Raw genomic sequence first — 133,785 nt, forward strand, 5'->3', positions numbered from 1 at the left:
TCTAATTGACTTCACTAAATAACCCTCTGGGTTAATTCATTCCTGATGTGCAATTGATTAAGTTAGACCGTTATCATCAAGACAGAGTACTCCCAGGTTATATTCCGGGAAGGCTTTGGGTGAATCAAGGAATGTTACAAAGAATAAAAGAGCAAAAGTGTCACAAGGAAGTGCGTGAAGTTTATCAGTGTTATCGTGAATGGTGGGGAGCATATCAAAAAATGTCTCAGGAGGGATGTCGAGCATATTAGAGTATTTATATAAATGCTGTGGATACATCAGGAAGTGTTTTAAAAAGGAACATAGGAAATGGCAAGTTGTGTTATAGTGAGTGGAGTAAGATGTACCTAGATATGTTAAACAAAGGGGCTTTTCAAGGATGTTACATCAAGCTGGGTATATTATCTCTCAGAGAGTATTACTGCGAGAAGTGGTCTCTATTGTTCATAGATGACAGATGTTGTTGTTTGCTTGCTGTGGGGCCCACAAAACCGCTCGGTGATGAAACGTGAAAGAACAGTTCCATTTAAAGCACTGCCTCCCCTGAGCTGAGCATTCCTGTAGTCTCCACCACCTTCCCTCCTTATAAATTTCCTGCCTCTCAATAACTACCAGATGTGGATGACGTGGGCTGCTCAGCTCTCTGGGAAGCTCGTGATCTAGCGTGTTGTCATGGGCCCCGCTCCTGGCTCGGTGACAGGTTTATGTGAACGCAGTTTTTACTTGGGGCCTGACACTGGGTTTGGAGCAGAGGTTTCTGAACTGTTTCACTTGGCAGGGTTAAGGCAATGACTGTTTCATCTTCCTTTCTGTTACTGCTTCAATCAGACACTCCTCTCTAGATTTACTTATCAGGTTAAAAGGATCATTTGATGAACTTCCACACATCTATAACCTCAGCTGCCACTGGCAAGATTAAGAAGGCAAATTTACCCTTTAACAGGAGTCTGAACTCAAAGTCTCTAGAGTGTTCAAATGACAGATGTTGTTTATTTACATATATATAATATATGTGTATATGACAAATACGTATACGAATTCCTGGCTGCTGCAATGCACTTGAGGTATCTGGATAGTTTATATTTATAGCATCAATAATACCAAGTACTGAGTTATATGCTGGAATTTAATTGAAGTGTTTAGATGGTTTATATAAAGAATTACTGCCTTCAACTGTTGTCTTGCAGTTTTAGTAACATTAAAATGTGGATAAACCAAAATCCTTTCCTGTTTACCATTGGCAAAACCAAATTGATTTAATTCAGCTCCAACTGAATACTCTGCACTCCATCAACAACAATTTGTATTTATGTAGCACCTTTTGGGTGGCAAGGTGCCTCAGTGGTTAGCACTGCTTCTTCACACTGCCAGAGACCCCGCCCACGCTTGGGTGACTGTCTGCATGGAGTTTGCACATTCTCCGCATGTCTAAGTGGTTTTGCTCCGGTTTCCTCACTCAGCCCAAAGATGTGCAGGTTAGGTGGACTGGCCATGCTAAATTGCCCATAGAGTACAGGTTACGTGGGTTAGCCATAGGAAATTCAGCATTACAGAGAATACAGCAGGGGGTAGCTCTGGGTTGGATGCTCTTCAGAGGGTCTCAATGGGCTGAATGTCCTCCTTCCACACTATAGGGATTCTATGATTACTGTAATAAAGCATCCCAAGGCATTCCACAGGAGGAGCACTGAAAAAACTAAAATATGGCATCACGCCATACATTAGGGCAGCAAATACAAAAAAAATTGTATTTATCTTGAAGGCTCCTTTAGAGTTGGGATCAGCATGTGGTGAGTCATCTGGGCATGAGTGGGCTGCAGTAAGATCGGGGAAAAGATAGTGTGCCATTTATCTCCATTAGGCAAAGTGGGGGAAGGGGCCTGCTGCAGAGGATTTAGAGGAGTGCCTCAGTGGGGCACCTTATAAGAGCTGGTAACTGGATATGCATACATTGATGCTGAGTGCTTCCAGACATTTAGCAATGAGAAGAAGAAAGAAAACGTTACTTCATGTGCATTTTGGGTGCCTACATGTTCAAATAGAATTTGCATAGAACTGGGTCTTCCAGAAGAACATTTATTTCCTTCTTGGGGGAAAAAGTTTCATTGCCTGCACATATGTTGGTTAAATTTGGGATCCTAGCTTCAATTCAGCCAGTTGGACTGTTTGACAGTGGCATGGGGGCAAATCAACATTCTCCAGTTCACACAGGGGACACATTCTTGGGTGTGCCCTTATCCCCAAAGAATGTTAATTTGGTGCCCAGCAAGAGGCCAGCTATGCAGGTGTCACACGTAGAACAGTACAGCAATTGCAATTTTGCAGATGTTGTTAGATAAGGCCATTTTGTATCCATCTCCTTTGCTGTTTCATCCACATCCTGAGAACAGAGTTATTCTTTGTAGTCTTTCATAGACGTGGCTGTCACAAGCAAAGACAGTATGTGTTCCCTAATGCACTGAATGCCAGAGGGGAAAGGAGTGCACATTTAATGGTGGGTAGGGTACCAATGAACTCAGCTGCTTTAGTATGGATGATGTCAATATTCATGAGTGTTGTTAGAGCTGCACTCATCCAGGCAAGTGGAAAGTATTCCATCACACTTCTGACTTGTGCTTTGTGGATGGCTTTGGCAAGTTAGCAGCTGAGTTACTCATCTCAGAATTCCTAGCCTCTGACCCACTCTTATATCCACAGTAATTATATAATTGATCCAGTTCAGTTTGTGGTTGACATAACCTGCACAGACAAAAATTGTTAATAAGACAGACAGCTATGGTGATGCTCTTGAATGTAAAGGATGATAGTTAGATTCTCCCTTATTGGAAATGGTCATTGCCTGGCACTTATATGGCACAAAAGTCACAGCCACATATCAGCCCAAGCCAAACTGTTGTCCAGTTTGAATAAGTCACAGGCTGTTTGAATATTTGAGGAGTTGTGAATGGTACTGAACGTTAATAAGTATACCAACTATTCATATTATGGTGAAAGGAGAGAGAGACAGAAGACAAGAAGCTATGGGCTGGTTAGCCTGACCAGTTCATTGATAAGATTTTTGAGGCTGTTATTAAGGATGAGATTGTGGGGTACATGGAAGTGCATGACAAAATAGGGCTGAGTCAGCATGGTTTTGTCTAGGAAAATTCACACCTGACAAATTGGTTAGAATTCTTTGAGGAGGTAATGAGCAAGTTAGACAAAGGAGAGCCAGTGGATGTGATCTTTTGAATTGCATAAAGCCTTTGACAAGGTATTGCACAGGAGGCTGCTAAATAAGATGAGCCCATGGTGTCAGGGGCAAGGATCAGTATAAGATTGGCTAACTAGCATAATGCAGAGAGTGTGGATAAAGGATTTCTTTTCAGGATGGCAGCCAATGACTAGTGGAGTTATTCAGGGGTCAGTGTTTGGGCCACACCTAATCACATTATACATTCATGATCTGGATGAAGGAATTGAGTGAATCAAGTCAACTGAAGATTAGTATCTGTGATACTGGGGACCTCAGGAGGAGGCTGTGGATCACCCACTTGGCAATTTTGGCTGAAGATGGTTACAAAATCTTCAGCTTTGTCTTTCTGCATTGTTGTGCTGGGCTCTCCCCATCATTGGTGAAAGCTCAACCTCCTGTTAATTATTGAATTGTCCACCACTATTCACTATTGAAAACTTATTCCTCCTGAATTTACTGTTGTTGATTAAAAGCCAATCAATCTGAGCAGTTGTGAGGAATAGACTGAGAAACATCCTTGTTTGTGGCACAGTACTGTGCCATTTGTCTAATGATTTAAACTGGTGTTTTGTCATATATAGAGAGATTCCCATTGTCTATATTTCAATTCTGCAGACTTTGACATTTTTCTTCCAAACATCTGCAAACACACTCTGTATTTATAGCTCATTTCCTGCCATGTCTCTCTCAAAAGTGATGTTAAGGGCTTTATTGCTGCTGACCACTGTTACTTCTCTTGTGGCATGGTTTAGCAATAACTATATCGAGTGCCTAGCACAAAAGGCTGTCCGTTTGAATGGCGGGTAATTCTGTGATTGATCTTGTGAACTGTATCCTGTTGTTGTCACGAGCTACCCCATCAGGGCATCCCCAGTGAGTTACAGATCTTCTAGCATTTTATTGCTCAATTGTCAGAAGTACAGCAAAATCACCTTGACTTGCCAACACTAAGGAGAAACCATCACAGTTTTATAGCAGTCCTGACCTCTGTCCATACCCTTGAGTATTATTTACAATGCTGGGCATTTAACACTGGCCCTCTATCTAAATAGCAACGCAATTGGAGTTAGAGATGCAGGCAAGGACAAGAGCCTTATTCAAAGCTAACAATCGGGGTTCTGTGTGCAGAACTTCAGGAAAATACATCAGCAAATTGAGAGGAAGCTGAGAATGGGGACCTTGTGGTTTATAATTGATACCATGCATGTTGAAAACACGTCTGCAATGCATAACTACCATGGAGAGGCTGCGCAGACACCTTGATCTTACACTAACTATGCCTGATTGATAGCACTGTGACTTGGTTACATACACACACATACATACACGTCCATCCAAAAACTATTTCAGAGGAAGCAGTGTGGACAAGATTCTACACTGAGGCTGTTGTGCAGATTACTCAGTCAAAAATATCCACTTTCTCAATAAGACATCAGGCAGAACAATAACATCAGGAATGAGGTGATGCTGGGAATAGAAAGTTACAGAATCAGAATCATACCTTACAGAAAAGGCCCTTCAGAACATCAAGACTACACCAATAAAAAAAACTGTGCTTCACATTCATCACAATATTGATTAAGCTGTTTGATGAAGTTCTTTTACATTTTAGCCCAGTGGTGTCCAAGAACTCCCAGGTAAAATGCAACATGCAGCATAGAGGTGCAGAATGGAATGCAAACGCAGATCAAGCATGGCAACAGGTAAATGCAGAGCATGACTTCTGCTGCAACATGAAATCTGATCCCAGATTTCAGCAGAACAACCTTCTCCATGCTACGGGTTTGGACCTTTCTGCTTTGAACACTGACTACCCACAAACCAGATATTGCCCAATATCTAGATTTTGCATAAGATTTCGATCTTGCTTAAGATCTTAAAAATCATGCGGTCTGAATGCATTCAAGACCACTATGTCAATTATCTCTTCCCAGGGTGGGGCCATTTAGATGAGAATCAATCCATGGTTACTTTGTATGGCCTGGAGGAGCCAGTGTTTTAACAAAATACAATTAAACTCCAAAAATCTCTGCACGAATGGCCATTTAATGCAGAAAAATAATGCATAGCATTTAAAATGGAAAAGAGTTCATCTTCTGCACTGTTGTGCCTCAAATTCACCACAACACTGTTTGAAGGGAAACTCGATAAGTACATGAGGAAAGAAAACAGAAGGGTTGCCGTTAGATGAAGTAGAGTGGGAAGGGGTTTGTGTGGAGCACAAATACTGACAAAGACTAATAGGGCTGAATGTCTTGTTTCTGAGTTTAAAATTTCATGTAATCCTGCACCAGAACAAATTTGGTAATGTAGTATGGTTTTGTCACAGCATATTGATTTTTCATATCATAGACTCATTCCTGCACTTGGTCCAGAGCCTACTGTGCCTTGACATGTTAAGTACTCATCCAGAGCAAAAGATGTTTGCAATACCACTGCAACTCCAACTTAACTGGGAATGAAATCACATTGAGATATTGGAAAAGTGTACGACAGTTCATGCATTTTTGAAGACAGTGATGACAGCGTGCGTGACTCCAGGTGCTCAACATTGTGGATGGCACATTCTGAGGGTGAACTGGAAGATTTGGGGATTTTCTGCACAAATCAAGCTATTTGAACATTTCAACCAGCAGTAATATCGCAAAATGTGAAATGCTAGTGGTTATGTTGCCCCCAACGGAGTGCTAGCAAGTGGTGTACCATTTCTCAACTAAAACACACTGAATCTGGAAAGGATTCATCAGTTGATGCTGCAGTATAAATGTGGAGGAGTAGATATCGCAAGTGCTTTCATGGAATGACAATTGTGACAAATTTGAAGCTAAGCCAAAATTTACAGGATGCCTCAACATCAGTTTGAATCTCTTCAAGCTCTCCCAGTGAACTCTTGATTGATAACATCTCTCCCTCTGTAAGTGGCCTTAACAGGGTTATGTCCAATGCAAAGGGCAGTGATGGAAGCCATTTCTCACTCTCCCTGTTAAGAAGATATCAATGGAGTTAGTTCCCTCTCCACATTCCCTTTGCCCTCACCTACCCCAGTTCCTCAAATGCTCTTTGTACTGTAGTTTCACTGTTTCACATTTCTACAATTCACAGCTTAACATCTACTCAACAATATCTAGTCAAGTGAAGAAGGGGAAAAAAATACAGAAGATGGCTGAAGAAAGAAAATGTTTTATTCCTTTTTGTTTGAAATTTTTAACAATTGTAATAAAAAAATATTTTACAAACATCATTGTATATGGAAAGCAGCTGGGACACAGTGCGTCAGAAGTCAGGAGTCCCAGTGTACTGACAGCAGCACATTATCCCGGGCCAAATAAAGCTCTTCCTGGACAATTGTTCAAAGATGGTGAAATGGCAAAATCTTACCGAGTGTCTCATATAGTATGTAACACTGTAAATACGTCAAAAGTACTTGCAAAACTAAAACTATGTTTGCGAGCTGCCGCAGAATGCTAATAAAACTAGTACTGTGGCTGCTGACTACCTCACTGTAGACTCCAGTCTCTGTGCTCCAGTGTTCTGTCAATACAATGAACTTTTTAAACTAAACTGACCCTTTCTGTGACAACCATCTCTGATCTCTTGGGCTGACTTTCCAGGACCTCTCTCCCCACTGCAAATTAGTTCAAACAACTTTGGGTCCTTCACCTCCATGATACATTAATGCTAAGATCCCTTCACTTCCTGCTGCTATTGCCCTCTGCCAATGATACACAGGCAGAGCGCCCAGTGAAATGACAGCAGCTGGTTCAGCATTGAGCTAGTTACACACATTGCAATGAGGCACAAAGGCAGCATCTTTGGTCTGTTACCATTTTTGTTTTCAGTTACAAAACCATCAGGAGAACTGAAAAATAATAAGAGTACAAAAGCCAACAGTTCTTTACTGAATAGAACAACAGAAAATGTCAAGGAGTTGATGTTTTCCTTTTTAGAGAAAGCTTTGCTTATGCAAAATTTATGGAAATATATAATGTCATTAAAAACTTTGATTCTACAGTCCATAGAAAGAAGCCTATCTCTAAAAATAGCGGAAATGCCAGAGGCTATCTGTACCGTTACTGATCATCAGTCACAGGCAATTGTAAGGTTAAAGGAAAGAAGACACTGCTTTTAGTCATCTGCCAAGGCAGCGCCAATCCAAGATTTCATGCACTCAGGCACTTTTGGTTATGTTCAACCATCAGGGAGGGATATGTCACGCATGAATACATGGTTGAAAAGTCAATCATTTTCATTTTGCCTCATTTTGAGTGGATGGGCTACAGCACTGATCCACAACAACGGCCATGCTGTCCTTGGTTTTATAAGTGCCCTTCTGCCCAGATTTTCCGTGCAAGTTAATGAGGTGAACAGGAGCAGAAAGCGTTTGATTTTTGGTTATGACTCTTTAACAGCCAGCACCTGAGATGGCATCACAGCCGTTTTGGGCTGTGAGTCCAACGTTGCTTCCTTGCTGCGCTTCCTGGGTGGTTTTTTTATCGGTGTCCTTTTAGGTGTCTGGTCACCTGTTTCCTGTTTGGTCTGAGTACAGTTCACTCCATCTCGCTCCTGGTAGTTGCAGCTTTGCCTATCCTCCAGGGTTGAGCACCTGTCATTGCGTGATGTTGTTTCCTGGTGCTCTGGAGAAGGATTGATCATTTTCTGAAGATTGGTTGACGTTGGAATGATGGCTTTATTTAGCTTCTGGTTATTTGCACCGAATGAGCGCTTTGCTTTCTGCGGTGGAGTGGGCTTTTCCCTCTGCTGCTGAGGTGAAATCAGCCCATTTTGCCGCATGTTAAGCTCCGACTTATTTTGAGTCTTTTCTTTGAGTTGAGCTAACACATTAGCTGTCTCTGAAGGTAGGTGAGGGTGAATGACCTCCGGTCTACCTTTCACATGTGGTGGACTGCGTAGCGATTCCTTCCCTTCTGCTGCTCTCTTATCATCCGGCAAAGTCCCAATTCTTTTCAGAGCATTTTGGACAGCACCGTTGAGATTTTGGATCTGTTCAGGACTCGCTCTATTTTTCTGCACTCGACTTCCACAAACCATATCATTGGGAACTTGTTCCCTTGCCCGGTTCAGACCTCTGTCTTTGTGTCTCATTTTTACCTCTGAGGTGCTTCTCTTCTCATCTTGCCTGCCATAAATGCCAGCACTTGATTCACTCAGATTCCTCCTTCTACTACTGCTTGTCCCATGGTGGCCCTCTACTTGGTTAGCTGTTTTATCCATCAACGGTGATCTTGTTGCTGACGAGGTGTTGAACTTGCCATGAATCCAAGATAACTTGGGCTTGGTTGAAGGGTCAGGTGGGGGAGGTTTAGTCCTCTCTGGAGACAGGTGCTTGCCACTAGTATTTGTGTTTTTGCTGCTGTTGGTATTTACACTGATATCACTATCCTTCGACTGCTTGGAGAGTCGTGCTACTTTTGCATACACGGCCCCGCTGGTGGATCCTGAGCCATTGCTCGAGGCTTCACTGTCTGATAGCTTAAGTAAGAGCGTATCATTGGGGTCACCTTTCAGGCATGTGTATTCCCCAGCATCCTCCTCACTGATTGGAGGAACTTGCTTTTCTGCCAAGTTCACCTTGTCCCGGACACTGTTCTCCAGAACACTCTCTGTAAAACCAAACCAGACCTTAATGTGAGAATGTTTTTACAGTCACTTACACTACACCATAAAATCCAGTCACCAAGAATGGATGTGAGTTTGCTCGCTGAGCTGGAAGGTTAGTTTTCAGATGTTGCATCACCTTTTTTTTATGTGAAAAAATATACTTTATTCATAGAATGTACAAAAAAATAAAACATTTATACACCGACCCAGTCATGCAAGCCGCTCCGGGTTACCCGGGGGTACGTACATCAACTAAAGGAAAAAAAAAAACAGAGAAAAAAAAAACAAAGCAAAGAAACCGCCCCGGCAGTCGTCACCCCGCACAGTCCCAGTTGGTCCCCTGACCAGTTGGGGAAGGCGCCAGCTGGGCCCAGTTACCAGATAGGGTTCTTTTCCCTTTTCTGGACGAGGGGGCTCATACGGTGGTCTTTCCCCACCGCGCCTTGGCGGCGGCTGCCCCAAGCTTCAGCGCGTCCCTCAGCACGTAGTCATGGACCTTGGAGTGCGCCAGTCTGCAACACTCGGTCGGGGTCAGTTCTTTCAGCTGGCAGACCAGCAAGTTGCGGGCAGACCAAAGAGCGTCTTTCACTGCATTGATGGTCCTCCAGGCGCAGTTGATGTTGGTCTCGGTGTGCGTCCCCGGAAACAGCCCGTAGAGCACGGAGTCCCGCGTCACGGAGCTGCTCGGGACGAACCTCGACAAATACCACTGCATCCCCCTCCAGACCTCGTGCGCATAGGCACACTCCAGAAGGAGGTGATCGACAGTCTCATCCCCCCCGCAGCCACCTCGACGGCAGCGTGCGGTGGTGCAGAGATTCCGGGCATGCATAAAGGATCTCACTGGCAGAGCCCCTCTCACCGCCAGCCAAGCAATGAGATGTTGCGTCACCATTCTAGGTAACATCGTCAGTGAGCCTCCGATGAAGCACTGGTGTTATGTCCCGCTTTCTATTTATCTGTTAAGGTTTTCTTGGGTTTGGTGATGTCATTTCCTGTGTTGGTGATGTCATTTCCTGTTCAAGAATGGGAAATGACATCACCAAACCCAAGAAAACCTTAACAGATAAATAGAAAGCGGGACATAACACCAGCGCTTCATCGGACGCTCACTGATGATGTTACCTAGAATGGTGATGAAATGTCTGAAAACTAACCTTCCAGCTCAGCGAGCAAACTCACATCCAGAACCTCAACCTGAGCCACAAATCTTCTCAAAACTCGCTGGACAGAAGAATGACTATTATGTAGTTGGCAACAGGATTGCCTTTTTGCGACACAGTTTGTAACAAGGGTCCTCACTTTGAATATTAATGGCGTAAATAATTTTTTTTCCATTCAACCTCCGATAATTTTCAATACCTCTCTGATACAGGTGGGACTTGACCAGAGGACTTCTGGCTCAATGCAGGGACAGCACCACTGCGCCAAAAGAGCTCTCAAATTATTTATGGCCAAGGATCTCAGATATATTATAACTTACTTCTAGGCTAGTTGGCACTTGAACCTGAAGCTTCTGGGCTAGAGGTAGGGACACTTTCACAACTACCCCCAATGGCATTAAACAATCTTTAATCTCAAATGATAATTAACAATGACTGCCTATTTTTCTCTCAATTAGTAGGAAAGATCTTCATTGTCTCACTTGAGAACGAGGGAGGCCAGGCGGATCAAGTGCCAGTCGGGGAGTGCTCAGACGTTGTGATCTTGGGTTCCATAAGTTTATGTTTGCAAAAGGGCAAGGAGTAAACAGAACAAGAACAATTAATTTGTGGAAGGTGGTAATCCAGGTTCTGGCCACAGGCAAAAATATATCTAAATGATGGGCTGCCTTTAAAGACGAGATGATCATCTTATGCTTCATTGGTCACCTACCTGTTCATTCCAGCAACTTGTGTATATCTTTCTGTCTGCCTTGTAGCCCTCATAGTTAACAATGTTTTCAAGTTTTCTATTAACTGCAAACTCTGAAACTGTCCCCTGCACACCACAATCTATATGAATAATGTAGTACTAGATGTAGATCATTAATATATGTCTACCTTATAAAAGGCTATTGATACAGTACCATTTGACAGACCTGTGGGCAAAGTTTGAGGTCATTGAATAAAAGGGACAGTAGTAAAAGGGATAAAAATTGTCTGAGTGACAGGAAACAAAGATTTAAACTAAGATAATAAAATGTGAGGCTGGATGAACACAGCAGGCCAAGCAGCATCTCAGGAGCACAAAAGCTGACGTTTCGGGCCTAGACCCTTCATCAGAGATGCTGCTTGGCCTGCTGTGTTCATCCAGCCTCACATTTTATTATCTTGGAATCTCCAGCATCTGCAGTTCCCATTATCAAAGATTTAAACTGTTGCTTTTGGATTGGCATAAAGTATGTAGTTCAGTTCCTAAGCAATCACTGTTAGGATCCTGGTCTTTCTGACACACATTAATGACTTAGAACTTTGTGCAGAGCACAATTCAAAATTTTCAAATTACATGAAACTTGAAAGTATTGAAACATTTAAGAGGATGGTTTCGAACTTCAATAGAACAGGCAGATTGGTGGAATGGCAGAAATGTGGCAGATGAAATTTAATGGAAAGATTTAATTTTGGTTATAAGATTACAGAGACCGACAATACAAAACAATAATAAAACATTCAATTCTAAAGTGAGTGCCGGATTAGAGGGGTCTGGATGTATATGTCTACATTATTGAAGGTGGCAGGGCAGGTTGAGAGTGCAGTTAATAAAGCTTGTGTTGTCCAGGGATGTATCTAAAGAGCCACAGGCCAAGATTCAGTGCTTTATGCTATAGATATGGGAGTAGACTCCTTTAAAGATGAGAGTAACAATGACGAGACTCCAACAATGAGGAATTTTGCTGGATCAAGCATCAAGTAGGTTTGTAAGTACAGAGAGCTTTTTGTTGAACCAGGAGTCTCTCTAATACTATGTTGCCCCTTTTGAGACTGCTAATCAGAGTTGCACACCCTGAGGGAGCTAAAGGTATTTACGGAGGCTTAAGCTGTGCATCCATGAAGAAAAGTACGAGCTGCGCTCTCTATTTTTGGGAAGCAGTTGCGGGATGTGGTCCACGGAGAGATGAGTGTCAAGCTGATCAAAGGCAAGGGCAAGGTGTTGACTTTCAGTGCCCAGACAGCAAAAACAGTAGAAAGCCAGTAATATTTGAAAATCAAGATATTAGCCATACTCAAACACGATTTTGATGTATACATGGTAAATTGAGTCAGTATGTGTCATTCACCAGTTTTACTGCTACTCTTCCCTTCAGGGCTTCTACCTCCTCTGGCTGTACCCTGACCCCAATTTCCTCCGGATTGGGGTAGATGGAAGTACCACCTCACCATGTCCAACCCTCAGACACAGCAGGCAAATCCCCCTGATTACCCTGTTCGAAAAGCAGTTATTTTTCTCACCTGCCAAAAACCAGGTTATTGGGCTGACAATGAATTAAGAACCTCAATTGATGGTGGAATGGGATTGTGTCCAAGGAATTTATTGCCCAGAATTTGTTTAATGAGGTAAAGGTAGTAGGTTAGTATCCTTCTCGGGCCTACCTGCCCAATCATTTGCCTATCTTGCCATTTCCCTTGCCACCACCAGGGACATGAAATTGAGCCCATAGATTTCACAAGCAAGGAAGTTGGAATAGAACTGTATAAAGCACTTATTTGACCTCAAATGACACATTTGTCTAGTTCTAGATCCCACACTTCAGAATATATGTAAAGATTCTGGAAAGAGTGCAGAAAAGATTAATGACAATTCAGGGATCAGGAAATTCCGTGATTGAATTTTGTGATTGGTAGAAAAATTGGGATTGTTCTCCTTGGAGAAGAGATAGCTGAATTGATATTTGAAGGGAGTATTCAAAATTATTACTGTCTACTCAGTAGAAAGAGAAAAAAGTATTCTCACTGGTGGGAATTAAAATGCATACATTTAACGTAATTGGCAAAGGAAGCCAGAAGACATGAGAAAAATGCTTTTCCAAATACGGTGAGGATCTGAAATGCACTGATTCAGTGTGGTGAAGGCATTAATTGAGGCTTTTAAAAAGGCACTGGATCATTATCTGGAGGGGAAAATATTGCAAGGCTATGGGATAAAGACAGGGGATAGCTTTGGATGTATTGTCCCATCAGAGGATCAGCACAGACATGATGGTAGGTTGGCCTCTATCTGCATTACTGCAGCTGAGATATGATGATGAACTGGAGCTTTATGATTACATGCAACCACTGACATCTGTACTCACCTTCATGAGGGACACAGTATACAGGTCCATCATCTGCTGTATCAAAAGAGGAAAAAGAGCCATGTGAAGACCAAGATGGAGATGGCTGATCCATCATAGATGGTGGCTCGATGAAGCTGCAGTTTAAGGTGTTTTCCATGTCATGATGAGCCACTAAAAAGAAGCATCAAAGGTTGAGCAAAGGGTGTGGATGAGTCCACCCTAAAGAAACATCTGCACATTACAATCATCCACTCACCATTCAATGGTGTGTCTTCAATGTGACACTGGAGAGAATTGTCTTGTCACAACTGCATCACACTGACTTGTGTCACAGCATGCTGGACTATACCACACCCCATTGAAAGTATACTTAACATTTTAATCCCAACAATCCTGAATTGAGTATTATTTAAAATATCTCACACATTGTACTGGTCTCCTTTTGGTCTCTTTAAAACATATGTTGCTTGGTCTTACTTGTCTGCCTTACAGTCCAGATTTACCTTATTTATCTATACTGGTTAATAATTTATACACTGTCACGATTAAAGGGAAAGCAAAAGGTATGGGTCATCATAGTCCTACAGGACAACTGGACTGTTTTCTCATTCGAGGCAGCTAGAGAAGACTGGTAATAGTTTAACCTGAAAGTCACCATGCATCAAGCAATGGGAAAGGTTGAGGACAGTCATTCATGGTAACCTCAGATAGTACAGAAATTGAACCAATGCTATTTCTTTTTGTATTATTCTATTTTTCTAATCAACCTTATCAGAATGTTATTATACACCTCTAGAGTAGGTGGGACTTGAACCCAGTCTTCCTAGTCCAGGGGTAGGGACACTACCAGTGCACCACAAGAGGGCCGCTGAAACATAAAAACAAAGAAGATAGCAGCAGCAGGAGGCTATTCGGCTCCTCAAGCCTGCTCTGCCATTCTTCATAATCATGGCTGATTGTCTACTCAATGTCTAACTCACTAGCCTAATCCTGCTTTCTCCCCATAACCTTTGATCCCATTTGCCCCAAGAGTTATACCTAGTCACCTCTTGAATACATTCAATGTTTTGACATCAGCATCTTCCTGTGGTAATGAATTCCACAGACTCACCCATTGCTATTGGCATCACTCCATAATGCAAATCAGCTGTTCGGCCAACTCACCTAACTGACCCGCATGATGATCCTGCCTATTGACCGTTGTGCAGCCTCAAAATATTATCAAATGTTAATGTTACATCAATTATATTTAATTATATTCAGTTAAAGGGCACTAATTTGGGTTTCCCTAAAATATATAAAAAGACACTATTGCGATGCGGTGACCCTACCTCGGAGTCAGGAGGCCTGCATTCAAGTTCCACCTACTCCAGAGGTATGTAATAACATTTCTGAAAAGGTTGATTGAAAAATACAGAAACAAAGAGACTGCTGAACTTGCAATTTGGTTTAATTAGGTAATATATGCTTGAAATGCATCACTTTAAATAAATGGAAGACTGAATGAATGTTGGCTGCTTCACCAGCTGGTTTTGTGAAATAGAACGTACAGCATGTTAATAGGTCATTCAGTGAGATGGATTCGTTACAATATGAAAATCCACTGCTCTCTGACTATCAGATGGGACTACCACCTCCTATTTTGATTATGCTGTATCTGTGTTTGGCATTCCTAACGTTTCCCTCCTGCAGTGAATAATAGCTTTCAACTAAGAGTAAAATGTTGTTGACATGGCATTAGCACAGGGTTTAATAATTGTTCTTGCTCCACATAATAAGCTTTTGAAAATAATTCCTTTGACAGGACGAAAGCATGAGTATGATGAAATCCACCACTCCCTGCCCCAGTCTGTTGTTCCTAAAGAGCCTCATGTACTTTGTGCCCTTCTCACAACGAAAGGCATTTTGAATTACAAAGTCGCGGGATGCTAACTAAACTGTTTACTAACACAGATGTAATACCATAGCGATGCCACAGGAAGATGTGAAGAACTTCTAACCTTTGGAATTTTGCTGGTGTGCTGCTTTGATGTGGTTATGTTGTTAGCTGCAGTAGCAGCTGTAGGTGATTATGCCTGATCTGTGCTAATCATGGCCTCCACATCTACCTCTTTAACACACAGCAACTGATGCAGGAAAGAAAATAATATTATAGGCAAGCTGCCAGACGGCTTAGATGAAGCCAAGCACTGGCTCTCTGTTAGCACAAACTAGCAGCAGTTTCAAAACCAATAATAATGGACTAGACACAGGATTACGGTCATTTTTGGAGTCCCAGTGCATAATAGGCTGAGATTCTCTGTAATATTGCTTACTATGTTGGTGAAGACTAGTTCTTTGTTTATGTTGGTGAAGATTGTTGTATGAGGTATTTGTTTCTGCTAAGAAGTACATTAAGTTCCAACTAATTTGATGATGTCATAAGGATTTGGCTGGGGAGAACAGATCTAGGAGCAGATCTACTATTGAAGTCACCTCACAGTCTTTACAACAATATTTACTATAACAATCTGATTTGTATCTGGTTGCTGTCATGAACAAACTACACCTTGTTTAAGACAAGAGCCTCTTCTTGTTAGCCTACCCGATGGTTTGCCTCTGGCACACTGGACAAAGCAGATCCTCTCAACTATAAACTAAAAGGAGGGCAGTGGCAACTAAACTAGTCCCTAGTGACCAAGCATCCAGCTAGCTCATACAATATGAAGACCAGGGATGGATATTCAACATGTACCTAAGACCAGTTCTGTTTGCTTCACTTTGCCTTTATAGCACACTTCCTTTATTTAACATATTCTTAGAATGATGTCTTTATCAGCTGATGATGTTAATTAAAGAGGAGAGGGAGAAGGTTCGTGTGGAGTATAAATGCCATCCAAATGATCAGTTTTAGTGCTATAGACTCTATGCAACACTTTATACAATTTTTAAATGACCCTTCCTCATATCAAATGATTTGCCTTAATAACAATAATTTCTGAACAAACTCCTGCGACACGCCTAGGAACATTCTTCTGTGTTAAAGTCATTTTATAACTACAAGTCATTGTTGTTGGGTCTGTGACAAAAATAGAGTAATTTTGTCCGTTCTTTGTGAGTCTTCATGTTGCATTGCCTAATGCTCCTTGAAAAGCTATTGCTTTAAGAGAGCTACCAGTCTCAAAATGACTGCAACATTCTGGGGAATTGTTTATCTTTCTGACCTTGTCTTAAGGATACGAAAACATAAAAAAGATGTTTATATTAGTGTCGAAAATCATAACATGTCTTATTTTGATAGACAGCCAAGCATTATTCTTTGGCTTGGATGGGTATAAATATAAATATATTTTTGTCTTTTTAAAATGTGTTTGATTGACAGCCTTTTTTGTCACAAAGAGATACATATCACCATCTGTTTTGTACCCATGACTTTTAACAAGTATTTCTTCAAGTTCAAAGTTGGGAGCATTCCAGTTGAAAAGATCAGAGACACAAATGATCACGGAAAAATTTATAATCAGGGAATGTGTAATGTCTGCATATTGAGTGCGCCATTGGGCAGAACTTAATCCAGTTTATCTCACTGGCAGCTATAATGGCTAGACTCAGTGCCAGACAGCCACCACAATTAAATATCACCCGTATCAGCCAGAGGATACAGTAGGTTGATGCAGATTATTATCAATGAACAAATTGACACCTAATATCCCCCTGAGCCCATTATAATTCAGGGGTGGCTCAGAGGTTAACTAGGAGCCATGTGGCTTTCCTCTGTCACCCTGCGAATGCTCAGCAAGCCATGTTAGATTTACTTCCTTTTGATGGGATTCAGGGGCAGATGAAGGAATTTGGTGTCCGGGTGGGATTGTCTTCTGAAAGTGAACACCGCCCCTCTCGTCGGGATCTCTAGCCTATTCCTCACTCATTTGTAGCCTGAAGCCATACTGCATTCTCGGGTCTCTGGTGAATGCATTGCTTGGCCACTGCTCCTGGTACCACTGATGGCCATGCGGTGCTGTCAGTCTTTGATTTGCCAGCAGTACCTCAACAGGTGAGGCTTCCATTGCCAAGAACCTGAATCCAGGATAAGGACCAACAATGGCCACTGATATATTACATGAGTTTCAGGTACTATCGGGCTGACAGAAAGCACTGGAGTAGAAATTGGTGTACACCGTGACCAATATTCAACATAAAACAAGAACAGTGCATGCTAATTTACATTTTCCAATTTAGGGATAGCCTCCCAAATATTCAGGGTCTCTTTTTAGGCATCATAGTTGGAGTTAGACAGACGTTGGGGGCCTGAAGACAGTAGAAATTGGAACAGCAGTAGGCCATTCGGCCCCTCAATTTTAGTCCGCCAATCAATGGGATCATGGCTGATCCAATATTCCTCACAACCTGGCCCATTCAAGAATTGTCAGTTGCCTGCAAACAAGTCCAGATTATCTTCTAATAATTTTCATACAGTAACAGGAAAGGGTCCTCCATTTATCCATTTGAGCATACTACAACTAAAATCTCAGAACGATATTTGTGTTTAATCGTATTGAACAATAAAGTGGCAAATAAATGTCCATTGAGAAATGGCAAGGAATATCTTTCAAGACTGAATGCATTCTAAATATCCAGGTCCTGATTGATATAATACACAGAGAGCACAAATGGTGGGGCAATAATTACAGACAGGACGACATCTGCAACAAATACTTTTTTAAAGGGTTAATTTGGATTTGCAAGACACGCAATTTCAAATAGTTATAGAAAAATATAAAAAATAATTTATTTTGATTCAATTCCTGGAGAGTTAGGTTTAAATATTTTGCACAACAGTTTCCAATGAAATAATCTTATGCTTTGTAACAGGAAACAGGCTGTTTAGAACTGAAACCAGGGCAATGCCTGAGAAGTAAAATGTGAGGCTGGATGAACACAGCAGGCCAAGCAGCATCTCAGGAGCACAAAAGCTGACGTTTCGGGCCTAGACCCTTCATCAGAGAGGGGGATGGGGGGAGGGAACTGGAATAAATAGGGAGAGAGGGGGAGGCGGACCGAAGATGGAGAGTAAAGAAGATAGGTGGAGAGGGTGTAGGTGGGGAGGTAGGGAGGGGATAGGTCAGTCCAGGGAAGACGGACAGGTCAAGGAGGTGGGATGAGGTTAGTAGGTAGCTGGGGGTGCGGCTTGGGGTGTTAGTAGGTAGCTGGGGGTGCGGACTGGTCCCTGGACTGACCTATCCCCTCCCTACCTCCCCACCTACACCCTCTCCACCTATCTTCTTTACTCTCCATCTTCGGTCCGCCTCCCCCTCTCTCCCTATTTATTCCAGTTCCCTCCCCCCATCCCCCTCTCTGATGAAGGGTCTAGGCCCGAAACGTCAGCTTTTGTGCTCCTGAGATGCTGCTTGGCCTGCTGTGTTCATCCAGCCTCACATTTTATTATCTTGGATTCTCCAGCATCTGCAGTTCCCATTATCTCCAATGCCTGAGAAGTGTTTGGGATGTAGCATTATTCTCTGAATTGTTCATTAATAGGGCATCTCCTGGTCTGAATGCAATGTCATCAATTAAATTGATTGCAAGGGGAATAAAGTGTAGAGATGGGAATAACCATCCAGGTGCGAAGATATAGGCAACACAACAGGAGGGAGACTGAACACATGGGGGACAATGGAATCAGCAATAAAAAAAGGCACCTCAGGATGAAAACATTCTTTCAGAGTGATATAACAGCCTCTGGAAAGAAGAGACAGGCGCATTAATTTTGTTAAGGAAAAGAAACTCACTTTCCTGAGAAGATTTTCTTTACTAAAATAACAAACAGAGAAGAATTCCATCCTCCACAGTGGTTTAAAAATACTTTAAGTGTACAGTATAGGCCCTTAATTAGGCCTCAAAGGAATGCCCATCATTTTCACATCTCTTTCCTCGTTCAAATGTTGACTAATCTTCTATGCCCTCAAAAGATTTGTTTTTGCATTTAATTCAACTATGCAACAATTTGCAAACTTTTCTCATGTGTAAAAAAAAAAAGTATCAAGTTGTATAAATTGAACATTTTTAATTTTTGGGGAAGAATTTTCTACTCACCAACAACCTTTGGGAATTTTTGGCGCTTAATGGGGATTCTAGGTAGTTTGGTGCTAATCTGGCTGAAGGTGCCCCTCAAACGTCTCCGTGCCTGCTTTCCTCTGACAGCGATAGCCTGATTGGAACTGGCATGAGACAAAATACACAATATTAGATGAATGGAATTAATGACTGCCAACCTCATAGAAGATTCCAGTAATTGATGGGCAAAAGGTACATAACAAATTATGCATTAGATGTCACTTGCGCTAATGTCCTGCTAATAACATTCACAATCAGGTTTCTTCCTTTATTGTGTTTACCTCATTGGTTTACCACAAGTGTTCAATACTAGGAAAGATAACAGACAGGAAATCTGATAGGAGATGAGGAACATTTTACTTTGATATTGAAAAATAATGTGTAGTGATGAGAACCAGATGGACCTTATTGACTATAAGCTTCTTAGCTGGGGTTGGTAACCTGGGCCAAAAAGCAAACCCTGGCTGACCAAATACAACCAGGAGATTAGAATCTCCTCAGTTGAGATCTAACTCCAAGCTGGCTGGCCACAGCCAGTGCACAGTGCACTAGTAAGTAAAGGGAGACTTGGTGATGGGATAACAGCCTCTGTCCAGTTATTACAGTGGTGACGGGAGAAAACAGGACATGCCTGAAGAACATTTGTTTGCAACTGTCGTCTCGGAGTTGGGATAAGCATTTCTGGCATCATGCCTTTATTTGGGAAGCTTGAGACATTTGACGCTGCTACTGGAGACTGGGTCCAATATATGGAAGGAATGTGATATTCATTCTGGGCAAATGACATCAGAGTAGGTGAAAAGCAATGAGTAATCCTTCTGGAATAAAAACAGAAGTTGCTGGAAAAGCTCAGCAGGTCTGACAGCATCTGTGAAGAAAATATCAGAGTTACCATTTCGGGTCCAGTGACCCCCCCCCCCCTTCTGACTGTGTGTAGCCCCTCTGCATTTTTGGATATACGGTGCTTAACTTTTTCAAAGGCACCATACACTAATACCTTGCAAGAGTTAACAGAATTGGTTAAGGAATATTATGACCCCAAACCTATTCCTGAGATGCTATTGGTTTTATTCATTTGTTTGAGACCCGGGCAAATCTGTACAAGTATTTTTTACAAGGTTACGATGACGAGCAGTGGCATGTGATTTTGGGTTAATCCTGAATGACAACCATTTGGAATGTGAGATTAATTATGTAATCATGCAGAAGTGCCTCCTAGCTGACACCCAACTGGACTTCAAACAGGCACTACAACTGGATTTGTCATTAGAAACTGCAGCAAGTGCAGCATGGGAGCTACAGGGCATTCCAGAGGAAGTGGACACGCTCAGCTGTCCATCTGAGCTTACGGAACACCACTTAAGTGTAGGCAATTGCAGAGCCTCACCTAGGGCTGCCCTGAGCAAGGGGAATCCTGAGCAAGGCCAACCCACAGCAGAACCCCACAACTGAACCAAGCCTCAGCCAAGTGACGAATCAGTTCTTCAGGGTCTGGGCCAGCAAGCCTTTGTAGCTGCTGCTGATATGATGTCTCAAGGCAGCAAGGAATTTCTACAAGGCCTAGCTTGAGTAGGAAGACTCATAGGCCAGGAGAGTGCATACGACGGAAAATTTCCATGCATGTGGGTTGGAACAATTAATTTGCTTCGTGACACCCAAAACAGTTGGTTAAAATTGAATGTTTGATTAAATGGTCACCTAGTTCCCATGGAGATCAATACAAGTACAGCTGTATCTGTGGTTGCAGAATCTGTCTGTAACAAGATTTGCTTGAGACTCCAACCTTTAAGTTTGCACAAGACCTCAGCCAGACTGAGAACATACACTGGGAACCGTTACAGATTAAAGATACAATGTTGGTTCTGGTCTCCTCTGAGAAGCAGTTGCCACTAATGATAGTAAACGGTTTTGGCCCACACCTATTGGGGCAGAATTGGTTGACAAAAATTCACCCAGATTGGCTCAACATTTTTCTATTGGAAAATGGCTGCCTCAGTGAAATCCAGGTGAATTACACAGGAGTTTTTCAAGAAGGGTTTGGGACCATCAAAGGAACAAAAGTCACTTTATATGTTGATGAAGATGTCATCTGACAGCAGGAAAAACAGCCATGTGATCTCCTGAGACAACACAGTGTGAAGCTGGAGGAGCTCAGCAGGCCAGGCAGGAATTGACAGCAGGAATTTTGAATATTTCTTCAAGTCCAATAGCATTCAGCACATGAGGAAAGCTTCACACCATCCATCATCCAATGTTCTAGTGGAAAGAGTGGTCCAAATGTTGAAGACAGGCTTAAAGAATCCGCCCACAGAGTCAATTGATACCAAACTGTCCCAGTTCCTGTTCGATTATAGGACCACCCTACACACAACAACAGAGCTGGTTTCAACAGAGTTCAGCGGAGTCTTCTCCCCACCAGATTAAACCTGATTTCTGACCTGGGAGGCAGTGCAAAATGGCAGCAGAAACGCCAACCCCGGCTAAGTGCCTGCTCTAAGCAAAGCAGACAATTTAATTCAGGGATGACGTTCCGTGCCAGAAGCATGGAAACGGCCCTGTATGGGTACAAGGCAAGGTTGATGTGAGGCCAGTACCCGTGACTTACAAAGTTTGGGGAGACGATACTGTCCTGAACAAACACGTGGATCATCTGAAAGCTGTTAACTCACAAACGGGGTATGGGCAAAACATGCCTTGTCCCTTAGAACAGTCAGAAGGCCTGGCAGAAATCACAGGTTCTCCCCACTCTGTCTAGTGTCACAGAAACCTCAAGAGTCCAAAATGGATGCAGCTTTGATAGTGTTTCCACCAGCAGAGGAGGGGGAGATGTCCCCCGAGACACTGCAGATGCAAGAGATAGACCACAGTCTGGTACATATCTCCTGTGTCTGAGTCTGAGTCAGAGGGACTGGAATTGGGCAGTAACATTATAAGAGATGCTACACACGAAAGACCATGCCTACATCCCTGGACTTGGGAGAGAGGGATGTAGTGACTGAGACCAGGTGGACATTGTTAATTAATTTCTTCATAACTTTCTAAAGAAGGGTGCCAACCCAAAACATTAACTTTCCTGCTCTTCTGATGCTTCCTGGTCTGCTGTGCTCCTTCAGCTCCACACTGTGTTGTCTCAGGAGATTACATGGCTGTTTTTCCTGGTGGTGGACTACCAATAAACTTATTTACACATGTGGTGTTTTTACTGTGTCCCACACTTACACGCACCAGAAAAGGAAAAAATATAGCTAGAAGCTTAAAATCTCCTCAGTTGAAGATTGACTCCGAGCTGGCCTGGTCATAGCCACTGTACAGTGCACTAGTAAATAAAGGGTGAGCTGGTGACAGGGTACCGGCTCTGTGCAGTTATTTCACAAAGTCTACCCCATACTGTCTTCACTCAAAAGGATAAATCAATGGATCTGGAAGTGCATTTGAGACAGAGATTTGTAAATTTTTAGATATTAAAGGCATTGAGGCAAAGTACACAAGTAGGAATATGGCATCAAGATAGCGGATCAGCCTTGCTCACATTGAATAGTGTAGCAGGCTTAAAGGACTAAATACCCTGCTCCTAGTTTTTATTTGAGTTTTAAAAGGTCAGGGTTTGGGCTGTCTTGTAGTCTATTCATTCTAGACCTTTCATGTGGCTGTGGTAATAGATTGTCGACAAATATGTTTTAATGAACTGATCTTTTCTTCCCACTTTTAACAAGGAAACGCATATTCTTGTTTTCTCTTGTTAAACAGCTTTTGACTTTTTTTTAACAAATGTGTTTGATCATCAACTCCATACTGAAAACTATTTCCAACGTGTAACAGGATATCTAAAATTAGTTGAGAGAATTAACTCACTCTCACATCGAGGGCCTATTGTTGAGTGAGTAAATCCAATGCCATACCCACAAGGAGCAGTGCTCAGTGTGTTAATCCACCCAGACATACATTGGGTATTTTCTTCCGAATTAATCTGTTCTATCCCACAGGGGGAACACTCTTGACTGAATTAACCTGTTCACACCCACAGGGCAGTACATCTATTACTCCGCTCTCACCAATAGAGAGCAATTTTGGACAGGATAACTAGATCACAACTATAGAGGACAATGCTGAATGAGTTAAACTGGTCATACATGTAGGGGATTATATTGAATAGGGTTAAATCAGTTACGTCCACTAGGTTAGCGCTGATTTATTTTCTGTTCCAGTTAGTGCTGAGCAAGTTAACCCAGTTACATCTGCAGGAAATCATTGGTTAACTATTGCCATTCATAAATAAGATAGGAACCAATGCAATGCGACATAACTTAGTCCATAGCACATGCTCTTATGTATGTTTCAGAAGCAATAATTCAGGCACTAAGTTGGGAAAAAAGTGTTCACTTTCATTGCAACAAACCAGAAGTTAATGTTAAAAGTTAAAATTATTTCCCATTGAACCTAGAAGTATCAATGAAAAAGACATTGGTCTCATTATCTATGCTGATTTCAAATTTCAGAATGAAAGTGACAATTCAGATTGCATTGATACATTGCATCGCTTACTCTCCTTTTGAAAAATGTTTACTGTAATTCGTCAACAGTTCTGGGTTGTTCAAAGCTTGGTTAGTTTCGAATCAAATGTTGTGCTGTGGAACACTCACTCATTCTCCCGATTCTTCTTGTGACAAAGACAGTAACAACACAAAAACAGCAGAAGCAGGATCAGAAGGAACAAAACCAGAGCCCCAGCTGCGATGACACCTACTCTCCCATTGGAACCTGTGTGTAAACAGGAAGCAAGAGTAAGCCAAAAAAAACACACATTGTAGATTACATTATCAGGTCAGCTGAGCAAGGTACATCAGAATATTGCTATAAGGGCAATTAATAGAGTGTTAAAGAGAGGAAAGCATCAAATCTTGAACTGTTTGGTGAGGGGTATACAGGATATCTTCGGTTAAAGTTGGGTTAGGTTCATGAAAATTGCCACTTTAAATGAAGCTTTGATTCCCTGTTAAAGCTAGTTAGATTTCATTGAGCATTCCTTAGCACAAAATGAATGAAAACATCACTACCTGCTAGAGTAAGGTACAGTACCATCATTAAATACCTAAATTCCTACACTGCTAAATTAAGTGACTATTAATGTAACATTAAATGTGCAGTACCTCCTGTAGCAGATGCTCTAAGGATGGAGCCAGGGGTGGAGATTTACTGTTCAGGATTTCTGCCCAAGGGGCTTTTGCTTATTGGGCTCTGGGCTGTCTGCTGAGGCCATTGCTTATTCTTGGCAGTTTTGTGCCCGTTACCTGGTGGCAATTTCTTTTGGGCAGGGGCAGAGTCTATGCAGACCTTTCTTGATTGCTGGCATCTCCAGGATCCACTCGGCTATTGGTGAGAAGGTCTGCCTAGAGGACCTTGGCTTTCCTCCTGAATGGTGGCTGCCTTTTCCTGTCCAACCTCAGTTGAATTGGAGTTGAATGGAAGCTGCCAAGCTCAGCACTGGCTGGTGCCCTGAGGGGCGAGTCTGTCACATCCAAGAGGAAGGAGCCTCCTCGTCTCAGGGGTTTGTGGTCATATGGCAGCTGCAGTGTTGCTGTGACAAGTAACAGCTCCCGTGAGCAGCCTGGTGCCTGGGGGGCAGGGGTCCCCTGGTAAATACTTCAAGCAGCAGAGTGCACTACATGATAGGGCTACATGTCTAAGAAAGGGAGAAGTTATTCCAAAATTACACCAGTTGGGTTAAGTGATTCACTGCTGGGAACAACAATAATACAAATCTTACACTGCCCAATGAGATACCCATGCTTAATAACTTGGCAATGGCAAAGTTAAGAAGGGCCAACATTAAAGATGGATTCCCTGCATCAGAATGTTACATGAGGGAACCTATCAAGGAATCACAATAAGGGACAGAGGGAAAACATTGCCCCTCCCACTTCCAGTGTTTCTGTAGTTTCCAAGCCCCTTAACTCCCTTTTTAATCTCTGACAGCTTCTGTTAAGTGTCTTCATGATGCATTTTATGTGAGTAGAATGGAATAGTGCAGCACAGGAGAAGGCCATTCAGTCCATCAAATATGTAAAAGTTATTTTAAAGAGAAATCTAGTCAGTTCTACCAGCGCCTCAGGTCCTCCGTTTTAACCATTTTTTCTTCTGACTATCCATGAATTTCCTTTCGAAAAATAAACCAAAAGGACTGCAGATGCTGTAAATCAGAAAGAAAAATAGAAGTTGCTGGAAAAGCTAAGCAGGTCTGGCAGCACCAGTGAAGAGAAATCAGAGTTAACGTTTCGGGTCCGGTGACCCCTCCTGTTAACTCAGATTTCTTTTCACAGATGCTGCCAGACCTGCTCAGCCTTTCTAGCAACTACCATTTTAATTTTTTTTTGAATGCAAGTTCGAATCTATATCCACCACAGTATCAGGAGAGTGTGCATTCCAAGTCTTAACCACATTTTTTTTGTAAAGATTTTTCCTCATCTTGCATCTGGTTCTTTTGCCAATCAATTCAAATAAAGTTAAAAATGAACTTTTGATAATTGATATTTCAGCTATTGGAAACAGGTTTGATTCATTCTATCAAAACTCTTAATTTTATACACCTCCATCAAATCCCTTCAGACTTCCCGGCTCTGAGGAAAACAACCTCTGCCCTTCTCTCATCCCATCTAATCCCCCATTCCTGAAGCCATGCTAGTAAATCCCTCCTAAAATCCATGGAAAACTTTCACATTCTTCAGGTGTCTAGAATTGGAAACCATAACCATAGTGGAGTTACATAGAACATAGAACATAGAACTATACAGCGCAGAACAGGCTCTTTGGCCCTCGATGTTGCGCCGGCCTGTGAACTAACCTAAGACTCTACCCCTACACTATCCCATCATTATCCATATGCTTATCCAAGGACTGTTTAAATGCCCCCAATGTGGTTGAGTTAACTATATTGACAGACAGGGCGTTCCACGCCCTAACCACTCTCTGAGTAAAGAACCTACCTCTGACATTTGTCTTAAATCTATCACCCCTCAATTTGTAGCGATACCCCCTTGTACAAGCTGAAGTCATCATCCTGGGAAAAAGACTCTCACTGTCCACTCTATCTAATCCTCTGATCATCTTGTATGTCTCTATTAAATCCCCACTTAGCCTCCTTCTCTCCAGTGAAAACAAACCAAGTCCCTCAGCCTTTCATCATAAGGCCTGCGCTCCAGACCAAGCAACATCCTGGTAAATCTCCTCTGCACCTTTTCCAATGCTTCCACATCCTTCCTGTAATGGGGCGACCAGAACTGTACGCAATATTCCAAATGAGACCGCACTAGCGTTTTGTACAGTTGCAGCATGACATCACTGCTCCAGAACTCAATCCCTCTACCAATAAAACCGAACACACCGTAAGCCTTCTTAACAGCACTATCAACCTGGATGGCAACTTTCAGGGATCTATGCACATGGACACCAAGATCCCTCTGCACATCCACACTACCAACAATCTTTCCATTGACCTGGTATTCTGCCTTCTTATTATTCCTCCCAAAGTGAATCACCTCACATTTATCCGTATTAAACACAATTTGCCACCTTTCAGCCCAATTCTGTAGTTTATTCAAATCTCCCTGCAACCTGCAACATTCTTCCACACTGTCCACCACTCCACCGTCTTTCGTGTCATCTGCAAACTTACTAATCCATCCACCTATGCCTGCATCCAAGTCATTTATAAAAATGACAAACAGCAGTGGTCCCAAAACAGATCCTTGAGGCACACCACTAGTAACCTGACTCCAGGCTGAATATTTTGCATCAACTACCACTCGTTGCCTTCTTCCAGAAAGCCAGTTTCTAATCCAAACTGCTAAATCTCCCTCAATCTCGTGTCTCTGTATTTTCTCCAATAGCCTACCATGTGGAACCTTATCAAAGGCTTTACTGAAGTCCATGTACACCACGTCAACTGCCCTTCTCTCATCCACATGCTTGGTCACCTTCTCAAAAAACTCAAAGAGGTTTGTGAGACACGACCTACCCTTGACAAATCCATGCTGACTATCTCCAATCAAATTGTTGCTTGCTTGATGATTATAAATCCTATCTCTTATAATCCTTTCCAAAACTTTTCCTACAACAGACGTAAGGCTCACAGGTCTATAATTACCTGGGTCATCCCTACTGCCTTTCTTGAACAAGGGCACAACATTTGCAATCCGCCAGTCCTCTGGTACTAAACCTGTAGACAATGATGACTCAAAGATCAAGGCTAAAGGCTCCGCCACCACCTCCCTAGCTTCTCAGGCAAGCCTTGGAAAAATCCCATCTGTCCCAGGGTATTTATCTACCTTCACACCTTCTAGAATTGATAACACCTCCTCCTTACTAAACCTTAATCCTTTCAATTCTAGTAGCCCGTAACTCAATCATCTCCACTACAATATTCTCCTGTTCCTCTGTGAAAACAGATGAGAAATAACCATTTAGCACCTCTCCAATATCCACAGGATCCACACACAATTTCCCACTTCTGTCTTTGTCTGGCCCTATTCCTACCCTAGTCATCCTCTTATTCCTCACATACCTATAGAAAGCTTTAGGGTTCTCCTTTATTCTACCAGCTGATGTCTGCTCATGTCCCCTCCTTGCTCTTCTTAACTCTCTCTTTAAATCCTTCCTAGCTAATCTGTAACTCTCCATCGCCTCATCTGAACCATCTCGTCTCATCGTCACATAAGCCTCCCTCTTCCACTTAACAAGAGATGCAATTTCTTTATAAACCATGGTTCCGTTACCTTATCGCTTCCTCCCTGCCTGACAGGGACATACCTGTCAAGGACACGCAGTATCTGTTCCTTAAACCAGCTCCACATTTCGATTGTCCCCATCCCCTGCATTTTGCTAACGCATTCTATGCCTCCCAAGTGTTGCCTAATCGCATTATAATTGCCCTTACCCCATCTATAACTCTTGCCCTGTGGCCTATTCCTATCCCTTTCCATTGCTAAAGTAAACATAACCAAATTATGGTCACTCTCTCCAAAGTGCTCACCTACCACTAAATCAAACACCTGGCCTGGATCATTACCAAGTACCAGATCCAGTGTGGCCCCCCTCCCCTCTTGTCGGCCCTTCGACATACTGAGTCAGGAAACCCTCCTGCACACATAGGACAAAAATTGATCCATCCGACATACTAGAGTTACAGCATTTCCAGTCAATGTTAGGGAAGTTAAAGTCTCTCATAATGTCCACCCTGTTCCTTTCACTCCTGCCCAGAATAGTTTTGCAGATCCTCTCCTCCACATCCCTGGAACTTTGTAGAGGCCTATAAAAAAACTCCCAGCAGTGTTACCTCTCCTCTCCTGTTTCTGACCTCAGCCCACACCACCCCAGTGGACGAGTCTTCATCAAAAGTTCTTTCAGCCACCGTTATACTGTCCTTCACTGACAATGTCACCCCTCCCCCTCTTTTACCACCTTCCCTGACCTTAATGAAAGATCTAAACCCTGGAACCTGCAACATCCATTCCTGACCCTGCTATATCCATGTCTCTGAAATGGCCATAACATCGAAGTCCCAGATACCTATCCATGCTGCAAGCTCACCTACAGTTGTATGGTGTTAACCAGGTTCAGCAAGAAAACATTACTTTTGCACTCAGCTTGCCCAATTATGCAGTGGTTTGAAAGCTATGGTTTCAGTATAATGCATTTTACAATGAAAGCTTTGTCAGACAATTACACAACTTGGTCATTCATATTATGCAACCAGATACTTTTCTGGTATGCAGCCCTGTGTCAAAATCGTACTTTTCAAGGAATCTTAAGATTTTCTTGAGGGCTACTTCATAAATTTTGGGGGCCTATATCTTGGTTTTCAGGGGCTCCTTTTTCATTTTCACTGACTTATTTTGTTAGGTGATGTAGTCATGTAATAACAATACCTTCCACATTTGAAATAACAGCTGGGATATTTGAACCCATGCATAAACAGAATTAGAAGAATTCATCAACATCATCAATAATTAAGTCTCCATTAAAACTAGTGCCACAGCGCACAAGGGAAGTATTCATTTCCTAGATGCAACATTATGGTAATTGCCTCATGGCTAGAATTTCAACTGCTTCAAGCAGTCACCACCTCCTCAGAAATCAACTAATGAATGGACAATAAATGTTGGCCTAGCTACTAAAACCTCCATTCTGTGAGAGAATAAAAACAAATATTTAGTTTCTGGTCAAATGTAACCCCTCCAGGATGTTGATAGTCAGGGATTCAGTGATGATGATGCTATTGAATGACAAGGGGCAATGTTTAGGTTCTCTTTTGTTGCAGATGGTAATTGCCTGGCATTTGTGTAGTGCAAATGTTACTTGCCACTAGACAACCCAAGACTGGATACTGTCCAGGTCTTATTGCCCTTGGGAATAGATTGCTTCACTATCAAAGGAGGTGTAAATGGTCCAGCACAGCAATTAGCTATTTAATAAATACTGCCACCTCTCCTCCTTTCTGTCCTACCCTGAAGATATTTTATGCAGGAAATTTTCACAGCAAATCTCTTCTTGATGGAGGCTGATAGTGATCAATGAGCAGCAAAATTGTCTCATCGAAGAATAAAATGCTATGGTCTTTCCAAGAAAGCTCAGTGCTGAAAAAGAAAATATCAGGAGGACATGGTACTTAGTCAGCAATCTTGCCAGAATCAAAGAGACTCACTGTTTGTTATCTGTGTTTTATGGCACTTGGTCATCAAATCAAATAAGTATAGAGACTGCCAGAATTCCCTTGTGATTTCTGTGTATTGCACAGAACCCAGTATATCCAAACATGTACAACCTTACACAAAAGTAGCATTCATTCAAACTTTTTAATTAATCCAAGTAACGCTGGAGTTCCTCAGGGCAACAGCCTCAGCCCAACCATTTTCAACTATATCACTGCCCCGCCTCCCTCTGTCACAAGATCACATGTGGAACTGTCTGCTGAAAATTCTCCACTCTTTAGCTCCATTCACAACTCCTTCAACAATGAGCTGACTCACCTCACTCCAGCCCACACAGTTTCCATTTTGGGAGAATCGAGGATCTAGGTTCTTACCTGTCTGCTTTGTTCTGGACCAAGGTGCTTTAGTCAACTCTGGCCGTGACTGCTGTGCCATAGCCACTCAGTTCTTAGACCAGGCCCCCAGCTCGATTCAACCCAAAGTTAATCCTCAGATCTTTGTCGACAGTTTGCTGGCACAGCATAAGGTTTTGTACCACCAGGCGTCTCCTTTCTGTCAGGCAGTGCATGAACATGAGCCTTGCCAGTGATCAGCAAGTTTATACGATCAGGACTATTCCAAGTAATCTCAGCCAGGGAAGCAGCAAAGGTGCTACAATTCACTGAAAAGGCCTCGACTATGGAAGGACACAAATCAGCAAAGGCCTCTGCTCCTGTTCATTACCAACAGCCTAATGTTGGGGAAAGATTACACTCCACAATGGTAATCTCCATCAGCAAGTATACAACTAGTACTCACTTTCTAGCCTTTTTGGCCATTTGGGGTACTGGCTGTGTTAGAATGAACCACATAGAGTAACTGTACTGACTACCTCAGGCTGATCAGGTACTGAGTGACTGTGTACTGACTAACACAGAAGGACCAGAGACTGTGTTACTGCAGGCTGATCATCACAGAAGGACATTGCTGGGTTATAAAGTGGAGTTTGGTTTTCATTTTCTTCTGTAGTGAATGAAAACCTAACCAAACTGCATGCATTTACTTTGTGAATAGCTGAATTCTTGAGGCACTGGTATGTGAACACTATGTTTTCTTAGAAGCGTGAAGTGATATTCTTGAATCGTTACAGAAATAATGTTTCCTAATGAAGCCAGTAGTCCTGAAATTCTCCTGAACATAGGCATTATAAAACCTTTCATCGCAAGTTTAAATCTGTTAGTAATTGAAAGACTTCTCTGAGACAGTCCTTCTCCACATGCAGAGAGACATGTGCAGAGGCTTTTTCTTAAAAAAAAACAAGCGTTTTTCCCTAGAATCTCCACATGGCTGGATTTGCTTACCCAGAATGCATGTACCATGGACAGGGTCACAGTCCGCCTCAATACAGGGGCAGGGGTGGGCACAGTTAGCTCCATAGTGTCCCGAGGGGCAGGTCATGTTGCAGCTGTAAAGGAAGGGGAAATTTGGGTTCGAGGAAAAGCAGAGGAATTGTTAAAATCTTCAAGCTGCAAACTTTTGGCACGTGCAACAGTTCAACCACACTTAAAAGAATTATCTTTTTGTTCTGTTTATCACTCTGATTTGTGCACAAAACCATGATTAACCTTTTCACTCTCCCAGAATTGATTGGCTTCTCCTGCTTGTTACCTGTTCATTTGCCAAATTGACCAATTCTTTTATACTAACATAAAATGCTGGAGAAACTTAGTAAATCATGCAGTATCTATGGAGAGATGCTGCCTGCCCTGCTGAATTTCCCCTGCAGTTTCTGCTGTTATTTCAGATTTCCAGCATCCTCAGTATTTTGCTTTTGATCAATTCTTTTGTGTTATGTCAATGTTAGCTTCTACCCTCAAACATTACAGTTCTAACTCACCAATCACAGAATGATGAGGAGAGGATAAACATTGTGTTGGTTCAATGCCTGTAGGTTGGCAGAAAAACATATGAATGATGCAGTAGTCAGCATAATTCCAGACTCATGGTAGGGTGGTACTGGGTATAGAGTTTCTGTTGTATATGACGAATATATTTCTGATGGAATGTAGACTCTATTGCTGGTTACCTATCACCATTTTATACCATCCCACAAAATCAAGATTCATCTCCATGCTCATGTCCACTGCCCAGTAAAAAGAAGCGCTAAACTAGGAATCTGAGTTCTCCTGCTCAGAAAATTGCTCTTGAATTGATATTGCGAAGTCACCTGCATTTCCGCCTCTCTGACTTTTGTCTTGTGCTTCTGACGTACACTGACACAGCCTGATCATTACACCCTTCAACACATGGTTATGCCAGTCATTTTCATCCCAGGATTCACCCCCTCAAAAGTCCTGCAGCACGCTCTATTCCTGCGAATTAACTTTGCAAGTGGCAGTGGTTTTACAGGATGAAAGTGTATTTGGCAGTGACTGGGGTTCTAATGCACTCTCTGGCGAAAAATTAGGACATTTTCTGAGTCGCTATCCAAGTAACTCTGTGCCCAACAGCAGCTGCTTACTGTGGACCCTTCACAATTATTCTTTGTAGCCAATTGTTACGTGGAAGGCTTCAGTGGGATCATTCCATTCATCCGACTAAAAGCCAAATTTCCTCAGAAGCCAAGGAATGCAGCAGACTCCAGGATATGGCTGAGAGGGGAAGAGATGGCAGGGGGACTGGGAGGTTTTGGAATTTGTGTTGCAAGCCAGCAGATCCATATAATGTTAAAAACGTCAAAACAAATTCCTGTCAAGAGGATTATTTTCTTTCTCAGGAGCTTCGAAAATGTTTCCATTTTGCATTTTTCAAATCCCCACATAACTGGCCTTTGACCACAAGGCCCTGTTAATGGAATCTGTATTTGACATATAATCCTGTCTCTGAACAATCGCCCCACCCCCCCCACCTCAACTCCAACAATCTCTCTCCTACCACATCATTGCCTAGTCTCCATCCTCCACCCAGCCCACCACCACCCTCTGATCACACACTGAGAATAAAATCACTGCTTAGAAGCAGAAGCAGAGCAGGAAGTGGCCAGATTCGGGCAATATTCCAGCTGGATTGCACAGCGCAACATCCGGCTGAAACCTCTTTGAAGATTCAGTGTTCTCCTGCCAAAGCTAAATTAAACACACGAGAAGGAGCTTTTACCCTGCCCCCACTCCACCCCTGTATTCCCCCCTCCCCACACTTGAATTGCAACACTGAACAATGGGCTGGCACAGAAAACTCCACAGTGCAGCACTTTCAAACTTACCTACAGACCAAACTAAGAGCCAGCTGTCAGCACAGCAGGCGCTTTTTACGGGTGCTATTCTAAGCAAAACCACACGAAGCACGGTAATTCTGCAACATTAAACTATGATTAATTCAGTAATAAATTGTCAGCCTCTTTCAGGGGAACGGCTGGCTGGTTTGGGATAAGGAAAAATATCAAAATAATGCAATCAGGCCGAGCTTCTTGCTTCTGGCATTAAGGTTGAGTGTCAGCTTAGTTTGCTGATTATACTCCTGCCTCGGTGGCAGAAGGTCATAAGTTCACCCTCACTCGAGGACTTCAACTGGCACATAATCTAAGCTGACAATGTAGCACTGGTACAGTGCAGCCACTTATCTTGCTTTTAAAACCCACAGACACATGCGTGTCTGGTGCAGATGGTGACATATACATCACTCAGAGATTACGATTGACATTGTTTAACTCCAGTCCTGAGTTCATTATGGTGGGGCCGCATGAAGTAAATTAAACTTCTGTCCACTACCCCAGCTACTTTTGGTCTCATCTTCATCCCTCCTTTAGTCACATCCAAATCATTTATGTAAGTGACAAAAAGCAGTGGACACAGCACTGATCCTTATGGCACACCGCTCGTCACAGGCCTCCAGTCTGAAAAGCCACCCTCGGTTCCTACCTTCGAGCCAACTATGTATCCAAATGGTTAGTTCTCCCTGTATTCCATGTGATCTAAGCTTACTAACCAGTCTACCATGTGGAACCTTGTCAATGCCTTCCTGAAGTTCATATATACCACGTCCATTGCTCTGCCTTCATCAATCCTCTTCGTCAGTTCTTCAAAAAACTCAAGTTAGTGAGACATGATTTCCCACACACAAAGCCATGTTTACTATACCTAATCAGTCCCTGCTTTTCCACATACAAGTAAATTCCTCCCCTCAGAAACCCCTCCAACAACTTGCCCACCACCGGCTCCTAGATCTATAGTTTCCTGGCTATTCTTTACCACCTTTCTTAAATAATGGCACCTTGTTAGCCAATTTCCAGCCTTCTAGCTCCTCACCTGTGGCTGTTACTTTGAAGCGGAGGTCGACACCTCTTTGATAATTAAAACCAAAACACCCAGAGAAGCTTGCCTCACCCCATAAACTGCTAAAGGAAATGGGAAAAATGGTATAACCTGCCTTTCACCTCACGATCTGTTATAATGAAAAGGTTAAGTGAGAGAAATCCTTGAAACTCACTGTATAAACAAGTAACAATTTATTTATCTAACTCTAACACTGAAGAAATTAACAGACCTACTAACAAACCAAACAATTCCCCCTACTCTACTAACTATTCCCGAACAAAACAAAATTCGAATGGCATGCTACTCCAACAAATACAAGTCCCACTTATACAAACCAAAGTAATAAGAAAAATAAATTAAAACGTAGAATCTCAAAACTACAGTCAGAATGTTCTGTGCCTTTTCTGATATTCTTCAGTCAGGGGTTCTTTCTTCATTGAATCCTTGGGACAGGAAAATTAACTAAGAGTGCCGTGGTACCTTTATAGATAGTGCTTAATCAGAGCTTAAAGATTTCTAAGAGCTAGCATTTTATTCTTCTAATGATACTTCGCTCTCACATTGATTTTCAAAAACACTCTTCTTATATACCATTGCTGAACTGTCTTATAATAGGATTAGTCCTAGGTTGTTAACACCATTAGATTTAAATTTAATTGGGTTTTGGTATCTAGGGCCTGGTGTAAATTAATTGGCTGATATTCAAGCTGGTTGCCTTAACATCGAAACAAGTCTAGGTTGCTACAACACAACCAATTGATACATATGTCTCAATTTCAGAACTGTCTGTGCATTGCCAGTTGCTTGCCGACCTTTTTTTTAATCTCCAAGCCCAGAAAAGCACATCACCTCTTAAAGGAGCCAAACACTCTTCCACCACCTATCATTTTTAGAAACAAATTTTAACATCCTGTCTTCTAATTCACAAGTACTCTACTTAATTTCACAACCCCATCAATTATACAAATATCTCAGGAAGAGGCCCAGCAATCACCTCCTTAGCTTCCCACAAAGTTCTAGGGTACACCTGATCAAGTCCCAGGAATTTATCAACCCATCTGCATCTTAAGGCATCCAGTACCACCTCCTCTGTAAATGGACATTTCCAATGTATCAGTATTTATTTCCTCAAGTTCTCTAACTTCCATATTCTTCTCCACAGTAATAGTGACGCAAAGTACTCTTTTAGTATTTCACCCATCTCCTGTGGTTCCATACGTAGGCGGCTTTGCTGATCTTTAAGGGGCCCTATTTGCTCCCTAGTTACCCTTTGGTCCTTAAGGAATCCCTTTGGATTCTCCTTAACACTATTTGCCAAAGCCATCTCATGTCCCCTTTTTGCCTTCCCGATTTCGCTTGTAAGTATAATCCCACCGCTTTATACTCCTCCAGGGATTCACTCAATCCCCGGTATCTATATCTAATGTATGTTTATTCTTGATTAGAAACTCAATTTCTCTAGTCATTCAGCATTCCATGCACCTACCAGCTTTACCCTTTGCACTGACAGGAACATATTGTCTCTGGACATTCGTTCTCTCATTTTTGAAGGCTTCCTATTTTCCAGCCATCACTTTACTTGCAAATATCCAATCGTAACCAACTTTTGAAATTTATTGCCTAATGCCATCAAAATTGGCCTTCTTCTAATTTAGAACTTTAACCTTTAGACCAGATTTGTCCAGCAGATGGAGTTTAATTTAGATAAATGTGAGGTGCTACATTTTGATAAGGCAAATAAGGGCAAAATTTATATACTTAAGGGTAAGATCCTGGGGAGAGTTGCCGAAAAAAGAGACCTTAGAGTGCAGTTTCATTGTTCCTTGAAATCGGAGTTGCAGGTAGGCAGGATAGTGAAGATGGCATCAGTGCATCGAGTATAGGAGTTGGGAGGTCATGTTACGGTTGTACAGGAAACAGGTTAGGCCACTTTTGGAAGACTGTGTCCAATTCTAGTCTCCATGCAATAGGAAATATGTTGAGAAACTTTAAAGGGTTCAGAAAAGATTTATAAGCATGTTGCCAGTGTTGGAGGTTTTGTGCTACAGGGAGAGGCTGAATAGTTTGGGGCTATTTTTCTTTGTGTGTCAGAGGCTGAGGGGTGACCTTTATTGAAGTTTATAAAATCATGAGGGGCATGGACAGGGTAAATAGCCAGGGTCTTTTCCCTGGAGTGGGGGAGTCAAAAGCTTGAGGGCACAGGTTTATGGTGAGAGGGAAAAGATTTAAAAAGGACCAAAGGGGCAACCTTTTCATGCAGAAGGTGGTTGTGGATGGAATGGGCTGCCAGAGGAGGCGGTGGAAGCTGATACAGTTACAACATTGAAAAGGCACCTGGATGGATGTATGAACAGGAAAAGTTTAGAGGGATAGGTGCCAATGCTGGTAAATGGGACTAGATCAATTTATGATATCTGGTCAGTATGGACGAGTTGGACCAAAGGGTCTGTTTCCATGCTGTTCATCTCTGACTCTGACAGAGCCAGCAGTGACATGAGAAAAATATTCTTTAGTCAGAGAGTTGTTAAGATTTGATTGAGAGAGTGGTATACAATTCTCTACAGGGTTCCAAAAGAGAACTAGATATAATTCAAAAGCAATGGGTTTAGAGGGCGTAGAGATAGGTCTGGAGAATAGGGTAGCTCTTTCAGAAGCTGGGACAGATGCAATAGATCGAATGGCCTCAGTCTGGGCTGTAAAATTCTATCATACTAACAACACGTATTTACACATGCATTCATCGTACAGCACACAACTAAGCAGCAATCAGGTTGACTCTGAACTGCCCTCTGGGGGATTAAGGATGGGCAAGTAATGGTGATCCTTACATCACACATGCAGATTTTTAAAAAATGACCACTTGTCTGATTTGAAGAATGGCATTTACCATCTGGGATGGCTGCCGACTATGAAAACTGGACACACAGATCTGTTTTTTGACTGCAACACCAACAACAGGGTCAACTGGATATTTCTGTGTATACTTAAAATCATGTTATAAATGCCAAGCTTTGGGCTGGACAAGAGTTGGCAGCCCATTGAGCCTTAAATATGTCTCTATTAAAAGAAATGAAAACAGAAAAGGTTGAGAATACTATATTAAGTCAGTTCAGATCTGTGGGGAGAACCTGGCAACTGTGTTGGATGGCACTAAGGTTGGCAGGGGTGGGGGAAGGAAGAGTGAGAGTGGTTGCCCATCATCTACCTGCTGCCACTAGAATTCTGCCAGTGGAGGGGTCAGTAACAATGATCCTTAAGTGAGAAATTAAGTCCCCTTTTGATGCTGATGGGCATTTCAACAAGTGTGGAATTTCCTGGTGGCCTTGCTGGAAGAGGTGGGTGGGGTGAGGTGGTGAACATCTTGATCTGTTGCACCGTCACCGTGGGGTCACCACACCTGTCAGCAACAGCAGCCGCCACTTAAAGAAATGAGCAGATGACTCTTACCCACACCCTCAACACACTCACTGCATCAGCAGAACCTGTAGGCCTGCTCCAGGCAAACACCACAAATTCACTGTAATTCCAGAATCCCCTCCATCTGATGGGTCTGAGCATGTTGCAGTGCAAAAACAACTAAAGTGAGAGGCGATCACAAAAGTGTGGTCATACTCACAATGGAAACTGATATGTTCTGCAAAGCAGTGATCCATTCTGCAGCTCCACTGCAAGTTGCAACAGGCTCAAGTGAGGGTCAGGGTTACAAGCCATGACCTATGGCAGAAAAAGACCAAATTCTGGTGGAGAAGCAGGAACCTTGAGGGACAATGACTGCTTCAGAGCATTCTTTGGGAAAAGGACTCATGCTTCCTTTAAGCACATGTACAGAAGGCAATGGGAAACCGTGTATTCATTTCCCTAGGTTCATCCACTTCACCAACACCTTCCACCCCAACCTTCAGTTCACCTGGGCCTTCTCCAACACACCCCTCACCTTCCTGGGCCTCTCAGTCTCCATCTCAGGCAACCAGTTTGTAACTGATGTCCATTTCAAGCCCACCGACTCCCACAGCTACCTAGAATACACCTCCTCCCACCCACCCTCCTGCAAAGATTCCATCCCCTATTCCCAATTCCTCTGCCTCAACCGCATCTGCTCCCACGATGAGGCATTCCACTCCCGCACATCCCAGATGTCCAAGTTCTTCAAGGACCGCAACTTTCCCCCCACAGTGATCGAGAACGCCCTTGACCGTGTCTCCCGCATTTCCCGCAACACATCTCCCACACCCCGCCCCCGCCACAACCGCCCAAAGAGGATCCCCCTTGTTCTCACACACCACTCCACCAACCTCCAGATACAACGCATCATCCTCTGACACTTCCGCCATCTACAATCCGACCCCACCAGCCAAGACATTTTTCCATCCCCACCCTTGTCTGCTTTCCGGAGAGACCACTATCTCCGTGACTCCCTTGTTCGCTCCACACTGCCCTCCAACCCCACCACACCCGGCACCTTCCCCTGCGACTGCAGGAAATGCTACACTTGCCCCCACACCTCCTCCCTCACCCCTATCCCAGGCCCCAAGATGACTTTCCACATTAAGCAGAGGTTCACCTGCACATCTGCCAACGTGGTATACTGCATCCATTGTACCCGGTGTGGCTTCCTCTACATTGGGGAAACCAAGCGGAGGCTTGGGGATCGCTTTGCAGAACACCTCCACTCGGTTCGCAATAAACAACCGCACCTCCCAGTCGCAAACCATTTCCACTCCCCCTCCCATTCGTTAGATGACATGTCCATCACGGGCCTCCTGCAGTGCCACAATGATGCCACCCGAAGGTTGCAGGAACAGCAACTCATATTCCGCTTGGGAACCCTGCAGCTCAATGGTATCAATGTGGACTTCACCAGCTTCAAAATCTCCCCTTCCCCCACCGCATCCCAAAACCAGCCCAGTTCGTCCCCTCCCCCCACTGCACCACACAACCAGCCCAGCTCTTCCCCTCCACCCACTGCATCCCAAAACCAGCCCAGCCTGTCTCTGCCTCCCTAACCTGTTCTTCCTCTCACCCATCCCTTCCTCCCACCCCAAGCCACACCTCCATCTCCTACCTACTAAACTCATCCCACCTCCTTGACCTGTCCGTCTTCCCTGGACTGACCTATCCCCTCCCTACCTCCCCACCTATACTCTCCTCTCCACCTATCTTCTGTTCTCTCCATCTCTGGTCCACCTCCCCCTCTCTCCCTATTTATTCCAGTTCCCTCACCCCATCCCCCTCTCTGATGAAGGGTCTAGGCCCGAAACGTCAGCTTTTGTGCTCCTGAGATGCTGCTGGGCCTGCTGTGTTCATCCAGCCTCACATTTTATTATCTCAGATTTGCACATTTAGGTTTAAAATGGAAGGCTATCACGCGCAGTCAAAGAAGAAAGAACAAACAATGAGACATTAAGAAATGAGCCAATGGCCTAATTTTCTGCAGATCACTACAAGTGCAAAGATGGAGCTGCTGACCTACTGTCCATCTGCCTTTTCAGATGCTCTTTAGAGCCAGGTCTAGGGAGATTAGTTTTAAAATCAGGACTTGTTTCCTTTTTTTGGATAAGGACTTTAAGATCAGGAACTTTTCTTTTTTCTTTTGGTTACGTTTCTATCGTTTCTTCGCTTTTTAAAAAAAATTCTGGTTTTGTCTTTTGTTTTTTAGATGGTGCTGTGGAATGGCGACATTGTACACTTTTTACTGTTCTCCTGTATTTGGACTTGAGCACGCATGTCAATAAAATCTCATTCAAATTCAAATTAAAGAGCCCGTGACACTATTTGAAGAGCTCTAAGTGTTTTACTGGCCTCATTGTTACAGTTCAGCCCTTGTTCAACATCATCAAAAATGGATTAACTCTCAAAAAAGGCTCTGTGACAGCTTACATTTATCCCACTTCAAAGACACAACATGTCAGTCAGGATCAACAATGAAAAAGACAGATTAAAGCTTGGTCTGTAACATTCCTTCAGCAGGAGTTGTACTTAAAGGAATAACTTGTCTTTTCTCTTTTCAGAAACTGTGCGTTTTCTTAATTATCACTGTCAAAGCTAGTATTTATTGTTCATCCCTAATTGCTTTGAGAAGATAATGGCAGGTCATCCTCTTGAACTACTGGGAGTTTGAGTGAGCTAAGCAGTTTTTAGGAAAATCAGAGGGTAGTTAAGAATAAGCTTCATTCATATGGGTTTGAAGTCACCCAGAGGCCACAACAGGAATGCACACAGATTTTCTTACCTGAAGAAAATCAGTGAATTTCGATGCTTGAATTTTTAAGACAGGTTTTTTTTTGCTCTACTCTAGCACTTCCTGTTTTTAATTTTGTTGTAAGTTTCCAATATATGCCTTACTTTTTGTTCCTTTCTCCGTTTCCATTGCATTGGAAGTACTTTGAAAATTTGAGAAATGTAGAAACAAAATCCTTACTTTATTCTTGCCAGCACCTGTTAACTCCTTACTAGCTGTCCAACGATAATAGTAACTGGCAATTCCAGGACACCACACAAATAAACTCTCTTGAGACATTTCATAAAGAGTTACTGAGCCATGGAGATACTGTGTGGGTTGGCTACTTGAAGGATATTTAATTTATTGCACCGAGCAAGGGGAATCTGATGTAAATCAGTAAGGTGGGGGAAATGGGAGACAAGGATCTATTGTGGGTCAGGGTTGTGGTACGACACTTTTGAACACGTTGGAGTTAATGGACAGTGTGAGATGGAAGATCAGCATTGAAAGGTGAAGACTGCGGGGAGAGGCCTAGGAGCTACAGACCTGGGAGTCTGATATTGGTGGTGGGTAAGTTGTTGGAGGTGATTCTGAAAGGTAGGGTTTCCATGCATTTTGAGAGGCAAGGACTGGTTAGGGACAGTTAGCATGGTTTTGTGCAAGGGAAATCCTGTCCCACAAACACGATTGAGTTTTTTTGAGTAAGTAACCAAAAATATTGAGGCCAGGCCAGTAGATGTTGTTTATATGAACTTTAGTAAAGCCTTTGACTAGGTTCTGCATGGTAGACTAATTAGTAAAGTTAGATCACATGAGGTTCAGGGTGAGCTCACCATTGAATGCAGAATTGGCTTAACAGCAGGAGACAGAGTGATGGTGGAGAGTTGTTTTTTGGGCTGCAGGCCTGTAAATGGTGGCGTTCTGCGGGGATTGGTAGTGAGTCCACTATTGTTTTTCATTTATATAAATAATTTGGATGAGTATATAGAAGGCATGGTTAGTAAGCTTGCAGATGACACCAAAATTGGTGATATGGTGGACAGTAAATAAGGTTATCTAAGATTACGAAGAGATCTTGATCAATAGGGTCAATGGAGTGAGGAGTGGCAGTTTAATTTGGATAAATTTAAGGTATTGCATTTTAATAAAACATACAAGGACAGGACTAATACAATTAATGAATGGTAGGGCCCTGGGTGGTGTTGTAGAACAGAGGCCTAGGGGTTCAGGTATATAATTCATTGAAATTTGCATCACATGTAGACAGGGTGATTAAGAAGACATTTAGCACACCTGCCTCCGATGCCTAGATCGTTGACTAGAGACATTGGAATATCATGTTGAGGTTGTGCAGGATATCAGTGAAGCTTCTTCTGGAGCACTGTGTGCAGTTCTGGTTGCCCTACCATAGGAAGGATGTTATTAAATTGAAGAGGATTTAGAAAAGATTTACCAGGATATTTCCAGGAATGGAGGGGTTGAATTATTAAAATAGGCTGGATTGGCTGGGACTATTTTCACTGGAGCATAGGAGGTTGAGGGTTGACCTTAGAGGTTTATAAAATCATGAAGGGTATAGATAAAACGAACAGTAAGAGTCTTTTCCCTGGGATGGAGGAGTTCAAAACTAGAAGGCATAATTTTTTTTAAGGTGAGTGGAGCAAGTGTTAAAAAGGAAATGAGGGACAACATTTTTATACAGAGCGTGGTTCATGCGTGGAATGAACTGCCAGAGAAAGTGATGAATGCAGGTACAATTACAACTGGTAAAAGACATTTGGATAAATTCATGAATAGAAAAGGTTTGGAGGGATATGGGTCAAACATGGGCAAGCGGGACTAGTTTAGTTTGGGAGGATGGATTTTCCTCTCAAACACTACTGTAAGTGTCTCAACGTTAAGAGGATTGTAAAACCAAAAGAAACGTGGATGCTAAGGAAGGGTCACTGGACCCAAAATGTTAACTCTGCTTTTTCCTCACAGATGCTGCCAGACCTGCTGAGCTTTTCCAGCATAATGTAATGTGAGGTTGGATGAACACAGCAGGCCCACCAGCATCTCAGGAGCACAAAAGCTGACGTTTCGGGCCTAGACCCTTCATCAGAGAGGGGGATGGGGTGAGGGTTCTGGAATAAATAGGAAGAGAGGGGGAGGCGGACCGAAGATGGAGGGAAAAGAAGATAGGTGGAGAGGAGAGTATAGGTGGGGAGGTAGGGAGGGCATAGGTCAGTCCAGGGAAGACGGACAGGTCAAGGAGGTGGGATGAGGTTAGTAGGTAGGAGATGGAGGTGCGGCTTGGGGTGGGAGGAAGGGATGGGTGAGAGGAAGAACAGGTTAGGGAGGCAGAGACAGGTTGGACTGGTTTTGGGATGCACTGGGTGGAGGGGAAGAGCTGGGCTGGTTGTGTGGTGCCGTGGGGGGAGCATGGTCATCATGGACTAGTTGAACTGAAGGGTCTGTTTCAATGCTATTTGAGTCGGAGCAAAAGATTTCAGCACTGGGTGAGCTGAGCTGTGGATGGAGGCAGAAGACAGTGGAATGGTGTAAGTAAGTAGGCCAAGTCAGTCTGGCAAACAAAAGTAATCAAAAAAATCCAATTAAAATAGTGGAGAGCTATACCTGAATATCAGTGCACTTGCAGAAGGTAACCACAGGCAATGTTCCTATGAACACAGCATCTCCAAAAGGTAAAGAAAGAGCATGCTAAGTAAGGGTTAACCCTCCTGGGATTCTGAAGGAATATATAGAATAATGAAAGGCCTGGATAGAGTGAATGTGGAGAAGATGTTCCATTATTAGGGGAGACTAGGACTCAAGGCACAGACAGAGTGAAGGGATGACCCTTTAGAGCTGAGATGAGCAGGAATTTCTTCAGCCAGAGAGTAGTGAATCTGTGGAACTCATTGCTGGAAAGGCTGTGGAGGCCAAGTCAGTCAGTGTATTTAAGACAAAGATAGATAGGTTCTTCATTAGTAAGAGGATCAAAGGTTACAGAGGGAATGAGGTTGAGAAACATATTAGCCATGATCGAATGGTGGAGCAGAATCGATGACTGAATGCACTAGTTTTACTCCCATATTTTAGGATCATATGTTTCATTTACACTGACAAACTCAACAATGAAAACATAAAAGAGCAAGCCATGCAGCTCAATATCAGCAGGGACACATTAGAGAAGGTGTAGCTGTCAGCATTTAAAATGATGCAGAAAATTGAAGAAGATTGCAGGCAGATAATGCACCATGCTCACATTCAAAAAAGCTAGAACTGGCTCAGTGAAAGAAACTGCCCCTGAAACATGTATGTATTGCTTTTCACTAATACCTTCAATAGAAAAGAAAAATAGTCATTAAAACTTTAGCAGCATCCTACAGAGCTGCTGCCACCTTTTTTCATGCATTCACAAGGATTGGACATTGCTGGCTAGGTCATTATTTATTGTATATCCTATTTCTTTTTGAGAAGGTGATAGTGACCTGCCTTCGATTCCTCCCACTTCCTACAGACTAAGGGGGTGGCCATGGGCACCCGCATGGGCCCCAGCTATGCCAGCCTCTTTGTAGGTTACATGGAAGAGTCCCTCTTCCGCACCTACACAGGCCACAAACCCCACCTCTTCCTCCGGTACACTGATGACTGTATCGACGCCGTCTCTTGCTCCCCAGAGGAGCTCGAACAGTTCATCCACTTCACCAATACCTTCCACCCCAACCTTCAGTTCACCTGGGCCATCTCCAGCACATCCCTCACCTTCCTGGACCTCTCAGTCTCCATCTCAGGCAACCAGCTTGTAACTGATGTCCATTTCAAGCCCACCGACTCCCACAGCTACCTAGAATACACCTCCTCCCACCTACCCTCCTGCAAAAATTCCATCCCCTATTCCCAATTCCTCCGCCTCCGCTGCATCTGCTCCCACAATGAGGCATTCCACTCCCGCACATCCCAGATGTCCAAGTTCTTCAAGGACCGCAACTTTCCCCCCACAGTGGTCGAGTATGCCCTTGACCGCGTCTCCCGCATTTCCCGCAACACATCCCTCACACCCTACCCCTGCCACAACCGCCCAAAGAGGATCCCCCTCGTTCTCACACACCACCCCACCAACCTCCAGATACAACGCATCATCTTCCGACACTTCCGCCATCTACAATCCGACCCCATCACCCAAGACATTTTTCCATCCCCACCCTTGTCTGCTTTCCGGAGAGACCACTATCTCCGTGACTCCCTTGCTCGCTCCACACAGCCCTCCAACCCCACCACACCCGGCACCTTCCCCTGTGACTGCAGGAAATGCTACACTTGCCCCCACACCTCCTCCCTCACCCCTATCCCAGGCCCGAAGATGACTTTCCACATTAAGCAGAGGTTCACCTGCACATCTGCCAATGTGGTATACTGCATCCACTGTACCCGGTGTGGCTTCCCCTACATTGGGGAAACCAAGCGGAGGCTTGGGGACCGCTTTGCAGAACACCTCCACTCGGTTCGCAATAAACAACTGCACCTCCCAGTCGCAAACCATTTCCACTCCCCCTCCCATTCTTTAGATGATATGTCCATCATGGGCCTCCTGCAGTGCCACAATGATGCCACCCGAAGGTTGCAGGAACAGCAACTCATATTCTGCTTGGGAACCCTGCAGCCCAATGGTATCAATGTGGACTTCACCAGCTTCAAAATCTTCCCTTCCCCCACCGCATCCCTAAACCAGCCCAGTTCGTCCCCTCCCCCCACTGCACCACACAACCAGCGCAGCTCTTCCCCTCCACCCACTGCATCCCAAAACCAGTCCAACCTGTCTCTGCCTCCCTAACCTGTTCTTCCTCTCACCCATCCCTTCCTCCCACCCCAAGCCCCACCTCCATCTCCTAACTACTAACCTCATCCCACCTCCTTGACCTGTCCGTCTTCCCTGGACTGACCTATGCCCTCCCTACCTCCCCACCTATACTCTCCTCTCCACCTATCTTCTTTTCTCTCCATCTTCGGTCCGCCTCCCCCTCTCTTCCTATTTATTCCAGAACCCTCACCCCATCCCCCTCTCTGATGAAGGGTCTAGGCCCGAAACGTCAGCTTTTGTGCTCCTGAGATGCTGGTGGGCCTGCTGTGTTCATCCAACCTCACATTACATTATGCTGGAAAAGCTCAGCAGGTCTGGCAGCATCTGTGAGGAATAAGCAGAGTTAACATTTTGGGTCCAGTGACCCTTCCTTAGCATCCACGTTTCTTTTGGTTTTACAATCCTCTTAACGTTGAGACACTTACAGTAGTGTTTGAGAGGAAAATCCAGGATTTTGATCCAGTGACAGTGAAAGAATGACAATATAGTTCCAAGTCAGGACGCTGCATGGTTTGGAAGAGAACTTGCAGGTGATGGTGCTCCCATGTATTTGCTAGCCATGTCCTTCTAGGTGGTAGAGGTTGCAAGTTTCGAAGGTATTACCAAAGAAGCCTTGATTTGTTTCCAGGCATCTTATCTTGGTACAACTGTTGACGTGTGCACGCATGGTGGTTTGAGTAAACGTTGAAAATTTTACATGGAGTGCCAATCAAGCAGCTTTCTTTTATCCTCAACGGTTTTAAGCTTCTTGGGTGTTATTGGAGATGCATTCATCCAAGCAAGTGAAGAGTATTGCATCATACCCCTTACTTGGGCCTTGTAGGTGATAGAGTCAGGACGTGAGTTGTTTCCTGGAGAACCCTAGCCTCTGACCATTCCCTTGGAGCCATAATTTTTTGATATGGTTGGTCCAGTTCTATCTCTCATCATTGAGAACCACCAAGACATTGACGGTGGAGAATTCAGCAATAGTAATGCCATTGAATGTCAAGACAGAATGGTTGAATTCCCTGTTTTTGGAGCTGGTCATTGCCTGCCACTTGTATGTGAATGTTGTTTGGGTCTTGCTGCATTTGAATACAGACTGCTTCAGTACCTAGGGAATCAGGAATGGTGTTGAATATTCCAATGATTAGATAAAGCATAAAGGGCTGGAAAATCCCAGACACCATCACTGGTCCATCCTTATTTCAGGTTGTGTAACACTTGAAATATGCACAGTCAACTATGGGCTTGGAAAGAAGGACAAAATATCAAGCCAGGTTCTTCTCTCAATAACTATCTTGTGAAGTGAACTGGAGATCAGAGTGTACATGGGTTGACAGCAGTAAGCTTCACAAGAAAGGTGGGTACCTGGCTGAGATAACAGATGTTAGCCCTCTGTAGAACCACAGCCCTGCAGGAGTGTATGTACCAGGGAGAAAAATGAGAGCGTTTTCAAAAGATCAAAACAACAACTTAACTTTACTCTCTTCACTTTTGTTCTGAAGAGCCTGAAGTAGGCACTGTATATTTACAGTAAGGTTTAATACTGGTTTTCAAGCTACATTGTTCAAACAGGAAGTCTATTTTAAATTTGGGATGAGGGGGAGGGGAATAATATTGGAACAGGAGACAGAGAAACTCTTATTCTTTATTTCTACAGCTGCAATTTCTGAATGAGAAATTTCTGTAAGAAGAAAATCATGTCTTTAAATATCAGTTCATTTTGACACCTGCAGCCTCTTGGGCAGGAAATGATCAGCAATCACTTCCTTAGATCCAACTGCCTGGATTTCTGGGCTATTCCTGGAGCAATACAAAAAAAAGTTGGCTCTCTGTTATCTTACTCAGCACATTGTAAATAAGATTCTCATTTACTACTGGAACGTGTTGGCTATTGAGGAGGGTTGGCTAGACTGGATCTGTTTTCACTGGAACACAAGAGGTTGAAGAATGACTTGACAGAAGTTTTTAAGGTTGCGAATGGCATGGATAGATTGGAAACTATGACACTTTTTCCTATGTCCAGGGACTGCCCGAAAAAAGGCCCACTGCTCACTAAGCCTATTAACATGCCGCTATTGCTCTAAAGTCAGTTACAAGTCATGAGTTTGGAGTTACAGGGGCCATTAGGGTGGGCAGAGAGACAAAGGTTGTTTTGGATGACATTTTAGACCGTGAAGGGTGTGTGTTGCCATGGACAGGAATGAGGACTGGGTGGTTTACAGGTGAGGTGGCTGTGAAGGGTGAGGGTTAAATGGTCTAACTATTTTTATTACAAATATAATGAAGATCTGGAGGACTATTTTGAATGATCCACTTTAAAATCCTGTTGAAGACTGTGTTGCTGTATAAAGGAGGAATGTGGTCGGTGGTGTGAACAAAGAAAAATGCAGCACAAGAACAGGCCCTTCGGCCCTCCAAGCCTGCGCCGACAAGTTTAGCCCTTCCATACTAAAACCAATCTTCATTTAGAGGGTCCGTATCCCCCTATTTCCTGCCTAGTCATTTATTCATCCAGGTGCTTCTTGAATGCTGCTTTTGTGCCTGCTCCCATCACCACCTCTGGCAGCGCATTCCAGGCACTCACTGGAAAAACTTGCCTCGCACATCTGTTTTTTTTAAACCAGCACCCCCAACCCCCCAACCCCACCCTTTCCCCCGTCCCCAATACTGCACCTTGAACCTGCGTCCCCTCGTAATTGACCCCATGCCCTGGGAAAAAGCCTCATACTTTCCACTCTATCCATACCGATCACAACCTTAACTTCTATCAGGTCACCTCTCAACCTCCTGCATTCCAGTGAAAACAAATCCAGTCTAACCAACCCTTCGTCATAGCTAAAATCCCCCAGACCAGGCAACACCCTGGTTAAACTTTTCTGTACCCTCTCCAAAGCATCTATATCTTTTTGGTAGTGTGGTGACCGGAATTGTAAACAACCGGGGATGGGATACCGGGTTTTGCCCCAGAAATACCTTTGCTGCACTCCAGCCCCCCCAAACTGTGTCTTATTTTGAACAAAGTCTTCTCTTTGGGAATTAGTGTCCTAGACTCTAAGGTGGCCTCAAATCAGCCACTCAATGGTCTGATCCAACTAGCTGCTGATACTCTGCCAGGCATCTGAGAGGTCATGGAAGTGGCAGCTCTTGATGGAGCAGCAAATTTTTCTGCACTACCCAGGCATCTGTACTGCGATATATATAACAGCACAGAACAAAATGAGGCAAACATAAAAAATGAGTTTGGATCCCAAGGGAGCCTGTACAACTTCAGTAAAAGCACATTAACCATGCAAAGATACAAACAATCAAGAAAAGGCAAGGTCTGAAACGCAGTTGGAGTCATATTTCAAAATTTATAACCCAGTCTCAAATTCTGAAGTTATTAAAATGGCTGTTGATTTTGACATGCTGTTGTTTCAACTACCAGCCCTTAGTCAAAGCTGAATTGAACCTTTTCATTTATGCAACTAACAGTCCAACATCTGGAAATATTTTACTCGCAACCCAGTCATCTAACAGCACGTGTACCCAACCCCTTGTAGGCTGATGTTATTCAGTGTGGACAAGTTTCGACCAGCTGTCTCAAGTATCTGCAAATCTGTTATCTATTTGCCAACCTATTTCAGTGTTCATTGTCACATTAGGGCATGGAGCAGCTACAATTGACACATCTGTCTCAAAGCTTTAATCTTAAATTACATTCAACATTTGTCTTCAGTCTCTCTTGAAGATATTGAGTTAACTTCCTTGGATGCCTGAAGGGTATCTTGTGACAGTTCAGTGCCACAGGGATCTGAGATCTACTCTAGTGACAGTCCTCTATATTTCACCAGATTTATCAACTGTCTTGGATTGTCTTGAGGTTTAACTCAGTGTGGCCCAAGAACAAAATCAGGACTGTCTAAGCCTGGAATGATTTCGTGCCACACTGTGATCCACATACTTGAAATGAGCATTAAACAAGCCAAGAACTCACAAACATAAAACAATCTTTTAAATACCACAAAAGCATCAGTGTAGTACCTGGCTCTGTTTTTTTTCCAGAAAATGAATCCTTAATGTTGATAAAACTGAAATTGTGATAGCAATATGTAAAAGAAGTCAACAAGTAAGCTCACAGGCACTAAATGACAAATGTGCAATGGGTTAACCTGTCCAACATTGAGCAGAGATAGTAGCAACTGCAGATGCTGGAGAATCTGAGATAACACGGTATAGAGCTGGATAAACACAGCAGACCAAGCAGCATCAGAGGAGCAGGAAAGCTCACGTTTCAGGCCTAGACCCTTCTTCAGAAATGGGGGAGGGGAAGAGGGTTCTGAAATAAGTAGGGAGAGATGGGGAGGCAGATAAAAGATGGATAGAGGAGAAGATAGGTGGAGAGGAGACAGACCGGTCAGAGAGGTGGGGATGGAGCCAGTAAAGGTGAGTGTAGGTGGGGTGTTAGGGAGGACGGACAGGTTAAGGGGGTGGGATGAGGTTGGGGGTAGGAGATGGGGGTGGGGTTTGAGTAGCTGGGAGGAAGGACAGGTTAAGGAGGGGGGTCAAGCTACGCTGGTTTTGGGATGCGGCACGGGGAGGGGAAATTTTGAAGTTTGTGAAATCCACATTGATACCATTGGGCTGCAGGGTTCCCAAGCGGAATATGAGGTGCTGTTTCTGCAACCTTCGGGTGGCACTGTTGTGGCACTGCAGGAGGCCCAGGATAGACATGTCGTCTGAGGAATGGGAGGGGGAGTTGAAATGGTTCGTGACTGGGAGGTGCAGTTGTTTAGTGAGAACCGAGCGTAGGTGTTCTGCAAAGCGGAGGGGGACTGCTTTGCAGAACACCTATGCTAAGTTCTCACTAAACAACTGCACCTCCCAGTCACAAATCATTTCAACTCCCCCCCTCCCATTCCTCAGACGACATGTCCATCCTCCTGCAGTGCCACAACAGTGCCACCCGAAGGTTGCAGAAACAGCACCTCACATTCCGCTTGGGAACCCTGCAGCCCAATAGTATCAACGTGGACTTCACAAGCTTCAAAATCTCCCCTCCCCCCACCTCATCCCAAAACCAGCCCAGCTTGTCCCCACCTCCCTAACCTATCCTTCCTCCCACCTGTCCCCTCAATCCCCACCCCCACTTCCTACCTACTAACCTCACCCCGCCTCCTTGACCTGTCCGTGCTCCCTGGACTGACCCATCCTCTCCCTCACTCCCCACCTACACTCACCTTTACTGGCTCCATCCCCATCTCTTTGCCCTATCTGTCTCCTCTCCACCTATCTTCTCCTCTATCCATCTTCTATCTGCCTCCTCCTCTCTCCCTGTTTGTTTCAGCGCCCTCTTCCCCTCCCCCATTTCTGAAGAAGTGTCTAGGCCTGAAACATGAGCCTTCCTACTCCTCTGATGCTGCTTGGCCTGCTGTGTTCATCCAACGTAGAGCACTCAAATGTCAGTATCTCATGGAGAAGTATCACAGCTTTGAGTATTTATAAGCGTGTGTGGTCTGCGTACTTATAAAATATTTGATTGCACATTTCTACGCTCATGTTGTGCCTTAATGAAATATAGTCGTCTGCACTCCAATACTTACAAAGGGCCATGAAAACCTTTGTTGCAGATGCATTCTCCAGTGGCAAAATGGCATAGTCCATTAATACAATCTGTGCAGACCGAGTTACAGTTCTCACCATAGGTACCATTTTGACATTTTACGTCACACCTATTACATAAAAGAAGAAAACATTTTTGAAACAAGGGACTACAATAACTAATGTCCCAGCCAGGACAGAAGATCACATCAGCAACCGGACAATGTATAATTACCAAAATTATTACAAACAAAATCAGAAATTGCTGGAGCAAGTCAACAGCATCTACAGAGAAAGAAAACAGTTAATGTTTTGAGTCCAGAGACTTGCTTCAGAAATGACTCCTTTAATAATTGTCTGATTGCCATTGAAAATCGTCAGTCAGACTTTCAGTGTGAAACATTCGCATGTGCTAGAAGCTGCATTTACTAACATACCAGTCCTATTTAATGTAGGAAATGTAGAGGGCTGTTGTAGGCTGCAGCGGGACATTGACAGGATGCAGAGATGGGCTGAGAGGTGGCAGATGGAGTTCAACCTGGATAAATGCGAGGTGATGCATTTTGGAAGGTCGAATTTGAAAGCTGAGTACAGGATTAAGGATAGGATTCTTGGCAGCGTGGAGGAACAGAGGGATCTTGGTGTGCAGATACATAGATCCCTTAAAATGGCCACCCAAGTGGACAGGGTTGTTAAGAAAGCATATGGTGTTTTGGCTTTCATTAACAGGGGGATTGAGTTTAAGAGTCGTGAGATCTTGTTGCAGCTCTATAAAACTTTGGTTAGACCGCACTTAGAATACTGCGTCCAGTTCTGGGCGCCCTATTATAGGAAAGATGTGGATGCTTTGGAGAGGGTTCAGAGGAGGTTTACCAGGATGCTGCCTGGACTGGAGGGCTTATCTTATGAAGAGAGGTTGACTGAGCTCGGTCTCTTTTCATTGGAGAAAAGGAGGAGGAGAGGGGACCTAATTGAGGTATACAAGATAATGAGAGGCATAGATAGAGTTGATAGCCAGAGACTATTTCCCAGGGCAGAAATGGCTAGCACGAGGGGTCATAGTTTTAAGCTGGTTGGTGGAAAGTATCGAGGGGATGTCAGAGGCAGGTTCTTTACGCAGAGAGTTGTGAGAGCATGGATTGCGTTGCCAGCAGCAGTTGTGGAAGCAAGGTCATTGGGGTCATTTAAGAGACTGCTGGACATGTATATGGTCACAGAAATTTGAGGGTGCATACATGAGGATCAATGGTCGGCACAACATTGTGGGCTGAAGGGCCTGTTCTGTTCTGTGCTGTACTGTTCTATGTTCTATGTTCTATGAATGCATTATATTGTTTTCCACGTAAAAAAGGGATCATGGGTACTTCTTCAACTTCTTGTCTCCTTTCAGCAATGTTTACATTTGGTGCTACCAAACAAATATATTTATACCTTTCTCATAGCCTTTTGAGTTTATGCAGCAAAGATAGTCAAGTAATGAAGAGCAGAATATTTTATGATTTTATACATAGTTTGTTCATAAGTTAGATAAGTTCAGTTGATAGGCATGCTACAATTGGACACAGGGCACTTGTAGAGAGGGGAAATTAGTGAAGGTCTCCCATTTGTAATCACTATCCAATGGTCCTTGTGTATATAGATCCCATGAAGGACCATCCTAGAATAGCATGGTGGATACTCACTGTTTTGATTCAATCTTGAAGAATGGTTAACTGTACATTGCACCGGTGCCATGAAACCAGCAAACAGTAAAGACCTCCAGGATAAACAAAAGTGGTGAGGAAACCAGTGGAACTTAAGGTTTGCTCAAAAATTTTAGCTTGCTAAAATAATGAACCACCAAAGCAAATCCTTACCGAGTTCCAATCCAACCAGGATTACAGTGCAGGCATTTCCCATTGATATGGTTACAAGCATGTCCATCTTTGCACTGGGGACATTGCTCTCCACATCCTTCCCCATAGAATCCGGCAGCACAGATCTTATCACACCTGGTTCCATTCCAACCAGGTTCACAGGCTAAACATCGACCATCGGCAATCATACAGGGCTGAAGATTCTTACATCGGCCACACCTAAGGTTACAAAATAGGAACATACTCAGATTTGTTAGATAAGAACAGGTTTTGGCATTTACATGGCCTAGAAATGACCATTTGTGTCTTCAATAGATAAGCGCTTCAATGCTTTTTGGCATTTCCTAATCTGCTATTTTAGCATGGACACCGGCCAGTTTCTGAATTTTTAAATTGGTTGAAACAATTGCTAAAATAGTAATTACTAGGCTTCGATTTGCAGCCTTTTTTTCCTTCCATGTAGGAAACCTGTCAGCATTTCCTGTTACCACCAATAGGAAGGACTATGCTGTGAAGTGGAGCTGTACCCTGTACTTTCACTTTTCAGTCTGTCAGACCATGTTGTTTTACCACCTTGGGGGTGGGGGGGGTCGAATTATTTTAATTCACGCATCTGGCATGAGTCAATGTATTCCTTACAAAATGAAACTGAGTTTAAATCATCAAAACATGTTAAGATTTGGTTGAATGCAATCTGTAAATTAAACAATGTTGCCACAGTTCTCTGTCTGCTACGGCATCCAATGGTCATTCACACTGCTACCTGTTATGACATTGGATTGCTGCATTATTTAGAGCAAAGTAAGAACCCGAGTCCTTAGGGACAACTTTATGCTTTCAGATCCCATCAGAGAGGCAAAGTTTGCACCTTGGAATACTGCAGTCTTATCTGGCTCAAGTGTAGGTTCCCGAATCTTAGGTTGAGAATTGAGTTTGTAGCTAACCTGCATCATCAAGTGGTTCATCCTGGAGACATCTCACATCCAAAGACATCACACTGGCCAGCCCTCAACGGAGGCAAATGAGTCACTGATCAATGTACTGCTGAACAGCAAGGGTAACTCTCAAACAGTTCTTAGAACATAAGAACCAGGAGCAGGAATAGGTTATTCATCCCCTTGAACCTGCTCTGCCACTTGGTATCATCATGACTAATCTCATCTCAGCCTCAATTCCACATTCCTGCCCGCTCCCCATAACCCTTCAACCCATTGCTCGTTAAAAATTGTGCTATCTCCTTCTGAAATGTATTCTGTGTGCTAGTATCCACCACATTGTGGGATAGAGAATTATACAGAACCACTACCCTTTGAGGGAAGTAATTTCTCTTCACGTCTTGTTTTAAATCTGCCACCCTGAGCATAAAACTGTTCTATATTGCTCATAAGGGAAAACATCTGCTCTATGTCAACTTTGTCGATGTCCCTTTGGCAAGTTATAAACCTCAATTAGATCTCCTCTCATTCTTCCAAACACCAGCAAACATAGGCCAAAACTGCTCAAACTCTACTCATAAAACAAGCCTTTCATCTCTGGAATTAGTCTAGTGAACCTTATTTGAACTGTCTTCAACGCAGTTACATCCTTCCTCATATAAGGGGATCAAAACTGTTCTCATAACTCTTAGTAACTGACCATCAGATCACAATTTGTCATGAAATATTGCTTAAAACTTTCTGACTGGAGCATGGATGTATCTCATAATCCATTTATCAGTTGCTTTTTGTACCATATTTACATTCAGCTAAAAAAATCCTGTACAAAGATCATCAAGCAATTCCAGGTCACTCACAGTGTGTGCTGGATGTAGAGTAAAGCTCTTTCCCCATGACCCCTCAAAACAAATGTGTCACAAGTAGAGAACCATCCCCACAGCCAGCAGATAGCTCACATATCAGGTATAAAACAGGTTAAATATAGAATCAGGCTGCCTCCACACTGTGAAATAAAGCACTCCCATGTAAGGTACACATAATGTCAGGTATAGAATAATATTATGCCTATATTGGATCACAGTGTATTTTTAGATAAAGCATGAAGCAATATACAGCAGAAATAATGGGAACTGCAGATGCTGGAGAATCTGAGATAACAAAGTGTGAAGCTGGATGAACACAGCGCAAAAGCTGACATTTCGGGCATAGACCCTTCATCAGAAGGGTCTAGGCCTGAAACGTCAGCTTTTGCGCTCCTAAGATGCTGCTTGGCCTGCTGTGTTCATCCAGCTTCACACTTTATAATATACAGCAGAATCTTATTAAGCTCTAAGCAACATGGGCTATATCAAAATGAGTGACAGAATCAGGTGGGATGTTGCCGAGTCCTGACTCCTAAATGTTTTTCATTAAACTGTTCAGAACTGTTATGACAAAAAATCTGGAGCAGGTATAGAAGCAGAACCAATACGTCCTGACCCAGAGGTAAGGACATTACCAATGCATCGCAAGAGCCCCACTCAAATCCTCTATGCTTTTCTCAAGTGAGTTTCTCACAAGGTAGCAATGAGTTCCCAATTGATGCCCATTATTACTTGTTAAATGCACTGTTTACAGCCTAACTCACCATAGCTTGCAATCTCAACAACTCTCCCGTACAAACTAGCTGTAGGAAAGCTCACTGGGTTCTTGATGAGTTCCACTCACTGCTTGCTACAAGCAACCCTCATGTTGGACACCGGGCATAGTACTTTTGGAGTACTGTGTACAGTTTTGGTCGCCCTGCTATAGGAAGGATATTTTAAATTGGAGAGAGTTCAGAAAAAAATTACAAGAATGTTATGGAACTGGAGGGTTTCCGTTATTAGGAGAGGCTGGATAGGCTGGGACATTTTCCACTGGAGCATAGAAGGTGGTAGTGTAACCATACCAGAACTTATAATATCATGAGGGGCATATGTAAGGTGACTAGCAAAGGTCTTTTCCCCAGGGTGGTGGAGTTCAAAGCTAGAGGGTATATTTTTAAGGTGAGAGGAGAACGATTCAAAAGGAGCCTGAAGGGCACGTTTTTCACACAAGATGGGTCATATGTGGAATGAATTACCAGAGGAAGTGGTAGAGGCAGGTACATTTACAACATTTAAAAGACATTTGGATAGGACATGAATAGGAAAGGTTTAGAGGGATATGGGCCAAATGTAGGCAAGTGGGACTAGTTTAGTTTGGGAAACTAGTTGGCATGGACAAGTTGAACGGTGTTGTCCATGCTTATGATTCCATCTCAGACATGGTCCATGGGTACCCACATGCATGAACTTTGGCTATCAATATGTTCCAGGCCCTATGAAACTTCATGGTGCATTCTCAATTCAATTACAGGTTGCTTCTGCACTTCTATGCCACACTATGTGCACTGCCAACCACCATTTGTAATGATGCTACAAGGACACACTGTGTGCTCACGCACCGATGCCCAGCTCAAGGACTATACCACACTGCATCTCCAGACATTTCACTTGCTACCATAGGGCTCACTCACTCTGTGTCCACCTGTATGCTCACAGCAACTCTGCCTTGCATTGTCTTACTTTGCCTTTTCAGACATTTGCCCCTTAGCCAGAGATTCCAAGCTCATTTTATAACTGCCTTGTCATATGACATGATGCTGACACAAAACCTGGAAGCTTGGTTGCCAGCAATCCTCAGTCCAAGAGGCCAATCAAGTGGGATAGCCTTTGCTCATGAGTTCTGAGTACAGAAAGTCAAGGACAGTTTCTGATACCAGTACAAGCCTTACTCAGAGTCAGGATCCTCTGCCGGTAAGGGGTGAGGAGATGAATGACTGGGCAGCTCCTTCTTCATCCACCTTAACTCTCTGCCCTATTGTGAGCTATTCTGCTCCTGGACGTAGAGAGAAGTGGGTATTATGGAAGATGAAATTGGGTGGCATAGCGAGTAGTGTTGCTATGTGAGGAGAGGTTTCCTGAGCGAGTGCGCAGCTGGCACAGAGGGTTTACAGAGTGATATCACATGTGGGGCTATGTAAGGGCAGGTGAGCAAGATGTTAGAGGAAACAGTGACAGTAGTAAAGCAAGAACTATGGTGGGAGTTAGGTACAATAGCAGAGACGGACTAAGTGATGTATCGGAGAAAAGATGGTGGCACACTGGCAGGGTGGAGAGGAACATTGACCTTCTTCCAGCAGTGCTGGGCATTTTGCAGACAGCTAAGATTGCTCTAGCCTGGGTTGCAAACATTGCTACAAACATAGAACAATGTTGCATTCGTAAGGAACATGCTGCTTGGATGGAAAACCAAGGCTACAATATTTTCAGGGAATCAAACGATGCACTTGGAGGTAAAAAAGTAAAACAACATTTGATTTGAACAGAGTGACAGCAATAATTAGCCTGAAGCGACAACATTTTTGCCCTCTTTTGGTATTTTCTCTGAACCTCCATTATCAAAGTTTATGATTTAAAAACCAACTGGGAGGCCTCATTACTGCAAGTTGCATGTTCTGAAGGCAGAATTTAAAATGTATGCCAATGTCTCCAGAAAAGTGAATTCAGCCAGCTGAGACCAATCATAAGACCACAAGACATAGGAGTGGAAGTAAGGCCATTCGGCCCATCAAGTTCATACTACCATTTAAATCATGGCTGATGGGCATTTTAACTCCACTTCCCTGCGCTCTCCCCGTAGCCCTTGATTCCTTGTGAGATCAAGAATTTGTCGATCTCTGCCTTGAAGGCATCCAGCGTCCCGGCCTCCACTGCACTCCGTGGCAACGAATTCCACAAGCCCACCACTCTCTGGCTGAAGAAATGTCATCTCATTTCCATTTTAAATTTACCCCCTCTAATTTTAAGGCTGTGCCCATGGGTCCTAGTCTCCCTGCCTAACGGAAACAACTTCCTAGCGTCCACCCCTTCTAAGCCATACATTATTTTGTAAGTTTCTATTAGATCTCCCATCAACCTTCTAAACTCTAATGTCCACAAAATCCACAAAAACGCACCAATTCACAAGCAACAGCTTGTGCTCAAAGGGACTTCCAACACAGACCAACACTTGGAACAAATGGCAATTTTTTAAAAAAAAGATCTGGACTTAGTTATTTTGCCAGAGTGCTTCTAAGGTAAGCCTCTATAGTTTCTTACATTTTCTTTACACACCTGGAGGTTACATGTGTGTCTGCTTGTTAAAAAGTATATTTGTACAAATTTGCACAGTTGAATTCCTTCATTAATAATCTTCATGCCTTTGAACGAATAGGCGAACTAGTTTGTTGTCCATTCCTAATATAGCCTTTTTAAAATTTAGCGATATTCAGACTGATTTATACAAAATTGTCACTATCACTTCCCTTTTTAAAGCCAATAAAAAGTATCAGTTTACCCCTCCTAAGGCAATCCTAATGCCCATCAAAGCCAAATCCAGAGCAGGGACCATGAGTAGTTTCTAAAAATATTTCTATTTTAATCAGTTTTACTGAAGGACTAAGTTCATAGTGCGAGACGTGACAAAGGTCAGCACAGGAAATAATAAGACAACACAGACTGGGGAATAGAGATATGGTGACATCAAGTCAAGATTTCAAAGCTTATAGTTTATAGAATACAGGAAGGGTTGAGGGAGATAAGGAGATCTCCAGACTTGAAATCTTGTAAAATAATTAGACACAGCAAAGGAATATGAAAAGCGTCTTGATTCAATAGATTACAGACTCAGGAAGAAGGAAGAGAACAGCTCTACTTATGGAATAGGCTTTATTTAAACAACATTTATTTTGGATTTCTTGGCAATAGTGTCAATGCTAAATTGATGTCACATCTCTCTTCCCTCCCACAGAGTTAAAAATGGTTACCCATTCGGAGAGGGAGAACCCACCCACATAGTTTTCTGGAATTGGGTGCACTTGGGAACAATTAAAGGCTAAATATTAATTTAGCATCAGTCACTTTCTCTTTCCTTAGATGTAAACTATCACACATTGTAGCACTTTTCTAAAATTAGAACTGCACTGGAACCTACTACTACTTGGGACTAATGGCAAGGCAAATTCAACAGAGAACAAGTGTAGCAATGCAATGAAAGACCAATGCCACACCTAACAACATTTTTTAAAAAATCAATATTCTGACAATTCTATTGTTCCTGTTTTCAGGTCCAATTCTCTGTAGGAGAAGGACATTTAAATGAAGTTTAGAGAAAGAGCTCACACAAGTTTCAATGACATGCTGGAGGCATTTGTACACAAGGTGTAGACAAGGGGAGAAGCAATGTTTCTGTCAGGACTAGTGGCCCTCAAAACAAACACTCAGAATCACAGTAGCCTTATGCCGCAGAAGGAGACCATTCAGCCGATTGTATATATTAGCTCTTCAAACAAGCTTCATTTCTTAGTGCCAATCTTCTGCTTTCCCCCACACCCCTGCACATTAAATTTAACCAATAATTGCTCCATAATTTCCTGAATGATTCAATCCAGCCTGCCTCTATCATATTTCTAGGCAATACATTCCATACAAAAACTACTTGCTGTGTAAAAAGGTGTGTTTTTTCCCCTTACTTATCTTGCAATTCACCTTAAGTCTGTATCCTCCCATTCGTGTTCCTTTTACAAGGGAACAGGTCCTCGCTACCTCAGCCAAAAACCAAATGATTTTGAAAATCTTTATCTGATCTCCTTTCTTCCAAGAGAACAAACCCAACATCTTCAAACTTTCTTCCTAACTGAAGCTTCTCATCTCCAAAAACCAATTTTGCACATGGCTTCTGCCTCTAATGCCTTTGCATCCTGCTATAATGTGGCACCCAAAAATGTACACAACACTCCAGCTGACGCCTAACAAGAGTCTCACACCAGTTCAACGTCACCTCATTGCTTTTGTATGTATGGCTTAAAACAACAAAAACACTGTCCTGAGGAGTGGAAGGTGGTGGTTAGGGAAATAAATTCATGGAATCCTTTCCGTAAGAAAATCAAGGGCTCACGAGTGGCATTTTCACTGGTATCTCCTACCTATTGTCACATCACCTTTTCATACTACTCTATACACCATATTCCACATCACTCACCCACTGGCAATCAGCACTTACGCCTCATATTCAGATATTGTCCCAAGTACCCTCCAATATTCTTCGGAGAGTGCAGGCAATTTATTTAAATGCATGGTGCCTTTAAACATTTTACATGTTCATGTAGCTTCCAGGGAACATTGAGTCCACCTCACCTCTATGCACATGCATCAGCCTCAAATCGATCCCATATGGTTTCCATATGTCTGAAGTTATTCAGCTCAAAAGCATTTGTCACCCAGACATATTGCAGCTATTCATCAATATCCTTTCCTCTTTTTTGCAAAACAAAATGGCCCATAGCAAAATGAAACAGAGCAAGACCGGAGGTATGACAGAAAAATCTGCTATATATGAACCCACTGGACAATGTGCTGAGTATCATGAAGTTGGCTATGACACAGCTGATTGCACCCAGTGTCATTGGGAATGTTCAGGGTAATGGTATTTTCCTACTGTATGTCCCTTTACAAATCCCACCTCACCCTCATGCTGGTCTCTGGCAATAACTCCTGATCATGCCAATAAAGGTCCCTTGCTTCACTGCCAACACCTGCTTCTTTGAATCCAATGCTTGCCTTCTGCATTTATATTTTTAGATAGCCAGGACCCACAACCTGCATCCTCAAGGGTTTGAATTATGCTAACTGCTGCAGATCTCTGTGAAGGAAACACCATGATTTGTGTGACACTTGCAACCTCCATCTCAGACAATGGCATTGCAAACATCTTAGAGGTTCGTGGAGTCAGGATGTGAATGTGGTGAGGTATGACACAGGTGTTCTTGCTTTGCTCTGTGCTCTTTCGTACTGTTGCATATTCCAGTCGCCTCTGTGAATTATAGCCACCCCACACATTGCTCCTGCCTGAGGTGGATGTGGAAGTGCTGCCTGAAAACGCTTCATGTTTACTATTGACTACTCTCCTGCCTGTGTGCATTGTTTTTCTTTTCTGTGGGAAGTGCACTGTGTCCTCACCACAACTTAATCGCAAGAGTAACTACATTCATAGCTCAATAGCTCTAACAGGCTTTGTTACAGGTAGGTAATTTCTTTGACTTCATAGTAACAATGCAATAATGTTGCTTACAAAATCCTAAAAATCACTGGCTTCTCTCTCATAGCACACTATTCTCCAAACCTTGAAATGGTAAAAGTTAATCAAAACTAGCTTAGCTGCATGTTGGATGCCAAGATCTTTAAACCGTGTTGGTGAGGTATGGAAGTGTCTCCGGCATAGCTATAATATCCTTGGTTTAGTCATCCTGAGAACCAGACTAAATAATCTGAAGAGCAAAAACAAAAGTTGCTGGAAAAGCTCAGCAGGTTTGGCAGCATCTGTGAAGGAAAAAACAGAGTTCATGTTTCACGTCCGGTGATCCTTCCTCAGAGCTGCTCTGAAGACAAGGGTGTAAATATCACCATGACAACTGGTGGAATTAGAATTCAGTTAATGAAAAATATAAAACTGACCGTTAGTCTCAGTGATGGTGATCATGAAACTATCAGTCATTGTCATAAAATCCATCAGCTTCATTATTGCCCATTAGAAAAGGTCATCTGCTCTCCTTGCCCAGTCTGGCCTCCAGCTGATTTCCGAATCCACAGTAATGTGCAAGACTCCGAAAGGGCTCACTTCACTCACTGCATTTAATGATAGGCAGCACATACGAGCCTTGTCCATGGTGCCCACTTCCCATGAAAAAATAAAAAAAAGAGCAGTTGAGTATACGTTGAGTCATAAGTAAAAAGAAGAGGGTGATCTCTGGGGCTTGCAAACTCCAAAACATTTGTCACATTGAGTAATGAGGTCAACAGCCCAACATGACATTCTGGCATTCTTGTTTTGGCACTGAGTCAGTTAACCTGTGCCATGCAAGCCTCATTAGAGATTCCTGGAAGCATTCTGGCCCCAATAGTCAATTTATTGGGCTTCTGTAGAACCAGCAGCAGCATTGCAAGCTCAGCCAAATTTTTATTGCTCTGCTGAAGACGCATATTTGCACAATACCTTGAAAACCCCAGAAACATCCAGACTGGAATACCTGAAATATGTCACATCTTAGATTTACCAGGGTTCCAATGTCAAATATCCCCAAATTACCAGGTACAAATGAGAAATATTTTACTGTCTCTGAGCAGCTGGCAAGAAGAGATGTTACCAGGTGAACAGTAGAATAGAAAGGAGCCACTTAGAGGCATCATCACCCTGCCATGTCTCCAATGCAATCATGCAACCAGGGCAGCTTCCCTACAGCAAGGTACATCAGCTCTCGGTTTCAAGGAAACAAAATCCAATTTACAGAACTGTGGGACCTACCGGGAGGAACTTAGCCAAAGGTAGGCAAACTCCCTGATAATAAAATGTGAGGCTGGATGAACACAGCAGGCCAAGCAGCATCTCAGGAGCACAAAAGCTGACGTTTCGGGCCTAGACCCTTCATCAGAGAGGGGGATGGGGGGAGGGAACTGGAATAAATAGGGAGAGAGGGGGAGGCCGACCGAAGATGGAGAGTAAAGAAGATAGGTGGAGAGAGTATAGGTGGGGAGGTAGGGAGGGGATAGGTCAGTCCAGGGAAGACGGACAGGTCAAGGAGGTGGGATGAGGTTAGTAGGTAGCTGGGGGTGCGGCTTGGGGTGGGAGGAAGGGATGGGTGAGAGGACGAACCGGTTAGGGAGGCAGAGACAGGTTGGACTGGTTTTGGGATGCAGTGGGTGGGGGGGAAGAGCTGGGCTGGTTGTGTGGTGCAGTGGGGGGAGGGGACGAACTGGGCTGGTTTAGGGATGCAGTAGGGGAAGGGGAGATTTTGAAACTGGTGAAGTCCACATTGATACCATATGGCTGCAGGGTTCCCAGGCGGAATATGAGTTGCTGTTCCTGCAACCTTCGGGTGGCATCATTGTGGCAGTGCAAGAGGCCCATGATGGACATGTCATCTAGAGAATGGGAGGGGGAGTGGAAATGGTTTGCGACTGGGAGGTGCAGTGCAGAGGCAAACTCCCTCCTGGCCGAGCAGTCCTGTTGTCATCAAGTTCAGGTTTAAACCATATGTTTCATCCTGGTATTGGGAATCACAAAGCCCCTGGTAGGATATTGACCAACATATCAGATACCACAGATGTATAATGTCAGCTGCGTCAGTTATAGGAAGGATATTATTAAGCTGGAGAGGGTTCAGAAAATATTTACCAGGACGTTGCTGAGAATGGAGAGTTTCAATTATAAGAGGCTGGATAACCTGGGACATTTTCACTGGAGTGTGGGAGGTTGAGGGGTGACCTTATGGAGGTTCAAAAACCATGAGCAGTATAGATAAGGTGAATGGCAGTCCTTTCCCTATGCTGGGAGTTTCAACACCACACAGCATATTTTTTCGGTGAGCAGAGATTTAAAAAAGACATAAGGGGCAACTATTTTAGAAAGCAATTTGTTTGTGGAATGAACTTCCAAAGGAAGTGGTGGTTGAAGGTACAGATACTACATTTAAAAGATGTTTGGATAAGTACTTGAATAAGAAATGTCTGGAAGGATATGGGGCAAGCACAGGCATGTGGGACTAGTTCAGTTTGGGATTATGGTCAGCCTGGATTAGATGGACTGGTTGGACTAAACGGTCTGTTTCCATGCTGTATGACTATGACTGGATGACTGGTCGTTAGCACTGACATCGCTGAAAGCTGTGGGTTCAATGCCCACTCAGCATGAATAGGAACGGAGTGCTGCATTGTTGGAGATACACTTTCAGGTGAAGCCCTAGCTGCATTCATAAATAGTGTAGAAAGATCTCATTGTGCAATCTCAAAGAATAACAGGGGAATAATCCGCAGTGTGCCCAGTAATAATTATCCTTCAATCAATATCACAACAGATCATCCGATCATCTTCACTGCTGCTGACATAGAAGTATACTTTCAGAAAATTGGTTGCTACATCACCTATAAAGCAACAATGTCCACAGTTCAAGAAGTGCAATCAAAAAAATCTGATCCTGAAAAACAATCTTGAGTCCTAGAAAAATACTATTTTGACATTGGTCTAGGTTCAAAGAAATGAAGCTTACGTTTGCATAATTAGAACAATCAAGCTGTAATTATTTGATAACATGGTGGTTGTAAAGTGTAAGGTAATTTTTATTTCCAGGAGGGTATCTTCACCTGCTGCAGGAATGCTTTATATTATTTCTTGTATCACTTGTTTTGCTGGATTGTATATAATCGAGGGATGACCTTATAGAGGTTTATAAAATCATGAGGAGCGTAGGTAAGGTGAATAGCAAAGGCCTTTTCCCTAGTTGGCGAGTTCAAAACAAGGCAGCATAGGTTTAATGGGAGAGGGGAAAGATTTAAAAGGGACCTGAGGGGCAACATTTTCACAGAGGGTGGTTGGTAAGCGGAATGAACTGCCCGAGGAAATGGTAGGTGCAGGTATAGTTACAACATTTAAAAGACATTTGGGCAGGTACATGTGTAGAAATGGTTGAGAGGGATTTGGGCCAAATGCAGGCAAACGCTTTAGTTTAGTTCGGGAACACTTATTGCATGGATGATTTGGACAGAAATGTCTGTTCCTGTGCTGTCTGACTTAATGACTGTATGACATTGACCCAGGACGTGGGTAACATGGTATTAAAAGATCCAACAGAACTTTGATATAGGTCACTGACACACATAAATATTACAGTCACAGGCAGTCTGTGACTTTGTTAACATTATGTCATTCAGTTACAAAAAGTAGCATGATTTCATCATGCGTCAATCTTCAAAGGGATCAAGATGGAGGCGGAATCCCTCAGGTCACACATTATGATCTGGTGCCAATATCATGGGCATCTTCTTTGAAGTTTACTGGCACTAGCTGTGAAACATAACAGAACAAAGTATACCACATTGAAATGTGCAGTTTTGGTGGTCTTAATAGATGGAAGCATACAGTACAAAAGCAAAGATATATACCATTTCAACCCTACCGTAACTATGATTTGCACTTCGGGGCACCAAAAGGATGTGAAGGCTTTGTAGAGACTTCAGAAGATATTTAGAAGACTTGCTTTTCAGATGAGAGATTGCAGAGATGTAAGCATTGTTCTCCCTTAGAAACAAAATGCTTGAGGGGATTTCACAGCAATTTCTAAATTTATGAAGGGAATAAGTAGAAGCTTTTTCAAAGGCTAGGGAATCAATGATCAGATTGCCCACTTTTAACTTCATTCACTTATTTACAAAGAAACAGAGCCAACATAAAGAAAAACGTGAATAATGATTGTGATATGGAATGCACTCCCTTCTTGATATTGAGGTGGATACAAATTCAAAACAGTGTTCAAAAATAATTGGATAAATACTTAGAGAAAAATATACATAGGCAAAGAATAGTTATGGTAGGATTGATTAGAGAGAACACTACAGTCTTTGAGATGAATAACTCCTTTGTGTTGCATTATTTCATTCTGTAGGATCCCAAGTGCATCAAAAATGCACTCTACCAAAGCTGTTAAGGGTTAAATGGAGGAGTGAAAAAGGACCCAGAAGCAGGGCACCAATGCCCACCATTTCTCTCTCCAATCTTGACAGCAACAACACCTCTGACGGTACCATCACCACCTCTGAAAGCAATGCCATTTCAGATGGCATTGCCACCTCTTACGGAATGTAAGCTTGAATAGCAATGCAACCTGCTGCAGCAACGTCACCTTGTATAGCAATGTCATGTCTTCCCCAAATGCAACCACAAGTAGCAATGCTGCCTCAAACAGCAATACCACCTCCTACATCAATGCCACCTCTTAAAGCAATACGAGGTCCCACAGCAATGCCACCTCTTGCAGCAATGTTGTATATACATATTTTTGCCTTAGAGAGAATTTGCTTTTAAGGACACCAAGTGCTGTGCATATAGGGCACTACAACTCTACCTATCAGTCAGCTAGTCTGAGTGTGTAAATAGTGCTTTGTTTTTCTACAGCATGCTTTGTTTAATAACTTGGAATGTGCTTTACTATTCCAAATAAACCATAGAATTAATTAATCCATGAAGTGTGATGGATTATTTAGACAAATTTTATTGCCATTACACAGTGACAAGCAATGGATTTGAAGGAAGTTTTTTTGAAGCTTTCTTTAAATCTATCAACAATGTCAGAATCCTTTATGAGTCTCAAGAGAAGCATTGACTGAAATGCTGCAGAACAGTTCTGTAGACCAGTGAGTATATAATTAAGTAAATACCAGCAAGCAACTCCAGAAGAAATAAGAAACTGTTTATACCAAATGCTGTGAGCAAAACTGAATTGGAACTGTGAGAAAGCTGTTTTAGAAGATAAAACAAACCAATCCAATCAGAAAAACAATTCTGAGGCCTGAAAAATTGTTACTATAAGTTGAGAATATTTGTTAAATCAGGCATGTTCGTGGTCACCATTTTGAAAATGGAGGGATAAAAGTGAATTCACCATTTTGTTTAAGTAAAGAGAAAGAAGGAAAGATATTCCTATCTTATTGTAAGAATACTTGGTAGACTTAAATGCCTTGGAAATGGTTTTCAAAAGGTTAGAGAGAGCTTTATTGCAACAATATTCCTAATTTGCAAAAGATTAAACACTCAATTCCAAACTACAGCATTTTAAAAATGCTTTCTCAGAAAATAAACAGGAAAATTTATGTGTGCTGATTCTATAACCTGCAGAAGGAGGTCAAAGGCATATTCTCAGAAAATACATAACATTTTGTAGTTTAATTTGTGACACAACAGACCTTCGTAAGAGTTTAAATGTTCAAACAGTCGTCAGCGTTATGGTTTCTAGACTCAGATGTGATCAATGTAAAAAAGCAAGTCATTAAGACTTGCTTAGCAATTGGGAAGAAGGCCTACATAGATGTAATATATTAAAATTAACAGCCGAAGAGCTGAAAGATTCCCGACAGATAAGGATCAACTTAAAAGACCAATTCAGTAGGTTTAAAATTTTATATTCATTGACTCAAAGTGGTGATCTCAGCCATGCACCTGGAGAAAGATTTAGGAAAGATTCCAGAAAGGTTTGCTGGGGAAACTAAAGATTTATAACAGTGAACAGCTAACGAATAATGGACATTGGTATGAAGTGACCCGTGCTGGTCAGCAAGGATTGAACACCCTATGTACAAAGTCGACAGCTGAAATAGTCCTGTGAATGCCCAAATATAATGTTAAGCCTCAGTCAGGTAGTGTGTTGGAGATGAAGCCCATTATTCCTGGAGTCATCATGAAAGTTAGATGTTTAGCTAGAATTACCCAATTTACCTGTCTTTCAGTCCCAAGGTCGACAGAAAGCATGGAGTAGGTTTCTGTATGTAACAAAAATGACTATTTTTTACAAATAAATATATTCCAGCTACCAGTATAGAATTATGAACCATCTCTGCATAACTACTAGTTGAAACTCTAACCCTCTTATGCACACACATGCACATACACCCAGACCATTTGCTGAGATATATTTCTTGTGATGAACAAAACATTGCTTCTCTAGATACTTTTATGTGTTTGCAGGAGGTGCAAGGCTGATGGTTCACACTTATAACTGATAAGTTAAAAGATCTTTATTTGTCACTACTGACAGCACTGGAAAGCCCTTGGCCACTATAAAGTGGCCAAGAGCACTGGGAAACCAGAAGATTGGGAAGGCTACAAAAACAAACAGAGGATAACAAAGAGAGAAGTAAGGAAGGAGAGGATCAAATATGAAGGTAGGCTAGCTAGTAATATTAGAAATGATAGTAAAAGTTTCTTTCAATACATAAGAAACAAATAAAAGGCAAAAGTTGAAATTGGGCCGTTCCAAATTGATGCTGGAAGGCTAGTGATGGGAGATAAGGAAATAGCTGAAGAACTTAATAAGTACTTTGCGTCAGTCTTCACTGTGGAAGACATGAGTAGTATGCCAACAATTAGGGAGAGTCAGGGGGCAGAGTTGAGCATGGTTGGCATTACAAAAGAGAAAGTGCTAGAAAAGCTAAAAGGTCTAAAAATTGATAAATCTCCTGGTCCTGATGGGCTACATCCTAGAGTTCTGAGGGAGGTGGCTGAGGAAATAGCGGAGGCTTTGGTTGTGATCTTTCAAAAGTCACTGGAGTCTGGGAAAGTCCCAGATGATTGGAAAATTGCTGTTGTAACCCCCTTGTTTAAGAGAGGATCAAGGCAAAAGTTGGAAAATTATAGGCCGATTAGCCTACCCACAGTTGTTGGTAAAATTCTTGGATCCATTGTTAAGGATGAGATTTCTAAATTCTTGGAAGTGCAAGGTCAGATTAGAACAAGTCAGCATGGATTTAGTAAGGGGAGGTCGTGCCTGACAAACCTGTTAGAATTCTTTTAAGAGGTAACAAGTATGTTAGACCAGGGAAATCCAGTAGATGTTATCTATCTGGGCTTCTAAAAGGCCTTTGATAAGATGCCTCACGGGAGGCTGCTGAGCAAGGTGGGGGCCCATGGTGTTCGAGGTGAGTTACTGGCTTGGATTGAGGATTGGCTGTCTGACAGAAGGCAGAGCATTGGGATAAAAGGCTCTTTTTCTGAATGGCAACCGGTGACAAGTAGTGTCCCGCAGGGTTCAGTGTTGGGGCTGCAGCTATTCACTTTATATACTAATGATCTGGATGAAGGGGTTGGGGGCATTCTGGAGAAGTTTGCCGATGATACGAAGCTAGGTAAACGGGCAGGTAGTACTGAGGAAGTGGGGAGACTGCAGAAAGATTTAGACAGTTTAGGGGAGTGGTCCAGGAAATGGCTGATAAAATTCAATTTGAGCAAATGTGAGGTTTTGCACTTTGGAAAAAAGAGAAAAAGCATGGACTATTTTCGAAACAGTGAGAAAATTCGTAAAGCAGAAGGGATCTGGGAGTGTTGGGCCAGGATTCGCTAAAAGTTAGCTTGCAGGTAGAGTCTGTGATTAAGAAAGCGAATGTAATGTTGTCGTTTATCTCAAGAGGGTTGGAATATAAAAGCAGTGATGTGCTTCTGAGGCTTTATAAAGCTCTAGTTTGGCCCCATTTAGAATACTGTGTCCAATTTTGGGCCCCACACCTCAGGAAGGGCATACTAGCCCTGGAGCGTGTCCAGCGGAGATTCACACGGATGATCCCTGGAATGGTAGGTTTAATGTATGATGAATCGCTAAGGATCCTGGGATTGTATTTATTAGAATTTAGAAGGTAAAGGGGAGATCTAACAGAAACTTACAAGATAATGTATGGCTTAGAAAGGGTAGACGCTGGGAAGCTGTTTCCGTTAGGCGTGGAGACTGGGACCCGTGGGCACAGCCTTCGAAATAGAGGGGGTAAATTTAAAATGGAAATGAGGAGACATTTCTTCAGCCAGACAGTGGTGGGCTTGTGGAATTCATTGCCACAGAATGCAGTGGAGGCTGAGACATTAGCTGCCTTCAAGGCGGAGATCGATAAATTCTTGATCTCACAAGGAATCAAGGGCTAAGGGGAGCGTGCAGGGAAGTGGAGTTGAAATGCCCATCAGCCATGATTTAAATGGCGGAGTGGACTTGATGGGCCAAATGGCCTTACTTCCACTCCTGTGTCTTATGGTCTTAAAGTGGAAATAAACCTGCTGTCTTCAAATTTGAGATTTTTTTTACTGCTAAGCAAAAACAGCTCTTTCTCATTAGAGGTTTGATGGATCCTGCCAAAACATTCACAGCCCTTAGCTGGTCAGCTATCTGGGAACCAATCACATAATTGTTGCCAGGCAGGAGGCCTTTATCATTGATAAGTGCTCACTGTCTGCAGATCCTTCTGCTACTAGTTACCAGCCAAAGCTCTATTCAAGCACACTTCTTGGCTTCTGCTCATCTGCAAACTAAGCTTCCACTACTGCTTGAGCAAGCAGCTGTGTAAGCAATACTTACAATGTGAGTCAAGTTACTTGCTTTTAAAAAGTGCAGTCATCTGTGGTTTTTAAAGCTGTTCTTTGCCCATTTCAATCCACAAGAAAAAACATAGACAAATGAAAATAAGAAGATATTATCTTTACAAAAACAAAACACATAGATGACGTAGTGTTCTGCTGGCAGCATGGAAATGCCCAACTTCCAAAAAATTTCACTGAGGCTGTGCACTGGAGCAAAGAATGATTTAGCTCCAAAAGGCTATGTGCTGGCTCAAATAAACCACTAGCAAGCCACATGACAATAAGTCAAAAACTGCAGAAATGCAAGTGTTTTACGAAATGTGATGTAAATATTTTGTGCAAAGCCAGTATTTATCGCCCATATTCTGCATGAATTTGAGAAGTTGATGGTGGACCATCTTCTTGTCCCATTGTAGAGCACAAGGTTAATCTTCTCTCATCAGACTGTCACAAAAGGAGTGACAGAATTCTGACCCAGTGACAATGAAGCAAAGATAGCATCTGTGTAAGTCAAGATGTTGTGTAATATGATGAAAGCAGACAGACACAGTGGAGCAGGTATTCACATTCAGTGCTTTTCTGATCATCCTCCTGAGAACTTGCTGTATTGGTCTTTTTGGGAATGTGTATCAAAGATGTTTTGACAAGTTGCTCCAGTATATCCTATAGACTGTGTACAGCAACGTCAGAGCATTGCACCAATAGTGGAAACAGTAAGTGTTTACGCTGGTGGATGGGCTACTGATCGATTAGAATGCTTAGCCCTGGATGATGTTGAGTGTTTGTGGAGCTGCACTTTTGCGGGCATACGGAGAGTGTACTTCACACACATGATTTGTGCTTGTAGGTGGTAAAGAAACTTTGGGGAGTCAGGAGGCAAACCACTCACTGCAAACTAATCAGGCTGAAATATATGTAGGACCAAGCTTGTCATTTTAAGACACAAGAGAGCAAGTACTCACTGAATCAGTTGGGTGTCCAGGAAAATTTGTGCGTTCTTTATTGGGGCTGGGAGGAACACTCATAGTCTGTACGTGAATACTTGCCCCTTTGCATCTCATAGAGCACATGATTATCACATCATATACTGACATTATAACCTGTGGCCACAATTTTCCCCTTTTTAACAAATCATTTTACACCATGGTGACTGATTTCAGCCGGAACTCTGTTCCACACAACAACTCCTCCGGGAAAAAATAAAGAAAACTTTAAACATTTGCATTGCTTACCACTTGTTAACTTATAGCCTATTTCCTCTAGCTCTGAATTTGTAGTTCAAATCATGTTCTCTCTAACACATCTCAGAGGTATATTCCTCTCTGAACTTGAAAGGCAGTCCGTTTTCTATTGTATGATGTATACAAGTCCTGGAAGCCTTTCTTGAAAACTTAAGAGCCCAAATTAATAATAGTAGGTCATGTTTAAGTCTTGACTTCTATCTGGCATGTGCTGAAAAAAATTATAAAAGGAAAATGATTATGTGTAACAATTGCACACTTTGGAGCAGCGATTGTGAGCTGAACTGATGGCAATTAAGGGATTGGCATTAGATTTCTGCATGTTGTATTGCATTCTCACACAACATTTTGTACAGATCAGAATTAATTGTCATATGAATAAGAAAATGTATCAAGCTGCATACTTAAACCAGTAAAGCCTATGTAGTGTGAGTGAAACTGTGAAGAAGAAAGAGAGAGCGCGAGTTCATAAATTCCTGATAGCCCTGCCTCCTCCTAATTAATATTCTGCACGTCTGCCCACATACTGCGGCTGTGTGTGTGTTTTGATCTGGTCTTCCTGTTGTCTAGACTGTGTTGCAGATTGTCTTACATCCTTCTTTGCAATATTCTGTGATCCTGTTTGAAAAGTTCCACATGTTTTTATTTTAAGTGCTCACATTCCCTGTGTCACGAGTGGCCTCAACCTGCTCCTAATTCTCACTCCAGGGACTCTGTCAGCCTTTTTCTGGGAGCTGCATAAGCTCATTCAAGTTTTACTCTTTTACTTTAGACCAATAACCAAAACAGCCCACAGATGAATTCTTTCTTCTAGCACTAATGGCTCAGATAAACAAAGCAAATTTGATCACATAATTTTATCTCCAATCCTCTCCTGAAACAGGAGATCTCTTTCTGCAGTACACTTCCCTGGCACCAGTGGTTCAGTATAAGTTGAAGTAGTGTTGTCCTGTGGAGGACATCAAGATTGAGTCCAATTTTTAGTCTTAACATAGAACATAGAAAAGTACAGCACAGTTCAGGCCCTTCGGCCCACGATGTTGTGCCATGGAATAATCCTAATCCAAAAACAAAATAACCTAACCTACACTCCCCTCAATTCACTGCTGTCCATGTGCATGTCCAGCAGTCGCTTAAATGTCACTAATGACTCTGCTTCCACGACTTCCACTGGCAAAGTATTCCATGCGCTCACAACTCTCTGGGTGAAGAGCCTCCCTCTGACATCTCCTCTATACCTTCCTCCTAACACCTTAAAACTATGACCCCTCGTGGCAGTCAATCCTGCCCTGGGGAAAAGTCTCTGGCTATCGACTCTATCCATGCCTCTCATTACCTTGTGCACCTCGATCAGGTCACGTCTCTTCCTCCTTCTCTCCAGAGAGATAAGTCCGAGCTCAGTCAACCTATCCTCGTAAGACAAGCCCTCCAGTCCAGACAGCATCCTGGTAAACCTCCCTTGCACCCTCTCCAAAGCCTTCACATCTTTCCTATAATAGGACGACCAGAACTGGACACAATATTCCAAGTCTTGATATCCTAATAAAAGCACTTGCCAATGGTGCTCACTGGTTAGCAATTCGAAGGACAAATTCCAGGTCATCTTCCCTACCCTAGCTCAGAAGGATTGAACTCAGTCACACACACTCTTAATTGCTATATCAGCCAGGATCAACCAACCTAATGACACCCACACCTTCTTAATCTCCAGCTCAGTGTCAGACTGGACCATTAGAAGTGGCTGCTTTCTTTTTCTCATTACTTTTTAACTTACTTGTTTGCACTTTGCGGCATGTTTGCTTCTAATTTGAATTACAGGGATATTGGACCGTCAGCTACCCATTAAGATAGCAATGAAGATTAGCTCATTGCTAAATTTCTGTTTCCCGGGAGTGAGGGAACATTTCTCTCATCTGGGAATATACCATTTCTAGCAGCCTTGCAAGGAGTAGCACCTGGAGCACATTCCTGTTGAGAGTGTGTTGTAACGCTGGTGTCAGCTCAATAACTCAAAGGATGCCTCTGATACTTATTCCACTTTTAAACTTTCCTGAAAACATAAATATCTGTAAACGGTTAAAATTGTTATGCTTGCATCTCCTATCTGCAAAACCACTTTGTCATCTTCATCCATTAGCAGTCTCGGTATCTAGAGCTAGCTGAGTAAACTTGTCAAAACTATCTCCTGAGTAGTTTTGCATCTCCCATCTCCTCATTCTGTACTTCAGCAAAATGCCCACCCTCCAACTAGGTCAACCTGCTTTCACAGAATTCTGTCTTTGCACCATGGTTTATTTATACACCACTCTTTAACCCAGACTTCACATTGTGACTTCTCCTGACCTGGACAGAAGGTCTGCTAATGTGATATGATTATTTTCAGCAACATAGACAAGCATACTGAAAATAATTGACTGTCATTCATGCCTTTCAGTACAATTTATTGAGAAACAGCCCAGCAGTGCAATAAAGGGCCTCAGTTCCTATGGAGATGACATCGTAAATGTATCTGAAGGAATGTGTTTATAGTTTTGTTTAGAAATACCAAAAGTATCCTTAACAATCCTGCTTACATATAACTCCACATAGTGGTCAGAAGGATTCTTATTCCATAAGGATAATAGGGCTTCTGGGGTTCACCAAACTAGCAACACCAACAGAAAATGAAACACAGAGGAGAGTGTTAAAGCTCTCTGAACCATTGTATTAGTTTGAACTTGTGCAGCAAGTTGAACCCTTTACAAACAGAACATATCCACATATTCTGCTAATTTCAACCAAGCTAATAAAATGTGAGGCTGGATGAATACAGCAGGCCAAGCAGCATCTCAGGAGCACAAAAGTTGACGTTTCGGGCCTAGACCCTTCATCAGAGAGGGGGATGGGGGGAGGGAACTGGAATAAATAGGGAGAGAGGGGGAGGCCGACCGAAGATGGAGAGTAAAGAAGATAGGTGGAGAGGGTGTAGGTGGGGAGGTAGGGAGGGGATAGGTCAGTCCAGGGAAGACGGACAGGTCAAGGAGGTGGGATGAGGTTCGTAGGTAGCTGGGGGTGCGGCTTGGGGTGGGAGGAAGGGATGGGTGAGAGGAAGAACCGGTTAGGGAGGCAGAGACAGGTTGGACTGGTTTTGGGATGCAGTGGGTGGGGGGGAAGAGCTGGGCTGGTTGTGTGGTGCAGTGGGGGGAGGGGATGAACTGGGCTGGTTTAGGGATGCAGTGGGGGAAGGGGAGATTTTGAAACTGGTGAAGTCCACATTGATACCATATGGCTGCAGGGTTCCCAGGCGGAATAGGAGTTGCTGTTCCTGCAACCTTCGGGTGGCATCATTGTGGCAGTGCAGGAGGCCCATGATGGACATGTCATCAAGAGAATGGGAGGGGGAGTGGAAATGGTTTGCGACTGGGAGGTGCAGTTGTTTGTTGCGAACTGAGCGGAGGTGTTCTGCAAAGCAACAGCTTTGAGCACAATCATTCCAATTGCGTTCCTCATGGTAATCCCTTAAACAACGGCTAGTTTGAATTTAAACAAACTTGGCAGTTCACTGTTCCTTAGCATTTTGCTTCTCATTAATCACAGTCTATTTGTCAACCAATGAGCACCCTCTTCTCTTAAATATAAATTGTTGTCCCCTTTGAGATTTGGTAGATTGAAGTTTGATCCCGATGAGAGCAAGACGAAAATCTTCAACAGTATGTCTCTTTTTATTCAGCAACATCAAAGTTCTGTAATACCAAGTGACTGAATGTGGGTTTTTACATATTTGTGTACTTCTATGCCCAAATACAAGGAGGAATATCAACTTTCTCACTTCAACTTTACTCCATGTACACATTCTTGGCAATCGTTTACATGTCACTCAGTTGGTTGCATTCCCTCCTAAGTCGGACAGTTGTGAGTTAATCGTGTCACTCCAGAGACCAGAACAGATAATCCAGGATGCCCTTGCCAGTGCAGTAATAGGGGAATGCTGCACTGTCAGAGGAGTTGTCTTTCAGACATTCAAGGGTGACACAAAAAGTCTACAGAGGGATGTAGATTGTTCAATGAATGTAACTGGGCAGTTGGAATACAATGTCAGAAAATATGATATGTACTTTGACAGGAAGAATGGGGGAGTTGAATGCTAAATGGAGAAAGACTGCAGAAAACTGCAGCACAGAGGGATTTGGGGACTCTGTAAATCACAGAAAGCCAGCATACAAGTTCAGCAGATTATACAGAAGGCAAATGGAATATTGACCTTTATCGTAAAGGGAATTAGTCTAAAAATAGGGAAGTCTTGCTAACACTGTACAAAGAACCATTGAGACCACAAGTGGAATACTATATATAGTTTTAGTCACGAGGAAGGTTCAAAAGGTTGATCCCAAGTACAAAGTGATTTTCTTATGAGGAGCATTGGGGTAGTTTGAGCCTTACTCTTTGAAATTTAGAAGAATCAGATACAACTGGTCGAAACATATATGTTTTTCTAGGGCTTGACGGGCTGAGGTGATATGATGAGGTTGTTCCCCTCTATGGGACAGCCTAGGACCAGAGGGCACAATTTCAGGGTAAGGCGTTGCCCATTTAAGACACATCATGAGGAACTTCTCTGAGGGATTATTTACCAATTAGGGCTATAGATATTGGGTCACTAATTATGTTCAAGACTCATATAAATGTCTTTCAAATCAGTAACAGAATCAAAGATTATAGAGAAAAAGCAAGACAGTGCACTTGGGGATTATCAGATCAACTGTGAACTCGGTGAATTGTGGAGCAGACTTGAGCGTCTGAATGGCCTACTTCTGCACGTAACCTTATTGTCTTGTTGTTTTATGAGACATTAATCCTGCCTGTCCTGAAAGGTGAGTGCAAAAGATCGCATAACACTTTTTCAAAAAAGTGTGAAGATTTCTACTCAGCTTATAGCACTCACCAAACACCTCTAAAAATAGATAATCATATCATTATCTCATTGCCACCTGTTTCCTGCATTTCAACAGGGACTGCACATCTGTTGTAAAATGCGTTGGAACCAGATGTCAATAGAGATCCTAGATACATGCTTTCTTCCTCTTTTACATCCTGACACAATAAAAGGATGACTTGCTCCTACAAGTTCAGCACAGGACAGCAACAACACTAATTTCACAATGATGCTAATCTTGTGTACACACCAGCCAGGAGAGTCACTCTATTTTGCTCCACTGTCAAATCATACCCTCACTCCTTTAAACTCCTCGATAAAATAGGGGCAAGAGAAGAGGGGTAGCACAGTGGTTAGCACTGCTGCCTAACAGCACCAGGGACCCAGGTTCAATTCCACCCTCAGGCAACTCTCTGTGAGGAGTATGCACATTCTCCCCAAGTCTGCGTGGGTTTTCCCCAGGAGCTCCAGTTTCCTCCCACAGTCCAAAGATGTTCAGGCTAGGTGGAATGGCCAAAGTGTTCAAGGATGTGTAGATTAGCTGGGTTATAGGGGGATCAGTCTTGGTGGGAGAGTCAGTGAGGACTTGTTGGGCCAAAAGGCCTGTATCCACACTTTAGGGATTCTATGAAAATAGCTTCACAACAACAGCGTGAATGAACCCTTCAGCCAAGCCACCACAGTTTGACATTTGAAAAGGAATTATATTTTATTCAAAATGCTGCTTCCAGTTAAATGGTGGCAATAAAATCGTAAGCATACAGATTCAATCTGGTAAGAGATTATATGAGGTTTGATATCAGAAAGAATGTATTTATACAGGTGGAATGGAATCTTGGTTGAAGGAGATTTAACAAAGAACACAGGAATCATTTAACAAACAGCACTGTGCTGTGAAGGGTTGAGTTTTGATCCCAATTAATGAGGTAGCCTGAGCTGAGCGTTATTCCTCACTTATTTCTGTCATGTGATTTTCTGAATGCCATTATAGAATCACATGCTTTTAACATTATCATCAATTTTTTGAATAAAAACGGAAAGAACTGCAGATGCTGTAAATCAAGAACAAAAACAAAGTTGCTGAAGAAGCTCAGCAGGTCTGGCAGCATCTGTGAAGGAAAAACACAATTTAACGTTTTGGGTCTGGTGAACCGTTCTGAGGAAGGGTCACTGGACCCGAAACGTTAACTCTGTTTTTCCTTCGCAGATGCTGCCAGACCTGCTGAGCTTTTCCAGCAACTTTGTTTTTGTTCCATCAATTTTTTGAAGACAATCATAGACATATTTCTTATGAGGAGTGAAGGGGTTATAAATCTCCAACTGATTGACAAAAATAGCAGACAATAAGTGACAAAAGCTCAACAAAGCAGCTAGCAGCCATTCCTTTAAGGGTATAAGTCATTTCACTCTATATCTAGCAATACTGGGGAGTGTACCCAAAGCATACACCATTCATCAGCACTTAACACATCATCAGCAGCTTCTTGGTATGATAGGATTCTGATAAATGAAACAATAAAGGCTGTGTTTGCTGACTATATGGGCAGCAGAAATGGGGTGTAGCTCTATACCTCATTTCCAGCAGGGATGAAGAGGAACTCGCCCCCACGACTTTTGCTCAAATTCCCATGATGTATCTCACAGGCAAAATTTCCAACAAACTGCATACCAAAAGAAAGATCGGCTTGCAGTCGATGGTTTTAGCAGAAATACTTCAGCCTTGGGTTTTTTTAATGGATTCTCAAATCTGTAACAGTGAAGAAAATATCATCTATTCAAGATGATAGTTCATTTTTCGGCTGCACACCGCAGTCTCTACGTGTTATACCAGAATGACGTTACAATATTACTTTAAAATGAAATGCATTGTCAATTTTTATTTCAATGCAGATTGCTCATGAACTGCCACTTCAATGCACGCACTTGCTGTTTTCACATTAATAAATCCAATCAGTCAATTCATGACAGTTGTGAAAACTCTGTTCTCCTCAGGGATGGACTTTGTTCATAAACAGACAGAATGCCAGTCGGTTTAACTGATTTGCGATTGAGCCTACTTGTTTCTATCTGTCAATTAGGATCATTTTAAATTTGGATGCTGATGCCGTTTAGGCTCACTGAACTTTCCCTACCTTTGATTTCAATGGAAAGGAGATTTGGATGTGCTAATCAATGGGCAACCAATTAGATCATGCCCAAATCAATATCACCTGAAGTTAATTACTCAATGTCTGTGTCGACAGTACATGTGAACTGATCCAGCGATGTGCACATCTGCTCTCATTTGGTGATGAGTTGTGCAACTTGACAAGCTTCTCAGGCATTCCCAGTATTTACCATTCATTTAGCAAACTGTAAAACCACATTTGTAGCCACCTAGTGGTTAGAGGGGTGGAGAAGGGTGGGGAAACAGGCCCCTTTGGTTTGTGTCAGCTTTAAGATGACATGCCTGATGAAAGGAGATTAGAACTGACTTGATCTTCTGTGCCAGACTTGCTAATTTACGACCTGGACCATCCCTGTTAAGTGACATTGATAACTGACTAGTTAACCAGTCTTATTATCAGGTCTAGAGGTAGTCCTTTTCAACCTGTCAGCAGCCTTCAATTCATTTGATCACACCACGCTTCTTTAATGCCCTTCCATTGTTGACAAGCTGAAGGATATTGCTCTCAATTGATTCAATTCTTATCCATTGAATCATACAGTATCGCTTATAATTGCTTCTCTTCCTGCTCCTGCATTGTTACCTCTGATGACCCCAAGGCTGTCTCCTGTGTCTCATCTGCACGTTACTCCATGAAAGTACCAACCAAAAGCACACCATGAGATTTCAAGCGCGTACTTGAAGATGACACCCAGCTCTATCACAACACCACATATTCAGCTCTTCCAGAGTTGGTAAGTTCTCAATATTTGACATCTCGTACTGGATGAACATAAATTTCCTTCAATGAAAGATTGGGAGGATTGAAGGCAATGTTTTTAGTTCCGGCTGCAAAGATGTTCAAAAATGACCGATTCCTTTCTTCTCCTGAGCAATCACCTGAGACTAAGCCAGTCTATTAGCAACATTGATATCACATTCAATCGTAAAATGAGCTTTTAACTTCATATTTATGCCATCAATAACACCTGTAATATCACCATACTTCACCCTGGTTTCGTCTCCACTTATCTGGTGCTGATACCCTTGTTCATGCTCTCATTACTTCCAAACTTGATCATTCAAACAAGTTCCTGGATGTTATCCTACATCTTATCCTTTATAAACTTAAGGCCATCCAAACCTCTACTGTTGATGTGATAACTCACAACAAGTCCACTTCACCTGTTACCTCTGTGGTGGCTAACCTATATTGATTTCCTATTTGGCAACATAAGGAGTTAAAGAAATTTTATCTTTGTTCAACTCCTATGGCTTTATCTTTTGTTACATTTGTAACTGCTTCATTTGCACAACTTTCTTAGATAATCCTGCTCCTCAAATCTAGCTTCTTGGGATCTGAAGTTTTAATTGCTCCACCCCTGGTAGCTGTATTTGCAGATGCCATGGGGCTGAAATCTGAATCTCCCCTCCAAACATCTCTCCAGCTCACTTCTGCTTTCAAGACACCACTTGAAAGCCACTTCTTTGAAAAAGCTTTTGATCATCTGTCTCAATAACAGCTTGTGACTCAGTGTCATAATTTCTAACATTTCTGTGAAGATGCTTTATTACATCTACGATGATGAAGGCATCTGTCCATCAAGGTATATGCCATTTTATAATGTTAAAAGCACCATGTAATTGCAACGTATCATAGAACGCCTGTAGTGCTGAAGCAGGCCTCTCAACCCATTAAGTCTATACCAACCCTCTGAAGGCCATCCCATCCAAACCCACCCAATCCCTGATATGACAATTTCCCTTGGCTAATCCATCTAGCCTGCACATCTCTGGATACGACAATTTCCCATGGCCAATCCACCTAACCTGCATGTCTATGGACTGCAGGAGGAAACCGTTGCCGGTTAATTGTAACACTGCCCACATTTTGACACTTTTATGCTTTGTCTCTAGGCAACCTGTGCCTAAAGTCTCTCTGCTTCTGTAACTGAGCTGTGAGCCTACATGGAGCGCATATGGCCGTCATTGGCTATCAAAAACTTCTTTCTCTTGTGTAACATTTTTAACATTCCTATTAGTTTGAGGCACTGAACTGACCAAAGCATCACAATTAGTGGATAATTCTGTAAAGCATACCTCCTTTTACATCCAATACCAAAATATCCAGCCGGACAGGTCTCCCTGCAGTACCTTCCTCTGTATCCTGAATAACATGAGCAGGATCCATCAGTAGGATTACATTTCCCATGTACACACAGGCAGGGCTCACATCTCGGTCCCCAGAACTTCTCCTTACACTGGCACCTGCCCATCAGCTGGTCACACGGCGAATTGTTACAAGAGCACTGGTTGTGGCAGCTGCGTCCCCACCAGCCCGGCTGGCAGATGCATTTGCCTGTTTTAGGGTCACACTTTGAGTTGGCGCTGCAGTAGCAGAGGTTTGAGCAGGTGGCACCCCACCGGCGTGGCTCGCATTTGCACTTCCCAGTGTCCTGGTCACATTTCCCATAGTGGCACAGGCAAAGTTTGTTGCAGGTCGGCCCCCAGCGGTTCGGGTTACAGGTACACTTGCCAGTGACGTCAGCACAGCGCCCGTTTGGATGGCATAGGCACATCTCTTTGCAGTCCGGGCCCCAGAACCTTTCGGGACACTCTGAAAAGATAAAAGATCACAACTTTTAGACAACTCTTGAGGGAATGATTTGCCAACTGTGCTCTGTATTTTCTTGCATGTTGTTTTAGAAGCAGCTGCAGCTTGACACCCACTGCACAAACACAAGGAAAGACTGAGGGCGCGTGAAGGCCAGCTCATGAATTGAAGTTCTACACTAGTACACTAACTCTCCCAGTATAACATCCAACTGCACTGTGAAACTTTTTTCACATCATTAACTTAATTTTAAAATTCATATCCTTGTTTTTTCCTTATCCATGTCAATCCTCCCTACTTTTGTAACCTCCTCCAGCTTTAAAATCCTCCAAGATACCTATCCTCCTCCAGGCTACATCTCTTAATTTATTTGCTCCAGTTTCTTTCACTGTGCTGCCAGAAACTTAGACCAAAGGAATCTGGAATTTTCCCTTTGCCTGTTTGATCTCCCCTCCTCTCATTTTAGATAATCTTTAAAAGTTCCATTTTGACCAATGATTTAGACAACTGTCCTAAAATCTCCTGACAGTAGTTTCAGTGTCAAACTTTGATAACTCCTGTGAAGTGCTTTAGATGTTTCACTACATCAAAGGCACTACCAAAATGTAAATTCTTAATAGATATGAGGTTATTCCAAATGTTTATTATCCAACAGCAAAGGAATATCTGTATTTTGATGTGATTTAAATTAACTATTCATTCATTTAAATATATGTTCTTTACCCCTACTGGTCTGATTCATCTTCAGATAACTATTGGAATTAACATTTCCTCTACCAACCAATACATGAATTGAAAGATCTCTAGATTTCACCAAACCAGCTCTTCATTTTTACTTAATAGCACATTCCTTCATACCTAGATTTAATCAAGTGACTACCATTTGCAGAGTTTTCACAACACACATCTAGAAGTATGCCAGGCATAGGAGCATCAGGTATAGGATTAGATCATTCAGATCCTTGAATCTACGCCACCACTCAGTTACATAATAGATTATCTGTATGTCAATCTAATTGGCTTGCCTTGGTCCCATATCCTATGATTTTTGAAAAAAAATCAGTTGTGGGTCATTGGTGTCACTGGCCGCCCAGCAATGATTGTTCATCCCTAGTTGCCTTGAAGAAGGTGGTGATGAGCTGCCTATCTTTCCTATTACCTACTAATGATCTACTTACGATACTCAAGAAGCTCAACACCATCCAGGACAAAGCAGCCTGCTTGATTGGCACGTCATCCAACACTACCTTCACTCCTTTTTCTACTGGTACACAATGTCAGCAATGTGGACATCTATACGATGAACTATAGCAACTCACCAAAGCTCTTTCACACCATTTTCTAAACCCTTGATCTTAACTGTCTAGAAGAGCAAGGGAAGTAAAGGCCTGGGATCACTGGCGCTTGTAAATTGCACTCCAAGTCACATATCATCCTGACTTTGAATTGTATTGTTACTCCTTCACGGTTGCTGAGTCAAAATCCTGAAACTCGTCGCCAGTAACATTCTGGTGAACCTACACCCAAGGACTACAGTGGCTCAAAAAGAGGGCTCACCACCATTTTCTTGAAGGAAATTTGAGATGGGCAGTCCATGCTGGCCCAGCCAGCAATGTCCACACTAAATGAATTCTAAACAAAATTAAAGAAGTCTAGATTAGATTACATTCCCTACGGTGTGGAAACAGGCCCTTCGGCCCAACAAGTCCACACCGCCCCTTTGAGGCATCCCACCCAGACCAATCCACCTATAACCCACACACCCCTGAACACTATGGGCAATTTAGCATGGCCGATCCACGTAGCCTGCACATCTTTGGACTGTGGGAGGAAACCGGAGCACTCGGAGGAAACCCACGCAGACACGGGAAGAATGTGCAAACTCCACACAGACAGTTGCCTGAGGCTGGAATCAAACCTGGGTCCCTAGTGCTGTGAGGCTGCAGTGCTAACCACTGAGCCACCGTGCTGCCCCAAAACGCTAGTGCAGCCTCACTTGGAATATTGTGTACAGTTCTGGTCGCCCCATTACAGGAAGCATGTGGAAACATTGGAAAAGGTGCAGAGGAGATTTACCAAAATGTTGCCTGGTCTGGAGCGAAGGTCTTGTGAGGAAAGGCTGAGAGACTTGGGTCTGATCTCATTGGAGAGAAGAAGGCTAAGAGGGAATTTAATAGAGACATACAAGATGATCAGAGGATTAGATAGGGTGGACAGTGAGAGTCTTTATCCTTGGATGATGACATCGGCTTGTACAAGGGGGCATAGCTGCAAATTGAAGGAAGCTAGATTTAAGACAGATGTCAGAGGCAAGTTCTTTACTCAGAGAGTGGTAAGGGCCTGGAATGCCCTGCCTGACAATGTAGTTAACTCAAAAACATTAGGGGCATTTAAACAGTCCTTGGATAAGCATATGGATGATGATTGGATGGTGTAGGGGGATGGGCTTAGATTAGTTCACAGGTCGGCGCAACATCGAGGGCTGAAGGGCCTGTTCTGCGCTGTATTGTTCTATGTTCTATGATCTCAGTGTTGAATGCTGTCTTTAGCTTAACATGCGCTGCATTTTGGAGTAGCCAGTACAAAATTTTTAATGATGTTTTTTGTGAAAAAAGTGCCACCTGATTTTGCTCCTAAATTTAAGTTTATATCTATGCTCACATGTTCTAATGTTTTATAATGGACTGGTGGGGTCACACTGGTGGAAACACATTAAAAATTTAAATTTTATAATAAACATTGTATTGATTATATCATTGATATGTGGCAAAGTAAGCGGTGAAGAGGACACAAATGTAATACAGATAGATTTATAACTGTTCATTGGAAGTGAAAGGTAGGGGCAGATGGAGTTTAATGTAAGGAAGTGCTGGTTTGGTCCCTTTACTTGATGAAATATATATACTGCAAATCGGGTGCAATAAAGGTTTGTTAAAATCATTCATCTGATGAGAGACTTGTCCTGTGAGAAAAGAATGGCCCTATATTCTTTTTGGCATTAGAACAGCGAGCGATGTTCTCACCCAAATAAATAAAATGCTTAGAATGCTTCATTTGACAAGAATCTTAAGGCTGCTTCCCCTGGTTTGACAATTTGGAACAGGGGATCACAGTCTCAGAGAAAAGGGTGGACTATTTACAAATGAGATAATGGGAAAATTCTTCACTCATATTTGTGAATCTTTGAAATTCTGTAACCCAGAGGGCTGTGGATATTCAGTTATGGACTTTTTAACATTGAGATCAAGGTTCTTACCATAAGGCTGGATAGGGGGTTGATGTAAAATTACATTTTTCATTCTAATGAATAACAGAATAGCTTTGAACGTCGGTATATCCTACACCTGCTTCAACTTCTTACTCTACTGTCCATTCCCATGTCCTGATTCTCTGTGGATATAATAATAACAACAGCCTTAACACTGGCTACACATCATCATCCCTCCCATCAGTCCAGTCTGACAAACTACTCTTTGGTCTGACTCTGCTCTTTTAGCAATACATCTTAAAATTGTATTTTCTTTCATTGTTGCAGTTCTGCATATAGGGAAGATTGAGTTGATTGAGACTCCCAGGTCATTTTACATTTGTGCTTACATATTCTTCCCTAACCAAAACTATTGTTTGGACAATTACTTTTCCTCCCTTCCTGTGAGCAACATTCTATTTTTTATTATTATTAAATATAATTTTAAAATTATCTACCCGGTTCTATAACAAATATAAATCTGCCTTAAAATTATTGGTGGCATCCTCCATCTCCACTGCACTTCTTGTTTTACTACTGTCTGCTTTGTGAAAGTATCAGTAAATTGCTCGCAGTAGTCTTGATTTATTCAGCAGGCAAGGATCATCCACTGTGTAAATATGCAAAATGACTGTTTGTTCAGTGGGACAAGGTTAACTCAGTGTATAACTGTTCAAATTACAGTTGTGTAAATGTACAGGCTTCCCTGCAATCCAAATTGCTGTTCTTTCCATAAGACATTAATGGAGATCTGAGCACAATGACTCCAATGTAGAAGCTGCACTTAACACAATGTGAATGGAGTGCATTTAAGTTCATTTTTTGCAGAAGTTTAACGGTATGCCAAAATGTCATTGGCATTGGTAGCAAGTTTAATACACATAGCTGAGAGAAGCTGGATAATTGAAAGTTTTAGATGAGATGATACTGATGCAAAATGTGCTGGGTACAGATGAAAACTGCAAGATTAACACAAATCGAGGGTTTTTTTTAATGTGTAAACATGATAGAACCTGAAATCACACTGCTGTCAAATTAGTGGGCTGGTAGTTTCAGCTCTTTTATTGGTTTGTTGTATTATACCTAATAATGTGACTCAAAGCATTGATGAGTATATTGGAGCTGAACCACACCTGTCTGGGAAACCCCAGGCTCTCGATTGAACACACAGTGAGCTAGCAGTTTCAGTCATGTTACTACATGGAGTGGAGGCACACTCTCTCACCACAAACAGGTTGAAAGTACTTCCCTGGATATGCCAGAGATCAATATCAACGATAGCTAGAAATTTATAATTCACGTCATCTTCTGAGTATAGTACATTTAAATATCGAATGAGATTCAATAATATTTCCTGCATGACAATAAATTATTTTTAGTATTCCATGTTTCACTAATGTTTCAGAGCACAATCCACATGTTAAAACCACCACTTCAGCCACTACGGAATGTGGCGAAGAAGCAGGTTAGGTAATAGGGTTGTACCTAGATCATGTCAATCAAAAGAAGCTATAAACTCAGATTAAGAACCTCTAAGACACACAAAACCTTATAGGATACTTGTTTATTCAGAAGGGCATGAAGCACTCACTGCTGTAACTGTGCAAAACTAAGGTGATTCAAGAGTTTTAGGGTTTCTATATAACTGTACAAGATTCACAGTTACCTTATGCAATTGTACAATATTACAGTTGATTCAGCAGGGCCAGAATCACTCACTTTGTAAGTGTATGCATATTTATTCACAAGGTTAAGAATCTCAGGATATAACTGTACAAAATTACAGGGTAATAGCAGGGTAAGGGTCATTCAGCGTGTAGCTCTATTGAATGGTTTCTTATTTTGGTTTCCTTTCCCAGTTGACAACACTTCCGAGGCACGAGGTCAACTTGCGCTTCTATGACCTCCTCCTATTCTCCAATTCACTGGGCAGGGTAAGGGTAACTCACTGTGTAACGTTGGCACTGCGGCCACACTCATCACCAGATTTTACTCACTGGTCTCACAATTGGCTCCGAAGTATCCATGCCTACAACGGCACTCGTTCGGTCTGACGCAGATCTCATTCACTTTGCAGGTGAAGTTTCCCTGACAGAGAGCTAAAGAGGGAGAGATGCACAGGGCGAGATCAGGCTGGTATGGGTCATATCAAATGACTAACAATCAGACGAAGGCAGAGTGAGTGATTACTGACCTATTGGACAGTCGCTGTCCTGCTGTTTCCACCCAGGACAACACGCAACTTCAGAGGAACTTGTTATGGGGGAGAGAGAGAAAAGAAAGTCTTGTCCGTTATACAAAACGTGGGTAAAATAACTCATTTTGCCCCTCTGTTACAGAACTCAAAGACGAAAACAAATTTCTTTGCAATGAAATCCAGATCCGCGAGAACATTCAGATGTACCAGTTTACACACCACACCCCAAGTCCCTGCGCATTCCAGACTTTGAAAATAACATATCTTTTTTTTTCTGACCGGGATAGTATTTTGGAGATTGCAGGGAGACATCAGAGCCCTCCCGGCCCCAAATCCCATTCCCTGCTCTGAGCCGGGAGTCTGACGCCTCGGCTGGAGGGGGGTTTTCAAACATTCAAATAAAAGCGTACGAACTCTTCGCAAAAGACACACCGGGCCATCATGGCCAGGTGTGAGTTCAGAGCATGGGGTGGGGGGTAGGGGGTAAGGATTTCGTGTAATTTTGGGGCAAGGCAAACTTTCAACAGCATACGTTCAGGCAGTGGAGGTAATTCTCGAAGAGTTTGGAGGATGTGGCTGATGTTGCAGTTCTTACCAAAATCCCCCCCCCCCCACCACCACCACCCCCCCAAGGGAGGGGGTGGTGAGAGAACTGACAGCTTAATGGACAACCCACTCCACCCCCCCCCCCGTCCCACGCAACCTGGGGGTAATTCGGAGGGTATCAGAATTCCCACTCCCTCCTCCAAACAAAGATCCCCCTGCCCAATTCGCGACGCCTCTTACCCCTGAGTCTTGCACACATTCCTGCCGCTAGGACTGAGCTCCTGACCCCGGCTCAGAGCCGCCATAGCCAGTGCGGCAGCCCAGAAGCAGCAGCTTAGACTCGGGTCCATCGCGCAGAGAGCCCGGCTCACCATCGCTCGGAGCAAGTCAGCTTTCTCTCCCCGGCTACATTTCTAACACGTCCCCCCTTGTGGGGGGTTGGAGGGGGTCACCCCAGGACCTACTGCAGTAAAACATCCTTCAAAAGCTTCAATCCCGGGCTAAAAGAAACAAACTAGAGTTAACGAACATCAGGGAACGCGTTTCAGAACGCCAGCCCTTTCCTCCTCCGAGCTGGCTCCATCCTTGAAAATGCCCTTTCTTAAAAGAGAAAAAAAGTTTTTTTTAGAAAAAAAATCCCGTTATGCTTTGTGTTAGTTTGAATTATCCCAAAGCAGTCAGCTCCTCTATGTAAGCCTGCTCCGATGTCGCTTCTTCATTGCCCCGCAATTACTTTCACACACCCTCCCGGAGTTGGGAGAAGATGTCCACTTATTTCCCTCCCCCCCCCACACTCCGTCCGGCTACTCGAGACCTGGTCGGGAAAGTTGGCACAGAAAGAGCAGCGGCAGCAGTCAGCTGGGATGTTGGGTCTGGGAGTTCCAGCAGGAGGAGCCCAAAGGAAAGGGGGAAGAATTCTGATTCGTTACCTTATTTCTTGCTTGGGGTTTTTTAAAACTTAAAAAGAGGCTGTGTATGTGTGTGTGTTAGGAGGAGAGAGGAAAAAAAACACACAGGCGCACACTCAGTTCAAGTATTTTGTCTATCTGTGTGTGTAAAGTTTTACAAACGCCCATTGACGTGACCTCGCTTCAGTTTTCTGAAGTCAGGACAGTTCCCAGGAGGGTTAAGGAATTGCTCACCCCGTTTCTCGCAGCCCAGACCTATAAATGCAGGCTCCGGATAGGAACCTTCCAACCCCAACATCACCCTGCGTTTGCAAAACGCTACGGGACCAGGAAATTACCAGAGATCCGTTTGAGAGCCCGAGAGTTAACGGAACACATTCCGAAGGATATCAAACTTCTATGCCAGCTGTAATGAATGGTTGCAACTTCTCTGCTGCGGATGCTCAGATGTATTTTTCCCCCTAAAATCAGACATGCACATTGAGTTTACACCAGAAATGGGGAAGATTTTGAGTTGTAAAAGAGCTGTGCCGGCATCTTGTTTCGCATCTCTGCTCATCCTAAGTGACTGGAATCAGAACAAAGTCTCTGCTTCCTCTCTCGGCAGATGCTGCAGGACTTGTTGAGTTTCTCCAGAACTTTCTGCTTTTCCTTCACGTCTGTCCCAAAGCTATTCTCAATTTCAAAATGCAGAACAGACTGCGCAATCGCTAACACTCAATTTACACTACTTCCCAAAATCAGATATCTACATCATAACATGACCAAGTATCCCAGCAGTAAATGTACCACATGTTGGAACTGACTGTTTTGTGGAAGAAAGCACATATAACTCTATCTGACTTTTCTAGTAGTGTCCAGCGATGAACAGGTAGCCAGGACCCGATGGCCTGCATCCAAAGGTTTTAAAGGAAGTAACTGTAATGACAGTGGAAACATTGCTTGAAATAATTGAGAACTTATTGGGTCTGGGAGGGTTCCAGCAGATTGCAAAACCATAAATGTGGTACCTCTGTTCGGGAAGGATGAGAGACAGAATGCAAGAAACTATAGGCTAGTTAGTCTGATATCGATCGTTGGGGAAATGCCAGAGTCCATTATTATTGAAAAAGTAGCAAATCATTTAGAGAAGTTTAACACAAGCAAACAGTCAGCATGGTTTTTGAGAAAGGAGAATCATGTTTGACAAATTTACTAGACTTCTTTGAGGATACAACAAACAGAGTTGATATTGGGGAACTGGTGGATGTGGTGTATTTGAATTTCCAACAATGTACCATGCTAATGGGGATAATGTATTAGGATGGATTCAGGATTGCTTAACACTTGGAAAATGGAGAGCCAGGTTTGTGCAGATTGAAATGCATTACTAAATAGAGTGTCACAAGGATAAGTCCTAAGGCCTCAAATATTTAGTGTCTCTATTAATTACATGGAGGAGGGAATGAAGAGTAATTTACTATATTTATTGATTATCCAAAAATAGTTGGGAGTGCATGTTATGATGAGGACATAAGGAATCTACAAGGGGATAAATGAGTGGATCAAAAAAAGACAGATATTTAAATACCGAAAAATGTGAAGTCATGCACTTTGGTAAGAAGAATTTGAAAGTAAAGGGAGTATTGATTATGCCCAGTAATGAGCGCATACATTATTTCACCTAATGATGAGAGTATGAATAATATTATTTGACTGCCATTCATCTGCTCAATCAAAAATGCACCTCCACCTATGTTACCCTCATCTCTAGCAAAATCTTCTAGCAAAACTCCCTTCCACCCTAGCCATGCTTTGGAATGTAGGACAATTTAACAGGCTCTTTGACACCTCAAACCTGTTTCACCATTCAATGCGATCACAACCTAACTCCAAACCAAATCTCTCCCATATCCCTTTTGTAACCAAATCTGTATCAATCTTAGCTTTTGAGCTAACAATTGATTTACCAACACTTGATTACTGCACAGGAGAATTCTAAACTTTCACCATTATTTGGATCCGAATGAACTTTCTAATTTCACCCTCAAAGGATCTGATTATAACCCCTCATCCTGTGCTCCCCAGTAGAAATTACTTCCCCACATCTGATCGATCTGTTCTCCTAAACATATCTAAAGGTTTTATCTTAAAAAAAAACACCTTTTACATTCCAGGCAAGCCAACCATAGTTTGTGTAATTGCTCCTCGTATTTTAACCATTAGTATCCAGGAAATATTCTACTCCAGTCCCTCCACGACCAACATATCCTTCTTAGGATGTAATACGAGAACTACTCACAGTATTTCACTTGTGGTCAAGCCAAGACTTTGTACGGCTGAAGCTTAACTTCTTCACCATTGTATTCTATTATTTTATGGCAGTATTCCATTAATCCTTTTTGGTTATTCTCTGTATGTGCTCATGTGGTCCATTGAAAATTTTGCATGCCTTCATGTTAAAGCAGTACTGGTACCATCAAGTTGGCTGAGCATAAATTCTAGTCACTGTTATTGCCTCATAATGATGAAAGGCAGATGCTTAAGGTAACATCTGCTGCAACACAGAACTGTTAGGGACTTAAGTTCTGTTGAAAATATTAATGCTTGGGAATATAGGGGACTTGTGGATAAGGAGATCTCAGTAACCATTGGCCTGGCCTTCCTAAACAATTGGAAAAGCAACAGCTCTCAGCACTGACCCTAAAGAAAACTCGCCCAAGAGATCTAGTCATTCCTATTGTGTTAATGTTAATTTCCTCAGTGTTCATTTGATTATAGATACAGTTAATGGGAATCCTCAGCTTCAAGCTGCATTGATGCCATCAAGCTTTCCAACCAGCCAATCACTTAAGAATTCTCACAGACCTCAAAATAAAGACTGGGGTATGCACAAGATAAAATATTTTAAAAACTGAAAAAATGGATTATTTTTAAGAAAGCTCACTAATCAGAATAGAGGCATTTGACAAAATTTCACAAACATAAAATTATTTTTTCATACTTGTTTAGTGGTGGTGTTCAATTTCCTTTAAAATTTCAATCATACCTCATCAAACACAGCTAAGCTTTCATAGGGTTTTGAGAATTGATGGCAGAAGAAATAGATGCAGTGGGGAATCAATACAATGGGTTAGAAATTGGTTCAGCAGGCCATAATTGAGTTAAAGGAACGAAGCCTTCCAAAAGAAGAAGATGATTAGTTTATCAAGGCTAAGGGACAGTTGCAAAATTCCATAAGTGTATTTTTGATACAATATTAGAAGGACTACACACGAGATACAGTGGTATCCTGATAAACTGAAGCAATAAGCAATAAATTTTATTAAATGTGGAAAAGTGCAAATGAGTGAGACTGTGAAATGGAAACCAAAAGGCAGAATATACTATCAATCTGGTAGATTCAGGAGCATAATACAGGAGAGGGATATAAGCACAAATGGACAGCTTCTTGAAACATCAATAGTGAAGTCAAACAAGATGTTACGTGGTACAGTTAAACATAAGAATCAGGGCTGTAATGAATCCTGTTCATCATGTCACAATAATTGACATAATCATGGAGAGAGGTGTAGAGAAAGGAATCAAATTAATACTAGGAATCCAGCTACCTGGATGTTAAGGTACTAGGAATATTATGGTGCAGTAAAGGTAGCATTGGGCCCCTAGAAGTTTACTAGAAAGATAAATAAACTAGATGAAGTTATTTCTTAATGTGTTCAGAAATTGTATAAACAGGGATGCAGAAATGGCATAGATTTAACTGTTTCATGTAGTGCATGGTGAATATGTGAGACAGGATAGAAGAAGAGGTGGCTTGTTTCAGCAAGTTTGAGAGCGAGTCAGATGGATTTGTTATAGTACCTAAAACAATGGGGTAGGAATGACAGAGCACAGGATTTCAGAACTGGACACATTGGACCACTATATAAGAAGGGCCTAGGCCCGAAACATCAGTTTTCCTGCTCCTAGGATGCTGCTTGACCTGCTGTGTTCATCCAGCTCCAGACCTTGTTATCTCGGATTCTCCAGCATCTGCAGTTCCTAATATCTCTGATACATTAGACCACTATGATCTTTTATCAGTATTAAATATGCCCTTGTTGCTTTAATACTTGTAGTTGAATGATGTAATCCAGCATACAGTTTGGTGTACAGTTCTATTCCCTAAAATGTAAATATGAGCACATAGTTCCTGTAGTTCATCTTCTTAAGTTCCATAGTTGTAGTGAGAGGAATGAGTCCTCTAGTTTCTCAGCTTTGCCTTTGGCTATACTGTTTCACCAATGCAGTTCATGTGCCTTTCTTATTTCAAATTTACAGCCTACATCAAACTGTGTGAACAGATTTCATTTGCCACTGATTAATAATAATGCAAATCTGTTGCATGCTTTTTACAAGATTTTTGTTTACTCCTCTTGAGTTCATAATCCCTGCGCCCATTAGTTTAGCTCCATCTGAAAATGTCACAACATTGCATTGTGATTATAGTTACAGTACATTCATTTGTAGCAGGAACAACAGCAACAGCTAAAGCACTCTGGCAATACATAAAACCTTCCTTCCCATTGTGACCTAACTCCCTAACCCAATTATACTTGTTGTTTTCATTAGCCAATTACTGCCCACGTTCTTAACTGGTTTTAGTTTGTCAACAAATCTCTTAGATGATATTTAATCAAAAGTCTTTTCGAAATCTCAGTGCATGACTTCTAGCTTGAATAGAATGGCATAAACTATTGGCACATAGATGGCAGCTTCTGTGAAAACCTCAAGCAGTAAACAATATGAGGCAATAATAAGTAACACAAATAAAATACTGCGTTAATATGTCAATCAGAGGTGTTGAAATTCTTGGAGGCCATGTTGAAGTTGTACAGATCTCAGCTTCTGCATGCAATTCATGTTACTGTAACATCAAGGCCATGCAGGGAGTGTGTTGAAGACCAGTGACGATAATCCCAAGTGTCTGTAATCAGAGCTGTGAGGATTAGAATGCTAAATTCGAAATCGTCAGCCTCAAAGAAATTTCTCAGACTGCACCTCTGATGTATGCTTAGGATACTTTCAGGGAAACAGAAGTGAACTGGAAACAATACTTTCTGACATACCAGAGCAAATCCATTTGATTTGGCATCCTGTATTCAACAGGAATTATTATTGAGAAGGCAGCGTTAATTGCCAGGTAGTATAGTAACATGCTATGCCATAATTATTGCCAGAATCCAAATTGTGTTTACCTATGCTGCTGCTACTTAAATTCATTAAGTAGAAACTTGGGAGGTTTAGTATGGAAAACTTCAGCACTAATTAAAAAAAAATCACGGTTATTATCCCTGAAAACTCTAAAAATGAAAAACATACCACTCTAAGTTTTAAAGGAATTTATACTAAAGCAAAACCAAAGTTGCAACCAAAAGTGAAATAGTCACCAGTTTTCATGTTAAAACCAGATTTCCTATTTTGTGCAAACAGTTCTCACTACAGGTCAACACTGTTCTGTCTGGTCTTCAAGCTGGAAAGCAGTATTCTGCAAAAGGGCTGCCTAGATGTTAAAAACAAGTTTCATTTTACAATCCTGATTCCAGTGGGTTAGGTATCTCTGAATCCTGCCTAGTAGACATCTCCAGAATGAGACTTCAAGGAACTCATTTTAACAGCTCATATTTTGGATGCTGTTTGGTTTTATCCAGACTTTTGCATTCTTGTGCCTGCTGTCAGGACTGAAGAGGGAACAACCAGCAACACAACAAATCTCTTTTTAGCCATAATTACAAATACCATAAAGTCATAGCTTTTAAGTTGACACTTATCTATCCATCAACTGGCTCTAGTCCAACATTACCTCTCAGAATAACACTATCACCTGGCAATAATGGAATTAGTCCAACCTTACAATCAATTTGCTGCCTCTTACTGACATTTTAATGCTTTTTTGTTATTGTTGTGTCTTGGCAAATATTAATCATTCGTCTGCTTATCAGCTGACATTAGTTCCACTGGCTGTAAGTGACATGGTGGTCAGTGGCTCAGCAACTCCGAGCAGAGGCAGTAGATCACTGTGCTGAGTAATTTGCTGTCCTTTCAGCAGACATCCTCCCGTGGATTCTCAGCAGCAAGTGAGGCAGCATTTCATTCCAAATAATGTGCCAAACTTGCTGTTCTATTGTTATCTCTGTTCCACTTCAGGCCTTCAGTTGGGTAAACTGAGACTCCTGCCAGAAACAAATGGTTGTCTTATTATACAATACAATTTAACATTCAATAACCTTCATAAAACTTCAGTGTAATTCACAAACAGCAATGAACAAAGTATATGCTGTGCTGCTTCTGCCTTGGAAGTAAGGCAGAAATAAGTAATTCTCACACAGTCACAGCTGTTTCTGATCCAGGCTATAAAATCTCCTACTTGTCCTGCATCTATAAAGGAAATTTTGAATGGAAATAAGCATTCTATTGATTTCCTGCTGCTGTTCATTTCCATTAAGTTGGCCTGAACATTGCAAGAGGGAAATTTAAATTTGGATGAACAAACAAAGGATTCATTCCAAATAAACTTTCAGAGAACAAAACAGGGAACAGGAAATAAGGTATGAAAAACACCAAATGAGACTGGACTGCTTCTAGGTGGCTGAGAAACTGCAAAAGTACGGTGTGCTCCATTTCAATATTACAAGTGTTCAATAACTCACTTGCTCTCACTAGAGACATAGTACGTCAAATTTTTCAGGGGAACATTGGCTGTTTATTTTTATCTTTTGGAAATGTGGCAAAGTCTTTTCCCAGGCTAGAGGAGTCCAAAACTAGAGGGCATAGTTTTAAGGTGAGAGGGGAAAGATTTAAAAGGGACCTGAGGGGAAACTTCTCACACAAAGGATGCTGCATATGTGGAATTAACTGCCAGAGGAAGTGGTGGAGATGAGTACAATTTCATCACTTAAAATACATTTGGACAGGTACATGAGTAAGAAAGTTCTAGAGGGATTTGGGCCAAAAGCAGGCAAATGGGGCTAGTTCAGTTAGAAAACCTAGTCAGCATGGACGAGTTGGGCTGAAGAATCTGTTTATGTGCTATATGACTCTAATGTTCTATGAGTCTATGACTTCAAGCAGGTCTCTGATTCCCCAGTGTAGCCCCATTGCAAAACTCAGGTGCAACACTCTTGGTTTTCTTTTGCTGTTTTTGTGTATGAGCTGCATGTAGCAGCACAGTAGTGCAATATTTTAAGCTCTAAGTTGCCCTTAGGCCCTTATGATTGCTCTCTCTCTTTCTCTGCCAGGTGTACAAGTGAGGTACGCAATCCTGGCCCTCTGCTCACTAAAATAACTCAACACAGGCCAGTCTCCTTTCACCAAATCACCCTTTATTTACATGTGGAGAGCTCTTGACACTGGTTCAGCTCCCTTAGAGCCAGCTCTGAGAGTGAACAGGATGTCTGACATTCCTTTTTCTATCTGTTCGTCAGGGCTCCCTGATTAAGGCTGTTATCTCTCCAATCAGGGACGTCATTCTATGAGGTCCACCTGGCTGACCTTGTTAAAATCACTGTATCCCTCCCTCTCTGAGTCCAACGACATAGGCCAGTCCTTTATCTTTAGTGCCTCCTGGGGCATTTGAGCACTGAATCAGGTTCCTCCGATTCTGCATTGGATACGGCCGGTGCGTGACACGCAGGCGCACACCTCTTGTGCCCAGAATGTCTTGCGGGAAATTCATTTTCTTCTTTCAGCAGCAAAGATATCGATGTGGCGAGACCTGCTGTGTCCATCTCAGATTCAGAGGACTCTTCAACACTTGACGGAGAGAGGGAGAACCCATGGGTTCTGACAGCCTTTCCAACTGTTTTGATGAGCATGGCACATTTTATTTTCACACTGTTTGCAAGTTTGAAGCTTTCATATAGTCCGTGTGCTCGTTCAGGACCGTTGGGCTAACACACACTTCATGCATCTCTGGTGCTGACCTCACGTTGACCATCCCTCTTAGCCACACTGGACCATTCCCGTGGTTCCTACACCAAGCTTCTGTCCCCTGTTTTAAACTCTTCCTCACACTTGGTGGAGTCTGGCATCTAACATAGGTTTTCCTGATACTGTGTCACCACCAGCATCACCACTCCCGCCTGGCTCACTCCCCCTTCTACCCATGTCCGGGAAGATCAGTTTTAACCTAGCGCGGAATCTTCTCCCCATTAGCAACTCTGCTGGAACTATCCCTGCATAGGGGCTGGTCCTATAATTAAACAGAAACTGGAACAGTTTGATATCTAGAGAAAGTGTAAGTCGCTTCTTTAAGACTGCCTTCAAAGTTTGGAATGCTCTTTCTGCCAGACCATTAAATGATGGTTGACATGGAGCTATCCTTATATGTTGAATCCCATTCAACTTTCAGAAATACTCAAATTCCCTGTTGGTAAACGGTGGGCCTGTTATCTGTGAACAAACACGTGTTTGAATGAACTCTATGCACATCCAGCCAGTTTGAGTGACCCTGTAAATGACTAAGAACGTTGAAACCAATGAAAGGACCTGCATAGTCGACGTGCAACCAAGTCCAGGTTTATCCAGCCATTCCCACAAAGGTGGGGGACCTTGATGGTATTTTTTGTCATTGTTAGCACTTTGGGCATTGCCCCACCAATGTGGCTATGTTCGCATACAGCCTGGCCACTAGGCACAAATCCTTGTCAACATTTAGAAAACCCTGGATAACACTGGTGGAGCTCAGACAGTATCAGGCAGTAACCTTTGGGACAATCCTGCCACCCATAATAACACACCTTACTCTACTAAGATCTGATCTCTCTGAGTTTGGAATGGTTTAAATTCTGGTGGTGTTGGCCTTTTGGTTTCTCCCATGAATACCAGCCATTTCAGTTTTACCCGGGCCAAATCTTTCTGCACCTGAAGATTGATACTGTCAGCTGTGACTGGAAGTACATCCAGAAAATTTCAAACAATTACTGATTCTTCCAGTGGCAGTTCCAACAGTGGTTTATATGCCAGTGGGAGGCAGCTCAACACATCTGCATTTGCTACTTGACCTCCAGACGGTGTTCCAACTTGTAATTATATGCACTTAGTAATTAGAACCCACCACAAATTCGGCCTGAAGGTATGGGTAGCACTGCCTTGTCCTCTTTAAGTAGACCCAGTGAGGGTTTGAGGTCCATTTTTTGAAATATATTTACATTCATAAAGATATCGGTGGAACTTCTTTCTTCAAGAAATGACTGCCAAGCCTTCTTTCTCTATCAGGGCATATTTATGCCCTGCATTATCAAAAGTCCTGGCATTCATCTCCGTTAGGCATCTGTGAGCTAGTACTACCCTGTGCCTTATGAGGAGGCATCACATGTCAATACCAGATCTCGCTTGGGACCATACTGTGCCAACACCTTGGAGGATGATAGCTGTTTCTTCACTTACCTGAAGGCTTTGTCATGTCTATATGACCATTTCCAAGGCTGAGCCTTTATAGGCGTTGATGCAGGATGGAGGCCAGGTCATGTATGAACTTTCTGTAATAATTCACCAGCCAAAGGAAAGACATAAGCTCCTATGCAGACGTGGGAGCCAGGGCACCTTTGGTAGCCCTCACCTTATCTACAAATGTCAAATCTGTAACCCAAGTAGGTCTCTTGGGATGTCTAGAACTTTTCCCTTCTTAGGCATATGGCTGCCTGGGAGAAACATCTTATGAGTATGTTCAAGTTTGCGAAATGCTCCTTTATTGGTCTTCCTTACTATTAACATTGCATCTTGATAAATGGTGATCTGGGTAGACCTTACAATATCATCTCATCGAAAAGTTGAACAGGCTGACGATACCCCAAATGGTCTCAGTCCATAGGTACCTAGGCAAGGTTACACCACTAATTCCACATGCCAATCTGTCTCCCAACATCTCATTAAGTTGTTAAACAAAAATCACATGATCCTGCCAATCTTAACCCAGTCAACGAGCCCCATTCAGATTCCCCAGTTCTCAAATTGCTGAGTGAAAACAATAGCATCTCGGAATTAGAGGAGGCTTGGAGTAGTAACATTTCTTAACTAAATTCATCACCTCATGATAGGTTTTAGTATCTGCTGCCTCAGGGAAAGTTAGGCCCCTAAAGCTGCTGCTCCAAAAAAAACTATTGGGAGAATTACTCATTGCTTCTCATCTGCCTCAATACCATTTGCCCAGTTAAAAATAATACATTCTTGGCATATATTGCCCCAGTCTCCAACAGTAGGATTGAATGAGTCAAGCTTCCCAAATAACAGCATGATGCCCGAAAACCTTATCCAAACTCAAAGATGTCTCTTGCGAGTGAGTTTCTTCAGGAGAATGCTTTACGCTTGTTGCCACTGAAATAACTTCACAGAGGCCAGTATCCCATCCTTAGGTCACCCTCCCTTTACATGTGGAAAGTCCTTGACACTGGTCCAGCTCCCTCAGAGCCAGCTCTGAACCGCAACATTTTATTTCTGAATTATTTTTAGTTCGAATACTTGTGGTCAACATAACATTGTATGAGGATTCTTCCCATCCATGAGTTGCTCAACTTTGGCCTTGTCATCACTCTCAAACAATAGCATCCACTGTTTTTTACTGCAATCCCATTGCACAGATTTTTAATTCATCATTCTGCAATGGAGTTGCTGAAACAAATTAATTTGAAAAATAACAGTGCCATCAGTATTGCATGACTCCTAAAACCAACAAAAATAGTTAAACTTATTAAAACATGTTGCATCTGAGAGCAAAGAGGACCACTCCTACAGTATTATAGATCAGACAATATTAATGCATAGATCACAAACCAGTAAACTAACAACAATGCCTTTGTGCACTTTCACACTTGAGGAAGTAAACTTGGAATGAGTTGCTCCTGAACTTGCTTTGGGTTTGAAAAGCTGATTCATACTGGAATGACCAAAATCCAAACACACTTCCTGCGTTTGACTGGCCATGAATACACTATTGTTTCATATCGTCTAGATAATGATGTCACAAGAGCACAGAACACAGTTTGCTAAATTTAGGAGATTATGAAGTATTTTCCAACAAGCAGAAGTGGGCAACAAGTTCAGCAATGATGATTTGTTGCAGTTCAGATGTTGTTCCTCGTGATTTCCTGCACTGCTACCAAAAATGGCTGATAGGACATCAGGCCTCGATCAGAGCTTGCTGAGCAGGCACTCTAGAGAGACGGGACCTCACCCTGGTCTACACTTAACCCTTCCTACTTGCTGCAAGAAGATAGGATCCCTCTACTACAATGGATTGTAGGTAAACCTATAGCAAGCATGTGGCTGAGACACATGCAGGACGACTGTCATTTGGATCATGTGAGAGTTGTGTTTTGCCAACAAGTGGAGAAGTATAAGGCCACCTGAATTCAGTCTCAAAGACCCTTACACACAGTCTAACCTTCCAGCATAGCAAGCCACTCGAGGGCCAGGGAACCTACTGGCCTCAGTTAACGTGGGCATCAGTACTCACTGACTGCCCCTAACCCTCACTGCAAGCAGCCAAATGTGGGGAGAGATGCATCTCATTGTTATCACGCAGTTGTGAGGCAAAGTGTTTCTATTAGCTGGATATGGGAATAAAAAATTCAAAAAAACACATGCAACTACGACTCTAAACATACAATTATCTGATATGTGAATTGATGCGTAATTGTGCAATGATTTCACAAAATATACTAGAATTAGAAGTCACAGTTTAAAAATCAGGGTCACACATTTATAACAGAGATTCGATGATCTCTTCTTCCTCTTAGAAGGTCACAAGATTTTACAATTATGTTCCTGACAAGGTAATAGAAGTAGAATCTTTGAATATTTTGAAGGCTAATGTGCATAGATCCTTGTTCAACAAGTGGCCAGGGAGTAGGTGAATGAAAAGTTATCAGAAGTGAACATGGATATGATTTCAGGTTACAATCAGATCAGCGATGATCGTTTAAATGATGGTCTAGTCCTGAGGGGCTGAGTTGCCTACTATTCTGCTTATACATGTATTCATAGTATGTTTGAATGTGCACCCATACATTGAGTAACTTCATAACTGTGAAGAGATAACACAGTGTGGAGCTGGAGGAACACAACAGGGCAGACAGCAGAGGGGCAGGAAAGTTGGGTCAGGACCATTTTTCTGATCTACCTGGCCTGCTGTGTTCCTCCAGTCCACACTGTGTTATCTTTGACTCCAGCATCAGCAGTTCTTACTATCTCTGAGTGATTCATAACTATGAATTCTCTTTCTTGAGAATCTAATTAAAATGCACTATTTTCATCCATTACTGGTTAAATCCTGGCCATTTCTGCTTGAGAAACATCTAATTATATATAAAAACCAAGATAACTGCGGATGCTGTAAATCAGGAGCAAAAAACAAAGTTGCTGGAAAAGCTCAGCAGGCCTGGCAGTGTCTGTGAAGGAGAAAACAGAGTTAACGTTTCGGGTCTGGTGACCCTTCCTCAGATCTAATTATATATTATTGTCTGGGACCTAGAATTAGGGTCTCAACCATCAGACATTGCTGGTTTCAGTTCCATGTTTACGTATCCCTACAATCTGACATGACTGCATTCTGATACACCAGGGCCAAAATGCCACAGCTTTCAGTTTCTGAGAACTGAAACTCAGTCTCTGGCACCATGAGGCAGCAGCACTAACCACTGAGTCACCATGTCACTTCTGATGTCCGTTAATGTTTTTGAAGGCCCTTTAGGCCTGCAAAAATACTGAATTTCCACAGTTGTTTTCAAACACAATATTGACCCACTGGACTTCGATATTCATTCCTCCTGAGTTGTAGCGTTCTGGAGAAGGCTCCCAGAATTAATTAATGCTAGCACCCCAGGAGTGCTCGCCACAGGGATATGCAGTAAAAACCCGATGAAATTCAGTGCTGGTGTTAACTTTGTTTCGACACATTAGCTGGTGATGCAGCCTCTACAATCCCAATTCTCAGCTGGATTTTAAATGATTCTGCATTTTTCCCTGAAAACCCTCTCCAGGCATTGATTATTCTTTGGATTTAATATTAACTTTTCGATGGCCTTTAATGCCAGAAGGAAGTAAAAATTAAACACCTTTGTGTTAAAAAAAGCCTTCTCCGGATTACAGTCCAAGGATTGAATACTATCTTTGAGTCTTTAGTGACTAAAACTACAAACACAGAAAGCAAAATGTTCTGAGATAACAAGGTACAGAGCTGGATGAACACAGCAGTCTAAGCAGCATCAGAGGAGCAGGAGGGCTGACGTTTCGGGCCTAGATCCTTCTCCAGAAAAAAAATGTTCTAACTAGTTGCATTACCCAAGACTGAAACCATATTTTATTGGGTGTTTTTTACTCATTGTTGTAGCTTTGATACCAACTAGATAGGATGGACTCGAGTGAAACGCTGCCACAGCTCACATAAACCACATAAATATGTTGGTTCAGGTCACTGCTATCAGCAAACTAAGATTTTCCCTGGCAACTATTTCCACTTGAAAGTGGGTGAAAATTCAGGATTTCTGCAGGACTGAAGGGCCTTCAACAATACTAATAGAGATCAGAAGGGATATAGTAGCTCAGCAATTGGCACTGCTGCCTCATAGTACCAGGGACCTGGGTTCAGTTCCACCCTCGGACTGTCTGTGTGGAGTTTGCACATTCTCCCTGTGTCTGTGTGGGTTTTTTCTGGGTGATCTAGTTTCCTTCCACAGTCCGAAGATGTGCAGGTTAGGTGGATTGGCCGTGCTAAATTGCCTGTAGCGTCCAGGGGTGTGCAGGCTAGGTGGATTAGCTAGGGACATGCTGAGTTACAGGGATGCGGTGATTCTGGTTTGGATGCTATTTGGCGGGTAGGCATGGCCTTGCTGGGCTGAATAGCCTGGCTCCACACAATAGGGATTCTATGATTTTGTTTCATAAAGTAGGGCTTTCATCTGAAGATCAAAATGGGAACAGTCAGAAAGACACTATTTGAGATAATGGGAACTGCAGATGCTGGAGAATTCCAAGATGATAAAATGTGAGGCTGGATGAACACAGCAGGCCAAGCAGCATCTCAGGAGCACAAAAGCTGACGTTTCGGGCCTAGACCCTTCATCAGAGAGGGGGATGGGGAGAGGGAACTGGAATAAATAGGGAGAGAGGGGGAGGCGGACCGGAGATGGAGAGAAAAGAAGATAGGTGGAGAGAGTATAGGTGGGGAGGTAGGGAGGGGATAGGTCAGTCCAGGAAAGACGGGCAGGTCAAGGAGGTGGGATGAGGTTAGTAGGTAGATGGGGGTGCGGCTTGGGGTGGGAGGAAGGGATGAGTGAGAGGAAGAACTGGTTAGGGAGGCAGAGACAGGTTGGATTGGTTTTGGGATGCAGTGGGTGGAGGGGAAGAGCTGGGCTGGTTGTGTGGTGCAGTGGGGGGAGGGGACAAACTGGGCTGGACCTCTCAGTCTCCATCTCAGGCAACCAGCTTGTAACTGATGTCCATTTCAAGCCCACTGACTCCCACAGCTACCTAGAATACACCTCCTCCCACCCACCCTCCTGCAAAAATTCCATCCCCTATTCCCAATTCCTCCGCCTCCGCCGCATCTGCTCCCACGATAAGACATTCCACTCCCGCACATCCCAGATGTCCAAGTTCTTCAAGGACCGCAACTTTCCCCCCACAGTGATCGAGAACGCCCTTGACCGCGTCTCCCGTATTTCCTGCAACACATCCCTCACACCCCGCCCCCACCACAACCGCCCCAAGAGGATCCCCCTCGTTCTCACACACCACCCTACCAACCTCCGGATACAACGCATCATCCTCCGACACTTCCACCACTTACAATCCGACCCCACCACCCAAGACATTTTTCCATCCCCACCCCTGTCTGCTTTCCGGAGAGACCACTCTCTCCGTGACTCCCTTGTTCGCTCCACACTGCCCTCCAACCCCACCACACCCGGCACCTTCCCCTGCAACCGCAGGAAATGCTACACTTGCCCCCACACCTCCTCCCTCACCCCTATCCCAGGCCCCAAGATGACATTCCACATTAAGCAGAGGTTCGCCTGCATATCTGCCAATGTGGTATACTGCATCCACTGTACCCGGTGTGGCTTCCTCTACATTGGCGAAACCAAGCGGAGGCTTGGAGACCGCTTTGCAGAACACCTCCGCTCAGTTCGCAACAAACAACTGCACCTCCCAGTCGCAAACCATTTCCACTCCCCCTCCCATTCTCTAGATGACATGTCCATCATGGGCCTCCTGCACTGCCACAATGATGCCACCCGAAGGTTGCAGGAACAGCAACTCATATTCCGCCTGGGAACCCTGCAGCCTAATGGTATCAATGTGGACTTCACCAGTTTCAAAATCTCCCCTTCCCCTACAGCATCCCTAAACCAGCCCAGTTCGTCCCCTCCCCCCACTGCACCACACAACCAGCCCAGCTCTTCCCCCCCACCCACTGCATCCCAAAACCAGTCCAACCTGTCTCTGCCTCCCTAACCGGTTCTTCCTCTCACCCATCCCTTCCTCCCACCCCAAGCCGCACCCCCATCTACCTACTAACCTCATCCCACCTCCTTGACCTGTCTGTCTTTCCTGGACTGACCTATCCCCTCCCTACCTCCCCACCTATACTCTCTCCACCTATCTTCTTTTCTCTCCATCTCTGGTCCACCTCCCCCTCTCTCCCTATTTATTCCAGTTCCCTCTCCCCATCCCCCTCTCTGATGAAGGGTCTAGGCCCGAAACGTCAGCTTTTGTGCTCCTGAGATGCTGCTTGGCCTGCTGTGTTCATCCAGCCTCACATTTTATCATCTTAGAAAGACACTATTTACCTTTTTTAGATTCATAGCCTTATAGCCTGCCCTTTCGGACATATACAACTGTACACATGTATATGAATGCACACAAGCACAGCACAATAACATTGCTACTTTGCTACTGTACATGTAACAACTGATTATGTAGAAGAAAATAAACCTGCAGGTACTTGAAACAGTAAATGAAAAACAATGATGCTGTGCCTGAAATGATTTCTCACTGCTGCATTTTCCTTCCATGCTCAACGGAAGGCTGCCTTTTGAATGTAAACTCCGTGCTGATCCAGAGGAGAAAATGTACTTTAAGTCAACATCATTAATTACATGAAAATAGTGTTTGGATAAACTCATCCCATGTGCAGAAGCAGGATATGAAAAAGTGATTGTAGCCTTGTCTGCCTTAATGGAACTGCTAGTGCTGCACACTCTGCATGCAGACAGGCTGCAGTAAACCAGATCAGGCAATAAATTGGCTGAGTCCTTGTCCCAGTCTCTGCAACACCCAGAACTGGAGAACCACGAACATGAAGTAACCAATTGCCATTCCGGATGCACTCAGGGATATAAGTCTTTGAATGTATTTTCTTCACACATGTAAACTAAAGGTGTGTAGTACACCAGGACAAAAGCAGCAGTTAACTCTGAGGGGAATGAAAAGATGGCCGAAGGATGAACTCTGACCTCACTTCAAACTTGGCACTAAGCCTCCAAAAATTAGGTTACGGAGTAAAGATTTACATGAACTAGGCTTACAATCTACAGATTAGGGAAGGTGACTGAACGAAGGAATTTCAGATTTTGAAAAGAATAGATTAGGTTGATTGAGAGAAGCTTTCTGCATTTGTGGAGCAATTTCAGAAAAACCCCAAATTCAAGGTCAGGCTGTCGAGGGGAACGTCAGAAAACACTCCTTCACATACAGGGTGATACCAGTTTGGAATTCTTTCCCAGAAATGGAAGTTGATGCCAGGTTAATTTGTGCTTTTAAATCTGATGTGGACAGACAAGGATACTAGCAGGCATGGAGCCTAGAAATGTAAATAGAGTTGGAATACAGGCTGGTCCTGATCTCACTCAATGATGAAATCAACATTAAGGTTCAATGATGCACTTCTGTTCCAATTTTGTTTTTTGTAAGGTGCAATCAGGCCAATAGCGTCAATAACATTTCTTCTGTTTGGCCAGCTGTAGCAATCATATAGATTATGCTGTCAGGGTAATAGTGAAAACAGCACTCATTACAATAACTATAAAAACATAAGGAACAGGAACAGGCGTAAGTAATTTGGCACCTTGCCCTATCATTCAATAAGATCATAGCTGAGCTGATTGTGGCGTTGACTCCATTTTCATGCCTGCCCCCTATAACCTTTGACCCTGGTAGATCAAAAATCTACAAGATTTGTTCTATATTCAGAAAAGGTTTTCAGAGAAGATTAAATGGATAACAGGGGCAAGATGGCAAAGAAAACAATGGTATGCCTTACAACTAAGACTACAGTTATATTTAGAATTGGAGATAAAGTTAGGAATAGCCTGTGCATTAGGACAAGCTGGGATTGGAAGTGGAGCAAGAACTATGGTAACATTTTACTAAAATAACATTATTCACTATTACTACTGAAGTTGGAGCTTGTCATTAAGATTTGAATATCGGTTTAGTGCCCATACTGAGAATATCATTTTGGTTATGAGATAGAAATGAAAAATCAAGTTTCACAATCCTTTAATGCAATGGCTCTAATAAACACCAGTCGCACTTTTGACGGCTACATAAATGTGGAAGATTCATGATTCAAGTTGGGGTTACGATTTCAGCACTCCACCATCTGTGATTTCTGTAGGTAGCATCTCCCATCAGCTTCCCATTCTTCCACCTATCTGACCATCATCTTCCTATTATTTATCCACTCTTCCATTTGGCCTCTCTCTGCTCCATTTCCTAAATGTACATGAATATACTTCCTCCCCAACTTTGCTGTACACAAAAAAAGTAACTCAACTTATGTAGTAAAAGCCAGTAACGATGCGGGGAGCAATGGGGGCAATCCCTGGCTGGCAGTTGAGTCATGGGGTGGAGCTTCCGGAGACTGCCATGATTGGTTTAGGAAGATCAATGGCAAAACTGTTACATCAGGTAGTTGACCTGAAATGATTAATACAGACCACTCATTGTGGCTTTGCACTTTGACATACATAACTGTCTCTGGGACTGACAACTAGTCAGTTGCTATTCTGTTACACTTCAAGCTACAGTCGCTTTACAACCTTGAGTTAGTTTAGATCTGGTCTTGTATGTCTGGAGATAGTAGTGTCTCATGCCTAGTGCTAATATGGATAACTGAAAGATCTAAATGTAACCTGTTCTTTATTAATAATAATTGTTATCATGGTTATTTGTATATTTATTATTACTCATGGATATGCCTGTTCTGCCAAAGACATTTTGCTGGTTAATCTTTCAGGACTCAATACCAGTAAGCCTTGTAGACTTGCAACGGAAGAATGTTTGATGGCAACAGATATAATCGAGGAAGATATTCACAGAACTAATAACACATTGCAGGCATCTCTTGCAACATGGCGCAGGTGTTGCAGACCACTGTCTAAAGTGAAGACCAGAAGCGCATCGATTCAGCAGCAATCCAAGGAGAATAGAGCACAAAAAAGTTCTACGCACAAACTGAGTTGCTTCTTTGGGAGTGGCAGTTGTACAAATAGATGCTGCAAACCAGTCAGTAACTGCAGCAGCTGAACAGATTTCATTCAGTTTGGACTGCAAGAGCTGGGATGGCCATCAGTCTTTCTTTAGAATCTTAAAACTGCTTGAAACAGCAGAGAATAGTACAGAAAACTTAGTGAAGACTAGACTGAGTGTCATTTAATCTACAAGGGAGAAATTCCATCTCATGATCTGGGAAAGAAGCAGTCAACATTAGACTTCAGATACAAGTTGAGTCCATAAAAGGAAAAGGTAAAGATACTTACTTGAGCTGCACAGCTCTGGGCTGAGGAGTTGAAACAATTATTATCTTTATTAAAAACTACTATTTTTCAGCTGCAAAAATTATTATAAGTGTAGATTTCTGGCAAAATGGCGGCAGAGTCGAACAGTTCACCCAGAGCTTCTTTGCTCTGCCTGCTGTTCTTTTCTTTCTTTGTCTCTGTTTTGATAGCAGTCCTGGAGCAGCGTGAGGGGAAGAAAGTCCAATGCAATGCAATTTACCTTGCTGCAGCCAAATGCTAGGGAGGAATAGACTGGAAGCTTGGAGTGGAGCATAACAGTTTTTGGACTGGGGCCTAGCGCGGGTGGTGAGACCACATGCTCACTGAGCTACTGCAATGTAATGTATGTTTGAAATTCTTTACTGGACTGAAATGTCAACCCTTTAACTGTGTTATAACTACCTTACTTCTAACTTAGTTCAGATGGTGTAAGTAATGCTACTACTTCTCCTCTTATTCCTGTTTTGTATCCAAGATTAGTACCCACGTACTTGTACCTAAGATATCACCAATAGAGAGAGCCATTGTGAGAACCTTCCACTGTACTCCTGTATGTCTGTACCAGAGTACGTATGATAATAAAGGATATTCTATTCTAAAATATACCTTAAAACAAAGTAATTCTTCATAAAATTCTTCAAATTGATAACATCAATAGTGAGTTTAAGGCACACAAGTTGAAAGCAGAAGATTTATTTTCAATAGGTGATGGCGAGACAAAGAAAATAATTGTTTTAAAGTTGAATTTTTTTTGTACAACTGAAATGGCATTCACCTTTTCACAACTAAAAAAGATGCCAATAAGCTTCGGAGAAGCAGAAGTCATGCAAATCATCCACATAGTTGAAAAGGGTGGAAAACCTACTAAAAGGGGAAAACCACTCTGGCCCTGCAACTCCATTCTTTATGTCTTAAATTGATGAATCAGTGGCAATTTAAAAATAATTTTTAACCATCTTCAAATGACTGAATAAAAACCAAAAGAACTGTGGATGCTGTAAATCAGGAACAAAAACAAAGTTGCTGGAAAAGCTCAGCAGGTCTGACAGCATCTGTGAAGGAGAAAACAGAGTTAATGTTTCGGGTCCGGTGACCCTTCCTCAGAACTAGTTCTCCTCTACTCAGAACTCGTTTTGAGGAAGGGTCACCGGACCCGAAACGTTAACTCTGTTTTCCCTTCACACATGCTGCCAGACCTGCTGAGCTTTCCCAGCAACTTTGTTTTTGTTCAAATGACTGAAATTCATTTCGAAGCTTTACTGAAGAATTATCTTTAAAATACAGCGTGATAGCTTTTACAATTTCAAACAGGAATAAAATCAAAGCAGGTTTGAAGAAAGAAGTAGTAAAATAAAATTACAATTTAAAGGCTTATAAGAAGACTTTATTTTTCAACAAATTCAACATAGGAATGCAGCTTCCGGGAGAATCGGGTTACAACTTCATCAATGATGGCCTGAATCTGGCAAATATCAATTATTACAAACAGAACTAAAGACGGAATTGTGCTCAAAGTTCTCATCTTTATCTGATCTTCTATAATAAAAGTAAGGCCTCACATTGGAAATGACTATCCAGATAATATTAAAAACCACTGAAAGTCTGGGAGACAGATGAATTTACTCCAAAAGGCTATCAAATACAATAAACTTCGTAAGATATAAATGTGTCGAACAATCATGTGACAACCAATACACAAAGTATTCAAATATTTGATACTAGGAGTCACTAATGGGGAAGAAAAGAAACTACTTGAACTAAAGCAATGTCCAGCTGTATCAAAAGAATATCACTTTTGCAAGAAAGTGAAACGTTTATTTTAAAAATGTGTAAAACCCAGAAATAATGCATATATAATTGAGACAATGCTGGCAACAACTGAAAAGAAATCAATACTTTATACCAAATGGAAAATGCTCCAGAGGGAAGAACTGCTCAGCAGCAATGCCAAAACAAAAACCAAGAAACGGGGAGGTTGAAATTTTTCTTGTGAATTTCAAAATAATATCTCACAAAGAGTCGTAAGAGCTCAATGACTTGTTTTCTCTCTCAGGCCTACCGTTTATGATAATAATGAGGCAAAAATCATTTACGCATTTAAGTAAAGGACCCCATTGTTTCCATCTCTCCTGTTTCAGAGAATAGGTGCCATATCCTATGGCCAGAACACAAGTCAATGACAAGAGGGTCTTACAAATAATCGTAAAAGTACCCTTATTGAGCCACACTTTAATTAAACAACTTAAAGGTACAACTTAATAATCATTGGTTCCAGAGTAGTACTGCTTGACCTGTATTGTTTATCATTTAAACTTTCCCTATCAGTGATGTAGAGTGAACCAGATGTAAACAAAGATGCACAGCACCACCATGAGGTGAGAGTGCCATCTGCATTTTATTGCAGTCCCAAGGTTTACCAGTAGAGGGCACTCAGTGCCAGCAATGAAATGTATAGGCTTTGACACATGCTTTGGGCCCTGCTCTGTACAAACTATATTCAACTCAAGTGAAATTCTCCTGGGATTGATTATTTGCTTTGCAATGTAACTGGAGTCGGATGCCAAACCTTCAAATTTGCCCTAAAGCTTCCTGGGTCAGAGACTTAGTGAGACACACGGAACAGAATTCTCCTTCAATTCCTCCCAATTCCGACAGACAAAGCGGGTGGCCATGGGAACCCGCATGGGCCTAAGTTATGCCTGCCTCTTTGTAGAATGCGTGAAACAATCCCTCTTCTGTACCTACACTGGCCCTAAACCCCACTTGTCCTCTGTTACATTGATGACTGTATCAGTGCCGCCTCGTGCTCCCATGAGGAGTTCGAACAGTTCATCCACTGCACTAACACCTTCCACCCCAACCTTAAGTTCACCTGGACCATGTTTGATACATCTCTCTCTTTCTGGACCTCTCTATTTTCATCTCTGGCAACCAACTGGAAAACGATACCCATTTCAAGCCAACAGATTCCCACAGCTACTTAGAATACACCTCCTCTCACCCACCCTCCTGAAAAAAGGCCATCCCCTATTCCCAATTCCTTTTCCTCTGCCACATCTGCTCCCAAGATGAGGCATTCCACTCCTGGGCATCCCAGATGACCTTGTTTTTCAAGGACCGCAACTTTCCCCTTGCCAGTGGTTGCGAACGCCCTCGATCATGTCTCCCGCATTTCCCACAACTCATCCCTCACACCCTCTAGCCGCAAAAACAACCAAAACAGAATCCCCGTCATCCTCACGTACCACCTCACCAACCTCCGGATCCAACGCATCATCTTCTAACATTTCCACCATCTGCAATCCGACCCCACCACCAAAGACATATTTCCCTCCACACCCTTATCTGCCTTCCAGATGGACCACTCTCACCGGGACTCCCTTGTCCGCTCCACACTCCCCTCCAGCCCCACCAAACCCAGCACTTTTCCCTACAACTGCAGGAAGTGCTACACCTGTCTACACACCTCACCCCCATCGCTGGCCCCAAGATGTTCACTTGCACATCTGCCAATGTGGTATACTGTATCCATTGTTCCCGTTTCGACCTCCTCTACATTGGGGAAACCAAGTAGAAGCTTGGGGACCGCTTTGCAGAACACTTACGCTCAGTTCACAGCAAACAACTGCATTTCTCAGTCACAAACCATTTCAACTCCCCCTCCCACTCCTTGGACAACATGTCCATCCTGGGCCTCCTGCAGTGCCACAATGATGCCTTTCAAAGGTTACGGGAACAGCATCTCACATTTCACTTGGGAACCCTGCAGCCCAATGGTATCAATGTGGACTTCACAAGCTTCAAAATCACCCCTTCCCCACCACATCAAAAACCAGCCCAGCTCATACCTGCCTCCCTAACCTGTTTTCCCACTCTTCTCACCTCAAGCCCCACCCCCATCTCCTACCTACTAGCCTCATCCCGCCCCCTTGACCTGTCTGACCTTCCTGGACTGACCTATCCCCTCCCTACCTCCCCACCTACACTCACCTTTACTGGCTCTATCCCTGCCTCTTTGACCTGTCTGTCTCCTCTCCACCTATCTTCTCCTCTATCCACCTTCTATCCGCCTCCGCCTCTCTCTCTATTTATTTCAGAACCCCCTTCCCCTCCCGCATTTCTGAAGATGCGTCTAGACCCGAAACGTCAGCTTTCCTGCTCCTCTGATGCTGCGTGGCCTGCTGTGTTCATCAGCTCTACACCTTGTTATCTCAGATTCTCCAGCATCGGCAGTTTCTACTACCTCCCTCAAGAATTCTCCTGCCCTCCATGTATTAATGTGGCCGTAGTTCAATGCGCATAATCAGCTGAAGGGAAAGGTTTTATCAGCAAATGAGACAAGATGGGAAAGAGATGGGTGATGTTACAGCTGAATGAAACGCTGATTGTGACTGAGGAGGTATTGGGCCACAAATTCAGGTCAGTGTCAACTGTGCTTGGACTCTGAAGAGTTTGGTTCAACTGCAGCAAGTGGGTGGGGAGGGGAAATGGAATTTGAAGCAAGTATACAAGTTTTGTGGTGAGAGTTGAAGATGACGGTTTTGCTCCTTCTAATGTTTAGCTGAAGAAAATTGAGGCTCATCTAGGACAGGATGTTAAATGAGTCATCTGACAAAGTAGCCAGTTGGAGGAGTTCAGTGAAGTCTCAGAAATAGTAAAGCTGGGTGTCAAATTGTGGAGTTGACTTCATGCCAAGGGGCACCAGGTCAAGGAGGAAGCAGAGGAATGTCATTTTTTGAGAGAATGGCAGAAGTAGTAGTGCATGGAAGGGAAGTGATGCCATTGTTGGCAATGTTCAGGTCAGTCAGGTTAGTGTGAAATTAGTTTGAAAACAGGATTTGGATGAACTGTGTTCGAGACTATAGTGTGTTCAAAGCGGATGAGATTGGACAGTACACCACAGTCAGAGAATGTCACTTTTGACTTTGATTTTAGCCCCTCAAGGACATTGGAGAAGAAATTGAAAGTTGGAGATAATTTTCTAGGAGAGAATTGTCAAAAATGATCTTTTTCAGGATGGGACAATAATGGGAATTTCAAACAGAAGGGTGACACTACCTCAGGAGGCCGATCCGTTGTAATCAAATTGTGTGGAGCAAGAAAACAAAGTTGTGTGTTAATGGAAATTGGATAAAAAGAGCTGGCAGTCGATCTCTTGAGTGAGCTCAAGCTCAAACAGGAATGAGGGAAGAGGAAAATTACTGAAAAATCTGAACTCCGGGTTTTGAAACCTCTTAAACCTAGCTTGGTAAAAAAAGAAGGAAAACAGCAGATTATAGTGTTGGATGGTTAAATTCATTTACGTTTGTGTCCCTTGGCACTTGAAGCAAATTTAGTTATTCAGTGCGATGGCCAGGATGAGAGAGTGTAAATGTTCACTGAAGGCTAGATCCTTCTATTAGTGAAATTCTTGCTGCAGATGATGCAGCAAAGCAGCCTGGCCCTTTGTAAGGCAGAGGGATACCCAGCTGTTAAAGCAGAGAGGCTGGAAGAATGGATTAATGATGCCAATGAACTGAGTCTGTTATGCCTGTGAGGAAGTTTTACAATGAACATGCAGAACCAGTAAAACTGTTAAAACATTGCAGGTAGCTTTGTGCACACATATAGTCACTAGCCATAATACACATGGTGCAAAGCTATACCCATATTCTGCACGTTAGGAATCTAGCTAACACCGAGAGTACATAGGCATTGACATTTTCCACATTACTCCTGCCAACTACAGATATTCTAATAAATGGTTCTGGTAGAGTGCAGCAATATCTTGTACATGCGATAGCAAAGAATGATTCACAAACAGTTTGGTAATGGAAACAACAAGTAAGCTGTGACGAAATAGTGTGGGGCAGAAGTGGATGGACTAGGCATAAATGTTTTGTCTGAAATAGCAAGATAGTCCTACTCATTGTCCAGAGCTGCATCTAGTTACAAAGAAATGCCTGAGGCGGTCAGTGAATCAGCTATGCTGAATCAACTGATCTAGCCTTTGAGGAGATATTTGGCCATACGTTTGAATGCTGAGAAACCTGTCATTATTTCACTGAACACCTTTTACTGTAGGCTTTTTTAAATTCACTTACAGGACGTGAATGTCACTGGCTGAGCAGAGTTATAGCCCATCACTAGTTGTCCTTGAGAAGGTGCTGGTGAGTTGCCTTCTTAAAGCACGATAGTCTATTCAGTTTGGGAGTACAAATAAGGCTGTTAGGGAGGGGATTTTGTGGTTGTTTCTGGTGTCTTATTCAATGCCAGGTGGTCTGGCCAGTTTCATTTTTTTTTTCCTTCCTAGCAGTTGATACAACTGAATGGCTTACTAAAGTCAGCCACATTGTTGTGGGTCTGGACTTACATGTAGGCCAGACCAACTAAGAGCAGCAGCTTCCTTCCCTAAAAGGCAGTAGTGAACCAGATGGGTTTTTAACAACAATGAATATGACTTTGTGAGACTTCTAACTTCTTAATAAATTCAAATTACACCATGGAGGTATTTGAACCCAGGTCTGCAGCGCATCCCTTGAATTTTTAGGTCAACAACAATTCCACTCAGCCATCACCTCTCATGAGAGGCAAAAGGCTACAAAATATATATTTATTTGCATTCAAAGACCTCCTCCATTTCTATGGGTTAAACTAATGCAAACAACACAAGCCCCATATGACAACATGAATGCTAGATTCTCCTATTATCAGCTATTAATTGAATAAATTAGATTGTGTGTACACGTAATGGGGTACTCACTGGATAATCATCTGTGTATATGCAAAGAGTAGCTATGTAACCTGATGGACGAGTCATCTTTGTGACCCCAAACTGGCCTGAGTCACACTCAGTGGGCCTTGCCAGTGTCACCAGTTTATGGGTCTCAGGTAAGCAGAGGTGTAGGTGTTGTACCTTGCTGCTATTTGAGACAGCAAATCTGCACTGGTGAACATTGGCATTGTTCAGCACCCTTGGCTTCCCTCTTCCCAATTTAGAGTATTATCTTTCAAGCAACATCCATGCTGCAGCCGCCCCCTCCACCACTCACACACACCCCCTGTTGGAGCATTTTTAGACTATGCAAGTTAGGTTACAAATTCCAGAGATACACTTTTTATCATTGGAATGACCTTCTCATCTGAACCAAGCCTGCATCCACCAAAACTCCACAATCATGAACTGCAGAAGTAACCAGCTTTCATGACGGTCTGTCTGGAACAAGTTAGTGAGGGGTCTTGACCTTGAGTTAAGTTTTAATCAGAGCTGGCAAGGATCAAATTTAGGACTAGAACCTAAGATGTGGATTTTTACAGTTGAAAGTTGCCTAGAGATTAATGTAAGTAACACAAAACAAACTCTTTTCCTTATTATTCAATAATTTAATGAAAACTCTATGAAAGGATGAGGTTTGTTTACAGCTATTATTCTATCTGGTCACTTTTTTAAAATAAGAAGCATTTTAACAATTCACATCAGGTCATGCCAGCTTGAAAAAGTTGGAAAGAAGTACATACAAAGCTACTTGAAAAACACACAACTTGCAGTGCAAATCATAAAGAGGTCTTACTGTTATACCTTCAGGTTAATCTATTGCATAAACAGATATTGAGCAGCATGGGCACAATCCTGACAACAAAACACTCAAATCACTAATGAGAGTGTCCAGTAGCTCTGAGTCTGAGAAAATATCTAAGGTAGAGCTGAAGCTCGGAGTGGTGTTTGTTAAGATGATGGCTGGCAGATGTGGAAATGGGAGTATTCACATTTTGGATGCCCAGGCCGAGTTCAGAAAGTTTGCCAATTTTTAGATGTGTGGCGAAAGGGTGAAAATTGATTAACAAATTTTACAACTGAATCCTTTCTCCCTTCTCGTGCTTCTCCCTGGCACCTTTAACAACTCCTATAACAGTTTACCAGGGTCATAGCTCGCCAGCCCTGCCCTGTGCTGACAACATTGAAAGGCTTATATCTTGTTCCTTACTACCCATGGCCACATTCCCTGGCAGAGCATTTACTTCAAAGAGGCAATGGCATGTTCTTGTATAGCTAAAGGCACAGGAAGCTTTGCAAGCCAGGAAACAGCCAAAAGTAGTTCCAGAAGACTGCTACTGTGGAATTTCCTTTTCAGCCTTTGGCGATGTGCTTTTGGTTAGGCTCAAGCTCAGCAGCAGTTTTTGTTTGAGTAAATTCCTACCTGTTTATAGTCCCTGCAGGAAATATGGAAGCTTCTTTTACGCCAGACCTTGTTCTTCTGCCATTACAAAGAGGATGAGGATAGATAATGAGACTGAATCTTAGAAATGCCAAACTACTCAGATACCATTGATATCCACTGGCATCAAAGTAATCTTTTGGCAATGTCTGAGAAAGTTGCAATTCTCATAGTGATAGTGTCATTTATTAAATTAAGCTGTAGCCTGCTATTTGAAAAACCAGTAATCCTGCACTATTGTCAATTAGAGGACTTGCAACACAACATTTGGATGTCTTACTCTTAAAGTTCTGCTCTTTGTCTGGAAGGGTGAAAACCAAACAGATTTTGAGATACCCCCTAATCAAACACTCAAGGATAGGTTTCCATATGATATAAACATATTGATTGATGATTGTTACCAAGAACTTGCAGCAGAGAGTAAAGCTAATGATTACCAACAGTCTACTGTGATTGACAGGTTCGTGGGCTAAGACCTTAACAATAAAAGATTGAAGCAGCAACTCACAGTCAGTTTCTAAGGAACAGTCAATAACCTTTCAAACCTTGTAGCTCAATAAGTTAGCAAGTGAAGTTAGGTGGAAGCAAGTTCACAGCCAATAACCTGCTTGATCCATATTTATTAAGTCAACTTATATACTTCTTGAAATACAAAATAAAGGTGCTGCATGACTATATCTTAATCTGTTAAATTGTGCCCTTCACAATAAAGATCTTACACAAATAAAATTACTTATTGGATGAAAGGCACATTTAAAATTTCATAGAATCCCTACAGTGTGGAAGCAGGCCATTTAGCTCACTGAGTTCACACTAACCATCTGAAGAGCATCCCACGCAGTCCCAGCACATCTCTGTAATCTCCCAATTACCATGTTTAATCACCTAGCCTGCACATCCATAGACACATAGAATCCCTACAGTGTGGAAGCCAGCCACTTGGCCCACCAAGTCACACTGATCCTCCGAACAGTAGCCTACTCCCCTACCTTATCCCTGCACTTAGCATGGCCAATCCACCTAACGTGCACATCTTTAGACTTGGAGGAATCCAAACCACCTGAACAAACCCACAGGGAGAATGTGCAAACTCCACACAGGTATTTGCCTGACGATGGAATTGAACCCTGGTCCCTGATGCTGTGAGACAGCAGTGCTAACCACTGAGACACCGTGTCACCCTGCAGTCTGACATTGACATATGCTGATGTCTGATATATTCAGTAGCTAGTGGAGCAGAGTCAGGCTTCTTTGTGATTTTCCTTGGATCATGCTATCCTGTATCTACATAACTGACAGGGAAATGTGTTTTGCAAATTATATATGTGCAACATCTGTTTTCGGGAGTGACCAGTGATTCTGAACTCGAGATTTAAGTAGTGTAATAACCCAAAAATTTGGCAGAATTCTGCCAGCTGCTAGACAGCTGTGAGCACAGATCATAAGCCAAAGACCTCCTGCTATTATGGTCTTCTGGGAAACAAACCCAATTCCTTGTTGACATCTATCTCTTCTCCCTGGCTACTGAGGCTTCCATTTGGAAATGGTTCTGTTCAAGCTTCTTTGCACCTTGACCATTATCACTCTGTATATATCTTGCCTGTGAGGAAAAAAAACATTTTCTCTGAAATCATATCTCGCAATTATTTAACCCTATGCTGCCCTTTGATGTGCAGTGCTAATATGTGCCCCTTCAGTCCCTTCCTCTTATTCCTTATACAGAGACAGGAGTCTCAGTTTCATGGCTGGTCTTTTCTACAGGGTAGAGACAATGACACTGCAGGTGCTGGAATCCATGGTAGACAAACAGGAGTCCTGAAGAGGGGTAGCACCTGAAACATTGACTACTACTTTCCTCCAGATGCTGCCTGGCTTGCTGTGTTCTTCCAGCCTCCTGTTTGTCTGCCTTTTCCATAGGTGCCTTGGGGAATTCAGGAGGCAACTCCTTGACTTTGACAATGGGCTGCTTTACCATGAAAAAGAAACCAGAGAATTCCATCAGAAGGAATGTAACCATCGTTTTGGAAGACATTTGCTGGAATGTAAAGAACAGAATGGTGTCTTCCACCAATTTCTTAAGCGTTCATTTGGGGCGAGAGGATATTGCGGGAAAGAAAGAAAGGCTACAATTTGTCCAGACAACTCCTGCACATTTAATACATTAGGATGGCTGCAATGGGTATATTTTCAGCATTGATGGCAGAGAGTGTGTGCATCCTTCCCATGATCAAATGACAGTGCTGATAATATCCTCCTACATTCCACAGCACACCAATACAAAAAATTTTGATTTCAATCTCAACTCCCTCATCCTGTGCTCAAGCTAAAACTTTATCAATAGACTTGATTTCACTTTTAACAAGTTTATCCTTGAACCCTCAATGCCTTCAAAAGAGAGATAAACCTTCAGGCCAGAATCTTATTGGGGCACGGATGTTGTGGGCTATGGCGAGATTTAATGTAGGATCTGGGGAGAAATCAGGCAAGGCCTATCTTGACATTGGCAATATCTTGCTAATTTTTTTAATGCTTTTGACAAGTGGCAATGTGAGTTTCTCACTAGCCAGCAGAAAGTTGCCAATTCAGGGGGAATTGTAGCTCGTTAAGCACCTTTATTGACAGCCCAACTCATCTCAGTAGCACTCAAGTTCCCATCTTGCCAAATGTACCACATAAGCTTGACATCAAAAATGCTTGACATGGAAATAAAAGCGGTCCCTAGCAACTTCAGTTCCCCGCATGCTCTAACAGGCTTTCTCCAAATGGACACCATCATCTCAGGACAATGGCCACTGGCCACATTTACCCCATATCCACTGACATTGGCATCAGATACGTACCTGCCTCTAAGAACCCCAATGTGCATCCAATCCACTAGTAGGACACCTCTGCTCTTCAGTGTTTCATTGGGGCTGCAGTGGTAACTCAACATTGTAATGCTGCAGCAAGAACACAGCGTCCTCAGGGACAGGCATCCAGCTCATGGACTGGATCAGATTGTATCCACAGGCTCAAAAACAGAAATTGCTGGAAAATCTCAAATGGTCTGGAAGCGTCTGTGGAGATAAATCAAAGTTAATGTTTTGGATCCAGTGATCCTTCTTCAGAACTGATGGTAACAAGGAAAATGTTGATTTTTTTTGTGTCGATGATAAAGTGGCGGAATGGAATAAAGAATAAACAATAGTGGAGATCGAACCAAAAGAGCGAGAAGAACAGTTGGACCGACAAAGGCATGGATAATGGTCAGCTTAGGAGAATGAATGGCTGATGGGAACTATTCATAGTTAACAGGTTGTTTAATAGACCGTGTAATGACAAGGGCTGGTGTGTTGGCAGGTTGGGGTAAGGGCATAGGAGAAGGTGCCTCAAGCCCTATAATTGTTGAACTCAATACTAAGTCCAGAAGGCTGTATAGTTCCCACGTGGAAAATGTGGTGTTGTTCTTGCAGCTTATGTTGAGCTTTGCTGAAACCGCAAGCCTGATTCAGAGATGCTGACCAGGGAACAAGGTGGTGTGTTGAAGCAGCAGGCGATAGAAGGTCAAGGTATTTTCTAGAGACAGAGCGTAGGTGTTCTGTGCAGCAGTCACCCAGTCTATGTTTCATCTCCCCAATTTAAAGACCACAATGAAGAAAATCTGATTCACTAAAGCCCTTTAGGAAAGGAAATTGACCTTTGTTACGTAGTCTGGTGAACGTGAATCCAGCCCAATGGAAATATGGAAGACTCTCAATTGCCTAGTTTGTATTTAGGAATGAGCAATAAATGTGTCCCAGCCAGCAAAGCCTAGGCTCTGTGAATGAATTTTAAAAAGTCACAATTTGGTGCTGAAGTCATCCAGCATCTTTTTAAAGTTGTTAATCACCCATATTTTCTGGGATGAGACCCAGCGCATGTCATGAGTGGCTCAGGAAGACAAGTGAGAGCTGGGATTATAAACCTATCACCACGGCCAGAAACAGAGAACGCACAAGGAGAGAGTTTTTTGTTTTAACTGTCTCAAAGTCTCTCCAAGATGACATTCCACCATTTTTACGTCTGTTAGATAAGATTGCCAGAAGAGCTATTTTCAAGTAGTTGACAGCCACAGTTAACTTTGTGGTGGGGCGTTGTTTTCCAAATCCTCACTCAATGCCTGCAGCCATCTAGGGTTCCAGTTCTTCTCCACTAACCATTGTTGGCTGGAAATCTCCTTCTTTTTTGTCTTAGTTTACTTGCATTTGCTTTACATAGTAGCAGATGTCAGATTATTCAGATGATGGATAATACTATTCTACTACAGATATAGCTTCTATATTATTTACAGTGTGGCGAAGTAATAGGGAATGTGACAAATTGGCAGCAGCGTTTCGGGGGAGATACGGGGAAAATTAGCTACATTTCTGACTCATGGTCACAATCTGTTGGGCCCAGTTGGAAACCAAGGCTGGATGGACTCTGAATGAGGGCCGCATTTGGTTCTGATGCTTTATGTGCTTCAGCATGATGCAAACAGTGAGTGCTCAGCATCAACCATGAAGAATAGTTGATTGGATAAAGTTATGGAGGGCTCCAGGCACTGGTATAATTAGACCGAAACAAGAGTTTGTGCCTTCAGAGACAAGGCTTGTTTCAAAAGAGTAGCTCTTGCACATGACAAGCAGTAACTAAGGATGGGGGATTAGGGAAACACTAGAGGGCACAACTACTAAGTTATATAACTCTCAGTTTGAGACAGAGTTTCCCATTAATTTTAATCATCTGACTCCTCAAATATGGGCTGGATGACCTTCAAATGAAGTTGTTACCTGGCAACAGAGGCCTTGAGGCGATCATGTGCTATTAATTCAGTCCCAGTCTTTGACAGAGCTCAATGTTTTTACAAAGAACTGGCACAGCCTAAGCCTGCTGTAAAAATTACAGGAATGGTATCAAGCCTTCAAACGAGCTTTGTAAATGTTACTGCAGTTCTAAATACGCAGCAGGCAGCCAATTCCAAACCATTCAATCCTCAGTCGTCTGAAACCATTGTGCATAAGTACACATGGTATCCACATGTTCAGCATCTGCAAAATTCATTCTTCAACAGTTTTCGGTCTCCATTTATTATGAAGTAGATTGATAGAAGCAAATAGAACAATCTGGAATAGTGACTGTGTGTGAACGCTGCTGTTTGTTCTTGGATCACAGGATGATTTTCCTTTCCCAAAGAATATTGCAGATTGACAACAATTTTATAACACTAACTGCTTGCATTTAGATGGTATGTTTTAATGTGGTAAAACATCCAAAGCTCTCTCAACACAGGAGAGTTACCAAACAAAATCCAGCACAGAATTATAGGACAACATATTATGAAAGGTAACAAAAACATGGTCAAAGAGGTAACTTTTAAGGAGTGTCCTAAAGGAGAAGAGAGGGGTTAGAGGGAACGATTTTTATAGGGACAATAGGAGTCACAGCCATTGGTTAGAAACTGGACAGACCTTGTTTTCTTCTTGTGGGGAAAGCTGGCCAATCTTGGCAATCACCCAGAAAGAAAACTCAAGAGAAAAAAGCCAATAATCCTTGGAAATATACATACTCATCATATTGGACCTCCACTTTGAAACATTACTAGTTAGACCAATATATTGCATTCACTAGTTTTTCCTTTTTGGTAAGAGGTTCCCGCTGGGCCTTACACAGAATTGGGAATCTAGTGACTGAGGGTCTGACTTGCTGAGAGCTGCCAGTCAATCAGGGGCCAACAACTCTCTCAATCAGTTCTTCCAGGGAGGGAGAAGCTGCTGCTGGTACTACATCCATCCAAGGTCTGGATCCTCACTGGATCGCTGGAGTCGGGTGTGAAATGATAAGTGGTTCTATGGGGTGCAGGTCACAAGGGAGGGACTAAGCTGGGGCCAACAGCAAGGATGAGGTGGAGGCTGTGAGCAGGCCACCTCTTCAGTGATGCTGGGTCGCCAAGTGCCTTTGAACAAGGAACAAGCAGCTCAGGAGCTTGACAAAACCCTACTACCCCAGTCTCGAGAAACCATAAGTATACACAAAGGTTTCCTCATCATATGTCCTGCATGACAACAGGCCTGTCTACGAGGTCATTGGCTGTGCATTCATTTCTCAATTAAGAGCCTAACTAGTGGGTTTGTGGAAAGGCTATCAATGGACCGCCACAGATTTAGTTTTGGTGGAAGTGTGGTGGACTACCCATTCAGCTGTTTAAATGGCCTCCCACTTCTAATTTGGTCACAGAGGGAAGATACTAGCCACAGAGAAGCTAGGACTCATCTATAACTGGATGTCAGATAACCTGCTCAACTGATCAGACAGTGGAAGGAATGAGTGAAGTGGTGATGAGATAGATCTGCTTATCATCACAGCGTAGATGAAATGTTACTTTGTGTTTTTAGAAGATGCCACCAATGAACAGCCGATAGTTGAGTAGTGGATAAGGTTAGATTCTTAGGGGATATCTTTTCATGTAAAACAGAAAGGAAATTCATCCCTCTTAGTTGTACCAAACTGTCTACTTTGAATTGTCTTAGTTTGTAAACAATCGATTTTTCTTTGCCAAAGATATATGTAAATGACCTTTCTCGATCCCTTCCACAGGGTTTCCAAAGGCTGATCAGTAAGCTAGAGGATCACAGCATTTTCTCCTTCAAGATGAACTCCTCAGAGAATGAAACACATTAGGGGGACTTTCTGGGACAGAGGTTGCCCTCTAGCCTCAAAACTAGTGACCATGATGCTAAAATATTCTTTAGGCAATGCTTGAAAATGACATTGGACCGGTTTCTATCACATTGTAGACCTTCTGCACCAAGGTAAAAATTCCAGGAGACATCCCACTCCCAAACCCAACATTTCGAATCTTCATGGGTTGGGGCTTAGGGAGAGCCATGGTACACACTTACATATTTTCCAGAGCCTCCTGGCCATTTTGATGATAAGCTACCTCCATCTGAAGAGGGTTTTGAAGTTGATGGTGTCTGGAACACAAATTGCACAGATTAGATCAGATAAAACCATCTCCTTTCTGAGTGCATTGTACTGTTGTAGAAAGCTAGGGTGCCCTTGTACAAATTATCTCAGGACACTTTGGGGTAAGATTTATGTATTCTTTCAGGATTGTTAATGCTTTGGGATGGGGACGTGGGATGCTTTGGGGGTATCAGGTACAATCTTGGATTGTTAACTGTGGAGATAAATGCACATAAAAGTTTCAGAAACCCATATAATTTCACAATTTCTCAATCTTGATGTCCTGTGATTTTACCTCTAGACGATTAAGCAAGAGACCATGGTAAAGATCTGGGGAGCAGGGTTTAAGTCCCATCATAGCAGATGGTGGAACTTGGATTCCAATAAAAATCTGGAATTAAGAGTCTGATGATGACCGTGAAATCGATGTTGATTGTCAGGAAAAACCCATTTGATTCGCTAATGCCCTGAAGGAAAGGAAATCACCATCCTTAACCTGGTCTGGCCTACATGTGACTCGAAAAACAAAATGTAGTTGACTTTTATCTGCCCACTACGCAATTATGAATGCACAATAAATATGGCCTCGTCAGCCATGCCTACATCATGTGAAATAATAAAAAAAATTATGAAGTGTGAAAAGTAAAGACGTGTCAAGATGTCAAGACTATTGTAGAGCTGTTTAGAACTGTAAAAGCTATTGACCTTGTCAGGATTCGTGAAGAATTATTAAGAACTATCAAGTGGTGTAGACCTGACAATAAGTTTCAAGAACTGTGGAGACGTGTCACTCTGTCAAGCAGTCACCACCTGACCAAAACTGTTTTCTTTTTCATGAAAGCCCATAGGAATGACGGAGTGTGACGGAGATGTGAGGGGTGAAGGCTGAAGGAATATTGTATGTTTGATTGTTTTATATTGATTTCTATCCAAATCTGCCCAATGTGCCTCAGGATCGGGAAGCCTGTCACCGACCTCAAACCAAAACTTGGAAAATGTTGGCAGCCAATTTAAAGGTCAGTTCCACAGGGTCTGGAATCCTTTGCCTCTGCACACCTGTCCTTGGAGTGAAAATTGGGTCTTTGTTTGAATCCCCCAAACAGTGGCTGTCAGTGTTGAGAGGGCGTTAGCGATTCATTAATGATACTGGCAGGTATTTTAAATGGCTATCAGCTATGACCCATATCTGCCTTCAACCCTTTTACCCAGATGGTTTCATGGCTAAGCATCAGCTAACAATAATTCAGCTCAAGGTCATATATTTATCTGTGATATGCTAAATACATATGACAAAAATCGAACCCAGTGCACCTTCAAGTCATTCTTTTGAATAGCAGAGTTAGACATAGTGTTCATACCTTTTTAAAATTCAAACACAAAATATTAGAAATATACATCTGAAAGGGAAATGTCATCAGGCAAAGATTTTTTGTCAGAACTAATTCATATAGGTATCAACCACGGATGCCCTAAGTTAATAAAAATGAATAAGCATTTCATTGATGTTGCACAAGGAAGTCATGGTCAATGTGCCTCCAAAAGTCAATGCTATGAACTTACTTGAGTACGTTATTGGAGAAAGGGAAGGTCCAGTGTGGACCTGGTGGTGAATGGATCATGGAAATGGGAGGATGTGGTTTTCACTGATTCTCCACACTGTAAGTTCCAAATCTCAGCTCAATTATGTGGATTCCTATGCTAATACATTGAATTAAGGATTCCATGCCTCATTTTTTAATCCTTTATTGAACAGTTTGTGGTTTGGTTCCTCATGAAACACTATTTCGATCTCTCTTCAGGATTAGGGAGGTTTCCATCTACCTTTGTCTACTGGTAATACGTTTCATTAAAAATTCTCTTATTTACACTCTGGTATATCTATACTTCTACCTTTTTCGTGCTGACTATTCAATCACCCCTTGTTCGTGAAAGATGATGGCATGGATACTTTTGTATCATATCACCAACTTATTACTCTTCACCCATTTCTCTACATCTCACTCTAAGGATGTTCTCATTTTCTTAAATAACATTCTTGAACTTTTAAAAAATTACTTCCTCAATCTATTTACATTCTCATCATCTCCTTGCAAAATCTGGATCTGACAAGGTGCCTTTGCCATGCCTTTCTAGTTCTCCCTAATCTTGTTCTTGTTGCCATTGACCAAGGGTGAGACTTCCAACTGGTTCATTAACTCATCAGCATTTTGTAAGGAAATTGATGTAGGCTTGCCTCTATCAGTCCAGTGTTTGTAATACCCAAATTAATTTGTTCCCACAGCCTCTAATAATATTAAAACTTTTCTGTGCTTTCTGAATGTTTCAAATGGCATTTGAATGAGATTAGAAGGTAGCTGTTCCATTTGTTTAACCTCTTTTCACCCTTTCAGTCTTTAAGTCAGATGTTTTGACCAGGTACGATAGTGGCTAAAGTTTTCACTCTATGCCTGCAGCTTTACCAGGTCTCCTGCATTCCCCCATAATTTTTACTTTATTATCGTCATTAACGAAATATTTAGTTTTAGGTCCTGCCTCAACAATAACATTTGTAGTCTAAAGCTTCAGCCCATAAGTGCTCCACCAGTGAACATCCATAGTTAGAGGCTGTCAGTCTACAATTCAGCAATCTCAATCATTATTCTTAGACATTAGCACTTTGGTGGTTATCAATGTGCTCTCGGTCTCTCCATTGGCCAATGGGTGTGAACCAGTAACATGATCAATTCCATAGTCATCTGCAATCTCCTTAAACTGTTCATTCACAACCTGTTGACCATTGTCTGAAACCATTTTGTCTGGGAAGTCATGTGTTGTAAAAATATATTTTTATGTTCTAACCACAGTTTTCAACTGTTGTCCTGTGGGATCTAGTAATCCACTGTGACCTGATTTTCCCTGTGGTCACAGGTCTATTCCCAAACCTTGCTAGATATTTACTCTGTTCGTGGTATTTCTTTAATTGATCATTTGGATTATGTCTCGATCAATCTTTGTGACAAAATTTCCTAATTTGGATGTATTTGACAGCTTTCTTTGCTGATTTCTTCTGTTTTGTTTTTCTCAGAAACTGACAAAATGTTTGTTACGACTACTGAAGATAGCTTTACCTCTGAAATAAGCATTAATTCTTGGGTTACACCTTGATCAGACACAGCTCTAAATAATATGTCTGCTGTTTACTGAGTTTTGCCAAACATGCACTGTGGGAATTGTTGCTAGAAATAGGAATCTGTCCTAGCGACATGTTGTAGGACTTTATGTACTTTTCTTCAGAAGGCCCAGTTGTATACATACATTTCTGCCGAGCTGAGCTGCACTGCACTTTGCTTTGTAAGATGTCCATGCTCCTGTTAATCTCTCATCCCTTGTGGCTGAGAATGATGGCAGTTATCGACCCTTTAGTTGGAGATCCACACTGCCTGGATTTTGCGTTTTAATTTTTAATGTCTGGACATCTATTGCTTTGAACTTTTCTAAATGGTCGACAGTTCTGTAAAACATGTACAGGAATCAAGTTTGAATTCAGTTTAAGAGTCTTTAACGTCTACAGCATTTGGCCTTTTTATTCTGTTCTTGATCCCGTACTTCTCTGAAGCAATCAGTATTCACAATTTTTCTTTATTCCCATTTTCCTGAATTGTCTGCTTTTCAGTGACATTGCCTTGCATTCTTCCCTTAATTGTGTAGTTATGTTTGTAGAACTGTCTTGCTTTTCTACATTGGCAACATTCTACGCCCTCTGCTGGGCAACCTTGCTTTCAGTGTGCAATTTACTGGCTTCATAACATACAAACTTTAAAACGGCTGCTGCTTTTCAATTGGTGGTAATGAAATGTGAAGCTGGATGAACACAGCAGGCCCAGCAGCATCTCAGGAGCACAAAAGCTGACGTTTCGGGCCTAGACCCTTCATCAGAGAGCTCTCAGCTTTTGTGCTCCTGGGCCTGCTGTGGTCATCCAGCCTCACATTTCATTATCTTGGATTCTCCAGCATCTGCAGTTTCCATTATCACTGATTTCAATTGGTGGGTTGCTTTTGAGTATTACCAACTAAGAGATTGATCCAAAGCCCTGGTAATCCAGAGACTGCATTCCAAGTTTTCTCCATAAGTTTCACTTGCTTAGCATATTGAGCCATCTGCTAGAATTTTAGGTTACCTTTGCTCTGCAAAAGATCTAATGAATTTTCGTCACAGACCCCAACAATGATCCAGTCACAAATGAGTTCATCTTTGCATGGACCATGGTGCAATGGCTGATGAAGTTTTAGAGGCCTTTAATTGTCAAATTAATGACCTTTGGGATATCTGTTTGAACCACACTCGATTTATGAGTGATTTTAAGTCAGTTTTAAAATCTGCAGGGATCTCTTATACCTCGTTCTCACAAGGATTTTGTCAGTAATGGATGCAAGTAGTTCTAGGAATGTATGAACATGACACCTCTGCCCTAAGACCCACAGCCTAAAGCTGTTCAGTAACCCTGGAACTGCTGTTTTCCACAAGCCCTAATACCGGAACTTTGGGGTTTATCACTGACTGTAGGAGGGGCAGTGATTGCTACACTGGTGTTGACATCATGACCAATTGTCAATGAGTCTATCATCAAGGTTGGTCTTTTGATTCTTCTTTTGAAGAAACTTCTTCCAATATCTCCTGATGCGTTTATCGATGGCACAACTGGTGTCACCATGCCAACACCACTGCTACCATAGTTTGAAGTTTGGGTCCACTTTGAATAGTTGAGGCCTATTTTATATCAGGAAGATTTGTGTCTACTTAAGAGTGACTTAAATTAGACTCTGGTACATTTCTTCAAAATTTACTGGGACCTGAATGATGTAGGCTATGATGAGATTTGTGACAGGATTGAATGAGTAATCAGTCAGACCTGTCTCAACATCAGAAGCGTATTGTTACATCTTTTATGCATTTGCAAGCGGCAAGGCGAGTTTCTCACTAAGTATCAGTGAGTTATAGAGTCATAAAGTCAGAGAGTAATATAGCCTGGAAACAAGCCCTTTGGCCCAAACTGGTCCATGCTGACTATGATGACCACACAAATAGTTCCAATTGCCCACATTTGGTCCCTATCCCTCTAAACCCTTCCCATCCATGTAACTATCCAAATGTTTTTTAAATGTTGCTGTTATACGTGCCTCAACCACTTTCTCTGGCAGCCCATTCTGTGCACCACTTTCTGTGTGAAGAAGTTGACACTCAGGTCCTTCTTAAATTTTTCCCCGCTCACCTTAAATCTATGCCCTATTAGTTTTCAATGCCCCCTCCCTATGTATTCATCCTATCAATGCCTCTCATGATTTTATACATCTCAATAAGGTCATCCCTCATTCTCCTATGTTCCAAGCAATAAAGTCCGATCCTGGCCAACCTCTCCCTATAACTCACACCTACTAGTCCTGACAACATCCTCATAAATCTTCTTTGCACTTCCAGTTTAACTATGTCTTTCCTGTAACAGGGTGACAAAACTGTACACAATACTCCAAGTGCGGACTCACCAATGACTAGTACAACTGTAATATAATGTCCCAACTCCTATATTCAATGCTTCAACTGATAAAGGCCAGCATGCTAAATGCCTTCTGCACCACCTGTCTATCTGTGATGCTACTTTCAATAAACTAAGTAATTATAATTGTAGGACCCTCTGTTCCACAACACTGCTCAGGACCTGGCCATTTACTGTATAATTCCTACCTTGGTTTGACTTTCCAAAGTGCAATACCTCACACTTATCTGTACCGAGTTGCATTTGCGGATTAAGGGCTGATTAAAGGTGATTATAGCATGATTAGGAACTTATTAAAATCTCAATCCTGTTCATTAATATTCAGCTTCAAATCTTGCCAAACAAGCTGAACTTTGAGCATTCTCGACATGGGAATCAGAGCAGGCACTTGGTAACTTCAGCCTCACTAGTGGCTGTTATCAGACTCTATGTTGTTCAATACCAAATGCATCTCAGGGCATGATCCACAGCAACAAACTTCGCTCATGGCTGCCCATTGATATTGGAATCTGACAGTTGCCAAGTCTTCATGACCATCATGACACCTATCTGATCCATTTGCTGGCCACAGCATGTGCAGGCTTACAGTGTAGCATACACCAGCAGCTGGCTGTGAAAACGGCAGCAGGGGCTCATTGCACACATGGACAGGAACCCAACTCAAAGTTTGGACCAGGCCGCATCTCAGGAAGCCCACATTCTCCCTTTGCCCTCACTCATATAGCATCATGCTGCACCATGTCAATTACCGCAGTTTCACAATCAAGCTGTCCGCCGTGCTGGTCATCAGTGCTTGGTCACCTTGCCGTATGGCTCTGTGTTACTTCCATCTCACACTTGAACCATGAGCCAGCAGCTTGCATGGGAAACACACACTGTATGCGCAGCAAGCAGGCAGCCGGACTCAAAGTCTTAAGGGAGTAGTCCTCACCAAAGCCCATGGAGGCACTCATCAGTCAGGGGATCCCAGCACAGTAGATGAATGGGATCTTCCAGTACCTGTCCAGGGGATTGGCCATGGTTAGGTATCCGGAGGGGGGTCCGGCAAATGGGTAACAATGAGTCCAGTGTCTCCAAAGCAACCAGACCAGGGTCAGGGCTAATATGGTGAGGTGATGTACAGGAATCAATTAGAGTTCTGGAACTTCTCAGTCAGGGCTGGCCTGATTAGTCACTCAAAGATGTGGGCCGTGATTAATCTGTCGCAGAAAGGAAGGGGACAAAGTGATGGTTGAGGGGGTGCAGGTAAATACAGGCAGGGTTTCTACCATGGGAAAGAGGGTCAGAAACCTATCCTTTAGGATTGGAGACTGCAGACTGAGGGGTAAACGGGTTATGACAACTGTCAAGGGGCCAACAGTGTTTGTCACAGGGATATGGTAATGCATAGATGAGAAGAGCTCATGCAGGAAGGGAGTTTAGTCCACAGTCAGGAGCATCCTGGGTTCAAGGGTGACCGCATAGTATACCAGCTGCTGGTGGGGTAAGGCAGGCAGTTGCAGGCTTGTGTAGATGGATTAGCTGGAGATCTGGGAAGATGCAAGGCCTGCGGGATTTACAGGAAAGACTAACAGAGTGGCTCGCTGGATGTTTGGGGCATCACCAGCACCTAGAAGTGGAGGCTGAAAACCATTGACCCAAAGAGTCCTCACTATCAGTGTGCTAGAAATCGACAGTATGCAATGGAGAAAAAAATGGCTGTGACCAACTCACAGAGCGCAGGGTAAGTGTTATGACATGAGGGAGGGAGCTGCCAGACACCTACATGAAGCCCTTTGAAGATAATGAACATTACATAGAGACCCAAGCATTGCACAGGACACAGACCTGCAGAGTCCCTCACTCCTGACTTTCCTAACATATTGGCTCCCTGTTTGCCATGTGCCTCCCTGTCCAGATATCATTGATGAACACATTCACACCAATACTTTTGAATACAGAGACCAAGGAAAGAATAGGGATGTTTTAGGACAAGGGCCAATAAGACCCACTGCCCTGTATACGCCTTGTTTCTTTTGTTTCCAGATGCAGCGACAGGCCCTCAACACACACATCGATCCATGGGAACACCCTGTCTCCTTGTGAGGAAGGATTATCTCACCCTGCAGGGATAATGAGACATCCACGACACACCAACTGAGGACCTCCCACTCTTCATTCCACTGCGACTCCTCAACCTCTGAGGACCCAATTACAGAGGCATATCTAGCAGCCTGAGTGCGCTGTACCTGACTAACTATGACAGCCATTAACCTGTCTAAGGAGGCAGACAGACGCTGGCATGAGTGGTACTGTTGCTGCTGTAGCTTCAGGGCAAAAACGGCCAATGCATCCCACAGAGGTGTTTCTCCCTGTGCACACAGACATAGAGTCTGATTACTGACGCCACAGGCTCATCTACTGCCTGGGACTGAGAGGGTGCCTCGTCTCCAGCTGTCCTCTGAGTGCCAGCAGCCTGGGGAAACTCTTCCTCAACCAACTACAGGGGAGTCGCAGTGAGGGATTTCCAAACTTTCTAACACTAATGTTCCCGTTTGAGTAGGTGGGGGTGGGGGTCTTGCAAGAGGCTGCCTTGTTGATGCCTCTTCTAAGACTTCCATACTGATGTCGTCAGAGATTGAGGAGGTGCTTGCTGGAGCTGACCAATTCTGCCCAGATCTAGTGGCCATGGTGCCAGAACCTGCAAGAGATAAAGGAGAGAATTGTTGTGGCCAGTGGTTAGAAGTGGTGTGCAATGAATGGTCCTCACAGTGAGGTTACTGTAAGAGTAACAGTGGAATGCAGAGAGAGACCTGTTCAACTGCTCGGACATGAAAATCTCACTATCCTTGCAGGAACAATCCTGGTCTTTTCCCACAAGGGACAGGATTCTCTCCTCATAGGGGCTGAGGGATTGAATTTTGAACTGTCCTCCACCAGTCTTTCCTGCCCTTTTGTGGACTGTCTTCTCCTGGAATGAAAGGCAGAGAAAGATTGAGTGAGATGCAAGTGGATGGCTAGTGTTGGTGGAAGTGTTGAGAACTGGAGAGGTGTCCTGGGTGAGTGAGTAGGCAGCACAAAGGCCATGAGTTTTAGTAGTGTGGGAGGTTGGGAACAGGTGAGGGGATTGAGGGAAGATGCTCAAGGCAATAATTAGTGTGGGAGGACATGGGTGTAGTAACAGAGATTGATGTAAGAGGTAGAAGAGCCATAACACTTACCCTGGCTGAGCAAAGAAGGTTGTTGAATTTCTTATGGCACTGATGGCCAATCCTCCATTCTGTTGAGATGGCACTGTAGACCAGGCTGGCAGGGTTTGGTAGCGTGGTCCTCATCTGTTAGTCCTCTTGGAAGAGCATGCCCCTTGTTTGCTCAACCAGACCCAGCAGGACCTCCAGGTTGCAATCAGAGAATGGCAGCAGCGTCTTCCCCATCTCCGACATGTTCAAACTCTATTCTTGACCAAACAAGATGGCTTCAGAATGCCAGTGCTCATCCGGATGGATACTGGCAGACAGAGGTGCCACGGTGCAGGTCCTTCAGCAGATATTGGATGAATGGTGAGTTATTTCAGGAATGGCATGTAGTAAAATGGGGACAGAATTGTGTTTGTTGCAGTATAGTGGGTACGTTTATCAATGAAGCATGTTTGGTAATATATGGCAAAAAATCTCACTGGGCCTACTGGTGAAAATCCATCCAAAACTCTCAATGCAACTTGTACTGAGGTTGAACCAATAGTAAATTCTACACTTCTATGTAAGTACATCTCTCTCATACAGACTATTACAAGTCTCTTTTTCAGACTCCTGCACATGACAGCTGACACATTATGATACACATTATTATCTCATTACTCAAGCTATGAATTCATTATTCTGCAATCAAAACTCATATTAGCTTCAAATCTTCTTTGGCCATAGTGCAGGACAAACTTTGTGTTCCTTTGGCAGTGTTCCAATCTGTAATTCCTGAGATAGTCAGTGCTATCCTGCTGAAGCCTTCTGCTTGACCCATGTACTTGCCTCTGGCAAGACGGAGTGCAATGAATTTAGCTGTGTCTGCTTACAGAGCCTCAGTGATAGCCTCAATAGAACAATGAATGGTAAACTGGGAGACCCTGTCAATGTCACCTGCTCCAGCCTAGAAGGAGTCGTTTTCATAAAAAAAACTCATTGATGATTGGCCACAATCATCTTTTCTGATGTTCTGATTTCAGCAAGCAGATCATTAGTGAATTCTTTGAACTCACTGCTTCTCAACGATGCTGAGGGAAGTGAATTACTCCCTGAACACTCTCAGTATATTTGGCCCTACTAATAAGAATCTTTCCCCAGTCTTCAAGCAGTTTATTCTCCTCTATGTTTCCTTTGCTCATTCTCCCTGTCTTGCTGCAGGACAAGACAAATAGCAGTTACAACACCCGTAACAGTGAGCAAATAATCTGAGCAGGATGCTTGATTGCAGAACAAAGACCTTCATCATATGCCACATCAGTCCCTGTCGACTTCAGAAACTTTAAATAGCAATACATTCACTCTTTGTTAGTTCGCTACTCACTGATTCACATAAAAGCCTCAGGCCCAACTATATTTCCAAGACTCATTGACTCTGATCCTGCAGTCCTTTGTGGTAGGCAAGAGATTTATGCTACAGAATTATCCACGTTTTTGGATTTCCACTGGAGGTTCATGCCCCAATTCTCCATGGATAATGAGTATTCAGTATACTAATATCCAAACGCTCCTAACTCAGTGACAGCCAATAGAAATACAATTCTGGATACAGAATTGGCTGGCCAACAGAAGACAGTGAGTGGTAGTAGAAGGAAAATATTCTGCCTGGAAGTCAGTGGTGAGTGGTGTTCCACAGGGCTCTGTCCTTGGGCCTCTACTGTTTGTAATTTTTATTAATGACTTGGATGAGGGGATTGAAGGATGGATCAGCAAGTTTGCAGGCGACAAAAAAGGTTGGAGGTGTCGTTGACAGTATAGAGGGCTGTTGTAGGCTGCAGCGGGACATTGACAGGATGCAGAGATGGGCTGAGAGGTGGCAGATGGAGTTCAACCTGGATAAATGCGAGGTGATGCATTTTGGAAGGTCGAATTTGAAAGCTGAGTACAGGATTAAGGATAGGATTCTTGGCAGTGTGGAGGAACAGAGGGATCTTGGTGTGCAGATACGTAGATCCCTTAAAATGGTCACCCAAGTGGACAGGGTTGTTAAGAAAGCATATGGTGTTTTGGCTTTCATTAACAGGGGGATTGAGTTTAAGAGTCGTGAGATCTTGTTGCAGCTCTATAAAACTTTGGTTAGACCGCACTTAGAATACTGCGTCCAGTCCTGGTCGCCCTATTATAGGAAAGATGTGGATGCTTTGGAGAGGGTTCAGAGGAGGTTTACCAGGATGCTGCCTGGACTGGAGGGCTTATCTTATGAAGAGAGGTTGACTGAGCTCGGACTTTTTTCATTGGAGAAAAGGAGGAGGAGAGGGGACCTAATTGAGGTATACAAGATAATGAGAGGCATAGATAGAGTTGATAGCCAGAGACTATTTCCCAGGGCAGAAATGGCTAGCACGAGGGGTCATAGTTTTAAGCTGGTTGGAGGAAAGCATAGAGGGGATGTCAGAGGTGGGTTTTTTACACAGAGAGTTGTGAGAGCATGGAATGCATTGCCAGCAGCAGTTGTGGAAGCAAGGTCATTGGGAACATTTAAGAGACTGCTAGACATACATATGGTCACAGAAATTTGAGGGTGCATACATGAGGATCAATGGTCGGCACAACATCGTGGGCTGAAGGGCCTGTTCTGTGCTGTACTGTTCTATGTTAGAAATCAAGCAGCAGAGACTTTTCCCCAGGGCAGGATTGACTGCCACGAGGGGTCATAGTTTTAAGGTGTTAGGAGGAAGGTATAGAGGAGACGTCAGAGGGAGGTTCTTCACTCAGAGAGTTGTGAGCGCATGGAATGCTTTACCAGTGGTAGTCGTGGAAGCAGAGTCATTATTGACATTTAAGCGACTGCTGGACAGGCACATGGACAGCAGTGAATTGAGGGGAATGTAGGTTAGGTTATTTTGTTTTTGGATTAGGAATATTCCACGGCACAACACGTGGGCCGAAGGGCCTGTACTGTGCTGTACTTTTCTATGTTCTATGCTCTAAATCTGAAAGTGGCTAATGATCCTTTTCAACTGGTGCAGCTTGTATCCATTCCTCACTGCTTCTGAATGCACTTTAAGCTATATAAGTTTAAGCTAGGCCATTAACTGGATCATTGAGATCAAAAATGGTCCTTGTTGACTTCACATACGAACTGTCTGCACACCAACTGACATTACAATCTGCCCTTTCCATGTGTTCCCATGGCCATGCTATCAACCACCTAAAATAGCCACTCAAATTACCACACAGCATGGCCTACTCCAAAAACACCATGTCATTTTGGAACTGAACCAACACCAGTGAAAAGAAGGGCAGAGTACAAACAGATCTTTTGGCCAGATGTCCAGAATTAACTTGTTCCCTGGTTATAGTTTGTTTCACCTATTCATGAGCGATGACACAAGATTGATAGATATTTTCTGAGACTGTACCCAGCTTCTTGGTGAGAAGAGCAATTTTGTAAGATCACACAATGTACAACATATCACTGAAAGAGAAGACTGGGACCATGAATAGAGATGGAAATAGGAAATAAGTCCATAATTCAGCAAGTCATAGATTTCTGCAGTTGGCTGCTGAGTCCGATACTGGAAGTAATGGTGAGTAACTCAGAACTAATACTTCCACATTCAAAGCACTGAAATTCATGTGATGACAGTATCTGACAAACCAGTTTGAATTTAATGTTAATATTTTGGTTCTATGTTACTCAATGAGTCACAACAAAAACAGC

At 42.7% G+C, this 133,785-nt stretch overlaps 1 protein-coding gene across 3 annotated transcripts; it reads right to left on the reverse strand.

The window, feature by feature from the left end:
* Positions 1-6,405: 6,405 nt before the first annotated feature.
* Positions 6,406-87,838, reverse strand: scarf2 (scavenger receptor class F, member 2). Of its 3 annotated transcripts, none has more exons than XM_048556553.1 (12): positions 87,753-87,838; positions 86,747-87,006; positions 85,958-86,016; positions 85,761-85,862; positions 80,003-80,519; positions 52,688-52,906; positions 50,834-50,962; positions 31,246-31,349; positions 23,843-23,960; positions 19,182-19,306; positions 13,128-13,280; positions 6,406-8,856 (listed from the first exon to the last, which is right to left on the reverse strand). In XM_048556553.1, the coding sequence occupies exons 2-12, from the start codon at positions 86,878-86,880 to the stop codon at positions 7,628-7,630; spliced, it is 2,889 nt and encodes a 962-aa protein (XP_048412510.1). In that variant the 5' UTR covers positions 86,881-87,006; positions 87,753-87,838; the 3' UTR covers positions 6,406-7,627. The 3 variants fall into 3 exon arrangements, with proteins under 3 accessions (XP_048412510.1, XP_048412509.1, XP_048412508.1); XM_048556552.2 differs by lacking the exon at positions 87,753-87,838 and adding an exon at positions 87,436-87,492; XM_048556551.1 differs by lacking the exon at positions 87,753-87,838 and adding an exon at positions 87,321-87,391.
* Positions 87,839-133,785: the final 45,947 nt, after the last annotated feature.

Source organism: Stegostoma tigrinum, chromosome 26 (genome assembly GCF_030684315.1).
Source record: "Stegostoma tigrinum isolate sSteTig4 chromosome 26, sSteTig4.hap1, whole genome shotgun sequence".
Lineage (NCBI taxonomy): Eukaryota > Metazoa > Chordata > Chondrichthyes > Orectolobiformes > Stegostomatidae > Stegostoma > Stegostoma tigrinum.

What these genes read in the sequence shown, in the direction of transcription:
- scarf2 (XM_048556553.1), bottom strand. Translation starts at nt 86,880, where the DNA reads ATGGTGAGCCGGGCTCTCTGCGCGATGGACCCGAGTCTAAGCTGCTGC. An exon ending in CCTGGTTGGATTGGAACTCG is followed by an intron (nt 50,963 to 52,687) that starts GTAAGGATTTGC and finishes TTTATGTAATAG; the next exon opens with GTGTGACGTAAAATGTCAAA. An exon ending in AAAGGTTTTCATGGCCCTTT is followed by an intron (nt 31,350 to 50,833) that starts GTAAGTATTGGA and finishes CTTCCTTTACAG; the next exon opens with CTGCAACATGACCTGCCCCT.